General features: G+C 31.6%; 18 protein-coding genes, 1 non-coding gene and 3 pseudogenes across 22 annotated transcripts in view; 8 read left to right on the forward strand and 14 right to left on the reverse strand.

Annotated features, from left to right (window-relative positions):
- LOC130967850 (flavonol 7-O-beta-glucosyltransferase UGT74F1-like) overlaps positions 1–1,879 on the forward strand; it is a 2,484-nt gene extending 605 nt beyond the window's left edge. Inside the window, exons 1-2 of the mRNA XM_057892882.1 lie at positions 1–177; positions 1,045–1,879. The exon at positions 1–177 is cut by the window's left edge and continues 605 nt beyond it. Coding sequence (XP_057748865.1) covers positions 1–177; positions 1,045–1,776 — 909 coding nt within the window. The 3' untranslated portion in view covers positions 1,777–1,879. The remainder of the gene's footprint in view (positions 178–1,044) is intronic.
- A 323-nt stretch (positions 1,880–2,202) lies between these two features.
- LOC130967849 (uncharacterized) lies at positions 2,203–8,892 on the reverse strand. The gene is made up of 15 exons (XM_057892881.1): positions 8,746–8,892; positions 8,006–8,622; positions 6,871–7,183; positions 6,200–6,346; positions 6,019–6,107; positions 5,775–5,867; positions 5,412–5,538; positions 5,181–5,245; positions 4,920–5,094; positions 4,368–4,559; positions 4,186–4,233; positions 3,503–3,649; positions 3,334–3,416; positions 2,758–2,873; positions 2,203–2,652 (listed from the first exon to the last, which is right to left on the reverse strand). Exons 2-15 carry the CDS (start codon positions 8,575–8,577, stop codon positions 2,564–2,566), a joined length of 2,256 nt encoding a protein of 751 aa, XP_057748864.1. The 5' UTR covers positions 8,578–8,622; positions 8,746–8,892; the 3' UTR covers positions 2,203–2,563.
- Positions 8,893–10,624: 1,732 nt separating this feature from the next.
- LOC130967216 (uncharacterized) lies at positions 10,625–11,854 on the forward strand. Its single transcript, XM_057892033.1, has 3 exons — positions 10,625–10,853; positions 10,955–11,187; positions 11,450–11,854. The coding sequence occupies exons 1-3, from the start codon at positions 10,625–10,627 to the stop codon at positions 11,852–11,854; spliced, it is 867 nt and encodes a 288-aa protein (XP_057748016.1).
- Positions 11,855–13,815: 1,961 nt separating this feature from the next.
- On the reverse strand, positions 13,816–19,324 carry LOC130968828 (integrin-linked protein kinase 1-like). Its single transcript, XM_057894296.1, has 12 exons — positions 18,386–19,324; positions 17,884–17,958; positions 17,674–17,778; positions 17,059–17,144; positions 16,689–16,809; positions 16,439–16,518; positions 16,238–16,300; positions 15,999–16,120; positions 15,584–15,669; positions 14,923–15,047; positions 14,709–14,840; positions 13,816–14,217 (listed from the first exon to the last, which is right to left on the reverse strand). Exons 1-12 carry the CDS (start codon positions 18,824–18,826, stop codon positions 14,211–14,213), a joined length of 1,443 nt encoding a protein of 480 aa, XP_057750279.1. The 5' UTR covers positions 18,827–19,324; the 3' UTR covers positions 13,816–14,210.
- A 1,920-nt stretch (positions 19,325–21,244) lies between these two features.
- Positions 21,245–23,113, forward strand: LOC130967218 (pentatricopeptide repeat-containing protein At2g21090-like; annotated as a pseudogene).
- A 4,561-nt stretch (positions 23,114–27,674) lies between these two features.
- Positions 27,675–31,358, forward strand: LOC130970506 (acetolactate synthase small subunit 1, chloroplastic-like). The gene is made up of 12 exons (XM_057896618.1): positions 27,675–28,070; positions 28,155–28,368; positions 28,477–28,560; positions 28,721–28,789; positions 29,068–29,151; positions 29,277–29,429; positions 29,687–29,773; positions 29,897–30,001; positions 30,099–30,221; positions 30,356–30,508; positions 31,001–31,066; positions 31,153–31,358. Exons 1-12 carry the CDS (start codon positions 27,838–27,840, stop codon positions 31,234–31,236), a joined length of 1,455 nt encoding a protein of 484 aa, XP_057752601.1. The 5' UTR covers positions 27,675–27,837; the 3' UTR covers positions 31,237–31,358.
- Positions 31,359–36,746: 5,388 nt separating this feature from the next.
- Positions 36,747–37,367, forward strand: LOC130967219 (transcription factor TCP7-like; annotated as a pseudogene).
- A 1,307-nt stretch (positions 37,368–38,674) lies between these two features.
- Positions 38,675–42,470, reverse strand: LOC130969377 (guanosine nucleotide diphosphate dissociation inhibitor 1). The gene is made up of 13 exons (XM_057895061.1): positions 42,214–42,470; positions 42,035–42,097; positions 41,863–41,946; positions 41,608–41,715; positions 41,321–41,493; positions 40,868–40,979; positions 40,663–40,743; positions 40,502–40,564; positions 40,269–40,370; positions 39,892–40,016; positions 39,220–39,430; positions 39,060–39,134; positions 38,675–38,944 (listed from the first exon to the last, which is right to left on the reverse strand). Exons 1-13 carry the CDS (start codon positions 42,298–42,300, stop codon positions 38,894–38,896), a joined length of 1,335 nt encoding a protein of 444 aa, XP_057751044.1. The 5' UTR covers positions 42,301–42,470; the 3' UTR covers positions 38,675–38,893.
- Positions 42,471–48,082: 5,612 nt separating this feature from the next.
- LOC130967842 (zinc finger transcription factor YY1-like) lies at positions 48,083–50,642 on the forward strand. 2 transcript variants are annotated; one of them, XM_057892875.1, is made up of 6 exons: positions 48,083–48,339; positions 48,824–48,882; positions 48,998–49,197; positions 49,280–49,369; positions 49,674–49,817; positions 49,921–50,642. In XM_057892875.1, exons 1-6 carry the CDS (start codon positions 48,254–48,256, stop codon positions 50,467–50,469), a joined length of 1,128 nt encoding a protein of 375 aa, XP_057748858.1. In that variant the 5' UTR covers positions 48,083–48,253; the 3' UTR covers positions 50,470–50,642. The 2 variants fall into 2 exon arrangements, with proteins under 2 accessions (XP_057748858.1, XP_057748857.1); XM_057892874.1 differs by having other exon boundaries at positions 48,109–48,339; positions 48,780–48,882.
- Positions 50,643–51,449: 807 nt separating this feature from the next.
- On the forward strand, positions 51,450–53,689 carry LOC130966179 (ubiquitin-like domain-containing CTD phosphatase). The gene is made up of 6 exons (XM_057890953.1): positions 51,450–51,817; positions 51,911–52,055; positions 52,148–52,262; positions 52,356–52,419; positions 52,503–52,668; positions 53,075–53,689. Exons 1-6 carry the CDS (start codon positions 51,543–51,545, stop codon positions 53,318–53,320), a joined length of 1,011 nt encoding a protein of 336 aa, XP_057746936.1. The 5' UTR covers positions 51,450–51,542; the 3' UTR covers positions 53,321–53,689.
- A 614-nt stretch (positions 53,690–54,303) lies between these two features.
- LOC130967046 (uncharacterized protein At4g06598-like) lies at positions 54,304–58,000 on the reverse strand. 2 transcript variants are annotated; one of them, XM_057891868.1, is made up of 6 exons: positions 57,781–57,982; positions 57,605–57,666; positions 55,934–56,669; positions 55,756–55,831; positions 55,491–55,617; positions 54,304–55,225 (listed from the first exon to the last, which is right to left on the reverse strand). In XM_057891868.1, the coding sequence occupies exons 3-6, from the start codon at positions 56,650–56,652 to the stop codon at positions 55,014–55,016; spliced, it is 1,134 nt and encodes a 377-aa protein (XP_057747851.1). In that variant the 5' UTR covers positions 56,653–56,669; positions 57,605–57,666; positions 57,781–57,982; the 3' UTR covers positions 54,304–55,013. The 2 variants fall into 2 exon arrangements, with proteins under 2 accessions (XP_057747851.1, XP_057747852.1); XM_057891869.1 differs by lacking the exon at positions 57,605–57,666 and having other exon boundaries at positions 54,326–55,225; positions 57,781–58,000.
- A 2,395-nt stretch (positions 58,001–60,395) lies between these two features.
- On the reverse strand, positions 60,396–62,955 carry LOC130970352 (magnesium transporter MRS2-4-like). Its single transcript, XM_057896421.1, has 4 exons — positions 62,450–62,955; positions 61,715–62,157; positions 61,209–61,478; positions 60,396–61,076 (listed from the first exon to the last, which is right to left on the reverse strand). The coding sequence occupies exons 1-4, from the start codon at positions 62,817–62,819 to the stop codon at positions 60,798–60,800; spliced, it is 1,362 nt and encodes a 453-aa protein (XP_057752404.1). The 5' UTR covers positions 62,820–62,955; the 3' UTR covers positions 60,396–60,797.
- Positions 62,956–67,939: 4,984 nt separating this feature from the next.
- On the reverse strand, positions 67,940–70,329 carry LOC130967220 (magnesium transporter MRS2-4-like). The gene is made up of 4 exons (XM_057892035.1): positions 70,014–70,329; positions 69,175–69,617; positions 68,823–69,092; positions 67,940–68,218 (listed from the first exon to the last, which is right to left on the reverse strand). Exons 1-4 carry the CDS (start codon positions 70,327–70,329, stop codon positions 67,940–67,942), a joined length of 1,308 nt encoding a protein of 435 aa, XP_057748018.1.
- Positions 70,330–70,452: 123 nt separating this feature from the next.
- LOC130967221 (GDP-fucose transporter 1-like) lies at positions 70,453–72,637 on the forward strand (annotated as a pseudogene).
- A 1,059-nt stretch (positions 72,638–73,696) lies between these two features.
- TRNAR-UCG (transfer RNA arginine (anticodon UCG)) lies at positions 73,697–73,770 on the reverse strand. Its single transcript has one exon. It is a non-coding gene; the product is annotated as a tRNA-Arg (tRNA).
- A 473-nt stretch (positions 73,771–74,243) lies between these two features.
- Positions 74,244–77,816, reverse strand: LOC130967223 (phospholipase D delta-like). The gene is made up of 10 exons (XM_057892036.1): positions 76,914–77,816; positions 76,716–76,832; positions 76,429–76,623; positions 76,019–76,297; positions 75,858–75,926; positions 75,637–75,784; positions 75,405–75,553; positions 75,134–75,307; positions 74,811–75,008; positions 74,244–74,661 (listed from the first exon to the last, which is right to left on the reverse strand). Exons 1-10 carry the CDS (start codon positions 77,814–77,816, stop codon positions 74,368–74,370), a joined length of 2,526 nt encoding a protein of 841 aa, XP_057748019.1. The 3' UTR covers positions 74,244–74,367.
- Positions 77,817–78,802: 986 nt separating this feature from the next.
- LOC130966055 (ferredoxin-like) lies at positions 78,803–79,577 on the reverse strand. The gene has a single exon (XM_057890813.1). The coding sequence runs from the start codon at positions 79,499–79,501 to the stop codon at positions 79,052–79,054; it is 450 nt and encodes a 149-aa protein (XP_057746796.1). The 5' UTR covers positions 79,502–79,577; the 3' UTR covers positions 78,803–79,051.
- Positions 79,578–82,545: 2,968 nt separating this feature from the next.
- LOC130968625 (transmembrane 9 superfamily member 1-like) lies at positions 82,546–88,141 on the reverse strand. The gene is made up of 12 exons (XM_057893998.1): positions 87,891–88,141; positions 86,226–86,424; positions 86,036–86,140; positions 85,539–85,556; positions 85,325–85,422; positions 84,990–85,142; positions 84,728–84,862; positions 84,449–84,615; positions 84,185–84,279; positions 83,688–84,061; positions 83,194–83,467; positions 82,546–83,022 (listed from the first exon to the last, which is right to left on the reverse strand). The coding sequence occupies exons 1-12, from the start codon at positions 87,975–87,977 to the stop codon at positions 82,955–82,957; spliced, it is 1,773 nt and encodes a 590-aa protein (XP_057749981.1). The 5' UTR covers positions 87,978–88,141; the 3' UTR covers positions 82,546–82,954.
- A 17,412-nt stretch (positions 88,142–105,553) lies between these two features.
- Positions 105,554–106,838, reverse strand: LOC130970489 (uncharacterized). 2 transcript variants are annotated; one of them, XM_057896588.1, is made up of 2 exons: positions 106,599–106,838; positions 105,554–106,253 (listed from the first exon to the last, which is right to left on the reverse strand). In XM_057896588.1, exons 1-2 carry the CDS (start codon positions 106,719–106,721, stop codon positions 105,600–105,602), a joined length of 777 nt encoding a protein of 258 aa, XP_057752571.1. In that variant the 5' UTR covers positions 106,722–106,838; the 3' UTR covers positions 105,554–105,599. The 2 variants fall into 2 exon arrangements, with proteins under 2 accessions (XP_057752571.1, XP_057752570.1); XM_057896587.1 differs by having other exon boundaries at positions 106,362–106,838.
- Positions 106,839–117,930: 11,092 nt separating this feature from the next.
- On the reverse strand, positions 117,931–119,832 carry LOC130970655 (probable receptor-like protein kinase At1g11050). The gene has a single exon (XM_057896805.1). It carries the CDS (start codon positions 119,830–119,832, stop codon positions 117,934–117,936), a length of 1,899 nt encoding a protein of 632 aa, XP_057752788.1. The 3' UTR covers positions 117,931–117,933.
- Positions 119,833–120,331: 499 nt separating this feature from the next.
- LOC130970762 (putative transferase At1g60990, chloroplastic) lies at positions 120,332–124,091 on the reverse strand. Its single transcript, XM_057896940.1, has 12 exons — positions 123,841–124,091; positions 123,638–123,739; positions 123,291–123,324; positions 122,869–122,942; positions 122,673–122,738; positions 122,491–122,555; positions 122,231–122,318; positions 121,933–121,998; positions 121,510–121,675; positions 121,322–121,405; positions 121,109–121,236; positions 120,332–120,900 (listed from the first exon to the last, which is right to left on the reverse strand). Exons 1-12 carry the CDS (start codon positions 124,030–124,032, stop codon positions 120,715–120,717), a joined length of 1,251 nt encoding a protein of 416 aa, XP_057752923.1. The 5' UTR covers positions 124,033–124,091; the 3' UTR covers positions 120,332–120,714.
- Positions 124,092–127,670: 3,579 nt separating this feature from the next.
- LOC130966114 (11S globulin seed storage protein 1-like) lies at positions 127,671–131,095 on the reverse strand. The gene is made up of 4 exons (XM_057890879.1): positions 130,984–131,095; positions 130,302–130,496; positions 128,092–128,824; positions 127,671–127,976 (listed from the first exon to the last, which is right to left on the reverse strand). Exons 2-4 carry the CDS (start codon positions 130,486–130,488, stop codon positions 127,823–127,825), a joined length of 1,074 nt encoding a protein of 357 aa, XP_057746862.1. The 5' UTR covers positions 130,489–130,496; positions 130,984–131,095; the 3' UTR covers positions 127,671–127,822.
- Between the last annotated feature and the right edge of the window lie 10,581 nt (positions 131,096–141,676).

Genomic DNA, 141,676 nt, shown 5'->3' on the forward strand with positions numbered 1-141,676 from the left:
ACTGAAGTTCCAATAAATATAGAAGGGCTTCCATTGCTTGAACTCAAAGACACACCTTCTTTTGTTTGCAATCCTGCTTTCTATCCAGCTTACTTTGACATGGTCATGAATCAATTCTCAAATGTTGATAAAGCAGATCTTCTTCTTGTCAATTCCTTTTACAAGCTAGAGCATCAGGTATATTTTAGTCACCTTAATCTCCTCTCTCTATATATATATTTGTTCTTTCACTATTATGTATTATGATATATGCTTTAAATATAAATACTAATAAGGTAATCAAACTCGGGAATTTATTTAAACTCCCGGAGTTTAAGAGTTCTAAAACTTTGCATACTTAATCATCATCATTTGTATTGCAGCTTGATAACTTGCAGGTACCAATCACATGCTAAAAGTGATTAGTGACTTGTGAGAATTTGAATCAACAATTGGCTGTCCAATTACGTTATCCGCATTCATATTAATTAAATTAGTTAAAAACGTGACAAAAATAATCAATAAGTATTATATTTTTATAAGTGACAAAATAAATTTTTGTATTTAACAAACAAGTTGTGCATTTGACCCAAAATAAATTCAATCTCTAATTTATTATTTTTCAAAAAAAAATTTTGATCATTCATACATTCACAGTAAAAAAGTTTTAAAAAAATATTTACTTGGTATAAAATTATCAAATTTTAAAAATGATAAAAAAATGTGTTGTTTTTTAATAATATTTGTCAAAAAATCACATCTCTAAAGATTTTTTTTAAATACATATTTAATATCTATTATTTTTGTCGGGTTTGTTTATAAATCTTTTAGAGAATTTATTTATCTTTTGCATTTTTTTAAATTATTTTTATAAATTTTCGAATAGAATTTTGGTAGTTTATCCTTACCTCTCCTACACCATTATTAGATGGAATGTGGGGCCTATTGATGTTTCTACCCTAATCATTAACAAAAGAAAATGAATAGACTCCAGGTATACTAGGAGAAGTAAGTACAAAGAATCCTATGCATTTTTTGTCTTATCCATTTTCCTTGTTAATGTAGGTGGTGGATTCCATGTCAAAGCTATGTCCGATGTTGACCATTGGTCCAACAGTTCCATACTCTTATTTAGACAAGGCAATCCTAAATGACACAGAAAACAATTTGAACCTCTTCCAATTGGAGTTAATCCATAGCAATTGGCTCAATCAAAAGGCACCAAGATCAGTCATTTATGTCTCATTTGGAAGCATGGTAAGCTTCACCTCAGAGCAAATGGAGGAACTTGCATTCGGCCTAATAGCCACAGGTTTCAATTTCTTGTGGGTCATCACTTATTTGGAGAGAGAGAAACTCAAGAAAGAGATTTTTGATGAAATCCACAAAGATGGAAAGGGTTTAATTGTGAATTGGATACCCCAATTGGGAGTTTTATCAAGCAATGCAATTGGCTGTTTTCTAACACATTGTGGATGGAACTCAACAATTGAAGCATTGTGTTTGGGGGTTCCAATGGTTGCAATGCCACAGTGGACAGACCAGCCTATGAATGCAAAGTTTGTTGAGGATGTTTGGAAGGTTGGTGTTCGAGTTAAGGTTGACGGGGATAATGGTGTGGTGAGAAGAGAAGAGATTGAGCGTTGTATAAGGAAAGTGATGGGAAATGACGTTGGAAAAGAACTTAGAAAAAATGCTGAGAAATGGAGGGAATTGGCTGTTGAGGCAGTTAGTGAGGGTGGAACTTCAGACAACAACATCAATGAGTTTATGAATCTTATTGAGATGAGATCCTAAATTAAATCATTGTTCGTGTAATATAATCAGGAATTTTCAATGTATATAAGTTGTGTTTTGAATTTAACGATACATAAGTATCTTATATATAAGTTGTTTTGTTCCCCTTCTTTTGGTCTTACACTACACAGTTCACTCACACGTACCCCACCTTGGGTTCCTATGTTCCACTGTTTTTTTTTTTTTTTTTCAGATAAATTAAACTGTTCTTAATTTTAGACTACATAACAAACTCACACACCTATCTATATATACACACCTGACACACAACTATATGAATTTCTGTATTCCACTATATGGGTTAAACCCATATTTCGAACTGCAGCTGCAAGGAACCTACAGATTGAGTATAGTGTTTCTTTCCCCTTTGGGTGAGAAACATGGTATTGGTTAATATAAAGGCCTATGAAAGCTCAAGAATATCATGTTATTGTTATTATAAAAATATAAAGTAAAGTGTCAATAAATTTCGCTGATATTTAGCGGATTAATTTTTCAATATTCATCCCAGTAGCCAAAAACCCAAAAGTTAAAGGTCATATTGAGGTTGTATCATATGTGTGAATGTAAGTGTGATCAGCTGTCAAAAATTTACAGAGCCTGCACACACTTCATATATATCCATCCGAGTGCTGCCGCTACACATAAAACTAATTATTAATACATCAATACAAAAATTAATGGCTATAAGATTCGAATTGCCTAAAATATATTTGTGCCTAGATAAGTTTTTCTCCTTTTCCTGTAGCATGAAATAACTAATGAGAGCGTATCAGGTGCTCAAACTCTACATTCTCCCCTCTTCAGCTGCATGACCATCTCCATCTTCTCTCCAACCGCCCAATTTAACAATGTCCTCCACAAGTATTTTCCCTTCTGTAGCGACAAATAGGGACTCTCGTGATAAATATATTCATGAACTAATTCTTAGCTTTGATCAACATAATTTATTAAAAATGAGAATTTCATTTCATGACAGACCTTTATCTTTGGAAAGACTGCTGATGAGTTCTTGTACACCCTCCTTGCCCAATGTATCCTTCAAGTACATTGCAGCAGATGCTACCTCCTCAGGAGTTACTTTCCCGTCATAATCCCTGCCATAAAAAAAATTAAATAAATCACTAAAACAGCAATTCACTCTAACAATTGACAAAGTGAATGACTAACTTGTCAGTGGCAGACAATTTCTGAGCTATAGTAACTGGATCAAATTACTTCCATTTAGTAATTTACGTTAAGAAGTATATTCAAGCGTCCAGTCAGAATTAAAGTTCAATTTTACTTTATAACCCAGGCACATTATGAAACCACATATTTCACTGTAAAGAGATTATGATATAATTACAATAAGCACACTGCCTAAACGCCTTATCCAAACTAGCACATGCCCTGCCTAAATGCCTTATCCCAAACTAGCACATGGCCTGTTTAGGTACTGCTTGGTCCTGGGGTAAAGTCTCAACCAGACCATTTAGTATATCTGCTCCCTCCCAACTAAAATCATACACCTTTGTGACAAGAAAATGATAGACCAGTGAGAGACTGGGTACAAACCTGTCCAAAAGCCTCCACCGGTCACCAATTTTGGCATCCACATCATCTATTTCCTTCTCAAGATTATGGAGCATAGCATCGACCTGACATAGTTTCAAATGAACACAATTCAGATATATGAAATTGGTCTCCAAGTATTCTTTAAGAATGGATCAAGGATGAGTCTTACTCTCTCTATGAGTGCTGATGACACTCTATCCCCTTCACCTGATTCTTTATCATGCTCATCTTCCTCTCGGGCAGCTTTATATGCTTTAAAGGCCTCTTTTTCACTATCTGTACCCTCCTTCTCCACCACACTGTTATAAAGTTCTATCTGGAGACACAGAAAATAACCAAAGATGTCAGTGGCAAAAATGGATCATACACACAAACACAGTAGTTTTTATGAGTGTTATACGAAAGTCAGTTCTGTTAAATCATCTTATAGAAAGCTATCCATTGGCCTATCAAAGAAGTGTTATTCAATAGGAGGATAAAATCATGACCATCATCAGATCTTACACAAAGACAACTTAGAATTTAAAAAGTGTGCATTACTATGCCAAGACTTGACCCCCTCTCTTTTTCTCTCTGTCCTAATCACATGGATGATCAACCAGTTACAATAGATTAGGTGCCAAAGCAATAATTGAAATTTCTTATAGCCAGCCAATTTAAAAACCAAATAACACAATTCTTAATATTAGAAATTATACACACAAAAATTGTAACAAAACCAGGAAATCATCCCTGTTTAAAAGGGTAGCTATCATCTCGAAACTTCAGCACACCGTAGCAACTTTGATGAAGACAAAATATATAGATGATAATTATATAAAACAATGACAAGTACTGAAAGCACCAAGGTACCTCTTTGTTAACAAGCCTTAGAAAATCTTCGCGCTCCGTACTTACAGACTGTCATCAGAATAAAATACATAAGAATACAAAAAACTGCGCAGACATTTATCAGCAAAGAATCATACAAAATCAAAAGCAATTCACAAAATTGTGGCAAGCACACTCTTTGAAACTTTAAATACTCAACTCACCGACGCAGATGCTAAAACAGCTAATGCACGACTAAGTTCACACAACTGCTCTTTGTTTTCTAATGCTCTGGCTCTGGCAAGTTGATGTGCTTCCTTGGCAGATGAAATATTCATCTCTTTCAAGGCCTTATCATCCTCGCGAGTATTAATATCCTTCCTTGCTTGCTCCACTTCCTCTCTCTCCTCCTCCTCCTGCATTTTTTATTCATAACAATGTATTATTTGTTACAGTTTTCGAAAAGTCTTGACTAAAGTTAGTTAGTATTCATCAACATCAGGCCTCTAGAACTAAAATAACTTTATATGGTGAGTTGTGCATATCAAAACCCTGAAACTTAATTCTTAACCCCATTGGGACTCAAACTGAAGAGTTGTAATTCTTTTTCCCATCCTTTATCATTTAGGTTCTTTTTTGGTAGATTCGTGACAGATGAAACACAGCAAATATCATATAAACTAATAAAAAGAATACCATTGTCAACCTATCATCAAAAAGAAAAGAAGACTTTCTAGAAGGTTATATATACAGAGCAATATGTTTGTACATATTACCTTAATAAGTTCTTCCTGCATTTCAAGGAACTCCAATTTCCTCCTCCTCTCTGAGACAGAATCCTCAGAGGGTAAAGAAGTAATGCCAACAGTATCAACAACTTCATCAGGCAGAGAAGAAAGCGTAGCCTGCACAGCTTCTTCTGGCTTCAACTTCCCAGACACGGTAAATGCCCTGTTATGGTTATCAAAGCAAAAGTTAAAAATACATCTTTATTTTGCTTATCATTTGGATCCAGGGAAAAGCATTGTCAAAATTACCTAGAAAGTATCAGAAGAGATGATGGTACAGAGTGATTCAGAGATAGGTCCAACCAATCTCGAAGCTGCACAGGAAGGTTTACAGGTTTAGAACAAGATACCAAAGTAACATTCTGATCTAGTACTTCAAAAGCACACAAATGATCATGAATTGTTTCAAGGAAATTTTATTGAAGAGAACGAAAAAAGTACAAAACTGGAAATAATCATGAATTGTTCCCAACATCTAACCTGTTGGCGCATTTCTTCAACAGAAAGCAACCCAAGCATGCCTCTCTCTCTACAATCTTCCCGTAGTTCAGCTTCTGAAAGAGAATCCACGCCTTCTGCTTGAATCAATCTATCGTCTTCCTTAATCCTAAACAAAGGAGAGGGGGGGGGGGGGGGGGGGGAGTAATGCATGTAAGGCACAATTATGTGGATGCCAATCCTACCGAGCCTTTTCAGCATGCAATCTGACAGATCTTTTTAAAAAAACTTCCCCGGTACTCATCAACTTTTCTTTATAAGAAATTTCCAACAAAATCTCATCATGCAATTGAAATTACTTACCAAAGAAAAAGCTCAACATTGACATCATAAAATGGATCTTACCGCTGTAAACGTTTTCGTAGCATATATCGCAAGTATGCATCAGTTCCAAAAGGACTAATCCCCATGTATTTGCACATATTGACTAAACGTGGCCTACAAGTTATAGGGACATTATAAGTCATTATAACATTTTTTTTGAAGTACAAGAATAACAGAATATTGAGAGAGAGAGAGAGAGAGAGAGAGAGAGAGAGAGAGAGAGACTTTTTGGGGGGTGGGGGGGGGGGGGGTTTAATAGACCAACCTGCTTATATTGTCTAGAGTTAGTTCATCGTTAAACAACTTAGCAAATCCCAAAATTTCCTCATTGGAGACACGTGAACCTCTTCTAATCTGCATAAAGAATAGGAAGTTACAAATGATCAAGTGAACAAAAAGTCTGGGCAGAAAGTCAAATAAAAGGCTCTTAAAACTGAGATTTTAACCAAGTTTAAGAATTCATCAAGATCTTCTGCTGTTTTCTTTATCTCTCCACTACGAGAGTTTTGAACTTCTTTTGCCATTTCTTTGACTGTATCCTGGAGGAATCTTGCATATTCTATTCTTGCCTTGAGTCTCCTTTTCAATGCTTCCTACACAGTGAACAACTGAGTCAAGCAAAAATCCTACAACAAAAAATTCAAATCTCAAACGTTCATAATACGAAACAAATAGACAAGAAAATCTTTTATCATATAAATTGGTCACAATGTAGCCGACCCCACCTAGTGGGATAAGACTTTGTTGTTGTTGTTGTTGTTGTATATAAACTGGTCACAATGTCAATACTATTGGGTCATCGCCATAAACCAGTGGAACATGTTTCAACTTTCAACTCATTTACGATACGTAACAAGGAGATGCAAATTAGCAAAAAATAGACATTATGTTCATATCAATCTTTGGGAACTGTCTATAACATAAGATCCAATCCTGGCTGGGACAGGCCCACATTTGCAGTAGTTTAAGTATTTCTTTTTCCTTTGCAATGGATAGAATAGAAGGTTTAGAAAGCAGACCACTCTCGAGATGAAATGAGGAAATAATTATCTCATTAGCTAATATATGCTCTCCAAGGAGAACAAACAAACAATTAAAAATTTTCATCACCATTTACCTGTTCTTTCATTTTGTCTTGAAATGTTGATGGCAACATGTTCGGGAAAAGTTTCAAAGCCACAGGCAGGAGGAATTCCATGAAGGGAACTATAATAAAAACAGCAAACGGAACAAGCCTAAAGATATCGGCAGTAGTCCGCGTGAGCTGCTGCCTTTCCCTCCTAGTGAGACTCTTCCCACCAGCAAGCTTCAGCAACAACCTTGAACTGATCCTCACATCCACCCAGAGCAGCTTAAAACCCAGCCAATAATGCTGCAACGTTGAGACAAATTCCGTCTTCCAGTGAACCAGTTTTTTAGCCCAGTCCTCCCTGCACCAAAACAAAAACACAAGGAAAAGGATTAATAGTCTGAATAAGAATTTACAAATTCATGCACAAAAAGGACCTTTGATTCCTTATTTATCACTCTACTGATTTGTTATGCCTCAAAATTTTATCCTATTTCCACTTCCAAAAAATTTCAACATGCATTCATCAACTTCTTGTCAGAATATTTCAAACCATGATGCAGCTGTATCTACAGTTGTATTCGACAGCAATCGCAATTGCATCAGCTGCAGTTTCCCAGACAAATTTTCACAATCACAGTAAATAGCAATCAAAACACCACTAGAAAACCAAAATTCATCGATGTAAAATTGCAGTGTGGTGGCTATCTCTATAACTGTATTCCAACAGTCATTATGACATCATAAGCTGCATTTTCCCACGCAACTTTTCAATGTAGCAAGCTGTATTTTCCTGCGAAATCACACCATCACCAAAAACCACAGTAATGAATTCATATCAACATCGTTTTAAAATTGCATTGTCCGTGGTTGTCTCTACAATAGTATCATTAACATTAATTGATAGAGCATCAGCTGCATTTTCGCAAGTAATTTTTGCTTGTAGCTTTTCGCGCTAACTCTTTCTCACAGTCACAGTAACCACCACAAAACTACACAAAATCATCCATTCATATCAGTGTGATTTAGAATTGCAACATTGCCAGCAAAATTATAACAGCATCAGCCACAATTTTCCACACTCACAACAAAGCAATCGCAAGACAACAGTGACCTAAATTTAAAACCATTATTATGCGCAGGACTAGTAATAGCAAGTGAGATTTGTTTTTTATCAACCAACCTGCTCATGGATGCAACAGCTCTTAACGCAGGACCAATCCCTAGAAATGTCGCCCAAACTCTCTGTAAAATGGACTGCGAATCCTTCTGAGACTCCTGCTGCCGTTTCGCCTTCGCCTTCGCTTTCACGGTGGTTAATCCTTCGACGGCCTGATCGCACTCCTCGGGGGAAGCCTCCTTCCTCTTCTTGGCAACCATCTCCTCGTTCCGTTCGTTGTCATCGTCCGGCTGCTTCGCAGTGGCGGTGGAAACGCGGCGCAGCGATTGGGACGCGGTCATCCACCTCATCCCCATGGGCGCATTGAATTCGGAAGCGAAATCTCTGGAAATGGAGAAGCTCCGCGCGTAGGGTCGGAATCCCAATCGAGAGAAGTAGAGAGGCTCCACACTTGGAAACGACGGGGAAGCAGCGCCATGAGGATTGTCAGAGGGAGGAGCAGAAGGAGGAGAGGTTAGATCCTGTGTGGCGGTTCCACGACGGAGAAGAGAGTTTGAGCTCGGAATAAAGGTGGAAGAAGCGTTAAGGTATTGATCGACGAACCTCTTCCTTCTGAGAATAGCTCTTGAGGCCATTTTTGTGTGTATTTGTTTCAATCAATAAACATATAAAATGAAAATCTGTCACCAAGAAAAAGAGAAAAAATAATTAAGGAATTAAATATTGATGGAAGTTTAGGGTGCGGAATTAAATGAGTGAAAAAGAAAAATGTGAGAGTGGGAATAGGTAGTGAATGAGCTTACAAGGGGGAACGTTGGTTTGTTGAACGAGGCAGAAAGAGAGAAAGAGGAGAGTAATATTAGTACTAGGGTGTAACGAAGGAGAGGTTTAAGGGGCTTCTCTGCATTTGCTTCTCTTTCTTTTGTTTCTTTTTTTTATTTTATTTTTTATTGTGTTGCTTGCTTCACTAACTTGTTACTCCCGTTGCAGCGGGAGAGGCTAGTATGCTTGTATCTTTTTACCGATTTGCCCTTCTATCTCAACCACTTTTTCGTGATTGTCCCTAAGATCCACGTCATTCAGTGCGATTTCGAGCATAGCTTTGACACAGGAATTACGACCCTCCGATCGTTCTTGCTTCTTACACAAGCCAGATTTTTCAAATGAATATTTGATTTTTATCTATTTATTTATTATTGTGCAAAAAATTTAACACAAATAATTAATATAAAAAAAAATTAAATAGTTAAAGTCGAAAATCATACGTGCATGAAGCAAATTATAGTTAGCGAAAAATTAAGTTTAATAGCCAAATTACATATTGGTGTTTAAATTTGTTTGAACTTTAAAATTATTTGACTTCTAAAATTACTTAAAGTTTAAAATTATTTAAAATTTAAGTTTACTTAAAATTCAAGATTACTCTAAATGCAAATTTAGTTTAGTCTAATGTTATATCAATTAGCATAAAATTCTTTCTTTATAAATAAGAAATTAAAAATAGTTTCAATAAGTTATGAGAATTTTATATAATTTACACACTCACTCAATCTAAAATATTAGATTCTTAATTTTTTTGACATACAAAAATATGAGTCACGAGTTTATATAAGTATTTAAAAACTGTATCTAACTCTAACTTTTTTCTTTTTAATAATATCAGTCATGAGTTTATACAAGTATTGAAAAATTCTAGCTAACTCTATATCTTTTTTTCTTTTTAGTAATTTTAATTATGACTTTTATTTTTGTTATTTAAATTCTATCATTTTCTTTCAAATACTTGTTAATTTTTATGCATTTTAATACAAATTTGTAATTTACAATTTTTTATTTTTTACTTATTTTTTCTTATTTTTTACTTTTTATAATTATTATTTTTTACTCATAAAAATGGTAGTAGGATTTAAAATTGGAGAAACAGAAGTATAAAATAAAATTAGAGGTTAAAGTTAAATTATATTAAAAAATAATTTGAGAATTATATTTAATTTTATAAGATTTAAATAATTTTGTTTATAAAAATTTATTTAATAGATATAATTTTAACTTCTTGACAGCGTTTGAATTTTTTATAGTAAAAAATAATTATTTTTTTAGCTCTCTTAAAAATAATAATAAATAACTCTGATATCGTGATGGCTGCGAAAGCCCAATAGTGGAAATCTTGTTGTGTAGACTGAAATGGGAGTCCATTATACAAAGGTTGATGTTAGGGTTAATTTTAAGGCCAATTAATCTTAAATCCGATACATGTTGCTGCTAAATGTAGTGTGTATGAGACTTTGAGCCAATACCAAAACCGTTTAGTTGCCTAATTCAATTTTTCTTTACTAAGGCTAATTAGAAAGTTAAATATTTCATTGATTAATTAGCAAGAATTAAAAGTTAGAGCATCCAATATATATATAGAACAATTTAAAATTTAGTTAGCTTTTAAGTGAATGATTAAATAGAAATATTATTTCACAACTTGTAAAAAAACTCACTTGCAAAGGATATTGTTGTATTAGGGAAAATGACTGAGATAAACCAATGCCAATTTAATATTATATAAATCACCTAAATATAAAATCGTCATGTGTATGTTTTTAGAGGGCATTTTTATGTAAATTGAAGCAGACAAACTCGATTTAGCATAGTTCTATGTAAATTGAAACAGACAAACTCGATTAAGAAGAAATGCGCTCCGAAATTAAGTTTACTAATAAGGATCTGCTTAGTGTTTTTATGAAACCTTCGACGAGTTTCACCGAGTTTCAAGATATTATAATCCGAAAACTGGGGCTGCAAGGCATGAAACGGGTGGAGAAGTTATTATACAGAATTCCGATATTCCTTTTGTTGGATAATGTGAAGTATGATTCGTTCGTCATAGGCAGCGACGAATATTTGGAAGTTCTGTTTCATTGTCGTTGGCAATTTCCGGAGGTGAGGACCCCTGAGTTGTTGGCCAAGCTTGTGGATAAGTCTCTAGTTTAGGAGATTCTAACCGGAATCCTCTGTCTTCAGCCACAGCAGCCTGCTCTAGTTCGAGGCCTGTTGGTGTCTCTTCATCTCTGCCCGTGATTGAGCCTGAGGCAGTTTTGGTGACCTCGCCGTCCTTCGCTGGTGATCTAAACCGCACTCGTGACAGAGAAAGGGTTGACACTGGGTCCGTAGTTGATGTTGCGATAGCGATGGCCGACATTGATGATGTGGTACCAGAATTTCGACAGGGTGGAGCACCGGATGGTGTGGAAGATGTATTTTAGGATGAGGATGATGATGATGTGGAGCCCGCCATGATTATCGATGATAGCGATGATGAGGAGGCGAGGAATATTCCAGCTAGGGGATGGTGGAGCAACTAGTTCAGGAACTCTGCAGTACCCTCCGTACTTTTTAGTTTTGGACTTGGATGCCATGAGACAGTAGAGGAAACCTGCCGTATCTGTCGGATTTGGGGCCAGAGACACACAGGATACAGGAGAACTAGCTGAGTTCCAAGTTGGTTAGCAGTTTCAGGATAAAGAGGAGGTCGTGTTGAGCGTGAAGACTTACAGCATCCGATGTGGGATTGAGTATAAAGTGTTGGAATCCGATTACTGCAAGTACCATGGCAAGTGTAAGTATTTCGGCAACGGGTGCACATGGATGATTCGTATCAGTCTCCGGCAGCGTAGAGGTATTTGGGAGATAAAACGATACAATAGATCGCATACTTGTCTGGCCACTTCGATATCCAGTGATCACATGAGGCTAGATTACCATGTGATCTCGGCTTTCATACTGTCTATGATTAGATCCGATGCTGTCGTGTCGATCAAGGTATTTCAGAATGCGACAAAGGCCCATTTTGGTTTCAGACCGAATTACATGAAGGTTTGGATGGCTAAGCAGAAAGTCGTGGCTCAGATTTACGGAGACTGAGAAGAGTCATATAATGAGTTGTCGCGATGGGTGTTAGGTGGGCAGATGACAATGCCGGGTAGTGTTGCAACGTTGAGGACGAGTCCTGTGCAACTGGGTGGCCATTTGGATGAGGAGCAAGCATATTTCCACCAGCTTTTTCAGACCTTCCCACCGTGTATCGAGGCATTCCGATATTGTAAGCCTCTGGTTAGTGTCGACGGGACCCCCTTATACGGCAAATACGGTGGTATACTACTAGTTGCGATTGCTCAGGATGGCAATTCCAATATCATTCTTGTCATTTTCGCACTTGTGGAGGGTGAGAATGCAGAGTCGTGGTCATTCTTCTTATCCCACCTTCGATAGCACGTAATGTCTCAACCACGCATTCAAGTTATATTAGATAGGCACAACAGCATCAAGGTTGCACTAGAGGCTCCTGATGGGGGTTGGCTTCCACCTAATGCATACAGGACATTTTGTATCCGACATGTGGAACTTTGCCCTCAGTTTTAAGGGCAAGGATGGTAGGAAGTTTCTAGTGAATACTGCTTATGCAAAGACCGAGGTCGAGTTCAACTATTGGTTTGACATCCTCCGCTTTGAAGACCCCACCATGTATGACTGGACCAATCGGATTGACTATCGGAATGAATGGGCCACGCCAGCAGTCAGCCATCTGGACGTACGGCATAATCCTATCGTCTAACGGCATATTATGCTGCCTCCTCATATTCGAGATGCAACGGTGGGGCTGCATGACATTGAAAAAATATTCTTACAATCATAAAACTTTACAAAAAATAAATGACCTAAATCATATAATTTTAATCGAAAATTACTTTAGCCAGATTTCTATTAAACTCTCATAATCTCTTATCCAACATGCATTTTTTATTTGTATACTCTAACACACTACTATCCTTGTATCAATACTCTAACTCCTATTTACAGATTTTATCAATTATAATATTCAAGTTCTAAAGAGTTTAGTATCAGTAAGTAGCTTCTAACACACTGCTACCCCTAAATCAAACCTCTTACTACTACTTGAAGTTTACACATTCTAATTATGTTAATAAACAAGTTTTACCGATCTCAACAAAACTAACACATAGTTTATTTCTTACAGAAAATAAAATAAAATTTAAATTTTATTTTACTAATCTCATCATATACGCTACCAACGATATGTGCAACTCCATCCGAGTGGTAGATTCGATTTGGATCGTCTTCCATTTTGATAGGCTAGGTCGCTTTCTCTGGATTTGGTGGGATATAGGGTGGTGAAATGTAATTCAAACGAAGTGAATTCGAATTATATATAGCCACCGTACATGTAAATCGAAACAGGGCAAGTAGATTTACATTGAGCATTCGTTCTTATATAAATCGAATTAGGGGAGGTAGATTTATGTAAATCGAAACGACCCAATTCGAATTACTATTGGCACAAAACCTTCGGCTAATTCGAACTACTCTCATTCAAATTACTATGGATAGATGAAACCGCTGCGTTGCTTACTAAATCTATGGAACCGGTATCGATTTACTTAGACCAGATGTAAATTAAAATGATGTAATTCGATTTATGTGTATTTCAACTTTTTTTAGTAAATCTATGTAGCCTAATTTAAATTACTATTAGAAATTGTAATTCAAATTATGGTGATTCGATTACATAGTAACACTCTTTGGAAGATTCATGTACCATTATTTATTTTAGATGATATACGTATTTTATCGGTGCATTTGGTTTATCTCCGTCATTTGCCCATTGTTATTAGTCAAAATTATTTTAAATGTAAGTAGCCTTTAATTTTGAGTTGTTTTTTTATATTAATAGAGAAAAAAAAGATAGAAAGAATACGAGAAGACTATGCTTAAAAGAAAAGTTGAAAAGAGAGAATGTAATATATGGGATGTTATCTTTATTAATTTGCTTAAAGATACCTGATCCTTATCGAGAGAGTAAAGTAGTAGATTCCATATCTAAGCATATATTGTGCAAACCGCAAACAGTAACAAATAGTAGTAGTAGTAGTAGTAGTTAAAATATGTATAGGACATAAAGATACAGTGGATAATCAGAAAATTTCTGAGAGTGAAGGATCTCTACACCGTATGAATTATGAAACATTTTAGTTTACAAAGATGAGGTGTTCCAAACTCTCCCTCTATCGGACAGAGAACGGAAGTGAAGTCGCAGGAGTTTCATTTTTATGCTCAAATCCAATCATATTTATTTGAGTTCCCAAGTTATTAATTGCAATGGCTATTAACTATACATCAATATGAGCCTCACAAATCGTATCTGAGGATGGAACCTCGGTCTTTCTCCTCTTGTGCTCTGTGGTACTTCCTCCTCTGTTATTTATTTCCTGCACATATTGAAACATTCACACGGTAATGCCAGGTGAGAGCACAATAGCAGCAGTTCATTAATGAAGGGAACAGTAAATACTATGCCTTATGTCCTCTATGCAAAAATCATTGCTCAAAGTCTCAAACCCAAGTACCCAACTAAAATGGCCCAAAGCAAATATTCCTATCATATACACCTAACTTTAGAAGAAATGAAGATTCTAAGAAAATTGTGCAAGCTCACTTCGTTATCCCTTTGTCTTATTTCATTAAAGGTAAAAAGTAAGTAATGCACAAATTTGTAGTGAGTTTTTCCCCAACCAACAAATTTCAAAAATTTAATTCATCATCGCTAATTCGCTATATTCTGTCCAACTTTCTTGTTTTTCATTTCACGTATGGGGGTGACTAATTCTAGTAGTTCAAAGTATACGTGAAAACTATAATGCTTACAATTACTCCAAAGAAATTAAAATCTCTACGGATATAATGATAATAGGAAACATACCAAGGAAGTTTAAAAGTATCTTTCCACCATCCGTGTTTCGAACCATTTGAAACAATTTTATCCAACCGTACAATGACCTGGGAAAATGTTGGCCTGACAACAGGTTCTCGATCCCAACATTCCTCAATCAACCTGCAACACCATGATAGTAAGACAAGACACCTTTACAATTAAAATGAAGATCTACCTTTTATTTACTTGAAAATTCACTCACTCTTTCAAATCCGGAGGATAATGTTTTGCTTTGACCTTGAATGGTGGTCTATTCCCTTCTAGGCACATCATTCTCAAGGCCTCATCCGCAGAGTGGTGATGGAAGGGCTGTACACCCTCAATCATCTGGGTCCATAGAAGGAATAATACAAAAGGAATTGGTATTCTTCATTAAATTAGAACAGTATCAGGAATATTAAGGGACTATTAAATTAAGAACTCAGGAATCCTAAGGAACAACATCCCCTTAAATAGGACTATAAGGGAGACAAATGAACGTTATGAATAGATGTGAAGACAATCGTTTTTGTCAAACTCATCCCTTCCCCACATATACCACCTCCAATGCATAACTACTTCTCAGTATGAACTCATGACTTTGGTTTTCAGGTCAGTTGTTGATGGTGTGCTTGTCACTAGACAAAATCTCTAGCTAATGAGTAATGAGTAATGACCACTGACCAGCCCATAATTTTTCCACTTACATGCGTCAATTAAGTGCCAGGATCCAGTTACACTCACATCCAGATGGCTTTCGCAAAGCCGGATGGTGTCCCGAATCTCAAAGCTCAAAAAACAAGAATCTCAAGAGAAAATCACCTTCAACATTGGCAAATCTAGTAATATAACAATTAATATATCAAAATTTTAATAGTTGGTACCTCATATAAGATGAGACCAAAAGAATATGCGTCCACGCTTCTGTCAAATACTTCATCTTTGTAAATCTCTGGAGCCAAGTACACGCCTACAATTGTTGAACCACAAGAAAAGATATATATAGATTAGCAACTCCAGTGTTCAGTAGCAGTAGTAGTATTACAAATAAATACATTTTTCATATCTAATTTTTTTTCTTTCTATAATTTGCAAACAATTGGATTTTCCCAAACAACATTGCACAAAGCGCCTACTATGTCAGTTACAAATGCCTCCAAATACTAATCAACTTTTAAATAGCTGTTACAAATTCAAACACTCTTAATGCATGAATGGACAACAGAAGAATGAAAACTTCCGATCAATTTGGAAGGATATGAAACCAGAGTTAAAAGATTTTGGCACTTAAAAACTTACTTAAAAGGTCAACGTTGGAGACAGGCTCTGCCAGCTTTGCTTTATCAGGTGAGATATGAGATAATCTCACATTTCCAAACCCAGCTATCTTTAGTTGACCTCCATTATCCAGCAAAATATTTCTGGCACCTTACCAAAATTTCATATATTAAAGGAACAGTAATCCCAATGAGAAAATTTTAAATTAAAATGCACTTCTAAATTGTAAATAGACACCAAATTGTTTTAAATGGTCTTACTTTGGCTTTAAATCACAGTGGAGAACTGGTTCTGGTTTGCATTCATGAAGATAGTTCATTCCCCTGCTAACAATAAATTATCAAATATCTTATATAAATAACCTGGAAGAATGTTGCATAAATCTATAATCATTGAATGCATTGTAAAGACTTGTTCTGAAAGATTTCATGCAGCATAGAGTTCCTTAAAATGGTACTTGCCTAGCAATATCAAGAGAAAACCGTAGAACTTTTGATAGGGAAAGCCGGCCTTTCTTCTGAATATAGCTTGCAAGGTCACCCTGAAAATTAACATAGGTACGAGCACTGTATAGTAAGTTGGATATATGTCATCTGATGAAGATGTATTAGTTCTCATGCTCCTTCTTGTTTGATACCAGCACCTTCTCTCTCCCCTTTCTCATCAAGAACACCTCTGGAAAAGAGAGAGATGAAAGAAGGGTAAGCTTACCTTAGCATGGTACTCTCTCACAATCATCATTGGTACATTTTGAGTGACAGCTCCAACAAATTGGACCACATTAGGATGCCGTACCCTTTCTAATAACGTGAGCTCATGCTTGAAAGCATTTCTGAGTGAATTATAGAAATAATAAAAATTCAGTGCCAAGGTTAAGCAATTAAAACTATAGAAACAAAGAGCAATTTAAGTCATCAACTTGACTGGAAATAAAAAAGAAAAGTAGTAGTAAAAAATGCAGATAAACAAAATCATAGCCAAGTAGGATAAGCATAAAATGGTCCAGTTGAATCATGAGTCACAAGCATATCACACACATAGACAAACAAATATGGAATATTGCTGAGATGTGTATACATACATGCTATCAGGATCTGAATAACTGTCCTTATCTAGTATCTTCACTGCAACCTTTGTGCCATTCCATTTAGCTACTTGATATACCCCCTACAAAGAGATCGATGAAAGATGATTGATGAACTACTCAAGCTTATAAATTTAACATATAGTCATATATTGATGTTTAGCTTGATCATGCAAGATGTTTGTAGATCCAGTGAACTCAGTTTCAACAAGTATTGGACAACTTCATACATAAGAAAAAGCATTAAATTGGGGAAAATAACACTATACGTTAGACGCCACCTGTATTCGTATGAAGCAAATCCAAACAACAAAAATTAACAGGTCAAATGAAAATTAAGGCGATAAATATCAAACAATCATGCTATATGTATATAAAAATTAACCATTAAATCAATCACGTATAAAATATATATTAAAATATAAAATATATATTAAAAATGTATAAAGCAATTTATGTATTTATACACAGCATTTTTAATACGAATTTTATCTCAGTTTTTATTTTATCTCAGATTGAGACAGTTGTTTCTTTCATATTCATTTTATTAAAAATTGAACTTTTCGAAGTCAAAGTTTATTCTAAGAAATATTGAAGAAAGAAAGAGCATACCTTTGAAATTCCATCACTCTTCCGAACCTGGAGTTCTAAGGGATTGAGTTCATATTCTGGAACCTCACGAGGATTTGTAACAGTCATTGGGGTTTTCCTGGTTTTCTAACACAACAAAGATTATTCAATAAGTCTCCAAATTCGATGCAATAATTCACTTCAACCTTATTTTGCAGATACATGATATCAGTAAAACAAAGGGTATAATACCGGCACTTTTGCTCCACGGGCCTTCAGCATATAATAAACTTCTGTATTTCCATAATATTTGGCGTCAGCCGCTGCCTGCAAATCAACTCATACATTACACCTTGAATTTTTCCTCTAAAAAAAATGTTGCCAAAAATCTAATTTCTAATTTTCAGACATAATAAACGGACTCTGAGTCTCTGACATCGTGATTGATTTCAGATAGTACTATATTATTAAATTCTGGACATATTCAGATTAACTTATTTTAAATTATATAAAAACCTAAAGATAAATATAAATAAATAAATAAAATTATTATCCGACATTATATATTAGAAAAATGTAAAATGTAAATAATTGAGCAGAGAGAAAAACAATAACAAAATTCGGAGGAAAAAAAAAGTGGCACCAATAATAATTGCATAGGATCGCGAGTCAGAAGAGAGTGAGAATCTATCTAGTCAACTTTCTATAATCGGAAAAAGAAGACGGAAAGAAGAGAGTGAGTGTAGGAAATTACCGTGCTGCCCCAGCGATCCCGAGCGTCGATGTTAGCCTTGCGGCTGAGAAGGAGAGCGCAGACCTCAACGTGGCCCTCACAAGCGGCGATGTGAAGCGCAGTGCGTCCATCGAGATCGATGCTATTTACATCGATGCCATCGTTGAGGAGGTCCTCAACGCCCTTAACGTCACCTCTGCACGCCATGAACAGAAGCTGCATGGTGGAATCGAGGTTGTCCGGAACCGTGAGCTCTTGGTCGTCCTCCCCGTCCCTCGGCGTCACCGGACTTCGCCGGATCGGGTCAAGCGACGACTGCCTCCCGAAGCTGAACCTGAGATTGTTCCGGCGAGGGTCCAGCGACGCCTGTCTCGTGAACTGGCGGCTCATGTTCCGACGAAGCGAACCCGACGAAAATTGCCGCGATATGCCGCGCTTCAGCTGCGCGGCAATGCTCTCCATCGCGATTGACCGTCCGTCTGTCCGTTCCTTCGTTGTCTCCGGTGGATCGAACGGTTCAGATCGAAGAATCTCTCAGCCAATCAACAAATCAATCGCAGATAATAATCTCTCTCTCTACATGCTTGGACTTAAAAGAGAAAATGAATGAACGAATGAATGTAACAACAATAACAACATAACAAAACCAATCTTATTCAATTCAACATTCAATGGAGTAAGGTTTTTTTAGCTGATTTAGTTGTTTATTTATTTATTTTTATTAAAAAAGAAAGGAAAATGTTTGCGTGAGTTTGCTAATTTGGGAGGGTGAAGTTAATGAAGAAGAAGAAGAACGAATAAAAAAATAAGTAATTGAAATTCTTTTGCTTTTTTTTTTAATTATATTTTGGGGCGAATGATGATTAGTTCGGCATAATGGAAAGTATGAGTTCTAATAATAATGGTGGTGACTAGAAGACACACTAGATAAAATATGCGTTATCATGGGAAACGAGTATAACAACACATGTCATCTCTTTTTGCGTATCAATTGCTACTTTTATTATTCTTATTATTTTTTCTAAGTAATGAGATTTTTCATTTTAGGGATTTGTTGTTATTTTGTGCGATTGACTTTGTCAAAGGGACCCACCCAGAAACAGAAAGGACAATGGAACGACCTGTATTTCCAGGCGTTACCGTGAAAAATGGCGAGACTGTCTCAATTTTTTTAACGCTGTCTTGAGGTGTCACCTGATGATTTATTTAACGATCGGAGTGCCTAATTTTACCCCTTTTTTTTTTGGCAACTATTTGGAGAAGCTGACAGGAAGGTGCAATAACGTTTTCAGTGTTCTCTATGAATAAAAGGACAATTATACGGGTCTTTTTTTTGTATCTAATTTTTGTTTAATTTATTTTTTATAATAATTTTTAATATATGGATATAATTATATATAATCTTAGACCATTTCTCACGTTATTTATGATCCATAAGTGTTAAATCCATAAATAAAGGTGCCCCACGCAATGGATTCATTATATTATTGTACCTTAATTAGATCAGTCTATCGGACATTTTAGTTAACACCTTACTATCACTACACAGTAATAAACTGTTGTGTAAATTGAATAATCATAATAAATAGTGGATTTTCTATCAAAGCATCGATCAGCATTTTTAAAAGTTGGTCTCATTATTTTAACTTTTATTCGTCCGTACTAACAACTTTTTATAATTTCCATCCAATAAAAAAAAACCAAAACAAACACAGTGGATATTAAGAACATGGTTGATAAGGAATTTAGGATAGCAAAGGTACTGGGTCAAATGGATTTTATTTGTCATTAGTTTTAGATCCCATCAAGCCAGTGAATTAGTTTACTTTAGATTATGTTAAATAAATTTAAAAAATTAGAATAATAACTTACATAATTAACTCGAGTTATATCGACTCAGATTATTGCATTGGATTAAGGGTTTTTTTAATGATCACATTTATTAATGTATAAATACTGTTAGTACTCCTAATTTATTAGGTATTATGTGACACTAGTGTATAACAGCTGTATATAGAATATAAAGAGGTAATTAGTATAATTTTTCTTTTTTTTTTTCTGATTCCTAATTCTTTACATGCTTTTCATAAACTATCGTAGCTTCTTTCCATCATTTTTTGAGAGCTTAAATTCTTGATTGAAAACCCAAAATTTTGAGCTCATGCAATTGACAAATTCAAGAACCCATTCATCAAATCAACTTCCAAAAAAAAATGGCACTATAACTTTTCACAACAAAGCATCAAGATAGAAACGAAGCACAATGCGGGGTACAACATGAGAAGTGAAAATGGAGCAAAACTTACGTTCCGGGAAAAGTAGTCGAATAGAAGAGGAAAAATAGTCGAACGGGAGCAGCAGAAGAGGGAGCTTTAGGTCTTCAATGGCTGAGAGGCCATTGGCTAGCATTCGAACCACTGAAATTGGGTTAGGGCTCAATGACCTGTTGCACACGCACTTGCACCTTCTTTTTTCTTCATTCAAATAAAGTTTCGCTATACTTCCCACTGATGTAACTAATATTCAGTTTGGTTTCTGAATTTGTACGCAAATCTCAATTTAGTTTTTGAAATTTTAATTATTTTTATTTAGTTTTTAAAATTTATAAATGTGTCTCATATTAGTTTTTAGGACAATTTTAGTATAAAAACATTAATGGAGTGCTGTTATATCACGCCAAAATTTATAAAATGACGCAGTTTTAATTTTGATATTTAAATAGTTCAAAAACAGTATCGTATCACTTATTTTAATAGGTAAAATTTTAATAAACACCATTTATAATATTGTTTTTGGGTTATTTTAGTGCCAAAACTAAAACGACATTAGTTTACTGTTTACGACAGTGTTCCGTTAACATTTGTGTTTGAGAACTAAATAATGACAATTAAAACCTCAGAAACTAAATTAAGACCGGCATATAAATTCAGAGATCAAATTGAATTTTATCTTGAAGTAACTGCTTCCTCCCCTAAAAAGAAGTACGCGTCCTTGATTTCCAATTGCATCACAACAAAAAGTTTTTGGCAAGGCCCTGCACTGTCACCTCATAAAAACCGCGCTTTTTTTCGACGCTTTTCTCACCAACGGTCTCATTGATGTGTATTCCAAGTGCGGCTGTGTAGAGAGTGCCCAGAAGGCCTTCGATGATCTTCCCAATAAGACCACACACTCGTGGAACACGCTCATCTCTGTGTATTCCAAAATGTGTCTTTTCGATAAAGCGTATAACCTGTTCGATAAAATGCCTCACCGAAACCTCGTCACCTATAACTCGCTTATATCCGGTTCTACACGCCACGGGTTTCACAGAGAATCGATTAGTCTTTTTCAGATGATGCAATTGGATAGTAATGGTCTGATGTTGGATGAGTTCACGCTTGTTAGCGTAGTTGGGAGCTGTGCTAGTTTAGGTACCCTTAAATGGTTCCACCAAGTTCATGGGGTGGCAGTTATAGTTGGCATGGAGGGTAACATGATCCTTAACAACGCTCTAATCGATGCCTATGGAAAATGCGGCAAGCCGAATTCGTCGTATTCCGTGTTCTGTTGGATGCAAGAGATCTATGGTTGTGGCTTATGCTCGGGCATCTAAATTGGATGAGGCTTGCAGGGTGTTCCACAGCATGCCGTTTAGGAATATTATTTCTTGGACTGCTTTGATCACTGGTTTTGCTAGGAACCGACGTTGTAGCGAAGCTTTGAATCTTTTTAAACAAATGCTGGAAGAGGGTGTGAATCTAAATGCTCAAACATTTGTAAGTGTTTTAGGTGCTTCTGCAGATGAGGCTCTTATAGGAAGAGGTAAAGAAGTCCATGGTAAGATTATAAGATATAGCAATAGTGAGAAAAACTTGTTTAATATGTACCTATATAATGCTTTGATTGATATGTATGGGGAGTGTGGGGATATGAAATCAGCTGAAATTCTGTTTGAGATGGCTCCTAGGAGGGATTTGGTATCTTGAAATACATTGATAACTGGATTTGCACAGAATGGTTATGGGCATGAATCAATGGTTGTCTTTAGAAGGATGATGATAGAAACCAACATGAAACCTAATCATGTGACTTTTCTTGGAGTGATATCTGGCTGTAGCCATGCAGGTCTAGTCCATCAGGGTTTAGATTTGCTGGATTTGATGGAATGGCGATATGGCGTTAAGCCTAGACCTGGACATTATGCTCTGCTAATTGATTTGCTTGGGAGGAAAATCAGACTCAAGGAAACTGTGGATTTAATCGAAAAAATGCCTAGCAGAATTAGGAACCACATTGCAGTGTGGGGGGCAGTCTTGGGTACTTGTCGAGTTCACGGCAACTTCGATCTTGCTAGAAGAGCTGCAGAAGCTTTGTTTTGAGTTGGAACCTGAGAACACAGCAAGATATGTCATGTTATCAAACATTTATGCAGCGTCTGGTAGATTCGACGATGCTGATAGAATTAGGATGATAATGAGGGAGAAAGATTTAAAAAAAGAAGCAGCTCGTAGTTGGATTGAGTTAAGGGATGCAAGACATTCCACAGATTGGTCAGATATGTGAAGTAAACAATAAGCTAGTCTATCATCTGAAGGATACAGGATATCAGCCTTTTTTAATGATACAGGATGAGGATGATGATTTCTACTTTAGTATTTAGTGTTACTTCTTTTTAAAATTTATCTAATGGCTATGACTAGAAATTCTTTAATAAAAAAAAATTATACTAGCTCCTTATTCATATTTCATATACAGCTGTGTCATATACTAGTGTCATACAATATTTAATAACTGAGAGTATTGGAAGTACCAGTAATATTCATACATTAATGATGTTTTTATCAGCCTTCGAATTTTTTAAAGAATATGAAAAAAAAAATATTGCTTCAAATATATGTATGATCCAGGGATTCATTTTTTTCTTTAACAATAACGATTTATATCTATCACTGAATTTTTTAAGAATCTAAAAAAGAATGCTTAATATATATCAAGTTTTTCCTTAAATAAAAAATTAATAAAATAAAAAAGAAAAAGTCTAATAATAATTCTTGAACTAAGGTGGTAGAATTATCCATTATTTTGTTATTTTACAATTCTTCTTACTATGGAAGATCTTTTTTCATTTATATATGTAAATAAAGGGGAGTATTAGATCAATAATTGAGTTGTCTTACACTCTCTGAATGTGATTATTTTTTAAATTATGCATTAATGCATGATGTTTATGTATCAGATTTTTTTTTATATATGTATGTGTCTATGTATAGGGACGAATTCATAAATTTTTTAAATAGAGTTCAAATTCACAAATAATTAATTATTGATCTATTAAATTAGAAAATATTATAAAAAAACCAAAAAAAAAAGAACGATTAAAATTAAATTTGTTTTAAATTACGATCCTAAAATGCATCTAAATTGACTCTATTTCATTACATAAAAGGATAAGTGTTTGCTAATAAAAGAGCACTTATAAGTTATTAACGTAAGTAGGACGTAATTTAGAAAAATAATATTATCGCTCTTATTTTTTATAATATTATTTTATATATAATTTTTTATTATATATTTGCACAAATTTATATAAAAATGATATTATCAAAATAAAACTATTATCAACTTTTTCAGTTAATTATATGGTTATTTTAAGACAATTTATTATCCAATTTGAATTTTCTTTATTTAAGAGAGTGGTAAATTTAATTATTATAAATTTTGTTACATAATTGTTTTAAAGCATGGAAATACTTTTTGGTAATTTACAAAAATTAAACTCTTTTAAAGTGAAATAGAAATTAATAGAGTAAACAAGTGAGAGTTTAGTTATTTTTTAATTAAAATGATAAAATTTACACGTATTTAAAACTTAAAAGTTACAATTATCAATCTTGTTGCTATCTTTTTCCATATATAAATAGGTCAATTTGCTTTTTCTTTTTTGTTTCATTACAAATAGGTCAATTCAATCGCACTCATAAGTGCCAACTAAGAGGATATGTGTGGATCTAGTTAAGCCTAGTACTAAATACAACATATGGCACTTGAATACGTGTAACAATAAATAATAAAAAATATTATGTATTTAAAAAAATTACACATCAAATTAATTATTATATATTTATATATAAATATATATTATTTGTAAATTTTTAATATATATTTTATTTATATATATAATTTAATAATTAATCTTCTATGTATATTTCAAACAACAACAACAACAACAACAACAACAACAACAACAATAATAATAATAATAATAATAATAATAAAATTAGGTTAAGTATCTAGTTATCTTTTAATTAAGAGGTTTAAATTGAATTCCTTGAACTAGTAATAGTTTCTTTTAATAAATATGAAAGATTATAAAAAAACATCAATATTAATTTCATGTGCTCATCTGTATATTTTAAATATGTAATACTTAAATTGTTAAATACACAAATAAAGATGGTTAATTTTTAGAAAATCGATATTGTTACTCCTATTTTAATAATATCGTTATTTTTTATATAAATGTATACAAGTATATAATGTAAAAAAATTGTGGTTATTATTATTTTTTTAATTTTATTATCGTATATATATATATTAGTTTAATTTTAATGCATACGTAAAAAATTTTATACAGTTATCCTTTATGAATGTATTTATATATTTTTTAAGTAAGAATTTAATTTTAATGTATTATTAACATAAAACAGTTTTGATGTATCAAAATGAAACCATTTTAAATAATAAATTTAAAATAGTTATTTTCTTCATGTAATAATACACGATTGATTATTTGTGTAGAATTATTTTATATGAATCTTATATGAAAATTAAGTCATAGAATAAAAAATGCTATGTTACACAAAAAATTATTTATTAAATCAGTATTATATACTTGTGTATAAATATATATTATTCTGAAATATATTTAAAATTGATTAATTAGTAATTGGACTTTGTAAAGAGGTTGAAGGGGATGATGTAGGTATCCGGAGAGCCTTTACATTAATTTCGAAAGTGTGGTTACATTAACTCCGAGATAGCAGTTAAAAATACATGGAAAGAATTTCGATTTATAAGTTAGCAAGAGTTTTAATAAGTTTATAAGAATTTGAATTGAGAAATACATGAATCGAATGAGTTATTTATAGAGAATAGTGAGGAGGTATTATTCTTCCCTAAATGCATGAAAAATTAACCCATATTGTGACGGTTATTAATATGAAAGATAATATCTATAATAGTGGGATCAAACTTTTGCTTGACGCCCAGATCAGATTAGACACAAATTATAATATCCGTATTTCGAGAAGGTCGAATTGTTAACCTGTGTAGTTCTTGGGGTGACCTCTTTGGGTATGAGTTGGTTTGTTGGCAAAGTATTTGATGGACATTTCAAAAAGAGTTCCATCTCATGGAGCTGCCTAAATTATTTACAACATGGTCCCAATTCACTATGGTGTACTTGCTTATAAATAACAAGGTGATTTATATTTGTAAAACAATCCCAAACTCACAATATTTAAATACGTATTCGTTAATGATCTGGTTCCATACTAGTAGCATTAGTAAGTATAATTGCTTCTACAAAATATTTAATATTCACTAATCACTATCAATATCAAATACCATGGACAAATGCCAAAGCTTCCACAAATTATAAAGTATTAATTTTCACAAAAAAAAAAAAAAAGTCATGAGTTATGCAAAATACATGGACGGTTAATAACCAGTATCATAAACAAATTACATGAATTCTAAGTATTGAAGCTTAATAATGATGATGTTTCGCAGCGATAGCATAAGTAAATGTCAATGCTTCTACAAGTAATAAACTGTTAATATTCAGTTTTGTACAAATGTTCTTTCTGTTTCAGATGTTGAGTATGCTAATTCCCCAATTTGGCAGCTATTGTGTCTTTGGAATTTGAAAGTATTTTCTCTTGTGAATAATGGAAGATACCGGGCAAGCATTCGGAGAGAAATTTGATTCAGAAGGTATTCCATTTGAAGCTTCGGCGAGGATCTACTGCACCACTGTCAGCTTCGCCTTGATTTCCCGTGATGCAAATATGGCCGCTGAAAATTGTTTTTTTGGGTCTTGGGCCAGATCAAACAAAGATCCGACCGGGAATAGTACACAACCGGATTGCCACCGGTTCATCCTCCTTCAGAGTTCTCATGCGCCGCTCCATGTCTCCATTGGTGAAGAGATTCTGATCGCAGCTTCCGCTCCGATGCCATCGCTGCCATATCTTTCGGCAGCCTAGCCTTACGATACCGCTGGGCTATAGATCGTTTTCTTAATCCAGATCGATGCGCCACGGCTGTTTGATTGTTTCTGGCGCTGCCTCCACTACTGGTTCATGCTGCCACTGTTGCTCGCTGCAAGGACTGTGTTCCTTATGGGTTGATGAACGCTCTCCGGCGTGAGTCTCGTCCACCTCGTGGATTAGAATAGATTCTCTAACAAGACTGATTAAGGAGAAAGAGTCTTATTAGTCACAAAAAAAAAGTTTGAGGTTGTTTTACAAATATAAAGAATTTTGTTGGTCATGAGTAAATATGCCATAATAAATTGGATCACATTAATATATTATAAATACTTTAAGCAGCTACATATGATGGAACTTTTTTTTGAATTTCGACTCTCTAAATTTTAAATTTTTATTTTAAAAAATAAAATAAAATTTCTCATTTTTAAATAATCTTTTTAATATTTTATTTTAATTTTATTTATAAAATAAATAATAAAAAATAATATTTTTTTAAAAATAAAATTTAAAATTTAAAAAATTTAAATCTTTTTTTAATAACTCCATCAAATATTTTACTAATTTATTATTGAACCCATTGAAAAAATAGAAAAAATATTAACTTCTTTTGAGATAGGATTTTATTCATTTGGATCATAGTATATATATATATATATATATATAACATGATTGATATAAAATAAGTTATGCACAAAATAATTTTTTATATACAGCAATTCAAACTTTAAATGTCAAAATTGTAAGTTAAAATTAAAATAAAAAATAAAAATTATATATATATATATATTAAAATCAGTTATTATATATTTATGTATAAATATATATATTATTTAATTTATTAAAAATTAATTATATTAAATATATATTAAAATTAATTCTTAATATAAAAAATATTTAAAAATATATATTAAAAATAAGTTAAATTATATATATATGTATAAATACATGATAATTGGTTTTACGGACAGATCTTATTATGCAAATATTACTTTTGATAAAAAAAAATTTTGATGTGAAGTAAAGTATATACCACTTAACCAGGGGCTCATCGATTATTTTGCCAGTTAACAATTAGTTGAGGAGAGTAGCAGTAGAAGCGCCGCCGCTTGAAACCCAATATCGGAAGTAGCACCTTACTACCGTTAGAAGCACAACTAGCAGGATAGCAAAGTAGCCACCCTACACTCACTAACATCATTTTCTTACACCCTGTTTGGCATGGCTGTAGCTCCAGCTCCAATCCATGCCTTCAAACCCCATTCCTCATTCCCTCAACCAAACAAAACCTTCTCCCTCTTTCCAAACCTACCTCCCGCTCCTCCATCCCGCTCACTCATCCGCCACAATAAACTCTCCATTCGCGCCGTCAGCTCCGGCGGCGCCGGAGGAAAATTCGCCGAAGATGCAGCTCTCTCTTCCAACGGCCCTCCCCCTCCCGCCGTCCGATCAAAGCACGTTCCCTCCCTCTTGTTCCACGCTCTTGTTTGGCGCGTGTGCGCAATGTCGTGATTTCTTTGATTGTGTCTGTGATGCAGGGTTAGGCGGCACACGATTTCGGTCTTCGTTGGTGACGAGAGCGGAATGATTAACAGAATTGCGGGGGTTTTCGCGCGAAGAGGTTACAACATCGAGTCTCTCGCAGTTGGTCTCAACGAGGACAAGGCGCTCTTCACCATCGTCGTCTCCGGCACCGATAGGGTGCTCCGGCAAGTCGTGGAGCAGCTCCACAAGCTCGTCAATGTATTAAAGGTAATGTTCATTTTGTAATTATTATTGGTGATGTTGGATGAATTTAATTTAAGCGAAACTGAACATGAGTGGTTTGTGACTGCAACATGTGTCAATGGTGTTGATTAGGTTGAAGATCTTTCGAATGAGCCACAGGTGGAACGTGAATTAATGCTCATAAAAGTGAAATCCGATCCCAAGTACTATAATGAGGTATAAGTTATATGTGTCTGCGTGCATAATTTGTTGCCAAAAAGATTCATGTTCTATAAAGTAAGATTCTAGGGGACTGCGCACGTGTGGTGTTTGTTTATTTTCCTAGCAGAGCTTTATCTTTACTATTTTTCTTTTCCATCCGCTTGGGAATTTTCAGATAAAGTGGTTTGTGGACATCTTCAGAGCTAAGGTCGTGGATACCTCAGAACATTCTGTGACGATTGAGGTTATTGCTGAACAACTTTAGATATGTTATTATTAATGTTTAATCACTGCTTTTTTAAATGTCTGATTTATTCTATGCATGTGAATAAACCTTATTATAGTTGAAGGCTGGTCTTGGCTGGGGTCTTTATGCATTTCATATACTTGTTACTCTAGTTTTTTCTCAATTATTATCCATCACATCTACCAAATGATCCTAAAGTCTCAGAAAGCTTAGTGTCTCGATAAACTATCATATCAAGTCACAGTTTCAAGTGAATTTTCTTACAAATGTTACAGGTCACTGGAGATCCAGGGAAGCTCGTTGCATTTGAAAGAAATCTAAGCAAGTTTGGAATTAAAGAAATAGCTAGAACCGGAAAGGTTGGGAAGTTCAATTTAGTACCTTAGAAATTTAGTTTTATCTTGGTTACTTTGACATACATTATATTGTTGGGTTACATAAAATTTAATAATTTGTCATTGTGTCATGTTGTAACTGCAACTAGATTGCTTTGAGAAGGGAGAAGTTGGGTGCCTCTGCTCCATTTTGGCGGTTTTCAGCTGCTTCTTATCCGGATCTTGAAGTAAAACCAGTTGTTAATGCCCTTGAGGCAGCCAAAACTAGCAATCCTATTACCAACACTGATACACCTGTGGGGGTACTGTCTTCATGCTCTTTAGTTGTTCCATTTACCTTTCTAATTCCATTTTTGGACCAAAAATTTTAGATTTGTAACATATTGACTTGAAGCTATAGTGACTTAAATGTGTTCCACTGTGTTCAATATTTTTCATCCCTTCTCTACTTGGATTTATTTAAACCCTAATAAACTCTACTTGGATTTATTTAAACCCTGATAAATTCTTATCTAGTCTCTGTCCTTTTCTTTTCTCTAAAATTTTTGCTTATGTGAAGGGTGATGTTTATCCTTCAGAGCCTTCAGATGGCTTTATAGTCAAGCAAGTACTTGATGCTCACTGGGGTGTTCTCAATGATGATGATGTAAGATAGTCAACTCCCTTTTTATGTATGTATAGTTAACTCCCTTTTTATGTATGTACTGTAGATGCAATAATGTTTAGTTCATCCTCCCTTCTAATATCTTTGATGATATGATGCCTTCAGACCACTGGAATTCAATCGCACACTTTATCCATCCTTGTGAATGATTCTCCTGGAGTTCTCAACTTAGTCACAGGGGTTTTTGCTAGAAGGGGATACAACATTCAGGTTTGCTTCCTCAATTTGATTTCTACTTATATTTAGCTGTAATATTAGATATACTTGTTAGTTTATTTGTTCTCTCATGCTCATATGTTGTGGCCAGAGTTTAGCTGTGGGACATGCGGAAGTTGAAGGACTTTCTAGAATTACAACTGTGGTTCCAGGGACAGATGAGTCAATTGGCAAGTTGGTGCAGCAACTGTATAAGCTAGTAGAACTGCATGAGGTTCGAAATCTTTACCAAAACTTCTCACGTCCTAAACTGACTTCCCAGCTTTACAATATTTGCAGTGGTGTTTGTGGCACTGCATTTTAGAATTTGCTCACTATTTCGATCATATTTAATTGACTTTTCTCCAGGTTCATGATCTCACCCACTTGCCATTTGCTGAGCGAGAATTGATGCTGATAAAGATTGCTGTCAATACTGCTGCACGACGTGATGTCCTCGATATCGCCACCATTTTTAGGGCTAAAGCCGTTGATGTATCTGATCATACAGTAACCCTTGAGGTGATTTTTTATTTGTTAGAATCTTTAACCAGGGGCATGATCTCATATTTGGCATCAACTTATATTGATAGCTGAGAATACTATGTATCCTTAAGAAAAAACAATAGAAAGAAAGATAGAAACTCAACTCAGTGCTACTTTACTAACAAAAGAATGTTGAATTAGCAACTACAATGTACTTAAACGAAAGCAATTTATTTTAGTTGAATTTACTATTAATAGGAAAATTGAGACACAAGATATGTTTCTCCTGGACAACTTTGATGACACCATATAGACACAAACTTGTTGATATTTGCTTCCACGTTTATTAGTTCTAACCCCCAGTTGGGGTTATGTAATGGTTATCAACAACTTTGCATTCAAATTAATAAGTATTGGCTGATAGACAAAAAAATGTTATCCTAGTGAAATTTCTTTCTCTTTTATTTATTTACCTCAAATATTGTTTTTGCAACCTGTGAAATAAATCTAAATATACTTTTGTTCTAGGTTACCGGAGATCTGGACAAAATGGTGGCGTTGCAGAGAACGTTGGAACCGTATGGGATTTGTGAGGTTTGTGCTTTCTTCAGCATTGCATTTAGAATATGGTGCTTTTTTTCCAATCAACAAAACTTGTAATCATTGTGTGTTTGTTTAAGGTGGCACGAACTGGGCGCATAGCACTGGTGCGCGAGTCAGGGGTAGACTCCAAATACTTGCGTGGATATTCCTTTCCCTTGTAAATTGTAATTGTTTAAACTGCGTTGTACCTTGTGTTTTTCACCTTCTAAGTTCGGCGTGTTTGTTCTTGACTAGAAATTTTGACGGTAACTAGTAATTTCAAAGCTGCACTTCTCTTTGGTCAGGGAAATCTAGCCTAAATTGCATTCAAATAAAATGCAGCTAGGAAAAATGTTTTTAAACATTGACGGGTAATGTAGAAAGAACAGGAACAATTACTTATAGAATTAAGCTATAAAGGTAGTCTGAATTGAATTATTGGATAAATAAAACTAAAGATAACTGAGTTGTCTAACTTTAAAATTTGTACAGTCTCGAGTTCCTTTTTTTGTCTTTTCCTTTGATCATTGTCTAGGTTTTCTTCTTTTTATTTTAGGTGGTACCACTGTCTACACTATTATCAAGAAATTGGCTTATTTAACTTGAAGAATTGTAGTTATATTTTTCAATAAAAACTGTTTTAAAAAAAAGTTAATCTCTGGATTATTACCATTGAAATGCCTAGCCGGATTTGAATTCTCTAAATTTTGAATTTCACTTTAGAAGATAAAGTGTAATCTTTTACCATTTATTTCATAGGTGAAATCAAGAGAAAATATGAGAGAAATCATTTAAGGGTAAGAGATTATATTCACATTTTACCTTTTAAAATAAAAAATTAAAATTTAAAGAATCCAAATTCTGCCTAGCCAAGGATTCCTTAGTGTTAGACAAAATATCATATGTACATAAAAATTAACTATTAATCAGTCACGGTGTATTTATGTATATTATATATATTTTGTTTATTTTTAATATATATTTTATATTTAAATATATATTTTATATAAATAATTGTTTTTATGCATGTAACAAGATTGATTTAACTATAGATATTTCTGTTGACAAAAAGACCCCTCAAGACCATAATGAAAAAGGAAACAAGCTTGCATCACCTTTAGAAACAAGCTTGCATCACCTTTAGAGTGCATTTGAACAGGTAATTTAAAAGAGGGAAAGTAACTTTAGAAAATATTTAAAATTTTAAATGATAAAATAAGTTGTTTGAAAATATTTTTTTGGAGAAAATTTTAATAAGAAATCTTGTTAAAAATGAGAAATTTTAATTTTCCTAAAGAAAATAATTTCCTCCTCTCTACACTTCAAAATATGTTTATATACATTAATTCATACTTAAAAATTTATAAATAATAAGATTAACTACATATTTTATGAATGAAAAAATTTATTTTTTTCAAACAATATTTTAAAATACAAGTATAGGTATCTCAACCAAACAAAAAATTTAAAATTTAATTATAATATTTAAATTTTTCTATACTTAAAATACACTAAAATCTAAGAATATTTTAATAACCCGATGTTGGATACAAATTCACAATTACAATAATCTTGTGTTACCAATTATATATATTAATTATAGGACAATTCACCCTGATAAGTCAATTGGTGTAAAAAATTACACCAATCAGCGAAATGAAAAATTAGTTCATGAATCAATTAAGACATATTTATATGTAGTTTGAATTAGGGTAATTCGAACTCATTGTACAATGTAATTCGAATCAGTGTGATTAGAATTACACACACACTAATTCGAATCAGGCTGATTCGAATTACACACACGCATTTCAAAGTAATTCGAATTATACAGGGCCAGAGGTGTATAAATATGGTGTGAACGTGAATTAATCTCATTAGAGTGAGAAAATGGCTAGTGGTAAAAGTGTTTTGTAGTGTTGGTGCATCATAGAGGATCGATTAAGAGAAAAAAACGATCTGGTGTGAAGTTTACTGATAAGGATCCTCTCAGTATTTTTATTAGGCCTACGACGAGTTATGATGAGTTTGTGAATTCTATACTACAGAAACTTGGTCTGCAAGGTGTGAAACGGGTTCAGAAGATGTTCTATCGTATTCCGATCTCAGTGCTGCAAGAAATCGTGAAGTATGATTGTTTCACCATAGGGAGTGATGAGGACTTGCAGGTCCTGTTTCACTATCATCGGCAGTTTTCCGAGGTTAGGACACCTGAGCTGTTGGCGAAGTTGGTTGATGTGGTATCTAGCTTGGGGGGTTCGAACCGGAATACCCACACTATAGGCACGGTAGCTGGTTCTAGCTCGAGACCTGTTGGTGCATCTTCATCCGTCCCTGTGAATGAACCTCCGGACGAACTTGTCGCCTCCTCGTCGTCCGCTGTTGATCTCAACTGTAGTGGTGGCAGAGAGGTTGGTATCATGGATAGGGTGCCGACTTCTTTACAGTGTGCGGCACCGGTTGGTCTGGGCAATGTATTGCTTGATGATGTTAACGATGATGATATGGAGCCGGATCTCATTGCTAATGACAGCGGCGATGAGATTGCAGCGAGTACGCCAGCTGGGGCTGGAGGTGGTTCTAGCTCTGGGACAAAACAGTACCCTCTGCACTTTTCATATTTGGACTTGGATGCCATGAGACAGTAGGGGGTTCCTGGGGAGCCTACTGGATTTGGCGATGCCGAGGGGTCAGGTGGTCTTACAGAGTTTCGGGTTGGTCAGCAGTTTTAGGATAAAGATGAGGCTGTGTTAAGTGTGAAGATGTATAGCATCCGACGCGGGGTACAATACAAAGTGGTGAAGTCTGACTACCGCCGGTATGTAAGGAAGCGTTCTAAGTTTCGAAATGGGTGCACATGGTTGATTAGGCTAAGTCTCCGGCAGTGCAAGGGTATTTGGGAGGTAAAGCGATACAACGGACCTCATACGTGTCTCGCGACGTCCATCTCGAGCGACCACAGGAGTTTGGATTATCATGTGATCTCGGCATTCATCATGCCAATGGTTAGAGCTGATGCATCCGTCAGTATCAAGGCTTCTGAATGCGATGGCGGCACACTTTAGGTTCAGGCCGACTTATAGGAGGGTTTGGTTGGCGAAGCAGAAGGCCGTCGCCCACATCTATGGTGATTGGGATGAGTCGTACAACGAGCTGCCACAGTGGGTGTTAGGAGTTCAGTTGACGATGCTCGGTAGTGTTGTAGTCCTCAAGACGAGTCATGTTCGAGTCGGGGGCCAGGTTGATGGCTCGCAAGCCTATTTTCACTGGTTTTTCTGGACGTTTCCACCATGTATTGAGGCATTCCGGCAATGCAAGCCGTTGGCGAGTATTGACGGTACCCACTTGATGGTAAGTATGGGGGTACGTTGCTCGTAGCGATTGCACAGGACGAAAACTCCAACATCCTGCCTGTTGCATTTGCACTCGTGGAGGGTGAGAATGCGGAGTCCTGGTCGTTCTTTCTTTCCCATCTCCGGCAGCACGTGACCTCGCAACCGGGTCTCCTGGTTATATCAGATAGGCACAACAGGATTAAGGCGGCACTTGAGGCTCCGGACGGAGGATGACTACCTCCTGCTGCGTACCGTGCATTCTGTATTCGACATGTGGCAGCAAATTTTGCCCTGACATTCAAGGGCAAGGACGCCGTATGCCGAGGACATAGCATCAGCGTTAGGCCATTCCGACAATCTAATATGAAAGATCAGTTAACTAAAAAAGAGTGGTTGATATTCTTACATCCCCAGCTTGTAGCCACCCATATCCTCAAACCTAGCCACATACGGGAGCCACCTAATATGAATACGGTTGCCGGACTTGTCAGCAAATAGCTGAGTGCCTAACAGCATCATGATATAGGCCCTCACATACCTTCTGATTGTCTCCTCATCGGCTCCCTCAGGGAGCTCTCCAAACATTTCCTGGAACCAGCTGCAGTTCACTGCAAACTTCTGGATTTGGTTCGCAGGAGGTAACACACCAAGCAACTCCTGAAACCACACCCAAGCTGGACGGCCACCCTAGATGTATGTCTGAAAATCCGTCAGGCAACCACTAACATAACGTCTGTCGACCGGCAACCCACAACTGATACACCACATCTTGCAATATGATCGTGTACTCCTTGAAAGGCATATGAAATGTATGCGTCTCCGGACGCCACCACTCAACGAAAGCACTCACAAGGGGCTCATCCAATCTGAACCATCTGTCGTTTAGCCTCGCAAGATGGTATAATCCCGCTATCTGCAAGTACGGAACGTACCTCTCGTCGAGTCGCATGCCCTGCAGCGTCGCATGCTCGAGTTGCATTGCTGGGGCTGCACATATAATGGACCAGATAATTAAAAATAGATTTAATCATTCACAAACCAAGTTGATTCGCTAAAAACATAACTAACAAAACCACTTACAAAACCACCAACAAAACCACTAACAAAAACACTAAGTAAACTACCAACAAAACTACTAACAAAATCACTGACAAAACCACCAACAAAATCACTGACAAAACCACCAAAAAAACTACTAACAAAAACACCAAGAAAACCACCAAAAAAACCACTAACAATACCACCACCAAAACTACTCACAACACCACAATCAAAACCACAAGCAAATCCATAACCACAACCACTAACTAAACCACCACAAAACCACTAACAAAGTCACTAGCAATGCCATTTACAAAACCCCTAATAAAATCGCTTACAAAACCACATACCATATCACTAGCGAAACTTATAAAATCATTCACAAACAATGTCACCAACGTCATTTACAATCAAAACCACTAACATAACGTATATAAACAACAGGTAAGTTACTTAATCCTACTTTAAAAAAAAAAGATTTCGTACTAACCTCTTCGTTGATGACCCCGATTATATCGGCTACTCCATCCAAACGATAAAGTCTGTCCGGATTATCCCCCATGGGCTGAATATCCTGCTCAAGCCTTTTTTGGAGTCGTTTTGGGTTATTTTTCCTGGGATTTGGTGGGATGTGATATTGAAAAAGTGGTTCGAATGAGGTTGGTTCGAACTCCTTTTATAGCCGAATCTTGAGTAATTCGAAACACCCTCATTCGAATTACTACTTGCAGCCAAAATTGAGTAATTCGAATTACTTTAAACTGCATGTGTGTGTAATTCGAATCAGGTTTATTCGAATTAGTGGGTGTGTGCGTGTGTGTAATTCAAACCACACTAATTCGAATTACATTGAACAATGAGTTCGAATTACCCTAATTCGAACTACATAAAGTTGTGCCTTGGTTGATTCACAAACCAGTTTTGTTTTTGGCTGATTGGTGTAATATTTTACACTCCTTGGCTTAACAGGGTGAATCGCCCTTAATTATAAGAGTAAAGGACAAATTCGTCCCTGACCTTTTTTTTTGCGGACATTTTCGTCTCCGAGGATTGGAAAATACTTTAATGTCCCTGACCCCTTGAAAAAGTGGACATATTTATCCCTCCGTTAGAGTCGCTCCGTTTGTCCTGACGGAAAACGGTGACGTGGCTCCCGTGGCGCTGACGTGGCCGTTACGGGCTGCCACGTTGGATGGACTTTTGAAAATAGGACGTATTAGTCCCCAGGGACCAAAACGTCTTCGTTTCTCCCCCACCCCCAATCTATGAAATCCTGTGAGCCCTAATCCTTCAAATGCAGTGTGAAGGTGAAGCGGATGAAGGAAGAAAGGGAGCATTCCGACTCATGGCATCCGACGGAGCTCGGCCCCAAGTCCGACGGCCAGACCATCGAGTGGCTCCTCCGCCAGGCCGAGCCCTCAATCATCGCCACTACCAGAACCAGAACCACTCCTGCCAGCTTCTCCTCTGTTTCCGTCTCCGTACGCGGCGGTGCTGGCTCTCTCTCTTCTCCTTCCTCAACCTCTGCAGCGTCTTCGCTCGACCACAAGCCCTTGCTGGCTCCCAATCCCTTCATACTCGGCAAGCGCATACGCTCCGACGACGACACTTCCGCCAAGGCCGACGGCGTCTTCGTGGGGCCCGCCATGAGGTCCTTAGTAGGCCCCGGAGCTCCCGCGGGGCTCTGGGCCCTCCCGACTAGACCCGATTTTGGTCAAATTTGGAGTTTCATAGCGGCTGCTCCTCCGCTGGAGATGGTTGTGCAGTCGGCGGCGGTGTCGGTGTCTCAATAGCAACAAGCTTCTTTGTTCGTTCATCATCGACATCAGCAGCAGCAACAAGCCATGGGAGAAGCTTCGGCGGCGAGGCTAGGAAATTACCTTTCTGGACATCTGAATTTGCTGGCTTCTAAGTCGGGAGGGCCCGGAAAATTTTAGGTTTAGAACTCTTTTGTTTTTAGTTTTTTTTTTTGGAGAAGTCCATGAATTCAATTAGGATTTGTTTTAAGTTATTTATTATGATGATGATGAATTGCTGCAGATTGAGGCTGGAAGCAGTTTTCAGAACCTTGATCATCAGTGTTTGCTGTGTGCAAGTGCAAATGCAGCTTGAAAATTCATAATGTTGGTTGTGATTAAAAGAAAGTAAAGTTCTCCAAGTTGGAGAGCCTAATAAGCTTTGTAATGATAATGGGATTGCATTATTGGTTGCTTGGTTTTTGAGTTTTTCACTTACTCTCGTCCATCATGTCCTAAATCCTAATGGAGTGTACAAGTTTGGTTGTTGTTGCAGCCAACTCAAGTGCAACTGGTAGATTTAGTGTTAATGGTGGTCAAGCTCAACTCAACTTTGTTCCCAATTTATTGGAGTACACAACTCAACACAACACACCACACTACATTCCAATTCCTGTGAAACACACCACACTACATTCCAATTCCTGTGAAAGAATTCATGTGTTGTTCTTGTTAATCATATGGGTTTTGGCACAGCTTGATGGATGGTGAGTGGTGTGGTGAGTAGTCAATGCTATCCTCTCTCTCAAACTCTCTATTTCTTTCACTTTTACATGTGTTGTTCTTGTTAATGATATGTTCTTGTTCATCATGATGTTGTTTTCTGAAGTTACTATAGTGTGGGTGAAAGACCAGTGTTTTTTGAGGTTACAGGATTTCATAGATTGGGGGTGGGGGAGAAACGAAGACGTTTTAGTCCCTGGGGACTAATACGTCCTATTTTCAAAAGCCTATCCAACGTGGCAGTTCGTAACGACCAGGTCAGCGCCACGGGAGCCACGTCACCGTTTTCCGTCAGGGCAAACGGAGCAACTCTAACGGAGGGATAAATATATCCACTTTTTCGAGGGATCAGAGACATTAAAGTATTTTCTAATCCTCGGGGACGAAAATGTCCGCAAAAAAAAAAGGTCAGGGACGGATTTGTCCTTTACTCTAATTATAATATGAGCCCGTAAAAATGTAAGTTCAATTTTTACATATAATTATATACAGTATAAAAATACTGTAAATAGTAAATTTGTACTAGCAGCTTAAATAAGTTGTTAGCAACAAATAAAAAAAAAATGATCGAGAACATAATGAGTGACGATGTTGCTAATAAAACTCCAATTAATTGTGTCAGGTCGATAGTATAGGAATGATATAGGAGCAATCATCCACGAGGTTTTTTAGAAGTGCAGAACTAACAAATAATAAGCAACAATGCAAAGCAGCACCTGAGATCATATAAGAACATAAATGTATAAATGTAGTACCATGGACAACTCCACGAAGTGTGCTTGGGTAAGCGTTTTACAAGTCGACCTTCACTGTTTACTTCTTTTTTCTTTTTCTTTTGAAAACCACAGCATAAAGTACTTATTATAAACGTTAATAACAGTTGCCAAATAGATAATACATTTCATACACCAGCAACAGAACTTGATAAATCCAGTGTCCTCTCTTTACTCTTCAGCAGCACTAGCAGCACTTAGATCCACACTGAGGTCAACAACCTATTCATAATCATCCAATAAAGAAATATATCAACCATAGAATACTCCGGAAAACTATCAGGAGAATATCATGAATAATGGATCATAAATACAAAAGGAAGTGCAAAAAATTTACCTTTCCAGTTATCAATGTATACATGTTGAGAACGTCCACTACTGTTGACTCAAAGTGAGTAGTAGCATCATAACTCTGCCAAAGATGTTAAATATATTAATTATCGGCCAATCCATATAACACGGATAAGTATATGGTATACAAAACAGAGTGAACATACAGTTGATATAAAGCAGTTGTCCAAAGAGGGTTCATTGACTGGTTCATATCTGTCATATATATCGAAAAATATCTCATCAACTGGTCCTAGAAGTTCAATTCCTGCCCTTAGTTCAGACTCAGGATTATCAGTCTCTGCCTCTGCTGATACAAATGCAATAAATTTTCCTTTGGGGGCAACATTGTGAGTGTACGAACAGCAAAACACATACCTGCCAGGACAACAGAAATTAGCATCCAATTAAAAGGTAAAACTGAAATCTGTAATTAATACGATATCAGATGCTCCGATGTCAAAAGATTACTTATTTAGATAAGTTTTGAAGATGACATGGTTGCAATTTTAGTTCTTCACTCAATCACAACTCTCGTTATGAAGCAATTTCGTTAAATTTAGTAAATGTTGAAATTATGCTTTTTAGGTGAAGAGTACTGAAAGTGAGATAGAAACCATATATATGATTGACATGGCTAGTTTTTACCTTTGCTACTTTAATAGACTTTGAAATTTCCTTATTAAGAAGTTCTAAAGAATAGTCCAAAATGCAGAGCTCAGGTTAATTAACGATCTCTATATCCGCATACATATTCTTGATTTACCATATGTGTATTGTAATGAATTGCACAAATTTAAGTGCATTTTTATATTCAAAGGATTGCTATGAGAACTTACATGTCAGACTTCCGTCCCAACTGCTTCTGAGGTAGAATAATTTGCACTGAATGGGAATCACCAGTGTTGGGGATTGGGTGGCTCATGATGGCTATTGCCCTTGCAACCCTTCCAACCTTCCTCACCTGTTGAAATGGTTAAATTTTTTTTAAAGGATGCAATCTCCAATCAATAGAAAGTGAAATGATATTATCACCTTTCACCACTAATTTTACTTATTCTAACAAGGACATGGCTGAATACAATCATAAACTGATCAACAGAACCAGTATCATATTTTAGCATAGATATTACACTGAAATTTTTAGGAACAAACAATATTCCGTACACTTATCATCACCTGAATTGGTTACAAGTAGTTACGATGAAAATATTACCTTGTTGGGCAAGTATGACGGATCACAAACAACTTTTTTACACTTTGCAGTTTCACCTTCAGATGTTACCCCTATAACCTTTCCTTCCTCATTAAATTCTACCTGGCAGTCCAGCAAAATAAATGCGTGTTAAGAAAATGCTAAAAAAAATTGAAGGAACAGAAGAGATAAATTTGCTGGGTCAGATTCTTTCCACAGTTTTGAAATACTAATAGTTGTCATAGAGGATCTACCTTGCATTCAGGTTTATTCAACATATATGTTCCACCATACACAGCACTAAGACGTGCAAATGCCTGAAAATAGAAATGAGTTTTCAAACTGTAAGCTAAAAAAATCCACATCTCCCCAAATAGGTAAACAGATGGATAACAAGATATGTATAGAAGGATACCTGGGGAAGCTCTCCTAAACCATACAAAGGATATATGTAAGGTGATCCTCCTTGAAAGCGTGCTAGAGACTCAGAATATAACTACAAGTAGGAAACACATGTATGATGATGGAGACAAGAGAAGCTTTGAACAAAATGGAGCAGATGAATCATCAATTTCAGAAAGATCAATAGTAGGAAAGATGAAAAGATCCTATAGACTTACCTTCATTCTTTTCACAGTGTCCAGTGCTGGCTGATCCAAATAGCGATCATCTCTATGAAGGGCAATAGCATGACCGATGAAGTCAACAGTGTCATCACTGAGGCCATATTTTCTGTTACAAGTCAACAAGAAAAGCAAGGAAACCTCAAAATATTTTCTTTGCCCATCAACACACCATTCCAATTTCTTTTTCATCAAAAGGATAAAGAAATCTATATAATATATGGTGAAGGATGTATATAAGTAACATGCAACAAAAATTTTATATGCTATAACATGAGTACACAAACAAAAATACCAAAGTTTGCAGTTAACTATGGTGCCAGTTCGACTTCAAAATGTTGCAGTCAAAATGCTTAAGCAGGGAATCAAGGCAATACAAACAGTTAGATCATAAATCTAGACATGAAAACCTTGATAGCAGACACAAGAAGAAAACTAGAGTACACATACTCTATCAGTTCTCTGGTAGACACTCTTGTCAAGTCCATCCCCTCATGAGTTTTAGGATCACTCTCCTCATAATTTTGAACATAGATGAAAAACTTGCGTGCTCGACGCTTTTCAAACAAACCCATGAGTGGGGATTTCAAGGCCTCCACATCATTTGATGGCACCTTGTAAACCTATATGGAAACCATGGAAACAATTAATACACCAAAATAATAATCTAGAGAGAGAGAGAGAGAGGAAAAGAAATCCAAGTACAATGGATGATGTAAAGTAAAACACAAGCATACCTTTCCTTTATTAAAGACATAGCTTCCATCCACAGCTTTGAAATAGAGATACTTAGTGACATCAGTGTGTATGAGAACCCTCACCAATGTTCCATTTGCCATCATAAACTAGCTCCCCCCAAATATGAAGAAAAAACAAAACACGGATCACAGAAACTGAAATTGGTCAGCACATTTATCGAAATACCCAAAAATGGTCAAGGGTACATGTTAAACAAGTGTAAAAAAAAAAGCTGAAAATTGAAAATGACGAACCTTAGGGATCATATCAACATTGTAGTCTCTGCTTGAACCCAAATGTGCAGGGGGCTTGTCTTCTCCCCTGAACTTCTTCCATAGCTGAACAACACACACAAAAACATCATCTTTTTGCCTTCGATCACAGTTCACAAAAAAAAGATCTTATTTACATAAAATAAAAACAAACCTGATTAAGATTAAGGGAAGTGGATTCTCCTCCGTAATAGTCATTCCTATCCATATGAAGAACCTGGCGCAGCGAACACATCAACAACAGAATCATCAAAAACTACACAATTATGCATATCATAGCAAGAAGTAACAGTGATCTGAAGTGAAGAAGTTGGATCTGAGGAAAGAAGAGACCTTGAGGCCATCAACAGAGAGAAGACCACTGAGGATGCATTCTTTGAGGCCAGTACCCAAAACGATCACATCGTACTCTTCATCCATCTTCTTTCAATTTCGATTTGGATTCAATAAAAAAAGCAAAGAAAGAAAGAAGCTTGCAAGTCAGAAGAGAGTTGAGAGAAGGTTGACACCAAATAAAAAGAGGGTTTAGGGTTTCCTTTTCTACCGGCTATGGCTCCGTGTAATTTTAATAGTAGTCCCATGGAACAAGGGATTGCAACAAAATCATTATTAATCAATCATCTTAAAATATGAATTAAAAAATAAAGAAAATAAAAACCTTAAAAAAATACATATGTTTTAGTCAAATTTCTCTATCTTTATGGGTTTAAATTGGATTTAGTCTATGCAATTTCTTTTAGTCTAGCACGTCAAACAATTTTCCTTTAATTTAATGATGATTGTATATTTTTGGAAGTTATTTTTACAACACGAATATGATGACATTGTCTAAAGATGGCAAAAGCTTTCCATCTTCTTATCATAATATTTTTTCAGAAAAATTCTACATCTGTGTAATTTTTTTATTCAAACTATTCAAGTAACTTCAATTAGATGTACCTCTTTAACTCATTTACGTATTTGTTATACACGCACTTCATATAACATAAACCTTATTCTTTTCTCGTATTTTCGTTCTTCTTCTTCTCTATTCACATTCTTCTTATTCTTCTTCAATCTAGTAAAATTCGCCGTTCTCCTCTATTCACATTTTTCTTCTCTGCTCGCATTTTTCATTATTGATCTGCATTGAATTTAACTTAATAAACTTCGTCATTCTTCTTCTTCTTCGATCTACACTTCTAAATGGAAACAATAAATGATTCAACTTCAAATCAGTTGAATGAGGTTATTACGTTGAGACAGCTAAGAAATGATTGTTGCATGCTATCACAATAATCTTAAACACTGAACAAAGTAAAAAGAGGCCACCGAACCAAACAACATTTATTTGGTGAATCAAAATCACAAAGGCCACTGAACCGAACAATGTTCATGTGGTAAATAAATGGTGATCAACTTTCAATCAATAAGAATAGTATTTCTCTTCCTCTTCCTCCTCCTCCTTCTTCTTTCAAATTCGCGCACATAGGTTCTTCTTTTGCTTCTTCTTCTTCGCGCACACATATTCTTCTTCTTCTTCTTCTTCTTCTTCTTCTTCTTCTTCTTCTTCTTCTTCTTCTTCTTTCGTTATAATCATCACCAACAACACCAACATTTTACTCGGTTAAGTTGAGTTGCTCATTTTGATTCACTTGATTGTTAATGTATTCAGTTGAGTCATTGTGCATGCAGAAATATTTTTCTTACTGATTAAATATTTATCACGTTTTATTCGGCACATGATTGGTGTTCGGTTCAGTGGTGTTGGTCATTTTGATTCACCTGATTGTTATGTGTTCAATTGACTTCTTTTGCATGGAAAAATGCTATTCTTGATGATTGAATATTTATGATATTTTATTCAGCACATGAATGTTGTTCGATTCAGTGGAGTTGCTCATTTTGTTTTACTTTATTGTTAGTGTGTTCAATTGAATCCTTGTGCATATAGAAATATTTTTCTTGATGATTAAATATTTATGACATTTTATTCAGCACATGAATGATGTTCGGTTCAGTATAGTTGGCCATTTCGGTTCATTTCTATTCTGCACAATTTAAAACTCTTCCTCCTTACCTTCTACTACTTCTTCACCTGGGAGAGACAGAGGAAAAGACAAAAAAATACAGCAGCAATAACAACAAAATAATGAATATAAGGAGAAAAGAAAACACGTGAAAAAGAAAGAACGTGAAAAAGAATGAGGAGAATGAGGAGGAGGAGGAAGGCGAATCTCTGTTGTTGTTTTTGTTCGTTTCTGGTTGTTTCTTGTCAAATCTTCTCGTGATTCTTCTCCAATAGTGGTTTTTGCAAATAACGTGACTGAAATTTGAGTGATTTTTAGAGAGATTCGAAGAGAATGAGCGGTTTTGTGTTAAGGAAGAAGTAACATTTTTTCATAATGAGCGCGAGTTGACGAAGGGTTTTTGAGCGCGTGTTTTCGCTCGTCATTAATGCGCGTGACTCTATTTGGACTTGGGCCAACTTGGTTATGGTTACATGGATGTGTAGCGCGCCCGATATTTTTTGTTTATCTTTTATCCTATTATTAATATTAATAATAAAAATCATAGGAAGCCAACGAACTATAACTCAAACGACATAATCTTTTCATTCTTACATAAAAATCTTGGATTCGAGTATCACTCTTAACTTTAAAAAATAATAATAATAATAATAATAATAATAGAAACAAGACAATTACAACACAAATTTTGGTCTATCTCTCTTATACTTATTTTACTGAACACTTTATATTAGTATAAAATTATTTTATATTATTATCTCATAAAATAATTATATTTGTAAAGTTTTTAAATAATAAATAATTAAGTTAAATATTTTTATAATGTACAAATATAAATTAATTTATTTTGTAAAAATATTTTACACTAACATGCATATAATTAAATTGTTTTAGTCTATTTTTTATTATAAAACTCCTTTTCATCAATGTTCAATTTATAACTAGTTTTTAAATTCACTATATCAATATTTTATATTACTAACCTAGCCATCACGGCTAGAATTCGAACCCGTGTGGCTTTAATTTGAGACAAATACTTTTGTCATTACATTATATGTCCCAGACACAACTATACTATACATAGGATCAAACCATAAAATTAAGACAATTATTATAAACTAACTATTTTTTAAATTAAATAAATAGAGTAATTCTTTTGTACATTAATCATATAGGATCAAAACAGTTTACCACGAATAAAGCTGCTTGTTTTTTTAATGAGACAAAGTTATTTGTTAAAGATTTTAAATTTGGTCACTCTTGTCAAAGTCAGTCTATTATGGAGAGAATAACTTTGATTCCCTAATTGATTGATCGAAGAATGGATGCAAAGAAGAAGAAATGGATCTGTGTTTTCTTAGCATGGTTGTCAACCCTATCATTCCCGCTTTAAAAACATAAATAAATAGACAAATACTTTCCTTGTGGCATCTACTCTGCTTCTTTACAACCCATACCACATTATTAAACACACTGTTTTTAGGATACACTACTATTTTTATCTATTAATATTCAAAACATCAATAAATTTATCTATGAAAAAATAAAATTAACTTTATATCTATAAAAATTAGTTTCTCTAGATAAAATTATCAAAATTTTAAAAAATATTAAAATTTTTAAATTTAATCTAATTTAACTCCAACTCTAATTCCATTCGATTCCTAACTCTTTCTCTGTTTCTTATTCTTAGAGGCGGAACTAAAGAAGCCTAAGGTGGTCATGGTCCCCCATTTTTTTTAAAAAGTAGTATTATTAGTTTATTATTATTATATAAATAATATATATATATTAATTATAGATTAAATATATTTTAATATATTACACACTAAAAAAAATTACATGTTAATAACTTAATATGTATAAATTATAATGTGTATTATAATATATTAATAGCAAATAAAAAAGAAGTTTAAAAAAATAAAAGCTTATAAATATATAAATAATTAAAAAGTTATTGAAATATATAGGTTTGAATTAATGTAAAAAACAACAACTATAAAAAAATTCTTATTTTGACTTTTTTCTACCACAACAATAACAATTGAATAGATTTTTTAAACAATAAAAATTATTAAAACAAGATAAAAAAAGAATTTTTAACAGATTATATGATTGTATATGTTGAAAAAGATAATACTTCAAAATTTATTCTAGATAGTAAATTAATAATTTTAGTTATATGAAATATCGCAGAACAAATTTAAAAATACCAAAACTCAAAGTATGCAGTTGAATGTTGATTTTTATATAATATACTTATTAATTTTGACCTATATACTATAAATTATAGAGAAAATTCTACTCCCCTTTTCTACAAGATGCTAAAATGACACTCCCCTCCCTTCTATTTATAAAATGTACATTATCCTCTCTTATAACTTTTAGAAAACCGCATCTTTATTCTATTTTAAATTTTTTGTGTTAACTAAGGTTAACTTTATCCATATTTCAAGAAAAATAAATTATATTTTACAAAAATATCCTTTAGCAAAAATTTTATTTTTTTCTCATTAAATTTTGCTTACTAAAATATCTTTTAATAAATTATTTTTATTGATTAAATTGTATTTTTACCAAAATATTTTTGAAAAAAATTAATAATTAAATTATTTTTTTCTAAGATATCCTTCAATAATTCTTTAATTATTAAAGTATGATTTTACCAAAATTTTTGTTAACATTTTTTTATATTTTACTATTAATTATTTTTCAATATGTATAATAATTAATATACATTGATCACAGAGCAACGTCTCTCCCTCTTTACTTGACCTTTCAGTTTTACTCCTAGTAAAACACTAAGTCACAGTATGTAACTAACTAGTTACAACACTTGTTAATTGGAGATTAGGGCAAATACCTCTGATTTGGGGTCAAATTAATTTCAATTAATTTAATTTTCACCTAGGCTAACAAATTAGTTAATTGAAAATTACAACTCAAAAAAAACATGTTTTGTCAGCAAAATCCGGCCTCCAGGTCAGCATTGTCCTCACCGGAGCTTTGGTTCGGCAAGTACATGGACACGCTTGTCAGTTTTTAAAAAATTCTAGGTACCTTTTTGTCAATTACAATAATTAGGTACCGAAATGTCAGCGTTTTAATCTTTCGGGTACTGATTTGGTCATTACCTCTAGGTTATTAATGTCAAACTATCATGTACAGACACTGATACAGATATACGACACAATATGACACATAATATATAGATACAAATTTTAAAATTTTATAAGATATGACTATATATATATATATATATATATATATATATATATATATATATATTATAATAATATTTTAAAATTATTTTTTAAATAAATTATAATAATATTTAATATTTTATTAAAATTAAAATATAATTTTTTATTATTTTAATGTCTATTTTTAATTATATAAAGTATTTAAAATATTTTTTGTTTTAATAAATAATAACATATATTATTTTTATATTCATTTTCAAGAATACAGGTTAAGAATAAGACTGAACACACTGATATATGATGATATTTAAGTGTGTTCAAACGAAAAAGAATTTTTTATTTTTTTTAGAATAAAACCAAAAATAGCCCCTGACAATTATCTCAAAAGACAACGAGGCCTTTAATAAAAAAAATCCAACCCGACCTCTGACAATTATCTTGAAAGGACAACGAGGCCCCTGTGCCAAAAAAGATTCAAGTTATTTTTTTTGCACAAGAACTAATTAGTCCCAAAAAAAATATCAAAGACCGGATGGAATATTCACTTTTTTTTTATTAAGACAGTTAAATACAGTAGACACACATGTTGGAAAAATGCTAATAAATATGGTGTCAAAATATATCCATACACTATGACAACTCAATGAAATGTATGTGCAGTTGTGCTTTATAGGTATCAAATATAATACAATACTAGATATTAAAAAATAATATTATCACTTCTATTCTAATAATATCACTTATTTTTTTATAAATGTATATAAATATATACGATACAAAAAAAAATATGCAAGAAATAACAATATAAAAATAGGAGTAATAACAGTATAATTTTGTTAGACATTGGTGATTTTATGTGTTGTTACTTGTTAGATTTACCTATGAACCGAAAACGAAAAGAAAAACAAAACTCCATTTCGGTCCGGTCGGTTCCGGTTCAATTTCTGGTTCGACAGATCAACGAACCGAAGCTGCTTGAATTCGATGCGAACATGGAACCCCAAAGCTGACGCTCTCTCTGTTCTTCTGTTCCCAAAAACTCCGATCTTTTTCTTTTCTTTTCCTTCACCGCTTCCCACTGACCAAACCCTAATAAATTGTCCGAACCAGATAGCGTAGCATCGGAATTTTTTGCCCGGAAAATTCTTGGTCTAGAAATCGATGGAGATTCACTACAGTAGCAGTTACTTCGAAAGGCGCCCCATAATCAGGTCCAATGCGCCAGCTGCTAAGTGGGTTAAAGAATGGTACCATCACTCTCTTCTTCAATCCAATGTCCCTTTTGTTATTTATTTTCATTTAAAATAATTGTGTTTCTATGTTTATGAGGTTTTTAAGTTCATAAAAAATATGCTGCTTCTTTGAATTCATTTTTGGTGCTTATGTGTGCGATTCATTCGTGTTACTGTTCTGAGCGTGGTTTTTAGTGTGCTATACTGAGATTGATACTATTCATGTACGGAATTTGGTGTGAAGTGTGAACAAATAGTGGTTAATTGGAGAATGGAGAATGCAGTTGTCTTTGTCTGAACAAATTGAAGTTGTATTTTATTTATTTGTTGAGCAGGAAATTTGATATATCTAGGATCAAAAAATAGTTTTCTTGAATAAGAAGTGGTTTCTTAGTTTGCAATTAATTCATATATTGCTTTCAGTTTGCATTTTATAGTCTTCTTTTTGTCATCAGTTGGACATGTATTACGCTAACGATCGGCGCAATGTTCCTGCCAGGGTTCCCCAAGATGTTGTAGCCACTGGGGGGAAATGCATGCTCTTAAGATGGGTTAGAGGTTAGTACTGTAACTTATGCTGCTATTCTATTTTTGTGTAGCTTCTAGAACTAGTATTCGACCTTTGTATAGATGTGACTGTTGCCTAACAATTCTCTTGTTTTACTTTGCTTAGAGGATGCCTTGAAGGCATTGCAGGAAAAGGAAAAAGAACCGGCTGTACCTGAACCGGAACCAGAGCCAACTACTGAAGTGCTTTTTCTTTGCAGCTATGAAGGATGTGGAAAGACGTTCATTGATGCCGGTGCATTGAGGAAACATTCTCACATTCATGGAGAGAGACAATTTGTTTGTCACTATGAGGGGTGTGGAAAGGTACTGATTTTGTTACTTGGGACACACACATGCATCTCTTGTATCTATATACTGTTCTATTGATAAATTGTTTGTGTTTCAGAAATTTCTTGATAGCTCAAAGTTGAAAAGACATTTTCTCATTCACACAGGGGAGAGGGATTTTGTGTGTCCCCATGAAGGCTGTGGCAAGGTAATAATCTATCCATTGAAAGGGCTTGTTCTTATTTTTTTTTTGAGGACTTCTTTTTTCCCTGGTTGCTGTTACATGTACTGTTTTTAGTATGACAATTGTTGATGGATAACAAAACTTCTTCAAAGTCTGCATTACTCTTCACAGTGGATAAAATTGTGTTTGTGTATGTGTCTTGATTATTCATTTACTATTTCGTTCTCTGTTGAACTCCATTATTCTTTATCTTGAGATAACAAGCCTTTTTGTGAGTTTATGTGTATGCATGCAACATCTTTGTGACCAAATTTATTGATCTATATAGGCCTTCTCTCTGGATTTCAACTTAAGGTCTCACATGAAAACACATTCACAAGAGAACTATCATATCTGTCCGTACTCAGATTGCGGAAAGAGATATGCTCACGAATACAAGCTAAAGAATCACATTGCCTCTCACCATGAAAAGGTAGGGTAATCTTTTCTGTTTGTGACTGGTGCATATCTCTAATTCAAAAGTCCTGAAATATATCACCTAAGACAATCTTTTGGTTCACAATTTCGACTTACAGAATGCAGCACTGGAGGTGCCGAAGTATACTCCGCCTTCAGAGAGACAACCAAAAACTACTAAACATTCTGGCACAGCATATGGTTCTGCATCGTCAGATCGCCCCTATGCATGCCCTTATGAAGGATGTGAAAAAGCCTACATTCATGAATACAAGCTTAAACTCCATTTGAAGAGGGAACATCCTGGGCATATGTCTGATGAAAATGCAGAGCATGCTCAAGCTAATCTTGATAATGAAATGGATGAAGCAAGCGATCAAGATGCCTATGGTGGCAAGCGGTCAAATGGTAAAATTCAGAAGCAAAGTAAGCTAAAACCAAACCTTAAGTTGCCTCCTTCCAAAATCGCCAAACGCAAAGCACCGCCACCTACTCCTGCCACCATAGCCGTAACAAAGAAACATTGGTCTGTGAATGTGAGAGAGGAGGCTTACAACGAAGAAGACAGCGAAGAAACAGAAGAGGAGGATCGCGACAATGTTGAAGATGGTTGGAGATATGCTGGCAACAATGACGACGATGATGAAGAAACAGAATATGAAGACTGAGATACTTGTGGCATCCTCTGCCACTATTTGAATATTTGTCTTTGTATTGTTCTTCTACAAAATTTTTCCCTCATTTCATTTAGTTCACCAAAGGACAGTTTCATGTTATACAAGACTGTATTTGCTGTTGGAAAATTATAATTGTTAGGAAGAAGAATTATATTAGTTAATAAAACGTGAATTTTAACCAAATTCTTTATTGTCATTCTTCTCAATAAGCCTATACATGACATACTCGTCAGCAACCAATGTAGTTTGTAAGTCAAAGAAATCCGACACTAAGTTAGAGTTTATCAGAATCTTAAGGAGAGCCTTGAGAACAGTTTCAAATTTAGGTGTTTTTTGGTCCGCTTTTAGAATTTACAATTTTGGTTCATTTAATAAGAATACTTTTAAAAAAAATAAACTACTAAACATTTTCATTTGAGCAAACAAGTGAACAACCATTTTGTAGCATCATAAAATGGACTTCAAAAAAGGCAAATAACAAAATAATTTCCAAATATATATTATGTTTACCGTCCAAAAAATATATATATTATGTTTTACAAAATTAACTAACGTTTAGTTTAATTTCTCAAACAGAACACATTTTTTATTTTTAATATTTATTTTGTGATGTATATCTTTTAGAATTTATTTTAGGTTTAATTACTCTGTTAGTTCTTATTGTTTTATAAAATTTTTAATTAGATTTTTATATTTTTTATTTTTAATTAGGTTTTTGTACTAATTTTTTTTAATTAAATCCCTCTTAGTAGTAATTGACTTAATTTTATGGAGACTCAACTAAAAAAAATTGATATAAAAAACTAAATAAAAAAAATGTAAGGATCCAATTAAAAAAAAATTTTAATGCAAAGACTCAATTAAAAAAAATATAAAAATTTAATTAAAAATTTTATATAACTACAAAGATACAGAGTAATTAAACCTTTTATTTTAACTATTTGGAGGCGAAAAATGACTGTTTACTCCATTTTTAATCAAAACCCTCAGTTCTGAAGAAACCTAGTTTAGTTTGGGTGAAGGGAAGCTGGGGAGTTGAGTACTGGACAGTGCAGAGGACAAGCATGGCTTCTTCAGCATCGCCGGCGGCAACGGCATCATCGTCTCTGTCTGAGGAGGAAGTGACGCTGACAGTGAAGTGGAGCGGCAAGGAGTACACAGTCCGGGTTTGCGGTGACGACACCGTTGGGGAGCTGAAGCGGCGCATCTGCCAGCTCACCAACGTCCTCCCTATCCGGCAGAAGCTTCTTTACCCGAAGGTTGGTTCGAAGCTCAACGACGACAACCTCCTTCTCTCCACCCTCCCCCTTAAGTCCTCCTTCAAGATGACCATGATCGGGTGCGCCTCTCTCTCTCTCTCTCTCTCTCTCTCTCTAGGGTTTCCGATTTTCCCCTTCTCTCTCTCTCTCTCTCTCTGATTCCTCAAATGCAGGACCACCGAAGAGGACATTCTTGTTGATCCCGTGGAGGCTCCGGAGATTGTTGACGATTTCGAGCTTGGTCAGGAAGACGTTGTGGACATCAAGGACATGGAAGTCAACAAGCAGAAGCTCAGAAGACGCATCTCTAGCTTCAAGGTTACTACTCCTTTCTTCCATTCTCACTCTAATCTATTTTTTTGGAATGTGTTTTCTGATTATTTATTTTATACATACACAATTACGTGAAGATTGAGCTTCAGAATCCGTGTCGGAAAGGAAAGAAGCTCCTGGTTCTTGACATTGATTACACCCTCTTCGATCATCGTTCCCCTGCTGAGAACCCTCGTCAACTCATGAGACCATGTATAACTATAACCTTCTTCTCTTTCTAAAATTATTCTTTTTCTTTTTGTTTCAATTTAGATTTGTCATTTTCTTATTCTGTTTCTTCTGCAGACCTTCATGAGTTCCTTACATCTGTTTATGCTGAATATGACATAATGATATGGTCTGCCACCAGGTCAATGTTCATTTGATGACAATTCTCTTCTCATGGAATGTGGTTACTCTTTCATGGAATTGAATTATTTGTTCTTGCTGCAGCATGAAGTGGATTAACCTCAAGATGGGACAACTTGGGGTGCTGGACAATCCCAACTACAAGATCACGGCTCTTCTTGATCACTTGGCAATGATCACTGTTCAGTCCTCATCTCGGGGGGTCTTCGATTGCAAGCCACTAGGTTTGATCTGGGCTCAATTTCCTGAGGTATAGTACATACGAATTACAATGCTTCTTCCATTTACTCTATCATTTGATAAATAGAATTGTCTTAAACATTTTCATATCAATCAGGCAAATTAATAGTTTACTTTCATTCTGGGGAGAAATGGATATCCGGAAAAACAGTAAAAGACATGTAAAAGTGCAATAGACCCATGTATTGATTCAGTTGGAAATACACTATTGCTGCAATGTCATCTTCCTGAAATCTTTAAAAGATGTTTTATGTTGTTTCATGCTTTTGAGGATAGTAATGGATAAAATGTATGAAACATAAGTACCTGTTTAATGTGCTGAATTATTGCAATCTATATCTGTTTTTCATTGTTTTTTTTTTTTATTCTCAACCGTATTGCACTTGTCTCATTGGTGGGTTTTAATTTCATTTCAGTTCTACAATGCTTCAAATACTATCATGTTTGACGATCTCAGAAGAAATTTTGTGATGAACCCACAGAATGGTTTGATAATTAAACCATTCAGGAAGGCTCATGCTAATCGGGACAGTGATCAGGAGCTTGTGAAACTGACTCAATACTTGTTGGCCATTGCGGAGCTTGATGACTTGAGCCACCTTAATCATAATAATTGGGAGTTATTTGCAGAAGATAATACAAAAAGGCGCAGGCAAACATAAGTGACGACGGAATGCACTTAAAGGAATGTGGTAAGCAAGATGCAGCTTCTAAACTATTCAAACTGCCATTTATAGACTGTTAAGCTAGATTATTTCAATTTTTCGTTCAAGTGGTTAGTTTAGGAAACGGTGAATGAAAGAAGATTCCTCGTAGCAGCCGTGTGGGGTTATCTAGGATGACTGATACTGCTTGAGCAATCTCTATGCACCAATTCCAGAACAGATTTTGAATTGATGCAAGAGAAAATGATGTTTCCATATTGGATATTGTGGCTATTTCTTAATATATATTGCTTCTTTTATATTGGATTATGGTTGCCATGGTCTGGCCATAATGCATGTTATGAAAAACTTGCAAAATCAGAATGAGGTACTTGTGAGATTCAATCTCTCCCTTGTGGCTTTTTATCTCATTCTGTCTTATGTTTATGTTATATCATTACCGAAAATGGTGTTTGTTAGTAATCCACATCCAAGTAGGAAAACTTGTGTCAACAGCAATATTGTCTAGATGAGCAAAGGAAGCATGTAGGAAAATTTTCATGTAAATAAATTAAATTGAAGTAGATGTTATGGTCATATATGCTTTGGCGATGACGAAAATTTAAAAAAACTTAATAAAAAAATAATTAGTGGTTATATCAACGCTCGTTTTATATAAAATTGAATGCAAGTCTAGATTGTACTTAAAATTAAACAATGAAGAATCAAGAAGGAAATGATGTGTTGATAGCTTTATCCATTTTCTTCTCTTTTGTTTACGAGGATCTCTTTTCCTCTAATATTCTTGTACCATTCTTCTTCCCATCTTATGATCTTAATAATAAATTAATAATCTATTAAGAGAAGGAAAAAAACTGTTCAACCATCATCATCTGTCTTGACCCAAAAAATAGCAGAAAGAAAAAGAACTGTCACCATCGGCAATGTCATTAAGTCAAGCAATGGTGTATAAATAAAACACCAATCTACAAACTGCTTTTTGAATACCCGAGAGCAAAACTTACCAATTTTAATCATGATTAATACTAGACTCGGTAAAAAGTTTCGATCCATTCAATATATACAATTTTGTGTACTAAAATTGCTTGTACATCATCATTTGCTTACAATTTACAATTTTCAAAGCATTGCCTAAATTCCACATTGTGAAATAAAAAATGTAAAAATGGAAAAATGCCCTTCTCCAACATCTCAATGCATCAAGCAAGATATGTTGAAAGATCATAAATATCAATAAGAACATATTACACAACATTAGCTTAACATAATCCATACAAATAATGCACAATCAAACAGCAAGGAGATATCAGCTATTTGCTATTTGCACTAGGCTAAATTCCACAGCAGTGGAGATTTTATAAGAGGGGAGCATACAGTTACACAATTATCACTGAAAATATAGTGAAGGTGATAGATTTGAAACTGTTGCGTTACCACCTCTGGCAGGTAAACCTGACCGAAACTAAGATTTTGGTGATGACCACTAGGCACAGATTAAATGGGAATAATTTAAACAAGCGAGAAAAAGGGAAGACCAAGAGAACTTAAATCTGCAAAGCGGGCAGAGAGAAGGCATATGCTGTGTAAAATCTCTGCACAATCCCGCACCAATAAGGGGATGATTCTGTTGCATGTGTGCAACACCTTTTGAATCTAGGCAAAACAGAACAAAGCTGCAGCCACTGCAAATTTAAATTCTAAGCACACCAGTTGCAGGGTCATGCCCTGAGCCGCTGTCCTTGTGTTTGAGAGAAAGGTTTGTAAACTGAGACTCAAGGTCTCTGCTGTTGGTGCGTCTGTGACTAGCAGACGGTTGTTGTTGTGGCTGGTGTGAGAGCTGTTGTTGCTGCTGATACAGTGCGCGTAATCTTCCAATCTCTCTTTCCAGCACTTCCTGCTCCACTGAATTTCACATTGCACAAGCATTAGTGTCCCAAACAAATACCTTTTATATTTGGTGTAACTGAATACAAATAAACTTGTATGCTGTACAGCAAAAACTTGGATATAACGTGTGTGTGAAATGTGCAACTAACAAGGATTCCTCTAACAGGGAGATGTAAGCAATAAGTGCAACTCCCAGAAATGCACAGTACCCAGGTAGAAGTTAAAGTAGTACCATTACTTGAAAATTGAAACGGTAAATTCTCATGTTATGGAAACTTACAGTATTTGATAAGCTGCTCCTGCGCTGTACTTTCTAAACGATGCTTGAGTGCTTTATTCTCCATACTCAGTATAAGATTCTGCTGGTTGAGAAATTCCAGTTCAGCTGATATTTCACACCCTTCTGCCTATGTATTGACATATAAAGAACCAGAATCAGAACTCTCAAATTTTCCAGGGTGTATATAAAATGCATTAAAAAAAATAAACCAAAAAAAAATGTCAAACAGCATTCACGAGAAATATTGCCATATGCTGAAGCTTACCTGTAGAGCTTGTACATTTCTTTCCAGCTCAGCTATATATTGAAGTTTACGAACCCGTGAACGCTGAGCAAATTGCCTGCAATTTAACAGAAACAGCGCAAGAATTAAACTGTAAATTCACCAATAGCAAAATCAAGTAATAGGCACAGAATCGGATATAGAGAAAATAATTACATACTGTTTGGCACGTTTTGTATCTGTTTCAGAAGCAGACGACTTTGCATGTGAACCATCCTTTTTCTCAGAAGATGATTTTGAATCCTGTATGCCAGATTCCGCTGCATCATGGTTTTCATTAGCAGTTGACGGAAGCCCCTCTGCTTCATGTGGTGGGGGGCATAGTGATCCCGAACCCTGGAAAGCAACACTGTCTTTGCCAGAGAGAACACCAGGTGGATGATTTGTAATATTTGAAAATGAGTCCCATGATCTAATGTTCTGTTTTGCTGAATTCATCTCAGCATGCATGAGTATATGATGAGCATCTTTGTTATGATCAAAGTCTTGAGATGACCAAGATGGGAAAGATAATAAGTTCTTATATTTATATTCATCCTGATCTCCATAAGTGATGTTAGACATATTGTGTGTGTCTACGTATGCAAAAGAATCACTCGATGAGCGCCGATGGACGCCTCTTCGAACTGGTGTCTCTGGCTCATTAAGGAGATCATCAAGCCATGAAGGTTGCTCCTCTATGACAAGACTCTCAGACGAAGTACGATGGTGCTGTATGTTTCCTTCTCTAGGTTTCTGACCAGAACCAACCGCAACATTTGGGATATAATCAGCATATGCTTGAGAAGCACTAGGAAATGGGATTTTAGGAGGAAGCAGGGCATGTTTTCCAGGATACATCAAATTCCTATAATTCGATGAGCCTTTTGAATTTGCCATAGAAGCAGAACCAACACCTGTCAAATAACATGCTTTGAATTACCAATGAATGTAACCAATATGTTAAAGAACCAATACAATAGAGACATTATGGAATAATATTCCAATGGAAATTTAAACAAGCCTGATTCAAATACGATCTCCTGTTTTCACCGAATGATCTAATATACTTACAAAAAATAGTTAAAAATTCCATTTTTACTCAGCATAAAGGTCCTACAGCACTTTAAGTATGCCTGTAAAGGCTTACGAAATTTTATAGTTGGTGCAAAAGGATCATCTCAGCTCCCCTATAATCTTCAAATACTAGTGCACCAAGGAACTCCCATCACATGTAGCCAGGCAGTTTCGGAACAAAATAACAATAATAACGTATTTTGCCAATCTTAAGAATTTTGAATGAGTAAAAATAGATACTTTATTAAGAAAAATTCTTGTGTTAAGCGACAATTAAAAATCCCATAGCTCCACAAAGTGTATATTTCCTAGGATGAAGTTCTGAAAAGAAGAAGGTCCAATCATCCTGCTACGAAACCTTGAAAAACAACAGTTCGCTAATGGAACAGAGAAGTTTTTGGGAAGAAGAATTTTCCAGGCTTATATAAAGGGATAAAAGAAATTTAATAACCCAGAAGCAAATAACGGAAAAGAAAAAAAAAGAAAAGAGGGGGGGGGGGGGCGGGGGACGTTGAAAAATGCATAGATTGATTAAAATAAATGGGAGATACTCTTCTGTTCTATTTGAGCAATTAGCTGAAATTCCTGTTTTATCCTCGCAGGACCCAGATGAGAAAAAATTCAAACATAGAAACTTTAATTTGCTTCCTTTCTTATACAAACTCAACGAAACATGCATATGCATGCATTCAGAAAATACGAAACTCCCACAAAAAAGAGGGAAAACAGAGTTCATGGAAATGAAAATGCTGCAATGTACGACAGATTCTGGCACCTAAGAGCCAATGGTTCCAAGCTGATTGAACGAATTGAGATTGGAAATGGAGATGGATTCGTCTGGTATGCAAACAATGGACCAATAATTCGCTTAAGCTCGGAAGAAAAAAAGAATCTGAACCAAAAACTCGAAGCAGAAGGAACAAACGGAAAGAAGGGGGAAAAATATCTGACCTTTGGTGACTGAAGATTCGAGATCCCAAAAATGCAATGCTAAAAGGGGGGGCTTGAAATCCAAGCAAAGTTTTTCTCTTTCTCTTTCCTGGTCTCTAGGGTTCGTTTATTTTTCTTCAAACTACCTTTGTATTTCTCTCTCTTCTTTCTATATCCCAATTCCTACGAATACGATTATGTGTCTCTCTCTCTTCTATATATCTCTGTCTTCTCGTTCAAGCTGGGGCTCCATTTGTGAGCCCTTGTTGACAAGTAATGCTGTTCCTTCAATTTTTTCTCATTTCTCATTTTCACCCCTACAAATCTTACTTATTTCAAAATGAGTAAAAATTTTATATAAATTTAATTTTGATCAAATGTCACTCTAAAAAATTCATATGTAAATTTAATTAAATGATAATATACCATTTTTTTATATTGTTGATATATTAGAAAATAAATTCTTTATATTTTTTTTAGATAATGTGTATACTTATTTAGTTTGAGATTATAGTATCTCTAAAATAGAGAGGATAATTTTTTACACAAAAAAATACTTGTGATTTAAAAATAATAAAACTTAGTCTAGGAAAGATTAACTAGAGTGGATAAATTGATCTTAAAAATGTACCAAAGAAAATTGATAGTTTTATTTATCTTTGAGTCAATACTAACTTAGCATATTTAGTCGCAATAACGTTGAAGGATAAAACTTTAATGACAAAAAAAGATTTTATTTTTACAAAATTCGCCTATTTAATTCATATCATGGGGATTCGACTATATTTTTATGTTGGTTGTCGAAGACCTAACACAACCCCCCTCCTTTATCCAAGCTTGAGACCGACTATATACTGCAAGTGTAACATAGGCGGGTTAAAATTCGGCCTATTTAATTATATTGCAAATTTTTGTTTGGTCTTTATATTTAGGCATTCACCATCTTTATTTGTTTAAGTTCTTATAGTTATCTTGTCTAATTTATAGGTCTTACAAAAAAAAAGATTTATTTTAAGTCTCTAAAGAATTATTACAGTTTAACATTCTTGAAACTAAATTATCATATTATGTCAAGGATTAAACCAAATATATTTTGAAAAACCTTGAGTCTATATCAAAATATGCTTTTTATAATAATAAAAATAAAATATTTTTGAAATGTTTAGGCTAAAATCAACATTCAATATTTACCTTAAAAAAAACACACATCTATTAGACCTTTCTTCTTCTTTGAAATCATTATCATTGCATGCATGTATATGCTTATATCCTATGCCTAAATTCTCAACTGTTAGATCAACAAATTAAATCCATATTGATTAATTTCGCAATAACTGAAATGTCTTGTTGACGCCATATTGGCCTTCTCATTGCAAAATGAATCTCGTATATATGCTGTTTTTTCTAGGAACACAAACCTTAGAGCCATTTGATTCATTGTAAGTGCCGTTATGAAATAAAAGAACAATTAACAATGCTCAAATCGGGATTGAACAGTTCTTAGGATCTTGCCCATACATATAGGAAATGTCAAAAACCAATATGTAACATGCTACACGTCAACCAATAAATCATTACATAAATTTTGAAAATAAAACCAAACAATAGCTTAAAACGAAGCATGTGTATGATCCAATTAGTTTGTACTTTGTACCACCATTTTGCATAGGCAAAAATAAGTATGAGAGAGCAATATCCTAGGTGTAGATATGTTTCCAATAAAGATAGCATGTCAGCATGTGTTCCATTTATATCATATAGTAATGGGCACTGAAGATTCATACTAAATACACCAGAAATTAAAGCTCTAGTGGCTATACTATAATAAATTAATGCAATGGTCAATGTCAAGTTGTCAGCTTTAGCTGAATTCCTAAATTGCTGAATACTTTCATTTAGTTTCTATAAATATATGGTTTTCAAAGTTGGACGTTGACATGGTCTTCTGTGTTATCAATGTACTTCCTTACCTCTAAATCAATAGCCAATAAGAATCAAGAAAAATACCAATTCACATAATTTGGTGGTACACTTGTTTGAATCCAAAGTTTGCTGACACTACAACAATTCAATGTACATGCATCACTATGGCCAACAAGTTGGTTAACTAAACGAGTTTCCTTCACCTAAAATTTTGAATTAAAACAGTGACCAACAAGAATTGCAGCCTCTATTGAGGGCTATAAATAATTTCTGAAAACTTGTAAGGAACTGATATTGTGCAGATCGAGTCATGCATGTAAATAAATTTTGTTTATGAATTTCATCATCTAAAAGTATGAGAGGATAGTATAAATTGGAATGTGACTGATAATAGAATCAAAATAACGCATGACAGTTTCAGTTTTCAAATTTGGACAATGGCATGACTTAACTAGAATCCGGCCACAAGAAAACACCTATCTAACACTGATCAATATATGACCCTTACAGACAATATTTTGTTAGGAGCTGTATCTAACTGAATAAATGATGCCTCAAGCAACATCTCAATATCCTTTACATCATTATCATTCTAATTCTAACTAAAATTTAAAACATTCTTGAAATTTCAAGTATAAGTAGTGAAACCACACATTAATTAATAATAGATTGAGTATATAATATGGAGAATTACAATGTGATATCCAACTCACTATTGGTTTTTTTTTTTTTTTTTAAATTGTATCCATTGATATTGTTCAGGCACTGATAGTGGTTATGGTTTCTTCTTTCTGGTGTTCTGTAACAGAAAGAAGCAGCGGAGCATATTTGATGTCTTTCAACCAAAAAAGACACCAAAAATAGAATATTGAAATTAAAAGGACAGTTGACTCAACCTCGTAAGTTGCATGCATGAAGATATCATGCATATCCTGAGCTACTAAACACGTTTTGAGGTTATTTTCTAGACCAGTAAACAAACTTGTGACAAATTGAGATTATTATAAATTTCACAGTACAGGTAATCCAGGCTATGTTCGCATCTATAATCACTGATTGCTGAGATTAGTATAGTCAATTGTAATGACAAACCAACGGTCAATATCAATTTACACTTATGTTCCTAGCAACTTTTTCCATCTTGCATATGCCAGTATAAGCAGGAAAATGAAGAAGCAACCAGCACAAGTGCTCAAAACAAAGGGCCAAAATATTCCATTTACGTGATATAGTGAACAAGGAATGTTCATACCAAATGAACCGGCAATCGCAGTCTCAATAACAATCGCAAATGATGCAATTGTCAATGTCAACTGCAGCTGAATAAGTTCGTTTCTGTGATTATCAAGTTGGATGTTGACATAGTCTTCTGTATCATCAATATACTCCCTAACCTGCAAATCAGGACTTTATCACTTCACAAGAATGATATCATGAAAAAACATTTTCCAGAATTCAATATGCTTCACTTGACATCTTGGATGAAGAGATATGATTTAATAGAATTTGGTAATAGGTACACTTACAGACAATATCTTGTTACGAGTTCCATCCAACTGCATAAAATATGCTTCAAGCAACATTTCCAGATCCTCCACGTCATTATCATCCCCCAAGTTACTAGTTACCAGACTTCCACTTCTGGTAGAACCAAGTCGACGAGTACTAGAAAGGTTGTTCAAGGTTGTGGCCCCCACATGAGCATCAAGTTGCTGATTCTGCAACCACTTCCTTGTCAAATATAGTTGCGCCATGTCTTCGTTGTCATCTAACAGATGTTCAATTTCATCCCGTACCTGTAAAATTGGGCCATAAAATTCCTAAGAATGATATAGGTATACGACTTGGTTGATGGAAATCATCATCGGATAAAACTACTGCCTATCATGGAGAGTTCTAGGTTCAGGCAACATTGGAAATGTGAAAATAAGCATAGAGACAACTCTAACAACAAATGAAGAAGGAAAAAGAAACAAAGGGATAACAACAGGAGCAACAAATGGGAGAAGATTATGGTAATCATGCATTGTACCTTCTGCACCCGTGCCAGCAAACGCGTAAGATTGCTCTTCAAACTTCGCACATGTTCAAGATTCTTGGTACTAACATTTCTGGCCAAATCATCTAATACAGGGTAAGCACCTCTCTCAAGGTCTGCCACACTTGAGTCCAGAGAGGTACACACAACTTCTAAAGCAATCTCCAAAACCTGAAACTCAAATGGAAGCTCAGATTGCAACCCTTCAGCAGACTCTGGCACAGGCAACCACTGTCTGCCGGTCGGAACCTGCATTTCACTTTCTTGTTCACCAGCAGGCCCACGAAGTTGAGGTTGAGTTTTATGTGGAATTTGTTGCCTGAGTTGTTCAACGAACGGAAGAACTTCCTGGCGTAGAGGATCAAGCAATAGCACGTCTTCAGCTGTGACTATAGCCTTTATAAACTCCAAATTAACCACCATAGCTTTCTCTCTAGCTGCAGAGAACAGGGAAGTAAGCAACTAATTTCCTCATAGTTGAACGCTACATAGGTGAATCAAACCTATTCTGAACAACAAGGTTCCACAAAATCATTATCCTAATTCACCAAACCTATTCGTATAGCAGGCAATGAATCATAGCGTCAAGCGTGTAAGATGGCAAATGATCAAAGTGAAATCTTTCAATACGAAGACCAAACAAAATTTCAAGATCCAAACGTTCCATAAGAAGTCAAAACAATCACAGAAACCCTAAAAGCCAGATAAAATGAAGAAAACCGAAATTACCAAGAATATTGGAGGATTGGGAGAAGACAGGGCCCAAGATCCTGAGGTCCCGGGTAGGAATTGCGGCGTGGCGGATGATGGCGTTCTTATCAAGCTCAACCAGCTCCGACCCCCCCGACCGATCAAACCGCATCCACAGCCTCGCTCCGCTGGCCTTCTTCTTGACCTTCGTCGTCGCGATGGCACCGCCACCGCCGCCGCCGCCGCCAGAGATCATTGCGTTACTGGCGTTGTCAGCGGGCGACATGGCGGAGAGCAAGGCGGTAGTGGAGGTGGGAGGGGGAGGAGATTCGGGCGGGACGATGATCTTCCTGTGGCGGCGGCGGGAGCCGGAGCCGGAACGGCGAAAGGAGAAGGGGCCCTTGCCCATGGTTGAATCCTGATTAGTAACAGCTAATAAGAGTGATTAAGTGATAATTAAATAATAATAATAATAATAATAATCAGAATTCTTGGGAGAGTAGGCCTGACACACACAACACATCACATCATATCATCGTTTTCTCAAACACCTAATTTGTTTGTATAAGGCCTCAGCAGAAGCCTGCAGCTTTGTAACAGATGACACTACCACCCTTCCAATTTTGACATAACTTGACTAGAATTTCCCCACAATAAATAATAATAATAATAATAATAATAATTAGTTTTTTTTTTAAATCTAAAAAATGGTTTTCGATTAAAATCAGTTTTTCGGTTTTTATTAACTATATAGAATTATTTTTTTAAATAAAAAACAAACGCATCCATAAAATTTTTTATATTTTTCAAGTAGTTTCTTAAAATTTCCTTTTCTTACAAAAATTATAACATTGTTTATTTGATTAATCAAATTGAAAATATTTTTCAATAAGTAAAAGCAACAAAATTATATTTGATAAAATAACTTTAAAATTCAAAATAACCATAATAAATATAGAGAAATAATTTTGACTGTGAATACAATTTGGCATCAATAATTTAATTAAAGATAAATCTATGTATTTATTAATGTTTAAAATTTTATTAGACTTTTTTAGTTTTGATAAAATAAATTAATTTACAAAAAATTAAGTGCTTTAAGAAATATTTCTAACTTTTTGAAATTATAAGTACAAACATATGATTTTGATTTATCAAATACAAAGTGAAAGTGATTGTATTTTAAAAAAAGAAAATACAAATACCTCTCCAACAAGTAAACCTTCCCTTAGTTTAAGATTTTAACAAGGGATTTTTAGACTTGCAATTATGCGTTGTCACTAATCCATTGATTTAGGTTAGCGAAAAAACTCAAAAAGTAGTGCTGCGGTATTTATAATTATTGATTTATTGTTAATATAAGTTGAGTCAACCTCGTAAGTAGAATGAATCTAAGACAGCATGAAAACTCTCTTGTTAATTACTTAATTTCTGAGATGAGATGTGTTATCCTTGTTCGGACTCCATCTTTTTTACTTTTATCTTGGATCTTGGATGTGATCTGCCTCAGCTTTTGCATTTAAAATTCTAAACCTTCTAATTGTATGATACATTTTTTTTAAAGCAAAAATATGTATAAATTTACGTAGAATCGCGAGCCCGTAAATTAAAACGGTTAACCAGAAAAAGAAAAAAAAAACTATTAACAGAGATGCAAACTTGAAAAATAAGGGTATGTTTAAAACGAGCTCAACAATTATGTGCTTATTGGATAAGCCACATTTATATAGGTCATTAGATTTTATTAGATGAAAATCAAAGGCTAATATAAAACAAGAGTATTGATGAACTCTAATAAATATAGAATATTCTAGTACATAAATAAATACTTTAAATGATAATATTTTAATATACAATATTTTAGATGACAACAAAATTTTTTATTCTTAAATAATTAAATATAAAATATATGAGTATTTTTTATTTATTAAAATTAATTATTGTAAAATTTTTTATAAAATTAAAAAATTATATTAAAATAATATTTTAAACTATAACTAACATAAAAATATAAAATAATTAAAATTTTATTTCATATTACTTGACAAATAATTAGATTATTATATTTAACATTTATTAACTAACTAAATTTATTAAAGATATTATTATATAATATAATTTTTTATAAAAATATTTTAAAAATATAATTTATTTAAAATATTATATATAATACATGAAAATATTTATTTTTTTATTTTTTTCAATTTTTTTTAGAAAAACAGAATAAATAATATAATTTTAAATACATACCTAAATAAAAAAATTAATATTTTCATGTATTTTATATAACTTTTTAAATAAATTTTAATTTTACAAATATTTTGATAAAAAATTATATGATATAATAATATATTTAATAAAGTAATTAGTTAATAAGTTTTAAATATAATAATCTAATTATTTTTTAAGTAATATAAAATAAATTTTAATTATTTTATATTTAATTATAGCTTAAAAATATCATTTTAATATTATAAAAAAGATTTTGCATAATAATTAATCTTAATGAATAAAAAATTTTATATTTTTTGCATTTATTTAATTTATATTTTTTAGAACAAAAAATTTCTACCTTTATATAGTAAAATATGTGATAATCTTCTTAATATATGTTACGGGTGGCAAAACGGGTCGAGTCCGTCGGGCCGACCCGCCGAACTCGCTAAAAAAGGTGAGTCGGACTAGGATTTGAAATCGGTCAAATTAAAAGAATTCGCCAAATCCGCAAGTTTTTTATGCAAATTTTTTTTATAATATTAAAAGATTATGTTAAATGATATTTTAAATAGTTATATTGTAATAGATTTAATATGTTTTTTTATTTCAATGTTATTATACGATTATAATTATTTAATATATAAAAAAATTACTAGATAGTATATATATAGGGGTGGCAAACGGGCCTAAACCCGCCGGGTCGATCGGCTCGCGTAACCTGCCAAAAAGGCAGGTTGGGCTGGAAAATTGGGACCGCCAAATAGTAAAAGCCCGCCTAACCCACACCGCTTAAACCACGGGCTTTGGCGGGCGGGGCAGGTTTTTCCGCGGGGCTTAGTTTTTTTTTAGCAATGGGTATTTTACAATTTTTTTTTGCCAAAACCCAATTTCCCCCAACCTAACTTACAAGACAATGAAGATAAAAATTGAGTGTTTTGGATTACATTTATTTTGTTTTAGAGACAATATTTATAATCATATTTTGGATTATGTTTATTTTGCTTTGGGAACAATATTTATAATTATGTTTTGGATGAAAACTTAGTTTATATTTATATTTATTAGATATTTATAATTACAAAGACTTTAATGTTTGTGAATATAAAAATTATAATTTGTTTATACTTTTAGAAATTATAATAGTTAAAAGTAAAAAATATGAGAGATTTTTTTATGCCTTTATATATATTATTTAATAGTTAAAAGTAAAAAAAAAAGATGATATTTGGCGGGCTATGCCCGCCGGCCCGCCAGCCCGCCGTTAGGCGAGGAGGGCTAGGATTTTGGGACCGCCTCACTAGGCGGGGCGGGGCGGGTTTCCCCGCTTGCCACCCCTAATATATATATATATATATATATATATATATATATATATATATATATATATATATATATATAGGGGTGGCAATGCGGGCTGGCTCGCCCCAACTCGCCCCGCCTCACCTAGGCCCGCACCTTAAGCGGGACAGGCCGGTCCGCCCCGCCAACTAAGGTGGGTACAAAATGCTAGTTGTTTGACTTTTTTTTTTTTGAAAAATAAAATTAATTAAAATTAACTAAAAAATAATAATTAAACAATTAATTACAAATAAAAAATAGTCAAATTATAATATAACTTTTTATTATTTTTTAAAATTTTTAACTTCAATAAAATTATTTAAAATAATATTTGTCAATAGAACTATCTTTATTTTAAAAAATAAGTCACATAATTTAAACATATATAAGAAATTATAAAATAAAATAAATAAAGTCACATAATTGGAACATATATACATAATTTAGTGATTTTTTTTAATTTGATAGGTTTCAAATTCTAACCCAACCCACATTTTTTAACAAGTTCGGCAGGTCGGCCCGACGAATTCGACCCGTTTCACCACCCCTAATATATATATAAAAGAAGATTATCACATATTTTATTATATAAAGATAAAAAAAATTTGTTTTAAAAAATATAAAATATAAATACAAAAAATATAAATTTTTTATTCATTAAGATTAATTATTATATACAAATTTTTTTTATAATATTAAAATAATATTTTAAATTACAACATAAAAATATAAAATAAATAAAGTTTATTTTATATTACTTGACAAATAATTAATTTATTATATTTAAAATTTATTAACTAATTACCTTGTTAAATATATTATTATATAATATAATTTTTTATCAAAATATTTGTAAAAGTAAAATTTATTTAAAACGTTATATATAATACATGAAAATATTAACTTTTTTATTTAGGTATGTATTTAAAATTATATTATTTATTCTATTTTTCTAAAAAAAATAAAAAAATAAAAAAAATATTTTCATGTATTATATATAATATTTTATATAAATTATTTTTTAAAAATATTTTTATAAAAAATTATATTATATAATAATATCTTTAATAAAAGTAGTTAGTTAATAAATTTTGAATATAATAATCTAATTATTTATCAAGTATTATAAAATAAATTTTAATGATTTTATATTTTTATGTCAATATTTAAAATATTATTTTAATATAATTTTTTAATATTATAAAAAAAGTTTTGCATAATAATTAATTTTATTAAATAAAAAATACTCATATATTTTATATTTATATATTTTATATTTAATTATTAAAGAATAAAAGATTTTATTGCTGTTTAAAGTATTGTGTATTAAAGTATTGCCATTTAAAACATTTATTTATGTACTAGAATATTCTATATTTATTAGAGTCCATCAATGCTCTTGTTTTATATTAGCCTTTGATTTTCATTTAATAAAATCTAATGGCCTATATAAATATGGCTCATTCAATAACATAATGGTTGAGCTCGTTTTAGACATCTTTTCTTTTATATTAGCCTTTGATTTTCATCTAATAAGATCTAATGGCCTATATAAGTGTGGCTCATTCAATAAGCACATAACTCTTGAGCTCGCTTTAGACATACACGAAAAATAATACCATATAGTTCTTTGAAGATCCATATACTGAGCTACTAACTTTCACATAGATTGTATTATCCAAAAAATCTTCACATTGTGTGGTTATATAAACTGATAATAACAAGAAACATATTTATTTGACCCCATAAATTTGGCAAGTGAGAAATTACAATGGCTATCACCTATACCAGTATACAGTACAGTGTCAATCAATGTTGGAAGTTTGGAACATCCGAAAACACCAACTAACAAAACTTGTATCAAATGAAATTACAAACTTCACAAGGCAATTATATTGTACCTCATATCATTGATTGCTGAGATTCGTATAGCCAATTGTAACAACAAACCAACGATGGGTATCAAATTTACAATTATGGCCCAAGCAATTTTATGGATCTTGCATATGCCATTATAAGCAAGAAAAGGATTAATGAACCAGCATTTGTGGTCCAAACAAAGGGCCAAAATAGTCCTTGTACTTCATATAGTGAACAAGGAATGTTCATACCAAATGTACCGGCCAACAAATTTTCAATAGAAATTGCAAATGAGGCAATGATCAATGTCAATTGCAGCTGAATAAGTTCGTTTCTGTGATTATCAAGTTGGATGTTGACATAGTCTTCTGTATCATCGATATACTCCCTAACCTACAAATTAGAACACATGTGCAACAGTGCAAGCTTCTTAAAATAATAATTAACTGACATTTCAACAATTTAATGTTTCACTCATGATCTTGGTCCATGATCCATCAACATAAAATTGCTTCCTCCTTTCACGCCATTGGTGATGAAGATAACAGCATTATTTCTACTTATTTAATAGAAACAAGAAATGGAAATCAGCTAGACAATAGCATATTTCCTAAATTCTGAATTTAAGACAAATTTGAAAGCTACCAATACCACTTTCCGGTATGCATTGTCTCTCATAGTAGGGTAACAAAAATTTGATGTCCCCTAATGAGGGCTAAATCTAATTAGTTTCTAAAAAAGCTTGTAAACTGAAACTAAAATAAAATAAGATACTGTCCATCCTCATTACAAGAGAAAATAAAATGATCGCCATATTATTACTAACTACATTAAGGATGATAAGTGTTTGTCTATACTAAGTCATACATATAGAATATATGAATGTGAAAATTTATCATCAAAAAGTGCCTAACCATATAATCCAAATCAGATAGTATCATAGAATCAAAATATAGAATGGCAGTTTCAAATAGAATTTGTTTATAGGAACACTTACCGACAATATCTTGTTTCGACTTCCATCCAACTGCATAAAATATGCCTCAAGTAACATCTCCAAATCCTCCACGTCATTCTCTTCTCCAAAGGTGAAGTTTACCAGACTTCCACTTCTTTTAGAACCAATTTGACGAATACTAGCAGGGTGGTTTGAGGGTGTGGCCCCAACATGAGCATCAAGTTGCTGATTCTGCAGCCACTTCCTTGTCAAATATAGTTGCGCCATGTCTTCATTGTCATCTAACAGATGTTCAATTTCATCTCGTACCTGTAAAATTTCATGGAGAATCCTTGGTTCTGGCAGCACTAGAAATGTGAAGATAAGCAGAATATGGTGCAGTGCATTGTACCTTCTGCACTTGTGCCAACAAACGAGTAACATTGCTCTTCAAACTTCGCACATGTTCAAGATTCTTGGTACTAACATTTCTGGCCAAATCATCTAATACAGGGTAAGCATCTCTCTCGAGGTCTTCCACACTTGATTCCAGGGAGGTACACACAACTTCTAAAGCAATCTCCAAAACCTGAAACTCAAATGGAAGCTCAGATTGCAACCCTTCAGTAGACTCTGGCACTGGCAACCATTGTCTGCCATCCGAAACCTGCATTTCGCTTTCTTGTTCACCTGCAGGCCCACTAAGTTTAGGTTGATATTTATGTCGAAGTTGTTGCCTGAGATGTTCAACAAATGGAAGAACCTCGCGGCGTAGAGGATCAAGCAATAGCACGTCTTCAGCTGTGACTATAGCCTTTATAAACTCCAAATTAACAACCATTGCTTTCTCTCTAGCTGCAGAGAAGAAAAATACATGTTAATATGTTATTCCGTTCTTCATCACCAACATAATAACTTCAAATGCGAGTTAACCATTGTACTCTACAATTCTGAAAAGATTTGAATAACAACAGAGAACAGGTAAGCATCAGTATGTTACTTGCGGTTGAAGAATTGATAGTTCAATGTTCCTCTTGTATTCTTCACAACAAGGTTTCATAAAATTATATTATACCTAACCTTACAATACAGCAGCCAATGAATCATAGCATAAGGGTGCATAAAAAGTGGCAAATGATCAAACACATGGAGAGAAATGTACAAGGCATAATGCGAATTTCAATTTTTAAATTGCAATAAACTAAATTGGTTCCATCAAAACAACTACAGAAACCATAAATCGAAAATTACCAAGAATATGGGAGGACTGGGAGAAAACAGGGCCCAAGATTCTGAGATCTCTGGCGGGAATTGCGGCATGGCGAATGATGGCGTTTTTGTCAAGTTCCATCAGCTCCGTCCGCCCTGTCCGGTCAAACCGCATCCACAGCCTCGCCCCGCCGGCCTTCTTCTTGACCTTCGTCATGGAAATGGCACCGCCACCGGCGATCATGGCGCTGCCGAGCGGCGACAAATGCGGCGGGGGAGGAGACTCGGACGGAATGACGATCTTCCGCTGACGGCGGCGAGAGGCGGAGCGGCGAAAGAAGAAGGGGCCCTTGCCCATGGTTGAAAATTGGTTAAAAAATAATAATAGTAATTAATTGATGATTGAATAATAATTAGAATTCATCGAATCGATCATCATCATCATCAACATTATCTTCATTTGAATCATCCGATAAGCTGAATGAGAGGTGTGATGTGCGTCTTGAAGCTCAAACAGCTAAATTGGTTGGTTAGTTAGTTAGTTAGTAAAATGGCGCTAAAACGGAAACAGACTTGCTTGTTAATTTATTATTCATTTTCTTTCTTTCAGGAAAAGACAAATAGATTTATGTTTTAATTTAAAAATATATAAATTTTTTATTAATTAAAAATATAAAAATATTTTTTATTTTCTAAAATAAAAATATTTAAGTTTTTTTATTCAAAATATATAACTACAAATAAATTATTCGTAAGAACTTAGATTTTTTTTTAAATATAAGAAATATTTTTTTTACTTTTAATTAGTAAAAAAATTATTTATTATCAAAATAACAAATTAATAACTTATTTATTATTTTCTCTTATTTTAATATAACTCAACTTTTTTAATAATTTGATGTGATTTAGTCTGGTATGTCTGTTTTTTTTTTTTAACTCATTTATCCACTTAATTTAACTTGTAAATTTTAAAAAATTAATTAAATTGACGTAAAAAAAAATGTTGGGAAATCAAACTATGTAAACATATATCATTTAGGAATCAAGTTGATGTAAATTATTTTTGAAAGACTAAATGAATATCATATATTTGTGGAACTAAATTACTGGTGTATTGATTCATCAATTATCATTCATTGTAGATATAAATGATGCAGCAAGGTATACGGTTAAAAATGAGCTCTAAATAGCGATGCTATTCAAATTTGCTATAACATTACAAGTTACAACACAAAAGAACTATTAATCTATTATTGTATCAATAATTGAATAATCAATAAAGTTATGTGACTAAATAATTTATTTAGTCTCAACTAAATTAGATAGGCACGTTTTTTTTATTTTTCTTTTTCTGCAACTTTTTTTATTCAACAATATCATTTTCATCGTAGTCATTTTTTTCTTTTTTTTTTAAGTCTTTTTTGTTATTTGATTTTTTTTCTCTTCTCATCTTTTTTTTATTATTATTATCATTGTTGTCTTTTTCATATTCTTCTCTTATATATATATTCAAAAAATTAGAGCACAACAATTTTGATTCACAATATAAAAATTTTGATACAAAACACAAAATTTTAATATACAACACAAATTTTTAAATGACTATATATCTAAAACATTGATATTCAACAAACAAAATATATACAATATAAAAATTTCGGTACACATCATAAAAAATTGGGTGCGTAACACAAATTTTGAAAGATTACGTATCTAAAATATTAACACTCAACTAACAAATAAACTATCATTTGTACCCATGAATTTTGCGGATGTCGACAAAAATATCCATCAAACAAAGAAATTAACGTTGTATTCATAAAAGATAAATTTCGTGTGACAAAAGTATCCAAATCCAAATTTTTTATTGATTTTTTTAATAAAATTTCTAAATTACCTCCACATTTTATTTTCTTCCTTAAATTTTAAACTTTCTCAATTTTCACCACTACCAACATCTTTCTAATTACTATTGCCTCCCCTCCCTCCTCTCCATAGAATCCCCTTTTCTTGTGGTCGGTTACGCATTGTCTCCTCACCATCATCAACAAGTTCGCCATCATCCAATTCAACTACCCCGACCTCTTAACTGCACTCCAATACCTTACTTCCGCTCTCGGCGTCTACCTTATCGACAAATTAGGATTCCTCCACCACTACTCCCTTCACTATTCACACTACCAAGCGCTTTTTTCTGTCGCACTCATCTTCTTTCTCGTCATCTTCACCAACACCAATCTCCTTTACCACACCAATGTCGATACCTTCATCGTGTTCCGATCTCTCATCCCTCTCTTCGTAGCCCTTGTGGACACTATCTTCCGCCATTAGTGTTGTCCCTCCAAGTGTACACATTTTTCTTCTTCGTTGTTATCCTCGTCGGACGGGGTATGTTACCACTGATTCTGTTTTTATTCTTACTGCTTATTCTTTGACTTTTACTTATCTTATCACAAGCATATGATCATGAATCTAAGGTTGAACGCTCGAATTTTTGTTTTGTACAACATTTTTTGTCTCTCATGATTGCGGCCTTGTTCTGGTTTCTTACCAGTAATAATTTTAAAATTTTCAATGCTTTGAAATTTGATTTTGAATGCGTGTTTGATCCCACAAAAAAAAAGATAATAATGATAAGAGGTGATGATGGTAGTGTTAGGGGGTGACAATGGGTGATGCCAGTAGAGAGAGAGAGAAGAAGTGGTGATAATCAAAAAAAGGGTTGGTGGTGGTGAAAATTATAAAAGTTTAGAATTTGTGAAAGAAGATAAAGAATAAAAATAATTTAAGAATTTTATTGAAAAATAAATAAAAAAATTAAAATTTTGATATTTTTGTCATACCACATAAAGTTCAAAGTACAAAACTACAAATAATAATTTTTTCCTCAACTAAAAAAATACATAAATTTTTGATGCACTATAATTAAACTATTGAACTATAGTTATTAAAATTGGACCTAACACTGGTTCGACCGCTGCCAAGTATCATGGTTTGTGATTTTTGAAAAATTTTCTAAAATATTTCACATGGGTTTAAACCCCTTGTCCCAAGAATGCAACAAGAATGAGTGTACCACCAAGCTGCAATACTTCCTACTAATATATATAAAAATGATAATACATACAGTAATCTTTTAGTTTATTTATATTCAATTTATTTTAATTTTAAAGTCAATTATTTTTAAATCAATTATATTTTATTTAATTATAAATTTTATAAAATATATACAAACTAAAAAGATAAAAAAATTATATTAATCATAATTTATTTTTTTTATAATTATATGATATCTATTAATGTTATTTTTTCAATAAATACTTGTAGTATATAATAATAAATAAAAACTCACATGTAATTATATTCATACAAAATTAATAGTTAAAAATTATTAAATAATATTTAGTCAAATTTATTAAATTATCTAATAATTTTTAAATATCAATTTCACATAAAAATAACTACTAATTTTATATAATTACTTAATTATATCAAAATAATCAATTCGACTAATAATCTACCAAATAAACCAATAATCCCATGACCGAATATTAACTATAAACTGAACCAATAAAATATATGCGACCGTTGTATAATATAATGGCAACTTAGGAGGTGCAGACGTGCAGTTATATTATGACCGGGTTAGATGATAATTCATAATTTAGATGTCACATAACTCACAAAATGAGGAGAAAAGTCAGGATAAAGGAAATTACTAAAAACGACCACAGTGGGAGTCGAACCCACGACCTTCTGATCCGAAGTCAGACGCGCTAATCCACTGCGCTATGCGGTCCTGCGTGGTAGTAGTTCCTACAAATAAAATATTATAGAAAGGCTAATCTTGAATTTTGAACACGAATGTGAGTGTTATATGGTGATTAAACCATTGGTTTCTTCTCATTGCCAAAATTTACCACCAAAAAGAAAATACAAAACAAAAAACCATATTCAATTAAATATAAGCAACAGAGATATCTTTAGAGAGACAAGAGACAATAATGCCATGACGATCACATTTCTATTGTTAAATTTTATCATTTTTTTAATGTATGAACAATATGGACAATAGATTTATTTACACTATGTAAATATTTAAGAAAAATCTACATACAAAAAAAAATATATTCTGACATCCCAGTTTACTCATTTGTGATATTGTACACTTAGAAGTCCCTCACGGTTTTAAAATGTGTCTCAACAAAGAATCATATATACCCTCATGGCCTCATGTCATGTTTCGTTACCCTGTCCAACCAACTTAGGATATTATGTATTTATGTTACACCTCTAATGTTTTCTCAAAGATACTCCACATGCTATGTTACAATTTTCTTGTGCTGCAAGCAATTCTTGAAGAAGTTTTGGTTAATGATCATTGATGATTATTTCATCATGTGGTTAAGGTGTCTGGAAGAGAATTTGCAGCTCCAAGAATTTTGCCACCAACATCAGGAAATGAATCACAATTATCAAGTGCAGTGACTTTTCCATCTCTGCCAACCTTAACTGGATACAGCATCAAGTGCCCTTTCATATGACTGATTCTATCAGATGCAAATGTGTTCCAGTTTTGTTTGGCTATGTTGTTCATAGTCCTCACACATTCCAAGCTATGAGGCTCTTTGAATCTGTCATCAAGACTGCCAAGGTGCTCGGCCCACAGCGACATCCGGTATCCATACACCTACACCAGTTGATAGAATTATAGAATTGATAGCATGATGTTGCTTAACCTCCAAGTAATTGAAGCATGCTAGTTTGTATTTGAACTTTAGTATTCTTTTCATTTTCAGTAATGAATTTGCATAAAATTTGTCTTGGAGAGATTCAAACCTGGCCATGTGGATGCCAGTTTTTTTCTTTCCAAGTATATTTTGGTTGATAAGCACCCATGGCTATTTCTGTGTCTCTTGAACCATCCATTGATCTCTGGTTAATGTTTGCTGATCCAATGATTACGTATTGATCATCAACTATCATTCCTTTGGCATGAACATAAATCATGAAACGTTTGAATTTCTTGACTGATCCCTGTGTTAGTAGTAATCATCATAAACTTGAGTGGAAAATATATTTTTATGAAATCATAGCATTTTGGTTGAGAAAATAACAAAAGGGTATCTGATATCATATCATAGATTATTCATATTTCATACCAAACCACGGTTTTCAGATGATTCTCTATGTGGTGATGGAGTTGGTGTGGCCTCAGGTTCTCTATTTCCAAGGCAGAAAAAGTTGAGAAAATCATGTGGATGATATATATGGGAGACTTGAGCATCTTTAAGTGCATCTGCAATAATCTTATACATCATAGCCATTGTTTGTCCCTGTATAATAATTCAAATTCCAAAAAGAGAAGGTTGTTATAACCAGTTTCAATGGTATCAATGCATGATTCCAATTTGCTTAGAAAATTAGACTAACCTGCCAGAATAAGATTTCCTGGACAGCATTACTTGTTGGAACCCCCTCTGGCCACATTGGTATAACTATGTATACAGCAAAACGTTCATTCGCTCGGATCTTGCTAGAAATTTTTAAGGCCAACTCCATTGGAATCAAGTGATTTGCACCTGCCCAAGATAAACAAAATCATTAACTGAATTATGCATACTTGCCAGCTGAACATCAGAAATTACTTAAATTTTTAATGTACCTGCTTTTTCATATGAAGGCCAATGATATGATGAGCCCAGAAAATACTGATTCTCAATATAAATGAAGTGTTGGGCTGATCTTATTGCTTTAACATAAGCAGTATGAATGCTTTGGTCTACTTTTAAATTCTTTCCACATAAAAGATTCTGCAGAACATTAAGGTTACAAGTTAAGACTAAGTGAAAATCAGGTTTGGTAAACTAAAAAATAACTAATCACCTGAGACTGAGCCTTGTCGAAATCCTTTGGAAAACCCTTCACGGATCCTGAATCTATGGACCGAAATACCTGTATTAAATGCTTGTTCATAACCTTCATTGAATTTTTTACAAGATTTTAGGACATGGCATGAGATTCTATCAACATATTTTGCTTCTTACCTGCACATTCCAAGTTTCAGGATCATTTTCGTCGGTCACCTGGATAGCTTTATCATCACCAGAACTCAAAGATGGACTGACAATCCATGATATCCGATCTAGCCTTAGCAATGCATCGTCGTGCCAATTCGTGACCTTGTTGAGTCTAAAGTCTCGCCATTTTTTGGCTTTCCTCCATCTTTGTTCAAAATTGGTTAATATATCATAAGCTGCTGGCCCTTCAACCTTGCAATGCATGTCATGCCATGGCTCTCTTGGTCCACCTCCACTAGAACCTACCTGCATCATATGATACACAATTTCAAACCTAAGATGTGAAAAACTAGTCCTCTAAGAAGGAGGTCAATGTTTTATGAAAGAGTTTGATTGAATAACAAACATGATTCTAAAGAAGTAAAGTAAGCACTAACTTGAAATGTAGGATTATGAAAATCCTCTTTGTAAACGGTTTCTAAATCGCGAAATAGCCTATGCTGAGGTGTATCATATCTGCCATCACAGAGATCCAGACCACCAATAAAAGCAGATATTTTCCGATTATTCCCTGCACCTTGTGAGTCAACAAGCACACATTTCTGATGATGAGTAAAGAGGGTTCCCACAACCTGAACCAAGAGACTCAGTCAATTAAACTAGTACTAATGTCATAATGTGAATGTGAATGTGAAACAAGATATCAAGTGCAGGAAATCCATGCCTGTTGCTTGAAAATACTGAGCTTATTGCTTGCATAACGCGGAGATAGCACGCAATGAACAGCAGAATTTTTAAAGAACTTTTTGGTTTCCTCATCATGAGTTTGCATCACTCCATCCTGCAATGAACAAGATCAGCTTTAGAACCCATCTTGCACTTGAACAGAAATGAATGAATGAATGAATGAAAGAGAAATTACAGTTTTGATAAGGAACTTGTCATGTGAAGTTCTGTCATCCCAAATGAGCATAACAACTCTAAGACCTTCTTGTGATTTGTACTTCAACAACTCTCCAAGTGAAAGCTCTCCACCACAAGGCAATGGCCTTGTTGGCTCTCTAACAAGTTTTATTGGATGATAAACTGACCAACCAATAACATATATCAAATGATGAGCTTCCAAAATTGCATGGCAAATATCCTCCCAACATTTACCAGCTTGAAACACTTTTCCACCATCCAATTCAATATCAGGTAGCATTCCATCAGGAACATGTGCATCTTGATACAGAGTCACATTCCCTCCTTTCCTCAATGGAAAATATGTCTTAGGAACTCCACTATCACCACTACAAATATCGTCCTTAACGCCTCCGACCGGCCAAAACTGAATCGAAATATGCAGCTCAGGATAAGCCTGCAAGCAATTCGAGTACTGTCCGATGATTGGAAACCAATCATCTATGTTTTCCCCTGAGACTACCCTCTGAACAGGAATATCAACTACACCAATTAACTCAGCACCAAGAACATCATTATCCTTCACAATGAACTCAATCTTGTGAGCAGGGTGAGCAACCGGCATGATGAAATGCTCGTCCCAAATCGGGTTTTCGCTGTTTGGAATCACTCTAGTTTGAGCTATGGTAGCACCTGCTATGACTACAGAGACATAAGGGTCACTTGTTATCATCTTATCTTTCCCTGAACTCCTCATTTTCTTTGAGAATGGTGATGTGAAGAAGTTCCCCATGCTCAGGCATCTTCTTACTGCTTCTGAAGAAAGATCCAAGTTTGGAAGAGATTTTGCTTCTATTACATAAATATCCAAGTCACCATGTAAGAAAACTTGTTCTTTCTTGATATTATTATTATTATCCATTTGAATTTGATGCTTGGATTCTCAATCATCACATCATGATGATGCTTTTTGTCAACTTTTTATCATAAAACAGAATCTGCTAATCAACAATTTCTTGTAATAATGCAAACATGGATCAACCCAACCTAACATGTCTCCTGTTTCTAACTGATTCCAAGGTCCAAGTAACTGAAACAAAAAACTAAGGTTACCTGGAAAACTTAACAGATATGATGAAGAAGAAAATGAGAAGAAAAAATTAATAAAATGTCGAAAAAAGAAAAGAAAATGCATGGTTTTCCAGATAACAAATTTGCAAAGTATGACGCAACACCACATCCACAAGGAGGCCTAAAATAGTGCCAATTTTCTTGGAATATGTGACCCTTTTCTTAGTCATCTTTTAAAATACTCCGTAAAATTTCAGTTATCTTATTCAGAATTATGGACAGATCAATATATCACAGAGATATGAAATATACTTAAATGAATCTCTACAATTATATTTTTGGTTTTTTTTTTTACGTGTTGCAGTTTCATAACAGAAATTGAAAATAATAGCTAAGAACAGTCATATAATTTAATTTGACATATTTGATTAAATTTATACAAAAATGTTAATTGTACATTAAAATTAGTTATTAAAATCAATGATTAATATATTTGTGTATAAAATTAATGACCAATATATTTGTATATAAATACATGTTAATTTAATTTATTTTTAATATATATTTATATTTTAATATATATTTTATACTGGTAACTGACGTTGATAACAAATTTTAGTACACACTTATCATAATCAAAACTTATAACATATATGTATTCCGTCTTAACTATCATCTTCGCGCAAATATATCTTGTAAAGTAGCGAACCAATGAGCTATAGCTTAAATAACATATGATATTTTCCCATCCTCGCCCTAGAGGTCTCGGGTACGAATCTCATTTTAAAATAAGGAGATGCCATGCAATTTCCACCAAATTGTTGTTTAATTTGTAGATTACTGCCTAACTCAGAACTCTTATTAAACCTCATAAAAGAGGAAAGAAGAGGAAGCAAAACCAAAGAAACAAAGATTCCCTGAACCTGCCTCATACAAGCATGTGCAGAAACAACTACAACAGCTTTCACTTGAATTTAGTAATGTAAAATAAGAAAGTCACCCATTCATTCTATAACAACACAAGAGATAGAAGAACAGAACAAAACAACCCCATCAAAAGCAATAACAATATTCATTTTTGTGTTCTTAGCCAGTGAGTTCTTCTTCCTTGTGAGTCTCAATGACAACATCAGACTGAGGGTAAGCAACACAGGTGAGAATAAAGCCACCATCAATTTGATCATCATCAAGGAAGCTACCATCAGATTGGTCAACCTTCCCGTTGACAACTTTTCCAGCGCAAGAAGAGCAAGAACCGGCCCTGCATGAGTATGGAAGCTCAACACCAACTTCTTCAGCCTGGTCAAGAATGTAAACATCATCAGGGCAGTCAAATTCTTGAGGACCTTCAGGAGTGATCAGCTTCACCTTGTAAGATGCCATGGCGGTCACACGGCCGCCACGGCCGCCTTTCACACCAAACAGAGCCTGACCCACGTTTGGAAATGCCTTGAGGCTTGTGGTGGTGGCCACTGGCTGCCTCCTCAAGAACGAGGTGCTCACCATGGTTCCAGAGAGTGCTGGTGTGGTGGCCATTTTCTCTTCTAACAAACAAAGACAAAGAAGAGAAGTAGTTTAGATAGAATGGGGAGAATGTGGAAATAGCGTGCTCAACACAAGTAGTTGAAGGCATGAAGAAGCCTTATCTGCTACGTGGCAGCATGCAGGACCTTGTTTTATTTATCTCTATTGTCACCACTTGTTCTTAGTGAGTGACTGTGGTTGCCACAATCCTCTTGTCGTCCGTGAAAATTAGGATTCAACGTTTTTGTGGTTCTTATTTGTGTAAAATTTGTAGCCATTGGATAGGAAGAAATCTATGTGACACTTTGGTTTTCACAACTTCGCTTCAGTTGCTAGCAGGGAACTAAGTATTGGTGCCACAAAATTCAAAATTTCAACTAGTAATTGTCACAGTAACAGATATTTTTCAGATGTTAAAATTACATACAATTAGAAATAGATAAAATAATTTTATACGTGCATTAAATTGCGTAATATTATATCGGATTATGTTAGGTAATTAATAATTTTTTTGAACAATATAAATAATTATCAATCAAATTAATTACACTTTTAAATTATCCACCTAAATCTTAATATTAGAATAATCATCTGCACCTAGTGAAATGAACAATATGTAGACAATGACTTTTATAAACAATATGAACAATGGGATCTAGAATTGGCCAAATAAAGTTAAAAAACACTTCTCTCCCCAAATTATCTCTTAAACCTTAACATTAGGATACCATCTGCACATCTAGTAAATTGAACATCTAGCCATTGTTAATTGTGTATGAGTAAATCGAATCAAAAGAAATAACCATCCAATTAAAAATAATGAACATAATCATTTGTATATCTATTGAATTGAACATCCGATATATCTATTATTTACATTATTTAGTATTCTCATTATCTATCTATACTTTCCCATATTAATTACATAAATAGTCCTTTAAAATAACCAATATAATAACTAATAAGTGTGTAAAAAGTTGTATAGTTTATCAAAATTAAACTCCTAAAAATAAATTCAGAAAAAATGAAGCCCGAGTCACAAAACAAGACGAGTTTTTACTCTACCAACTCCGCTTACCGTACAACAACTCGCATAGAACCCGCCCCGCTTTTACTTATAGATAGTAAAACGTTGAACCTTAATCCGTTTCTGCAGGTATCCGCCCCACTCCTATCCACCCCTATAATTATTAAAATCCAATAAATAAAATTTAATTTCAAAATTTATATAACCATCATCACATACATAATATAAATTAAAATAAAAATTTAAATATGATATAATATTATTAATCATTTACTAATTATTTTACATATATTATATATATTATATATTAAAATTATATATATTATATATATGATGGTGCGGTATTACCTAAACCTGATCCCGCCCCACCCTCTCGGAAATCCACCCCGTCCAAAATCTGACCCGGTGCGAGGCGGATAATTACTCGCTCCAAGCGGATAGGGATAAAGTGAGTACTCGCAGATTCGGATAGTATTGTCATCTCTAGTCAAACTAAGCTACCAAGCTTGCCAAAAAACCATGTCCAATTGAAATTTTGAGCATATTGTCAAACGGGTTTTGACGGGGCGGACCTACAGATCGGGTCAATTTTTTTAGAAGAAAATAGAAGACTAGATGAATATTTATACGAAAGTGTTTTTTTTTTTTCAAACACATCTTTTTCATTATCGTTCTATTGTTTCCTTTATTTATCTTGTTTTTCTGTTATTTATTTATTTTGAACTTCCATATATATGTTTATTTAGCTTGTTTTCTTAAAACAAAAAGGTTCTCTTGTTTTTTCTTTTATCACAAAATCTTGTTTCTGCTTTCGTGTTATATTATGCCATAAATTTTAATTTTGTTTTAAAATTATTTGTTAATTGAAAATTAAGTTAAAATTGATATTTTTTTTTGTAATAACTTAAAAATAGATATTATGATGGATAGCTCTATTAATATTAATTTTTTTAAGAAATTTGTAAAAAAAAATTGCTAAAGATTTAATATTTTTATTTATATTTAAAATATGATTAAAATTTTATTTATTATTTTTATTATATTAATTTTAATTAATTGTCTATATATATATATATATATATATATATATATATATATATATATATTAAAAAAGTTAAGCATACTAGCCACCAATCCTCGATAAAACAACAAAGACTAATACTTAGGCTCATCTTACTTTGGTAGGTCCATTTTTAGTGGTGAGTACCTCTATTTTGTCACCTCTAAGATTAGGGGTGTTAAAAAGTAAAAATCTAGTCCAGCTCAAAGCCTCAAACACAAAACATATTTTTTTCAGTTTAAATTTGTCATTTTTATCAGTTATAATTTTTAGACTCGATTTGAGTCATGTTTCGAATGGACTTGGCTCCGGCCGAAATCATGTTTATAGTTAAAATATATATTTTGCGCTAAGATCAGTAATAAGGTATTATATTTTCATAGTTTAGTTAATATTTTTAATGTTATATGATTTTTTGTTTTAAAATAATTTACTCGATATAGATATTATGTAACATTTATTAAATTCAATATTTAAAGATAGGATTATATTAATGTTCAATAAAATTTGCAAGATTATATGCATTAATTATAAATCGAACCAACCCAATTTATTTTGAGTTAATTTAAAAACGAATTTAGATAATAAAATCCAACGGTCCATCCTTAGTCGTCGTAAAATGCAGTCTAGAACTGCACCATTAGTTGCCAAATGACCCATCAGCAAATTTATAATAACCTTTTAACTTACCAATTCAAGCATAATATCAGCAAGAGAAATAAGCCTGCTTACAGAAGTTGGCGATAGTGCAGTACACTCTAAAGAACTGCAGCATTAATTGTTTACATGATAACATTGAATAATAATAATAATAATAAAACACTGTAATATCACTATTAAAGTCCTACATTTCCATCCAGAATGCCTTTTGTTAATTCGATTATGGGCAAACTAAACATTTTACACAGCCAAAAGGGGCAAATACATTGGAAACTTGGAAGCATTAAACTGAAATGTAAACATATGGGGTGTGCAAAGGAAGCAGATAGGAATGATATTCAGATCTTCATACAAAATTCAGACTTCATTCCCCTCTTACATACATTGAATAGTTAACCACTTAACCATGTAGGGGAATCAAAGACCAGTTCTTGTTCTTGAATTGGCACCTATCTTATAAAGGGATGAAATAGTAGCCACAAGAGTTTGATATTAAACTATCTATCTAAATTATAAAGACAATCAATTACAGCCGGGGAAAAAAAATCTCAGGGCCCAATACAGAAAGAATTCATCCTCAACATCCTCAAAACCCTGTGATTCTACCTGTAAATGTTGTTAGGTTCCCCACATATAACCATAGGCCCCCTCCAAAGTGTTCATTGTCTCCAACAACAAATTAATGGAAGTGCTCCGCGTCTGAACAAAGAAAAAATCCTTAATCGCACTTGATGTTTCTGTAAATCCTCCTCACAAACAAATTTGAACCAAGAAAACCCACAGCTCCTGCACATTAGATGAAAATCGCAAACTCAATGCAAGTGACAAGAACAAAGTATATATCAAGGAAGTAGGACAGTAAGACATGGGGTTTTAATCTTCCATTTTTCATCGCTGCAGAGTGAACATCTGCCAAAACAATAAAGAAAAAAAAGGAGAGATTTATAGAGAACTTACCACATAGAATTCCTAGCCCAAGAGAAAACATCAAAGTGTATCCGAAATAGAAGCTCGTCTGGAAGAAGCCCGACATCTTTGTCTTCACATAGTAGTAGTATATTGAGTACAAATACACATAAACAGCTGTCGAGGCAGCTGAAAAGAAAGACGTCCATTGCCAGTGATAGTTCTCAGCATTTAACAAGAAGTATGTACCCACAATTGTCACACAGACAGTAACAATCATAAGAATCAGAAAAACCAGTAGCATGAAGCCATACACATAGTAAACCTGTCACCACAAGGGAGGAAAATAAAAGGTAAGCTAACTAACAGTGCATGCTCACATCTTTCACTTAACTATAACTATTTTTAATTGAAAACATCAACATCATGAAATATTTTCTTGATACTGCTCTTCTCTGTCAAGGCGATAGTAACCTTTCTAATCATGCCAAGTTCAAAACCATCAGTGTTGGTATTAGCAAATAAATCATCAGGTTGTAACTCACCTTGTAATTCCAGAAGGAAGTGAATACGAAATACATTTCAATAAATATGCTTCCAAAGGGTAGCAGCCCTCCCATCATAGAAACCACAGATGGTGTGAGGTACCACTTCTTCTCAGGAATGGGGCGAGGAATGGTTTTCACACGACAGGGATTATTTGGAACACCACTCCAGTTCCTTCCAACAACTGTACCAAGAAGTGCTAGAGGGAAAGAGATAAAAGCCCAAATAACAAAAACCACCACCATTGTGCCAAATGGGATGGCAGCTAGAGACCCATAGAATATAGCAATTGTGTTTAAGATAAATCCAATTCCAAAGCACATGAATGGGAACAGTGAAGCTGTAAGAATCATTGATTTAATCCAGCTTTTCCCTACCAAGTAGATGACAAAGTGTTATAATCAGTTAAACAAAATTAAGAAATTGAGAAGGCCGAGACAAAGTGACCCAAGCAATCTTGAAAAGAAAACTGCAGCAGCTTAATCTAAGATCTTACCCCCATTCCGAGAATACATTCCCCCACTTACGTAACCAGAAATGAATGATGTGAGAGCATAACACACAATGAAGGTTGTGACAATTGCTCCTCGCCTGTGATACAGATGGGTAATGAAAGAAATTAATAACAAGGGACAAAAAACATAAATTTATGACAACCAGAATGATGAACAAATAGCCAAAATATGCCATAGCAGTGGAGGCTGTGCACACACTAATGAAGTAAAATTCGTTGCCAAGAAGTCAAGTTTCACGTACATACCCAACATATAACATCCCAACAATAGCCAATAAGATGACAAGAAGAACCAGCAATGCAAGCTGGGCACCTGTGCCAACAACAGCGGAAAGAATAACTAAACCACGAGGAGGGCGAAATACATCACCATGCACAAGTTTCCAGCCAGATTCTTCACTAACATCCCTCTCCTGTAAACATGTGAGTATTGACCAAAGTTTTACAATCAGATCCACAGATTTTTGTAGGAAGACTCCATCCTCCATAAATACATAGAACATAAAAAAGGGAAGAAACTATCACCAGAGTTTCAAGATCATCATCTTCCCGAGCATATTTGGCATAGTCATTTCTCAGAGTTCGCATTAATATCATTGACACCAATCCAGTAAGGAAGATGACCATCATAAAAGAGTTAAAAATGGAGAACCAATGGATCTGGAACAAGGCCAAAAGAGCAAAATTCTCAGAGGCAGGGCCAAGCTAGGATCTATACAGCAATGAGAACAATTGAAAATAACCAATCATGGAAATTATTAAAACAAAGCTGTTGACATTTATTAACCTGATGCTCAAAGAAAGGATAGTCCAGGTAAACATCAAAACGTCGTCCAAAGGTGATATTAGTAGGAATCCATTTAACAGCATATGTCATGTCCAAATGTCTCCCTACTTCCAAAGGTTTTGGTATATCCTGAGTGAGATTGACATGAATGATCTGCAAGTCGAGAACAAAATATGACACTTCATGGATACCAGAACTTCTCGCAAGATAAATTTAGAGTATAGTTTTTCACTATTTTCAGTTTTCCATCATAATCCGAAAGCAAAAAACACCGGGAAAAAATTAGAATGAAAATAGAAACCAATCACCCTTAGATGTCAAAAAAATATTCTGACCTGATCTTTGTTATATTTCACTATAATATTCTTGTGTGTGTAGAGAACATGCTTGCCATTATCACTGTTTTTGTCAGGATGTAGCTCACCAACATATCCTTAAAGATTGGGGGAGGGGGATAAAAAAAGAATCATTGATAATGATTAACAAATAAAATGCGAACTCAAGAAATCACATATAGGAAACAGAAAGAAGTGGTTGTTCTAGGCATACCCCACAAAGGAAGGTCATCTGAAATTGTGTTTAGCGCATAGTATCCCAAAGCAATGACCATGGAAAGAACAAGTGCACGTCAGTTAGTCAGTGAAATAATGGAAAGGAAAATCAAGATATGAAAATAAACAATAAGGAGAAAACCTGCAGAACAAATCCTCACTAACATCATTATCTTAATCGTTATAGAATAATTCAATTATTAATGTTTAGGTTACTAAAAGATGCTTAATAAATTACTTCACACAAAATCATTAATTTGCTCGCTCCAGTTCCAAAGATAATAATCTGTAATTATATCACAGTACACACGTCTTTGTTTATCATGTTTTACGTGTTTTCTGGTGGCTTATTTATAATATCTTTGTTAATGTGTTTTAGCTATGTCATTGATCAAGCTAATGCCACAGCAAGCAATGGATTCTGGCATGTCTTGAACAAACAATCATGCTATCAGTTTTCATATTAATGAGTGCAAGAAACAATGTAAAACATACCCATGAAGAATTCAAACCAGTAATTATTCTCTATAGCATCCTTGAACTGTTTAACCTTTGCCTCATCCAGAGCTATCTGGCAGAAGACAGTCTTTTCCACATGTTCTGAATACAGGAGTATTTTGTTAATGTTAGTTTGGCCACTGACAGCTCTTCTATAACATAAATGGAATAACAGAAGCCTTCTTACTCTGGAATTTTATCTCAAGTTGGCTATCAATGAGTTCATTGCCACCAAGGACCTCACCAAGGCCACCCCACTTGTGTGCAGCTTCAGAAGTACTAGATGGATGACAAAATGGGAGGCTGTAATAATTATATGTTTCTTGTGGATTGTTATAAGGACCAACTTTATTCACCCAAAGGGTAACCTGTTCATCTTGTTGATACTGCAATGCAATGAAATACATCTTATTATTATAGAAATCATTGACTCACAGTTATGAGTAAGAATATATGTATCAGATGATAAAACCCCCTTAGGACGAGTAACAAAAACTTAGATTTCAATGGATTTATAGCTTAGGTTGAATGCACAATAGTTAACTACTCAAGTTAAGGTTGATTTCTAAACAAATATTTAAGCCACCGAAAATTGGAAGTTTGGAAGAATGTAGCTTGAGGCTTAACATTTTAAACCTTCCAACGAACACATGATAGAATGATGTTGTGGCTGTCTAAATCAAGTCAACATGTCAAACTCAAATTCTAGCTTTAAAATTCCAAAATTTAACTGAGCTAAAAGCCAGATTTAATGGTTTATATATTCAGAGAATAAAGTAACTTTATTGTTTACCAATAGACATCACAAGTACTGCGCATTCAAAACTAGGCCAGTAATAAAAACCTGTCACATAAGTACAGAATCTGGCATATAAAATCTGGTTCCCCAGAAAACCTAACACACTGAACTCTTTTCAAATCGATCTTTCCCATTTATGCATTTTCAATTCTGAAATATCATTACCAGACAACATAAGTAAAGAAAATAAATAGGGTTGTCGGTTTCCCTAAATACTGAAAATATATCCACAGATAGAGCAGAAGAACAAAATTGTTTTGCTTCTATACTGCCATTATGTGTACAAACTATGACTAAATCTAACAACAGAAACATGTCAAATTTCAGCAGATGCTCTGTAGCACTCATCCATCCTTGAGTCAAATAAAAAACAATTGATACACACATCAACAAACTATATCTTGGAGATTAATAATCAGCCAAGTCAACCTCACCTCACACCTCTAAACCTCTTCCTTAAGTCTATTCTCAAATGGAAACCAAACAATTGCTACATGCTGAACTAACACATTAGCTGCCTAGCTCAGCGTTACATTCCATCATTACAAAAAGAATGAGGCAAATCATGAATAGTTGTCAAACCACTACTCTGGAAGCATTAAGCATGTACATGATAAAAGTAATCAGCTTAATTTTATATCCAATCACATCAGGAAATACCTGAAATCATCAATTAATGATAGTACCATTGGTGGGATAACAAGTTAAATTGAACCCTATAAGCAATGAAAATGCTCAGCATTGACCCTAACATGCATTAATCACAAGCACAAAATGCACGGCAGCAGGCAAACACAAAAAACCTAGTTGAGATCTAAAAGATACAACACCCATAACCATTTACATTCTGAAACAAACCTAGCAAACAATTCAACGAGAAAATTTTGAAGCTAAGAGATTCAAAGTGAGTCGTAGCCAGTGACCAATAGCAGCTGAAAACCCACACGTGGTGCAGATCCAAATCCCAATTCAGCAATCAAAGTGCAGATCGAAGCCAAAATAAAAAAATAAAAAAGAAGGGTTCAGCGGATACAAGAAACGAAGTAAATTTACCTTGTGATCTGATTCGGAAGCAAACGCTGAAGAAAGGAAGAGAGAGAGGAAGAAGAAGAAAATGGATCGGGATTGGAAGAAGGACATGGTGGAAGGAGAGAGAGTGAGAGAGGGTTCGGATCTCGGAACCTCTCAGATTGGGGGAGAAGACTTGGAGAGAGAAACACAGACACACAAGTCTCACACAAACACAACACAGTATATTTAGTTTAGTATTATTAAAAAAAAAAACGTTGTTTTGTTGAGGATTGAAGAATTGATGCAATTGGCGAAACGTTTCAATAAAGAGAAGAGAAGAACGTAGATGTTAATTATTTTTATGAATTTTAGGTATGAGTTTCCAGATTGGGCTTTAAAATTTTTCGGTAATCGTAATGGGCTTTTCTGTCTGTTTTCCTCTCCCCCTTATTCTTATGGGCCATGTTTACATTTTGGGCCCTCCACCTGCAATCCTAAAGAAAAGGGTTAAAACTTAAAACTTGGCAAATTTTGTAGCTTTGATTTTTCTTTTCTAAATTATTTTCAGTTTAATCTTGGTAATTCTGGTTCGCTTAACAAAAAGATAAATATTTTGAGATAAAGGAGAATAAAGAGAATCCAAATGCCACCTATCAACCGACCAAATATCCTGTATCCGGAAATTCGAATAAGAAATGTGAACATAATCTATCTCATTAGATAACCGTCATTTTCTCCTCCAGCTAGAAAACCAAAAATTCTGGTTCAAATCTCCAATACACCAAGCAAATCCATCCTTCAACACTTCCCAAGCCTTGCAAAGACACCTCCAAATGGGAGAGCTCTTATTCTTAGGATAACTAAAACAGTCATATAGAGATGATCGGTATTTGGTATCCAACAATTGGACCCATAGCTTGTTTGGCTGCTGGAAAAAAGTCCAAACTAGCTTCCCAAGAAGAGCAATATTTACACAATAAGGATCTATAATCCCCAAACCTCCATGTTTTTTTGAAGTAACCAGTACCTTCCAACTAACAACATTCAATCCTCTTCCATCAACTTGTCCTTTCCAAAGAAAATTTCTCATCATAGACTCTAATTTACTAATGATTTCTTTGGGAAAAATAGAGACATGCATTTGGTACGTAGGAATAGCGGCGGCAACATAATTAACCAAGCAGAGTTTACCAGCCCGATTGAGTAAACTCCCTTTCCAGTTTGCTAACCTACTCCAAATCTTATCCAGGACACCATTGAAAGCTGAACGAGTCACCCTAAAATGGCTAAGGGCAACTTCAAGATACTTGTCCAAGTCCTGGACAAATCTGATAGAGGATACCTCAGTGAAAACCTCTTTCCTTGTTGCAGAGACATTCTTGGAGCAAAGCGCTTTAGACTTCTCCACATTAATCTTCATCCCAGATGCTTTGCAAAAAGTCTCTAAAACCAACATTACATTTTGCACTTGTCTCTTTGTAACTTTATAGAATAGAAGCAAGTCATCCGCAAACATTAAATGGGATATTCTTGGTCCCCCTCTAGAAATAGCAACCGGCTCCCACAAGCCCAAATCAACCTGATGACTAATAAAGCATGCCAATCGCTCCATACACAACACAAAAAGATAGAGTGACATAGGGTCTCCTTGTCTAAGACCTCGGCTAGGAGTAAAGTCATTCAGACGATTCTCATTCCAAATAATAGATAAGAAAGAAGCAGTGACACAATTCATAATCAAATTAAGTGTAAGAATAGGAAAATCAAAGCTCTTAAGGGTATGAGCTAAAAACCTCCAGTCAACTCTGTCATAAGCTTTCTCCAGATCAATCTTAAAGGTCAGTGTGCCTTTCTTTGATTTAGTCTTCTTCATAAGGTGGAGGACTTCTTGAGCAATAATGATGTTGTCAGGAATTCCTCGTCCCGGAATAAATCCTCCTTGAAGCGGGCCAATAATCTCCGCAAGATGAGGATGAAGCCTATTAACAAGGACCTTCGTGATGATCTTGTAAACTACATTGCAGAGACTAATAAGAACCAGTAAAGTCTCCAACATTCTCGGATCAAGAATAACACCAGATAATGCCTGCTTAACCATCTTCCAAACATCAAGACCAATAATCTCTCAATATTCTTTGAAGAAAAAAGCTTGAAACCCATCAGGACCCGGAGATTTAAAAGAGTTCATGTGGAAGCAGGTTCGGAAGTGGGTTGGTATTGGAGTGGTTCTGCTGCCAAAGTCTATGACTCACGCAATGGTTACTTGTGGTTGTGTAAGCAGCTGTTTGGTTGGGAGGAGCATGATAATTGACTTTGGCTTTGGCGTCAGCTTGTTCCGAAAAAGCATAAGTTTTTTGCTTGGTTGTGTCTTAAGGAGGCTCTTCCTACTGCAAGTTTTTGCTTTAGAAGAGGGATGTCGTCATCTGATAGGTGTCCAATATGTCTTTCTAGCCAGAAATCGGCTTTACATTGTATTCAGGATTGTCCAAAAGCTCAGCTTGTCTGGCATAGGTTGGATATTTCTTGTCATCCTTTGGATTTGAAGAGTTGGTTCATGTATCATAGCAGAGAGCATCCATTCAAGTTCTTTTCGGGACTTTGGTGGATATGGCGAGTAAGAAATAATGACATCTTTAATCCCCATGAAACTTGGCCTCCGAAAAAAGTGATTTGTCTGGCATTAACTTCAGAAAAGAAGCATAGGAATATTTTTGAATCACAACGTATGTCCATTCCCTCTACTCTAAATGGTTTTTGGAATCCCCCATTCATTGGTACTTTTAAGATTAATTGTGATGCTAGTTATTTTGATTCAGGTGATAGTGTTGGTTTTGCTTGTGTTATTAGAGATTGTAATGGGAGTTGGCAAATGGGGTGTTTGGGAATGATCGAGAGTAATAGTATTTTTCAAGGAGAATTGTTTGCTATTTGGAGAGGATATCTCTTAGCTTGGGATGTGAGTCAACGAGATGTTATTTGTGAGACGGATTGTATGGAAGCATCTAATCTTGTTATTCAAGATGGTTTTGGGTTTATTGATCCATTGGTGCTCAAAATAAGAGATATCATGCGTTAGAATTGGCGTGTTGACTTTCGTTTGATTGTGAGAGAAGCAAACACGGGTGGCAGATACTATGGCAAAGATGGCGATGAAGTTACAACTTTCGCATGTGGAGCTTCTTTCACCTTGGGAGGAATTTAAGAGTAGTCTTAAACGGAACTGTCCCTCTATTTAAGCAGTTCCTTATTTTGTTTGTTTTGTTTTTCTTTGTTTAATTTATTTCAGTCATAAAAAAAAGATAAATATTTTTTAAAAGTAAATATTTATTTTATTGAGTCATTCATTCGTATTTTAAAAAACAAAAACAAAAATAAGTAATTTTTGTCCTTTTATAAACATATGAAAAAATAATGTAAACATTTATTATCATTATTTTTGTCTTGTTAAACAATATTTATATTTAACTATTGAATATTATTTTAAACTATTAGCATTATTATCTTTTAAAATTTTAATTGAAGTATTTAGAATATAAAATTTATAAAAAAATTGTTTATTATTAGTTATTTAAATGATCAAATTATTTATCGCAATATTAAAATGTAAAATCATTAAATAATTATGTAATACAAATTACATTTGTCATAACCAAACAAACTAATTGCTTTTAATTCTAATGAAAGGTATTTATATAAATATATTTAAATATATACAAAATATTTTTCAATTTCTATTTCCACTTCTAAAAATATACTTTTCTTAACTACACAAACAAATGAACCCAAAATGTATTTCCAATTTAAACAATTGTATCTACATATTTGATTCTTTTACATTACGAAATATTGTAATATCTTATGAAAATTTTTAGGTTTAATTATTCTGCAAGTTTTTATAGTTTCACCAAATTTTTAGTTAGGTTCTTATATTTTTTTTCAATTGAGTCCTTATACCATAATTTTTTTTAATTTAATCTCTATCATAACAAAAATGTTACAAAATATTCTGTTAAAAAAATGAATATTCTTACCATTAGAATTAAAAATCTAATTGAGGAGACCTCCATATTTTTGAAATTTCAAGATAATTCTTGGAAGAAGTTCGTAACGTTGAAATTCACCCGATCGTACAAAAAAATCTGCACAGCACAACGTGCCGGAGAAAGAACGATGGATACTCTCCAAACCGATTCATCACTATCTCGTCTGGCAAAGCCAAGAACGACCCCATGGCGGTGTACCCTCCGAATTTCAATGTTTCGATGGCTAGGAAAAAGGAGTTAGAGAAATTGTTCGCGGTTAGATTCCTCATGCAAGGGGCATTGGAATTAGGTTTTCTGGTTGGATCCACGGTTGTCTAGAAAATTTGGATTGAAGAATCGATCTACGTCATAGACGAGGAGGATGTCATCATCATAGATCGAAAATCCGGTGATTCAGACGTTGTTGAGGGAGGTAATGCGGTAGGAGAGAGAGGTGGTGACGACAAGGGACTGGCCGGGGAGCATAGTGGGAACCTTGGCACTGGTTGGGATTTTTTAAAGGCAGAGTTGGTGGAAGCAAAGATGGTGACGGAAGAGGACTGCTCCAAGAGGGATTCCACCACAACTTGGAGGGTGAGGGCCATGGAAATGAAGCTTGAGTCAGCGAGGATGTCGGCGGCGTCAGAGATAGCTTTGCTTGGAAGGGTGGTGGAGAGAAAAATGAGTAATGATGAAGAGACTAAAGATTAGGAGGAAAGGAGTGAGGAAGTCATTGATGGAGCTTGAGAGTCTCTGAAAATGAAGACAAATGTACATAAGTAACTTCATAATTCATTAACATTTTTTTGGACGTTTAATGTTAGTAAGGATTAAATTGAAAAAAAAAATTAATTAAAAAAAAAATATAAAAACTAAATTAAAAATTTAGTAAAATTATAAAGATTTACAAAATAATTAAACTAATTTTTTTTATTGTTTTTAAAAGATAGAGTGATTCGAATTCGTGACTTTTTAAATAAATATGAAAAACTGCGTCATTTGAATTATAACTTATGGGTAACTAACTTTTTAATATATTCAAATAATACAATGACAAATGTATTCTTTAAGCAACTCTAAGATTCAAGTTCCCTTTTAATTTTGTTGGATGCAGTCAATTTTCCTTCTACTAATATATTATATCAATTGGTTTGCAAACTTGATTTTCTAACAAAACCCTTTCATGTCTCTTAGCCTCGCAGGTGGTTTTGATTCCCGCGAATATTGACATATTAATGAAATATGGCGAATACTAATGCATCCAGGAAAAATTAAAAAGTATAACGTTTTTAAATTTTAAATTTTAAATTTTAAATTATAAATTATAAACTTTAAATTCTCAATTCTGAGTTTTTATATTTTAAATTATAAATTTTAAAATTTTAAATATAAATTCATAAATTCTAAATTTTAAATTTTAAATATGACTTATTGATATAAAATATAACAAACAATTAATAACGTGTGTAGTATTTCTTACTTAGTAAAAAACAAACTTTAGAATACGGTGGTGATTTATGTTACTAACTTAAAGCACATAAAAATATTTTATTACTTAGATGATATGATATATTCGACTAAATTATTTAATATAATTTAAGAGAAAATATTATTTTAGTCTCCAACATTTGAATCAAATACTAATTTAATTCTAACCTTTTAAACGTTATATTTCTATTTCAAAAAATTTTAAGCAGGTTTAATGTTAATTTGACATGAATAGTTAATAAAATAAGTGACATAAACATTAATAACGTTATTAACTAAATTATATCTTCTTATTCTCGTGTGTTAGAGAAATGTAATTAATGTTGTCATACTATTAAATTTGACATGAATAATTAATAGAATGAATAACATAAATATTAATAATATTATTAACTAAGTCATATCTTCTTGTTCTCTTCTTGTTCTAGTGTGTTAGAGACACATAAATATTCTTATAACACTTCCTCTTTTTGTTCACCTTTTTATATAAAATTTCGAATCCAAACAATCAATGATCAACTATCTAGAATCAAAGAAAATAATTTTATATTAGTGATCGTTGGCAGGTCGATTTTATTTACATGTTGAAATAGAATATTATTACCTTTTTAATATGCTAATTATTCATGTCAAATTTAACAATGGGATAATATTAAACTTGTTTGAAGCTTTTTAAAAATAAATTAAGACTTTAAAAATGTTAAAGGCTAAATTAAAATTCGGTCAAAATATTGATAGTCAAAATAGTATTTCATCTAATATTGTATACATGACAATATTTAAGTTACCATTTTCAACTATACAAGAGAAAATTCTTCTCATCATCAAAGTGTAAAAGAAAAGAAGATTGTGATGGTGGTGAGAACACTTAATAAAACTGAAAGAATACATAAAAAATACATAAAGATAAAGAATATTGTTATGTATTTTTTAATTAAAAAATTATAAAGATAAAGCTAATATATATATATATATATACTAAAATTGTAATCGAATTTATGTATTCTATTGTATTGAATTTATGGGTTGTGAGACTTCTTTGTTGTTGTCATGAATAAAGGTGGAAGAGTGGTTTAATACGCACCACAAGCTAGAGGATGAAAGATGTCAAGAACACCAAACTTGTTGAGATTAAGATGGAAGGGTTGATGAGACAAAGATGTCAGTTAGCTGTCCAGAAGAGGGAATGGTGAGAAGTTTCATCATTTCAACTTGAACTTTCCATTAAACCAAGTGACAATCAACCTCTAAATATTTGGTCCATTCATGAAAAACCATATTAGCAGCAATATGAATGGCACTCAAATTAGCACAATATAAAATTGGTGGGTGAAGAGGGAAGATGCGTAAAAATTATAAAATATTTAGTATTCATTAAAGTTCACAAGTTGTGTTGGCAAGTGCACGATAGTCTGTTTCAGTGGATGGGCGAGTAACGGTGGTTTGTTTCTTGGTCTTTTAAGAGACTAAAGAGTTGCCCAAGAAGAAACAATACCTTATTAAAGATCACCGAGTATTAGGACATCCGGCCTAATCAGAGTCACTAAAGCTGAGAAGCTAAATTTTCGATTCTCTTGGAAAAAAAAAGTCCTTTGTCGGGCTAGTTTTCAAATATCGTAACACATGCTTGGTAGCTTGAAGATAAGAGTCACTAAGATATGCCATAAATTGACTTAATTGTTGAGTGACATACATGATATCTGCTCGAGTAGTGGTGAGATAATAAATCGTCAACCAAACGGTGATAAATAAAAGGGTCAGATAGCAAGGGACTATTGTCTTGATATAGTCTTGTGACACTATCCTTCGGAATAGAGGCAGGCTTGGCACCTAATAAATCAGAATCTTCCAAAAGATCAAGACAATATTCTCTCTGAGATAAGCGAATTTTCTTTGCTGATCAAACAACCTCAACACCCAAAAAAATATTTTAATGGGCCCAAGTCTTTAATTCGAAAGTGTTGGTGCAAAATAGACTTAATGGCAACAAGTTCATAAATGAAATTACCAGTAAGAACGATGTCATCAACATAGACAGAAGTATAGAAATTTGAGCACCAATGAATTTAACAAATAGACTATAATCAGATAAGGTCTGCTGATATCCATGAGATAGCAAAAGATGAGAAAGCCTGTCATACCACATACGAGTGGATTGTCGTAAACCATACAATGACTTCAGTAGCTTGCAGCATTGATTTGGTCGAGGAGATATAAATCCGAGTGGCAGAGTCATGTAAGCATCTTCAGAAAGATCCCCATGTAAGAAAGCATTATTGACATTCAACTGATGTATAGACCAATGCTTCATAGAGGCTAATGCCAAAACTAATCTGATGGTGGTAGGCAGGACAAAAGGAGAGAAGATTTTCAAGAAATCAACAACTTCAGTATGGTAAATCCTTTGGCCACAAGGCATGCCTTATATCGATCAATTTAACCATCAGATTTGCGTTTGATGTAATAGACCACCTACAGCCAACCGGCTTAACACTTGCAGGACAATCAATAAGACGTCAAGTTTTGTTCAACTAAAAAGCATCCAACTCATCTTTTATAGCACTACGATAATTAGAGTGTTAATTGGCATCCTTAAAGGACTTTGATTCAACATCAGAATGTAGAAATAAAAGAAACTTATTATGTGAAGATGAAAGAGAAGAAAAAGACATGACTGAAGATAAATGATACATGCACTTTGAAGGAGAGTGATTTGTGGAGGTGAGAGAGGAATTGCACAAGTAATCAGAAAGATATGCTGGAGGTCGATGAGGTCGGTCGGAATGACGAGGATAGGGTTGCTCAGGTAGCAAAAAAAAAAATGACGTGGGATGAGTAAGTGATGGTAGACTAGTATCTAGTGCGGAAGGAAAGGAGGTGTATAACTCGAAAGAGATTCGGTGGTCATGAGTTCAAGTTGGTTAGGACACGACAGTGAGAAAGAATGAGAGGTTGTTGGAGAAAAGAGAAAATTAGATGGAGGTGGATCAATGGGTATGGGTGAGAGTTCAATTCGAAGTGTTGGTATTTTTGGGTTATGTGTGTTAATTGGATTAGAAAAATTGTTTGATTCAAAATTTTTTGTTGGGCTGGAAGGAGAAATTGGGCCATTTCTCTAGACCAAAGAAAAGACTAATTCATAAGAAATAATATTTCAGAAAATTTTAATCTTTTTGTCATCCAAAAGATAAATGATATATTCTTTAAAATCATTTTGAAAACTAATGAAAACATCTTTTTTTGCCTCTTGAATCAAATTTTGATCTATAGGATAGAACCAAAACATAAGCATTCAAAAACTTTAAGGTCATGATAATTTGGTAGATGATTAAATAAAACTTCAAATGGTATTTTAAAATTAATTGTAGATGATGGAACTCTATTAAGCAAATAAATAGCATGTTTAACAGCATAAGATCAAAAAGATAATGATAAATTAGATTAAAACATAAGAGCACAAGCTATATTTAAAATATGTTGATGCTTGCGTTCTACTCTTCCATTGTGTTGTGGGGTTTTAATACAACTACATTGATGAATAATGATTTGAAGCATAAAAAACATGTAAAATAAATTCTAGTTCATTATTGGAACAGATAGTTTTGACTTTAGAGTTGAATTATGTTCCAACTAAAGAAATAAAATTCTTTACATGATTTTGTACTTCTACTTTTGATTTTAACAAATAACCCATCTAAAACGACTAAAATCATCAACAATAGTTAAAAAATATTTATGATTATAAATGAAATTTTGTTGAAATAGACCCCAAATATCAAATGTAACAAATCAAAACTTAGTATTAGTTTTATTAAAGTTTTGAGAAAAGAAAAGTTTCTTCTGTTTAGAACAATGACAAATATCACAAACTTTATCATGATGCATAGAAATAAAAAAATATTTATTTAAATAATTAAGTCTTTGTTCAAAAAATGGTCCAAACAAAAATACCATAAGTCGGATAGCGTGATGGCTGATTTTGTTTTGATGGTATGAATGGAGTGTAAAATTGATAGATTGTGAGTGGGGTACTTTCAACAACATACAAGTCTTCTCTTATTCTATCCAAACCAATAATCTTCAAAGTATTGGCCTATAAAGTGCAAGAAAAAGATTGACAAGTTAGTTAGACATTGAAGATTGGAAGTAATTTTAGATATAGAAATAATGTTAAAATTAAATAAGGTAAATAAAGAACATCCCCAAGAATTAAAGATGAAGAAAATTGCACAACACTCTTATAGGAAGCCATGATTTGAGTGTTATTTGGTAAGTGAATCATAATGGGAGAAATTTTGTAATATGAAATAAATCAAAATAAATTCAATACAATATGGTATGTGACACCAGAATTAATAATACAAGAATTTAAAAAGGTATTTTTGTTAGAAAAATCATTTAAGATAAAAAAAAATATGTTTAAAGAACAAAGGTAATGAATACTTGGACTAAGCAAAAGCCAATTTTAATTTGATAATCCATTATCTATAAAGTCCGAGGAGGAAGACTCCGTATTTTTTAGGAGTGCTATGAGAGCTTGTTATTGAGCTAGTGAGAGGTTCAAAATTAAGTTTAAATTGGGCTATTGGATATGTCTCTCAACATGACCTAGGGCTGCCCTCTCATCATGGACTGAAGCAGCGATTCAACGAGGAGTGGCGGCAACAACATTAGCAGAGGCAGCGACGTGATGTGGATGACCAGGATGACGTGGATGCCCCAGCAGGTATCCGTATTTCGAATAGCAGACTTCAATTGTATGGCCACTACGACCGCGTGCAAAACTTTGAAGAACCACCACATTCCGTGCTGGAAGCCACCACGACCCGAGCTAGAGGGATGTCGACGGCGGTAGTGATGGAGCACGGATCGTCCAGAATCCCAGCGCGGCTTGTAATGGTCATTCAACATGAATGACCAATGCAAAAACTCTAATTACTGAGGGTAATGGGTCGAGAAGAAGTACTTGAGATCGTACCATCAAGAACCGTTCATCCAATTCTTTGAGAAAACGAATTATAAAATCTTGTGATCTATGTGATGTTGTTGGACAGGAACAGACCGGGCGAGAATTGACGAGTTCCTCCCAGAGAGACTTCAGTGCCTTGCTTGAGTGCATAGACCTCTTCTTGTAACTCAACAATTCGGAAAAGATTACTCTCATCAAATCATTCTTTCAAATCGATCTAGACAGAAGAGACAGTGACAAAATAGATGACACTTTGGTTTATAGAAGAGGATAAAGAATAAAACAGCCAAGACAAGATCAAGTTGTTGTAATATTTCCAAGTCGAGAAAAAAGAATCAGGAAGAGGAGAGGAGATAGTAAAATTCACATTTATTTTTGAAATTCATAGCCATAATGAATTATTCATCGTGGGAGGAGGTTAAAAGGGTTTTAGGACCTGAATTTGTTGGTTTATCCATGGGTGTCAACAGAGTTTATCAAAAAAATTTTGATAACATAATAAAACTAAAAGAACATTGTTATGTATTTTTTTGATTGAAAAATTAGAAAGGTAAAATTATATATATATATATATATATATATATATATATATATATATATATATATATATAATATATAGGAAAAGTCTTTGGTGGCTAAACTTGTGATGGCTAAAGGTGATTTGTTGTTGACTAACAAATATTTTATTGACATCTGGTGGTGTTAGGTAATGCAAGAAAAGTGTTAAGGTCAGGGGCAAAAGACCTAATTAAAAAAAAATTGGATCTCTATATTTTTTTTTATTTGGGTCCGTGTATCCTTTTTTTAGTTAGATCCTTATAAAATTAAGTCAATTATTGCCAAAAAGACCTAATTAAAAAAAATTGGTACAGAGACCTAATTAAAAGAAAAAAAAAGTATAAAGACCTAATTAAAAATTTTACAAAACTATAGAAATCAACGGAGTAATTAAACCTTAAATTAAATATTATTTTAAAATTTTAAATTTATTTTAAATATAATCAGTTAGATGTAGTTTAAATATATATCATTTAAATTTTAGCATTTATATTTAGAATTATATTTATTAATTTAAATTAAATAGTGTATAATTTTAAATTATAAGTTAGTATATGTAAATTATATTAATTAGTTTATTATTAATTTTAAGGGTAACTAATTAAAATTAAACTCTAAAAAAATTATTTCTATTGAGCATGAAAATGCTACTATTAATTTTTTTATGAAATATTCAAAATGTAACCTAAACCATAGTAGTTTTTTTTAATATTTTCTATATGATTAAACTAAAAAACCAAAAAAAAATTATTTTTAAAAGTTCATTAAATTAATAAATTACAATTTTATATTTAAAATATTTTAATTTATTTATTATTTATGTAATGTATAATTAATATCAGTTATCTACTAATTTATTTAAATTATAACTATATTAGAATAAAATATTTTTTAAGTAAATAAAAATTTGATATTCACCTTTATTTAAGATTTTGTCAACAAAAATTTAAATTAATTATTTTTCCATTGGTGCCATAAAATAAAAGTATCAAAAAATTATCAATATTTATTTTAAAAAAAAGATCGATAAAGTGATAAGTTTTCAATCTAAAAATTTTTTTATAACATTTTTAACTTATATTTTAGAGAATTTTACAACCATGTATTTAATTATTTCAATTATTTTTTAAGATGTAATATTTTATTTATAGTTATTTTTTATTATTTTTATTTTTATCTCATTTGATATCGAACTTAGCTTGTTATAAAATTATAATATTTAATCTATTATATATTATTAAATATAAACTTTTAATCTATTAATTTAATGAACTTTTAAAAATACTTTTTTTGTTTTTTAGTTTAATCATATAGAAAATATTAAAAAAACTACTATAGTTTAGGTTACATTTTGAATATTTCATAAAAAATTAATGTTCAAATTTTCATGCTTAATAGAAATAATTTTTTCAGAGTTTAATTTCAATTAGTTATCCCTAAAATTAATAATAAACTAATTAATATAATTTACATATACTAACTTATAATTTAAATTAATAAAATATAATTCTAAATATAAATGCTAAAATTTAAATTATATATGTTCAAACTACATCTAACTGATTATATTTAAAATAAATTTAAAATTTTAAAATAATATTTAATTTAAGATTTAATTACTTTGTTAGTTTTTATAGTTTTGTAAAATTTTAATTAGGTCCCTATACTTTTTTTCTTTTTAATTAAGTTCCTGCACCAATTTTTTTTAATTAGATCTCTCTTGACAGTAATTAACTTAATTTTATAGGGATCCAACTAAAAAAAAAATATTCGTGCATGGACCCAAATAAAAGAAAAAAAAAGTGTAGGGATCCAATTAAAAAAAAGTTTTGGTATAAAAACTTAATTAAAAGGAAAAAAAAGTATAGAGACCTAATTAAAAATTTCGCAAAACTATGGGACTAACAAAAAGTAATTAAATCTTAATTTAAATATAATTTCAAATAATTTTTTGTATTTAAATAAACGTAAATTACATATTATTATACAATTTTAAAGAAATAAACAAAATTGATTAAAACAATGGCCATTATATTCTAAATTTATGGACTGTGAGACTTTTTTATTGTTGTTATGCGCTAAGGTGAAAGAGAAGATTAATAACACTATAAGTCAAATATTAGGTTAAATTTAGTATGGATCATCATAACCCATTTTGGAACACTGCTTGATGAAGCATGTAGGGTAACGTACCCATATTATGGATTCTCTGTTGTGTCAAAGAAACTTCTATATTGGCCACGTTTTCGTCATCATATCTTCCTCAAAATGATTTCACCAAATTAAAAGTTGTGGCCTCCATGATATTCCTTTCTAATTATTTTGTTTTTCCGTTTAGAATTCATCAAGATACGTATCTTAATAAGTAGACTTTTACAATAATGCTCATGACAACCTAAAGATTTGAATATCCATGCCACAATACCATGTGCTTATTTGTGTTTGTACTTGCATTTATTTATTGATTTTTTTTTTCTTCTTCCACAACCATTTAGTTGATATGATATGATATACATACTATTAAGACTTGATCGGTTTTAAAAAATATATCTTTTAATTTCAATATTTATTGTTTAAGAATTTTATTAAAAAATATGTTGAAATATTATTTTTTCGGAAAAAAAAAATTAACGAAATTTCAAAAAATAAAACATTAAATAAGGGCTTTTCCTTTATGTGCATATATAGTTGTAGTTGTTTAGCTTAAAATCTGTTTTGGTGTCATGGTAACGTAAGCATGCACCAAAGGAAATGAAATGAAAAAATATCATTGAGGATGGATACCAAGATTTTAGTGTATTGGAAATTGAAGAACATATCCATGGACTAATAATTATTTTAAGATTGAGAATATATTAATTGAGGTGTATACAATATAAAGGAATTTTGTGATTTTGTTGTCTTAGAAGTTTGGATCAAAATATGATGTTTCACGATTGCACTTGTTTTAATGATTACTCATTTAATCTATTAATAGTTGAAACATGCGTTAGATAGAAAAGAAAAAAAAGAAGGATTTTTCATCTAATTATTCAGTACTAGTTAACCATCACTTAATTAGTTAATTATAAACAAATTCATTTAGTAATAATTGATGTTCACTACTACCGACATATTTTATCTTATTACCACGTGAATATTGAATTCATGCCGACACATTTATTTTTCCCACCCTTGTTAGGTGAATTTTATTCACTCTCAAATAATACTCTGCATATATATATGATAAATTTCTTGCACGCATAATTGATGTTAATATATTATATATTTGATTTTAAAGAATGTTAAATGATCAGCAGTGTTCATTATTTTTTATTAATAATTATATTATTAAATTATTAGATTAAAAAAATTAAATTAATAATTAAAAATAATAATTAAAAATAATAAAATTTATTGACTCTTTAGCTTTTTAATTTTTTCGTTTGCTAAACCCTATAAAATTTGATTACATGCATGATCATATATATATATATTAGATAATAAGAATAAATTGAATAATGATTAAGAATGAAGGGGGAAATGGTGGTAGTCTCCATTAGGAGATATGAAATGTCAACCTCATTCGTCACATGAAAAGTGATTTCCACCATACTCCATGCTTATTGACAAGGAAAATTAATTAAACACTTTTTACAAAATTTAATGGAGCCACCAACATGACTTCGATAGTGACCTTCAATTCATTGACAAAGACAAGTGTATGTATATGGTTTTCAAATGAATCCTGGCATCTTTTTTTATTAGTTTAAATTTTTTTAAAAATAAAATTATAATATAACATTAAAATTTAATTTTTTATAAATTTAAAAAATAAAAAAATAATATAAGACAAACAAAAAAATATATGCAAAATCAAATAATTTTTTTTAAAAAAATTCTTATTTAAAAAATTATTAAAAATATAATTATTTATATTTTTTTTCTATCAATTTAAATTTTTAAAAAGAGTGGAATCACGATAGATATTTTATATATGCATGTGCTTCGATCGCTGATCTTTGTGATAAGAGAATGTATGTCTCATATCTATTATTCTGATCTTCCACGTTTGAGATTTTGTTATGCTGAACCCACAATTCGTGTCCAATTTTATGGATTTTATTTTTCTTCGAATGATAGTGAATGTGTTTTTAAGAAAAAATAAAAAAGAATAATTATGTCTTTATTTAATATTTACAAAAAAAAGTGAAATTATATACGTACTAATTATTAACGATTCACGTGGACTTCATATTCTGATTAATGATTGATAATTTAATTTCAACTAATTGTAATAAGCTATTATTATTATTATTATTATTTAGCAGCCTTAAACGAAGCCCTAGATAGTTACTTTCCTTGTAGCCAAAGTACCATCATGATCATTCATAGTATGCATGAAACAAGTTAACCTCTCATTATTTTAATTATTGGTTATAGCTGGTGGAATGAGAAAGGGACTTTTCAAGGCACTTTATTCAGTTTGATTCTTGAGTTTTCATTCTTTAATTTCCTCATCATAATTGCTTTGGTTATACCATGCATGCTCTATATATTTGTTTTTTTTTTCTTCTTAATTATTTTGTTATTTATATATAATTTGTATCTACATCTACTCACTTAAAACTGTGAAAGAAAAAGAAGAAATTTTTATATTTCATTAAAAGTTATATGATATTTTTTAAGTTAGTTTATCACTAAACAGACATGCACAACATAATTCTTTCTTTTATGTTATACTCATATTTACATTTTTTATTTTTATATTGGATTGACAATCAATAATATTTTTTTGGATTATAGATTATTGATAATGTTAATTTTAAATGTGACACCATTTAATTTGTAGTAAAAAAATTAGATCTTCAATTTTTGAGACATTCAAATTTTCAAGTATAAAATCGGATTATCCGATTTATATTTCAAAAAAATTTAAAATACAAAAATTGAATCCTTCAATTTATATATTTTTCACAATTTTAAAAATACTAAAATTATAATATTTAAGTATATCACTCGTTTTATTTTCATAAAAAAAAAAGTTAGGCTCATATTTATAGGCTGGTCAATTGTATGAATGTTATAATCATATGGACAATGTTGTCACTTGCCACTTTATTCTTTACCTAGGAGGAATCAACTTTAAACCGAAAACAGGGGGAAGATCTCTCTTCTTGTAGTTTTCACTTTTCACATTTGCATAGCTGTTTAGGCTTTATTGGTAGTCAATCTTGTGAGAAAGTTTTTCACTTACTATGTCTTAACCATGTCGGATACTGTTAAATTTAGTTTCTGACTTCCATTCTTTATAGAAATGAAAGCTTCTATTCACTCACATTTTCTTCACTATAAAATCAGATATTATTTACACTATTTACACAATTAATAATAAATGTGATCTGGGTAATTGATATTGCTGTTTTTTTTTTTTTTTGTTACTTGCAAAAGATCATTAAATTATTCTTATAATTTTGAGTTGAATTCTTAGACGATAGAAAAAAGAATTACAATCAAAAGAATTGAATTGTAATTTTATTCACGCTTAATATTCTACCAATACATTTTTATTTATTATTAATCAAATAAAACACAATATTTTGATAATTATCATTCATCAATGGTTTCTTTAATTTGGGAACATAATATTTTGATAATTCAAACGTTTTTGTCCAACATAAAATAATTTAGGGACCTAATTAAAAAAAATATAAGAATTTAATTATAAATTTGGCGAAACTATATAGATCACAGAGTAATTAAATTTTAAATTTTTTTATTGTAAAAATATTTTTTAACCTTTATTTTTTGAAGGATTTAAAAATTAAAATTTATAATTTAGAATTTAAAAATTTAGTATTTAGCATTTATAATTTTAAAAAATAATTGATATTAAATGAAAAAAATATATATATTGCTAGTTGAACTCTTTTATCTAACAGTATTAGATTTTATCTAAAAGTAAAAGTATGTAATAAGGGAGTGAGAATATGGCATTTTATCACTTTTGAGTATAAAGAAACTTGTAAGAAAAGCCAAGTGTTCATTGTGTACATATGACTGCTCCATTCCCTGTTTCATTCTTGATAAATCTAAATTCGGTTCTATATATAGTGGCAGATTATGCTATTAGATTCATCCACAACAATAATGAAACATTTAAAAGAAAATCAATATAACTTTTCAGAGAATACAGAATTGTAATTTGTGATGTTTGATGAGGTGAAACTTTAATACACAACCATAGAAGAGTAATTAATACTGATCTGTAGTTATTCTTTACAAATATTCCCATTGACTCCATCAATATAATAAGGGAATATAAGTTTCATTCTTTAACTCTATTCAAATTGTATCAAATTCTATATTATTTCTCTGTTTTTTTCTCATCTATCTATTTGGAGCAGAATAATAATGTTGCTTTCCTTCAAAGAAGGAATCACATTCTCTCTTGAATTTTTCTTTTCCTTTTTTCGGTTTCATCGGAAAAGCTTCTTCTAGGTGGCAAACACCAAAAGGCTAGTACCATGCAAATCAATTCACTACTGTCGGGTTTCGAATCTCGCTTTGTTCATGTAGTAATTCTCAAATGGAATTTCAACCTGTAATGAATTAGTCTTTAACTTATCGAATTTAGAAAAATCGTAGAAAAAAAAAAACTAAAATGAGATGTTTTATTTATACTCAATTCAAATTTATATAGAAGAAAATGAGAATGCAAAAAATTCTTAAAATCTAGTTATGGGTGCAAATATCCAAAAGCTTCTTCCTTGATTGAACAATGTCATCAAAGAAATCATCAAGTTGCCCTGTTATAGTCTCAAGACCACATCTCAAAAACCCAAAACAATGCTTCAAATTCTCAACTTTCTCTTCAATCACAACCTCTTCATATTCTTCTTCATACACCACTACTCTCTCCAACTCCACTTTCACTTCCTCCATGGCAACCTTTGCTTGTGTGAATTCATGTAGCAAAATCCCTGCCTGCCCATTATTATTAATCTCATGTTCAATCTCTTCTGCAACCTTGTGCTGCAACCTTCCCATTGAAGCCATGAAGTTTGATCCAAAACCCATGTTGTTGTTGTTGTTGTTGTTGCCTTCATGATGATGATGATGATCATAACCTGTTTGTTGAAATGCAAAGCAAGAAGAAGAGCAACAATATGCAACCCCACATAGGAGAATCATGAGGAGCAATGAGCTAACACTCTTCATTGCATAAAGAACACCTCTGAATCCATTGAACTCATTCAACTTTGACTCAGTTGTGATGCTCTTGTTTATACATTCACACAATGGTTGAATCCTTGTCTCCATCAAGCTCTTGTTCTCCTCTTCCAATCCTAGAATCTCCCTTTGACAAACCTTTATTGCCCTAATAACCTGCACATACATAAGAACATTAGACAATATTGTTAAAAAACTATATATTTCTATGTGGTCTCTGCTGCCATGATTGATTTGATTTTAAAGAATTGTGATCATGGCAACCTGATGTGAAAGCTCAGGAGTGAAGTGATGGTAGTTATCCATTGAGGAAGCTATATTGGAGGCAGAAGAGTAATAGTTTTCCATTCCAGAGATGGCAGATTTGAGGGCATGACACACATCCCAAAGCCTAGAGCTTTCATCCATGTACTCATCAAGCCATTTTCCTCCAACAGGCAAGCAAAGCCTCTGGACAAGAATGGTTAACTGTGAATGAAAAGATTGTAGAGATGAAAGAACCTTTGACATGAACTGCATAGACATGAAGTTGTTGTTGTTCTGGTGAAGGTTGTTGAGTCCTTGAGTAAGGAAGTTGTAGAAGCCATTGACAGAAGAGTTGTTGTTGTTGCATGGAGAAGCCATAAGCAAGATTAATAAGAGAAGAAGAAATAAGAAAAGAGAGAGAAGGGTTCTGAAGGAAAGTTGATGGAGATTGATGAGGTTTATATATAATTGGAAAGGTTAAGGAAAAATGGGATTGAGGGCAATGGAAGAAACGAAAGTTGGTAGTTTTTAGAGAGATTTCATTGATTTAACTTTGTGTGGTGAAAGTTACTCTATGTTGGGTGCAATTATGGCTGTTTCCTTTACAAAGTGGAGAGGATGATTGAGAATCTATTGTTTTCTTAATTCTTTTTAGTTGAAACTGAAGTGCAGTTAATTTTATGTAAAATTAATAGTTGATGGTTGAGAGTTATTTAAATAATAATTTAGTTAAACATATCAAATTATTTAACGATTTTTAAAATTTTATTTAAAGTTAACTGTATTTAAATTTTTATTTTTTTATTTTTTTTATATAAAATAGTCTTCTATTAATGTAAACAGATTGTGAGGGGAAAGAAAAAGAGTAATGCTTCTTACAAGACAAAAAAAAAGGTATTAATTCCTTAAGAGTAATATTATTACAAAATGTAAAATGCATGTGTAATGAAAAATATAACTAATAAATTAGTTAACTAATAGTCTGACTGATCGGATAATGAATTAGATTCTAACAATTATGATCGGTGAAAAAATTTGACTTAGATCTTTTTGGTGAGATGAGGTTAGGAAAAGAAGAGGAGTCTATTGTGTATTTATGTTTGTTTTTATAATTAATTTTATTTACTTCTTTGTTTCTATAATAAAAAAATTGTGTAACAAAATAAAAATATATAAATTTATTTTAAATAATTAACAAAAATAAAATAATATATTTTATTAGATATTCATCTTTTGATATTTCTTTTTGCAATTTATTTTGATTTTGGCTAAGAAAGAGACGTACGTTAAGTCGTTAATAAGATCAGTATTCAATCATATACAAGTTACAATGTATTTTCTATTTTTAGTTAACACCCAACAATTTCATTTTATTAAATGAATAAAGGACGGTAACATGACATACACATCTACAATGTAAAACATATTATAATTTGATATTTTATGAGTAAATTAATTATTTAATCATTTTAAATTGAATAGCATCTAAATTTTATTCTTTATTTTTTTTTCAAAATTTATTTAAACAAATAAATAACTTGATTATTTGATTTTAATATCTATGGTCAATAATGATAAAATCAATACTCAACAGTATAAAAATTACAATGCACTTTCTTTTTTTAGTTAGTGTCCAATAAATTTATCCCTTGTACATATTATACAATAAATTACTATACTTATTGTATTATTTTTTTTTTATTCTTAAACTGTCCAGTTCATCCTTCGGAACCATATCCCATTCCGGATCTGATGAAATAGGATGAATTGAGACCCAACAATAAAATTTCGAATAAAAAAAGGGAATAAAGATAGAATAAAATTAAGAATATATTACAATAGAATTAAACAGAATTTATAGAATATAATATTCATTATATTATATATATTTTATTCTTCATTTCTCTCAAATATTTACTTAAATAAATAAATTAATTAATTATTTGACTTTAGCATCTATAGTCAATAATAAGATCAGTACTCAGTGCAGTGTGGTATATAAATTACAATGCACAATCTCTTTTTAATTAACACTCAACAATGTAAATTTTGTTATCTGTAAAATAAATTATGTGAAGATTTTTCTTGTAACGATCTAATATTTAGTATGCTATGATCATAATAAAAATTAGGCGGAACTTCAAAGACTTGGGAGGAGGATTTTAACATAAAAATTTTATAGTAATATTTATATTAAAATAAAATTTATAAATATACTTATTTTAAAATTTATTACTAATATGACAATAAATAAATAACTATGGAGACAGATATTATAAAATACTTTAAAATTTTCAGAATTTGAATATTTCAGAATTTAAATGGTAAAATAAATTAAATATATAGATAAAAAATTAATTTTATTATGAAAATTAATTTTACTATAACTAATTCAAACATTAAAATTATAAAATCTAGTTGATAATGAGAATAATAAATAATAATGAGAATGAGATTTTAATTTGTATAAATAAGCTAATAAGACTTTTAATTTGTAAAGTCTATTGAAGTTCAAATATAAGATATTATTGTAAAATAAATAACTATATAGATAAAAAAATTAATTTTAATACAACTAATTCCAACACTAAAGTTCAAAATTCTGATTGATAATAAGAATAATAAATGATAATGAAAATGAGATTTTAATGTGTATGAATAAACCAACAAAATTTTTTATTTGTGAAAGTCCATTCAAGTCAAATTTAAAATATTAATGCTTAAAATTTAAAATAATTAAATAAATACAGAAAATGAGAATTAATCCCACGAGTCTAATATGAAAATATAAAACATAAATTAATTGAATCAATTTTGTTTTTTTTTATAGTAATATTACTAGTTTTTTTATAAAAATTCTGGTAGTTTCCATAGTCAAACTAAGCTCTGTCTATGGAGAAAGGTGTTGTTGGATGATTGAATCCAAATCCAACCTTGCAAACTGACTCTAGTTGAGAGTCTTCAAATTATAGGGTGTTCAATTTATCACTAGGCTATGATACTTTTTAGTAATAAATATGCTATTTAATTAATATATAATTAAAAATATAATTAAATTATTTTATATTATTTTAATTTTATACTCATTTATTTTTAAATTAATTATATTTTTAATTATAAATAATTAGTATAAATATAAATTTTATTAAACACTTATCAAAAGAAAATAAATATTTTTACTTATTATAACATGATTTTTTTATGATTACATAATATTTATTAATCTTATTTTTTAATAATTGCACATAATATATAACAATATAATAGGTATAGAATAATTATTTTATATAAATATGCTAGTTAATTAATATATAATAAAAAAGTATAATTGAATTATTTTATATTATTTTAATTTTATACTCACTTATTTTTAAATTAATTATATTTTTAATTATAAATAATTATTATAAATATAAATTTTATTATACACCTACCAAAAAAATAAATATTTTTATTATTTATAACATAATTTTTTTATGATTACATAATATTTATTAATGTTATTTTTTAATAATTACTGATAATATATAACAATATAATAGGTATAAAATAATTAATAAATGATAATGAGAATGAGATCTTACTTTATACAAAAAAGTCACTAAAACTTTTAATTTGTGAAAGTCCATTGAAATCAAGTTTAAAATATTAATGCTTAAAATTAAAAATGATTGAATAAAGGTAGAAATTGAGAATTGATCCCACAAGTCTAATATAAAAATATAAGACATAAATTAGTTGAGTCACATTTATTTTTTTATAGTAATATTATTAGTTCTTCAATAAAAATTTTGGGAACTTCCATGGTCAAACTATGTTCTGCCTATAGACAGAATTATTGTTGGGTGATTAGATCCAAGTCGAGCCAGTTGCAAATGTGGCTCTAATTCAAAGTCTCTAACTTACAAAGTGTTTAATTTATCACTAGACTAGAATACTCTTTAATAATAAATATGCTAGTTAGTTAATATATGATAAAAAAATATAACTAAATTATTTTATATTAATTTAATTTTATATACTCACTTATTTTTAAATTAATTATATTTTTAATTATAAAAAATATTTTAAATATAAATTTTATTAAACACCTACCAAAAAAATAAATATTTTTATTAATTATAACATAATTTTTTTATTATTATATAATATTTATTAATGTTATTTTTTAAAAATTACAGATAATATATAACAATATAATAGGTATAAAATAATTAATAAATGACAATGAGAATGAGATATTACTTTATACAAATAAGCCAATAAAATTTTTAATTTGTAAAAGTCCATTAAAATTAAGTTCAAAATATTAATGCTTAAAATTAAAAATGATTGAATAAAGGTAGAGATTTAGAATTGATCCCACAAGTCTAATATAAAAATATAAGACATAAATTAATTAAGTCACATTTATTTTTTTATAGTAATATTATTAATTTTTTATAAAAATTTTGGGAGTTTTCATGGTCAAACTAAGCTCTGCCCATGAAGAGAGGTGTTGTTGGGTAATTGGATCCAAATCGACTCGGTTACAGCCGTGACTCTAATTCAGAGTCTCCAAATTACAGGTTGTTCAATTTACCACCAAAATAGGATACTCTTTAATAATAAATATGCTAGTTAATTAATATATAATAAAAAAGTTTAATTAGATCATTTTTTATTATTTTAATTTTATACTCATTTATTTTTAAATTAATTATATTTTTAATTATAAATAATTATTATAAATATAAATTTTATCAAACACCTACCAAAAAAATAAATATTTTTATAAATTATAACATAATTCTTTTATGATTACATAATATTTATTAATGTTATTTTTTAATAATTACATATAATATATAACAATATAATAGATATAAAATAATTAATAAATGATAATGAGATTGAGATTTTACTTTATACGAATAAGCCAATAAAACTTTTAATTTGTGAAAGTTCATTGAAATTAAATTCAAAATATTAATGCTTAAAATTAAAAATGATTAAATAAAGGTAGAGATTAAGAATTGATCCCACAAGTCTAATATAAAAATATAAGACATAAAATAATTGAGTCACATTTATTTTTTTATAGTAATATTATTAGTTCTTTTATAAAAATTTTGGGAGTTTCTATGGTCAAATTAAGCTCTGCTCATGGAGAGAGGTGTTGGTTGGATGATTGGATCCAAATCGAGAATGTGACTCTAATTCGGAGTCTCCAAATTACAAAATATTTAATTTACCACAAGATTAGGATACTCTTTAGTAATAAATATGCTAGTTAGTTAATATATAGTAAAAAGTATAATTAAATTATTTTATATTATTTTAATTTTATATACTCACTTATTTTTAAATTATTTATATTTTTTATTATAGATATAAATTTTATTAAACACCTACCAAAAAAATAAATATTTTTATTAATTATAACATAATTTTTTATGATTACATAATATTTATTAAAGTTATTTTTTAATAATTACAGATAATATATAACAATATAATAGGTATAAAATAATTAAAAAATATAATAAAAATGAGATTTTACTTTATACGAATAAGCCAATAAAATTTTTAATTTGTGAAAGTCCATTGAAATCAAGTTCAAAATATTAATGCTTAAAATTAAAAATGATTGAATAAAGATAGAGTTTGAAAATTGATCCCACAAGTTTAATATAAAAATATAAGACATAAATTAATTGTGTCACATTTATTTTTTTTTTATAGTAATATTTTTAGTTCTTTTATAAAAATTTTGGGAATTTTCATGGTCAAACTAAGCTCTGCCATAGAGAGAGTTATTGTTGGGTGATTGGATCTAAATCGAGTTGGTTGCAAAAGTGGCTCTAATTCAGAATTTTCAAATGACAGAGTGTTCAATTTACCACCAGATTAAAATATTCTTTAATAATAAATATGCTAGATGATTAATATATAATAAAAAAGTATAATTAAATTATTTTGTATTATTTTAATTTTATACTCACTTATTTTTAAATTAATTATATTTTTAATTATAAATAATTATTATAAATATAAATTTTATTAAACACCTAACAAAAAAAAATAAATATTATTATTATTTATAACATAATTTTGTTTATGATTACATAATATTTATTAATGTTATTTTTTAATAATGTCAGATAATATATAACAATATAAGAGATATAAAATAATTAATAAACTATAATGAGAATGAGATCTTACTGTATACGAATAAACCAATAAAACTTTTAATTTGTGAAAGTCCATTGAAATCAAGTTTAAAATATTAATGCTTAAAATTAAAAATGATTAAATAAAGGTAGAGATTGAGAATTGATTCCACAAGTCTAATATAAAAATATAAGACATAAATTAGTTGAGTCACAACTATTTTTTTATAGTAATATTATTAGTTCTTTTATAAAAATTTTGGAAATTTTCATGATCAAACTAAACTCTGCCCATGGAGAGAGGTGTTGTTGGGTGATTGGATCTAAATCGAGCCAGTTGCAAATGTGGCTCTAATTCAGAGTCTCCAAATTACAAAGTGTTTAATTTACCACCAAACTAGGATACTCTTTAGTAATAAATATGCTAGTTGGTTAATATATAATAAAAAAAATTTAATTAAATTATTTTATATTATTTTAATTTTATATACTCACTTATTTTTAAATTTATTATATTTTTAGTTATAAATAATTATTATAAATATAAATTTTATTATACACCTTCCAAAAAAATAAATATTTTTATTAATTATAACATAATTTTTTTTATGATTACATAATATTTGTTAATGTTATTTATTAATAATTACATATAATATATAACAATATAATAGGTATAAAATAATTAATAAATGATAATGAGAATGAGATCTTACTTTATACGAATCAGCCAATAAAACTATTAATTTGTGAAAGTCCATTAAAATCAAGTTCAAAATATTAATGCATAAAACTAAAAATGATTGAATAAAGGTAGAGATTGAGAATTGATCCCACAAGTATAATATAAAAATATAAGACATAAATTAATTAAGTCACATTTATTTTTTTTATAGTAATATTATTAGTTCTTTTATAAAAATTTTGGGAGTTTTCATGGTCAAACTAAGCTCCCATGGAAAGAGGTGTTGTTGGGTGATTGAATCCAAATCGAGCCGATTGCAAAAACTTGGCTCTAATTCAGAGTCTCTAAATTATAAAGTGTTTAAATTACTACTAGACTAAGATACTCTTTAATAATAAATATGCTAGTTAGTTAATATATAATAAAAAAGTATAATTAAATTAATTTATATTATTTTAATTTTATACTCACTTATTTTTAAATTAATTATTTTTTTAATTATAAATAATTATTATGAATATAAATTTTATTAAACACCTACCAAAAAATATTTTTATTAATTATAACATAATTCTTTTATGATTACACAATATTTATTAATGTTATTTTTTAATAATTGAAGATAATATATATCAATCTAATAGGTATAAATAATTAAAAAATGATAATAAGAATGAGATCTTACTTTATACCAATAAGCTAATAAAACTTTTAATTTGTGAAAGTCCATTAAAATAAAGTTTAAAATATTAATGCTTAAAATTAAAAATAATTGAATAAAGGTAGAGATTGAGAATTGATTCCACAAGTCTAATATAAAAGTATAAGACATAAATTAATTAAGTCACATTTATTTTTTTTATAGTAATATTATTAGTTCTTTTATAAAAATTTTGGAGCTTCCATAGTCGAACTAAACTCTGCCCATGGAGAGAGCTGTTATTGGATAATTGGATACAAATCGAGTCGGTTACAAATGTGGCTCTAATTCAGAGTCTCCAAATTACAGTGTTCAATTTACCACCAGAGTAGAATACTCTTTAATAATAAATATGCTAGTTAGTTAATATATAATAAAAAATATAATTAAATTATTTTATATTATTTTAATTTTATACTAACTTATTTTTAAATTAATTATATTTATAATTATAAATAATTATTATAAATATAAATTTTATTAAACACCTACCAAAAAAATAAATATTTTTATTAATTATAACATAATTCTTTTGTAATTACATAATATTTATTAATGTTATTTTTTAATAATTGCAAATAATATATAACAATATAAGAGGTATAAAATAATTAATAAACGATAATGAGAATGAGATTTTACTGTATACGAATAAACCAATAAAATTTTTAATTTGTGAAAGTCTATTGAAATCAAGTTCAAAATATTAATGCTTAAAATTAAAAATGATTGAATAAAGGTAGAGACTGAAAATTGATTCCATAAGTCTAATATAAAAATATAAGACATAAATTAGTTGAGTCACAACTATTTTTTTATAGTAATATTATTAGTTCTTTTATAAAAATTTTGGGAATTTTCATGATCAAACTAAGCTCTGCCCATGAAAAGAGGTGTTGTTAGGTGATTGGATCCAAATCGAACCACTTGCAAATGTGGCTCTAATTCAGAGTCTCTAAATTACAAAGTGTTTAATTTACCATGAGACTAGGATACTCTTTAGTAATAAATATACTAGTTTATTAATATATAATAAAAAAGTACAATTAAATTATTTTATATTATTTTAATTTTATATACTCACTTATTTTTAAATTAATTATATTTTTAATTATAAATAATTATTATAAATATAAATTTTATTAAACACCTACCAAAAAAATAAATTTTTTTATTAATTATAACGTAATTTTTTTATAATTACATAATATTTATCAATGTTATTTTTTAATAATTGTAGATAATATATAACATTATAATAGGTATAAAACAATTAATAAATGATAATGAGAATGAGATCTTACTTTATACGAATAAGCCAATAAAACTCTTAATTTGTGAAAGTCTATTGAAATCGAGTTCAAAATATTAATGCTTAAAATTAAAAATGATTGAATAAAGGTAGAAATTGAGAATTGATCCCACAAATTTAATATAAAAATATAAGACATAAATTAATTGAGTCACATTTATTTTTTATAGTAATATTATTAGTTCTTTTATAAAAATTTTAGGAATTTTCATGGTCAAACTAAGCTCTGCTCATGGAGAGAGGTGTTGTTGGGTGAATGGATCCAAATAGAGTCGGTTGCAAACGTGGCTCTAATTCACAGTTTTCAAATTACAGAGTATTAAATTTACCACCAGATTTGAATACTCTTTAATAATAAATATACTAGTTAATTAATATATAATAAAAAAATATAATTAAATTATTTTATATTATTTTAATTTTATACTCACTTATTTTTAAATTAATTATATTTTTATTTATAAATAATTATTATAAATATAAATTTTATTAAACACTTACAAAAAAAAAAATAAATATTTTTATGAATTATAACATAATTTTTATATGATTGCATAATATTTTTTAATGTTATTTTTTAATAATTGTAGATAATATATAACAATATTTTTAATATTAATATCTTTTAATAATAAATTATTTTTTAATTTATAAATTTAAATAATATTATTGAAAAAAAATAATAGCTATATTAATTTTAATTATTTTAATTAATTAATTAAGTAGGAGCAAAATAAGAACTAAAGTTAGTTCCTCCTAATAGAGAAAAGAGATATTTTGAGTTCCTATTACTATTTATGACTGATATGGAGTTACTTTTTATGACAGGTGAACCATAAATAAAAACTGAGATGAGTTTCCTATTGAAAATGGTTTAAGCTATAATCTCAAAAAACAAAAAAAAAAAACTAAAAAAATCTTGGTTTTAACATTTAGAGCGTCATTTGTATTATTATATAGAATAGTTATATTTATATTACTTTTTATTTATACTTTTTTTACATTTTTGTAATATATAACATTTTTTTATTATATAACTGTATAATAATTTTTTTAATTTTTAATGCATTTAATTCATTTTCCAATAAATTATTTTTAGGGATTTGTTTACTCTAAAGAATTGCCTTATTCATGTACACTGATTTAATTTGAGAGATCCAATTTTAACAGAAGTGTAATGTACTAAAGTTATGAAGCACAACCATTTTTTTATTACTTATTGATACTTGTTTAATATGTATGTTTTTTTATTTAATCGTATCTTAATAAAAAATAAAAAAATTGTGGATATGTTTGTACACATTTAAATACTATCATGTGATTATGTATTCAATCTTATTCTTTAACATATATTTTTAAAATAAATTTAAAAATAATATATATTATTAATTATTAAAATAAAAAATATTTTATATATTTTATATAATTAAAAAATAAAAATTTATTTTATATTTTAATATCAATAAAATACTAAAATATCATTACAGTTTATATTATATATATATATATATATATATATATATATATATATATATATATATCATGCCCACGTATTTTATAAAAATTTTAAATTCGTATGTCCGCTTATCTCGTATCATATCATGTCTCGTATCTGGATCAGGATTCAGTATTCGTACATCATAGTACCAAAGCAATACCGAACTAATTCATCAATGAAAGGACAACACTTTTATCTACTGTTAACTGATTTTAAAGGCAAATGAGAGCTTTGCATAAAGCCATAAACCATCATCTTCTCCTTCGTTCTTTTTTAAAATAAAATAGTTGGTAGAGCAAAGTGTATTATTCATGTTGTTTCTGATATTAACTCATCATTACCGTGTCTAGTTCTACCGAAATAATTAATTAGATTTGAGTATTTGACATAATGACACACAAAAATAAGCCCACGTTCATTTCATTTATAATATCTTCAACATATTTTGTGATTTTTACACAGTTGATTATAAGTGAATATATTTAAATTTCTTCTAATATATATTTGGTCATAAAAGTGAAACGTATAGTTATTAAAGTGATACTAAATCTCATTATTTGTGTGTGTACATTTAAATTCAAAAAATCCGTTATTTACAGTTCTTTGAGTATTTACTAAAGTATTATTGAATTAATCATTGTATTAATAGCAAAACTCAAACTAGCATTCTCGCAACAAGATATAAGATTTTTATTTTTTTTCTTTTTAGGTATCAATTGTGTCGACCACTTTTCGTTATAGTGAAGTCTGTTTAAAGTGCTTGTAACGGCCACTTTCCATAAAACACAGAACATATGCTTAATATTGTGACAATATACACAAGCTTTTTAGTTAAGAATATGATATCATCCAAATATATATTTTAATTATAACTTAGTTTAGTTACATCCTCAGGCTAATTTTTTTTGTTATGAAAATAGAAGTGGTGATATACTTTAATATTGTAATTTTGTGTGTTTTTCAAAACTGTGAAAAGTACACAAATCGGTGGGTCCGATTTCTGTACTTCAAATTATTTATTTTTTTTATGTGTATCTCTAGAAATCGGACGGTCCGATTTTTGTACCTCTAATAAATCAGACAGTCAGATTTCTGCTTTTTTAGTTAAACGATTCCACATTTGAGTATAACACTCTAGCAATCCACATTTAAAAAAAACACCACTACCACTCCAATATTAAAAATAAAAAGTTCACATCCTCAATCTTACTTTTCTTTATACATGTTGATTTTCACTATTCTAAATAACTATGGGAAAAACATGGTGTGCAAGAGCCATTGGCCTATCTGGAATTGGTGGAATCTCAATATCCCCTTCTAACATCTTCAAAGCATCCAAAATTGTTGGCCTTGAATCAGCTACTACATGAGAAGACAGAACACCAACCATTAAGAATCTTTCTATTATTTTCCTACTAGTAAGGTTTTCATCTATTAACATAGAAGCATCCAAAGCTGATTCTAAGTTACCAGATTTCAGCAATGACCAAACCCAATCTGAGATAAAGAATGCAGATGTTCCAGATGAAGATAAATCAAGAGCTTTTCTTCCACACAATATTTCCAATATAACCACACCAAAACTATAGACATCACTCTTTTCAGATAATTGGCCATAAAGTGCATATTCTGGTGCCAGGTACCCATGAGTTCCAGCAACTCTTGTATTTATCAGAGACCTACTTTCAATGTTTTGTTTAGCTAACCCGAAATCCGCAACCCTTGCATTCATACCTGCATCAAGCAGTATATTGGTGGTTTTGATATCTCTGTGATAGATTGCAGGTTTAACTCCAAAGTGCAAATAGACCAACCCATTTGCCACATCCAAGATTATGCTCTTTCTTTGAGACCAAGTAAGTGATTTCTTCATATTTCGGTTGTCCATGGAAGAGAAGAGATGGTCTTCAAGGCTACCATTTGGCATGTAATCATAAACAAGATATCTTTGGTTTTCTCTGTACCCGGAATCCTCCTCTTCTTCTTTATCAACCACACAACACCCTCTTAGCAGCACTAGATTGCGGTGTTTCAAGTTGCTAATAATCTCCACCTCCCTGTAGAATTCTTCATCTCCTTGAGAATCCGATTCTTCTATCCTTTTAACTGCAACCATTGTGCCATCAGGTAGAATGCCCTTGTAAACTAAGCCAGAACCACCTCTGCCAATGAAGTTCTGGGTTGAAAAATTGTTAGTGGCCTTCACTAGGTCCTCAAACTTGAACCAAATTGACCCTGTATTTGGTCTTACTCGAGTCCTAGACCCTTGCACTGTCGGTTCAGCACAGACATACAAATTCTCAGCAGCTTTTCTCGTCCCCAACCTGTTGTACCACAGACACAAACCTATCAAGGAAGACACAACCAAGATTCCAATTGAAGCTCCAATTAAACCAAATACAAGAGCATGATTATGGCTCCTTCTTCTGGCACCTCTCCCTTGATCATTAATAAGTGGCAACTCATAAATACAAGACATAGCACCTCTGCTTTCAGGGCCAAGCTCGTTTGCGATTCCAGCAGCATATAGAATTGAAAAATAAAAACAGTCTTGGGAATGAGAAGCATTTCCATCAATAGCATTCATCTTTTGCAGAACATTTAGACCTTCTGTGACACAAATGTCGCAGTTGGCAGAGACACTGAGGTCTGGCTTACAGGCATCGTTGAACCGAGTTGTAGGACCAAGATTGTTGATCCAGTCTTGCTTAGATTGGATGTTAGCGCATAGGTTGGGACTGATAACAAATTGAAGCGGGTCAAAACAAGAGGAAACAAGGTTGTTTGGAAGTGAGAGAGCACTGAGCTTGGATTGGAAGTGATGAAGGCAGGATTTTGAGGTGGGAAGATTCGGGAACTGGAAAAGAGAGTTTTCTTTGAGGTTTTGAGCAAGTGCTATGCCAAAGAGGGATAACAGAGCAGTGCAACAAAAACTTGAACGTGTTATGTTTTTGGATGGGAAAGGTTGGAAGTTATGGCAGCTAGAGGAGTTCCAGGGGACTGTCAGCACATAATCCATTCCCACTGGGCATACAGAGTTGTTGCTGCCATGGGAAATGGTGGGAGATGATGATGATGCTGAGAATGGCCTTGTAGGAGCCACAAGAAAGATTAGGAGAAGCACAAAAACAGGTTTCATGTTTATGATTACTGTGTTTTTGCTGTGTTATTTGTTTCATATTTTGTGTGTATTTAAGGATGTTATAGAAGAACTAATGAGTCAATGACATAGTGAAAGACGGGGTAGAAAGAACTGAGCCACTGACACCATTTCAAGGAACACGGCATTGATCAGAAATAAAAGCTTATGACTTTGCATTAACAAGAGTGGTTGAAGACTTGAAGTAAGTTCGTATGGAGAGGTAGTGCGGAAACCAATGCACCAGTTGACTTTGAAATGCTCATTCGTCATAACTATTTTCCAATTCTTTTACATGATTTTATTTTATTTTATTTTATGCTAATTCTACTCGTGTATCAGGATTCACCAATTAAATCTCGATCCCCAGAAAAAAAAATTTCAAAACCACCACAGTATATATACATAAGTCCAAATTTGTTACTCTCTTACAAAACATAATGCTAAAATGTCAAGACTTGTACCAAAATTTGTATCTTAATATATTATAAACCAAGAGATAAGTAAGGATTAAAAATGAAACATCAGCTTAACACGTAACTTAGAAATTTTTCAGTAATGAATGAAGAATTAATTTCCGGCTGATGAAACTCTCTTCTAATAAAATTTTTTTTTAACACTACACATTGACAAGATTCCTCCTCGAAAGGTATAGTGTATTTTCTAAAACCTTTACGCAACTATACATAAATAGCCTCCAAATATGAAATAGGCACCAGTTGCATTCAGCCATTAATAATTTAGCAAACTAGTTAAAAAAAATGGCCAGTATGATGCATGAACTTTTCTTACACTTCTACCTGATCCGACATCAATATGCTATGCATCACAAATTCATAACCACACTGAACCACATTGTTCTATTTTTCATGCCAAAAAGAATCAACCAGTTGAACTACCAGAAGGCGGCTGTTGCTGAGAAAGGAAAGGAACTTCCACCACTGTTCCACTGATGTTGTCTCCCACAACTACAGTATCTCCTTCTGAAGCAGCTTGCCTCTTAATGTAGCCTAATCCGTAGTGTTCAGATTGCTTTCTTCCTGATGCATAGCTGGTCAACTTTCCAACCTGCATGATTCACAGAAAACATCAACTTCTTCCAACCCGTTGAAGAGAAAAATCAGGATTACAGAATGCAACTCAATATCAGGTGCATAGGGAACTAGTATTACCTAAGAGTTACCAATATCTCTGAGGTGATAGGGGCCAAATAAAATGCAACAATTCATTAAAAATAATGCGATCATTAATAAAAAAAAAAAATTAAATAAATAACCTTTTTGCCATCAACTGTAATAATGCTGCCAGGTTCAGCAGCAGCAGAAAGATGCAATCCCCATAACCGCTGCTTGATTCCATCATAAGTTATCAGCCTAGCTATAGTTTCCTGTCCTTTGTAACAACCTAAGAAGATCAAAAACAGACCTAAGCATCCAACAAGTACCAATGTTACAGGCAGATCAGTAGCTGCAAAATAACAGTCACACACCCTTATTTAGAGAAATCGAGTTCCATAGACAGGCTTCTAAGACATTGAATTCCTTAGTAAGCTCCATTCCTGGAGCAGGCCTTCCTGAGAAGTGAAGTCACGATCAAAAGATAATGCAAAAATAAGTATATATTAATTATATATAAAGTCCATATAATCTAAAGTCAAGTCAGTGATACTCTCAATACCTTGAATTATCCGTAATTTATTCCATGCATTAGAACCCATTGGAATAGCCCCTTGAGCAAGAATAGCATTCCAGACAGATGGAGCAGCTGCTGGAGACATCAAGAATGAAAAACCACCTTCAGAAAGGATATTTCCGACCCCTATAGTTAAAGGCTGCTTATCAACCTACAAATTACAAAGACATTTCAGAGAATTCCTTGACATGAATATTAACAGATTCTGTAGGTTTTTAAGCTTTTCAAGTTTTCAACCAGAGGAAAACGTTATGACAATGTAGATATTAATTATGTAATGCTACTGAAACTTTATATGGGAAGAATAAATTTAAATCATTTTAAGAAGTTATGAAGTTAAACATGCAAAATTTGAACAACTAATAATTGGTACACATCACACTAGATTATCAGTATGGTCATGCTCACATTAAAATGTTGATGTGTGCCATATGGTTTTCCCACAAGTTCACCAAGTTTCAAGTTCTCCATGACCTGTTCATTTCATTATTTTGAAAATTACCAACTTAGTTATTCAAAACACTAAGGTTGTTTGTGCGTATGTGAATTGGATGTTTGGTGGGAAGGAAAGGCTTATAGTGTGAATTTTACACTACAAGTACAAGCCCTCCATTCCTCTCCAACCTTCTAACTTGCAAACAACCTAAAGGTGTAAAAGAAAAATACTGTTTCTTGCTTTTTATCTAATAAGTAAGATGTTTCTTACCTGGTCACTTTTAGGTCCCAACAAAACAAATAAACTTGTTTGCTCAGTAATGTCTTGAATCTCTACCTTATCAGCAAAAAATATGTACCTTGAAATCATTATAGGTAAAGATTTAATTCGTGCAGCTTCCATAGTCTGATGATATTCCTCAAGAAAAAAGCTTTTTCTTTCTCTTATCTCCCCACCCCTCCCCTCAGACCCAAGAAAAGAAAAGGTTTAAGCTCTTTGTGAGAATGCTATCATTAAATGAAGTTACCTACTTATTCAGCATTTCCATAATGGTCCTACAAGTCTCAGGTGAAACCACTAATGTGATTGCATTTTTCTATCAAAGCAACAGGAGAAAGTCATCAGCTATTTCAAAACTTAGATATCATTACATTGTAGAAACGAGAACAACCACTAACAAAGTCAGAGAAAACAAGCAAGAAATGAAGTTTACCATGATCCATGCATGTGCAATATCTATTGTTCGAGCCGTTGGGGTCACAAAGGCAGTGTCACATCCCTATGGATTTCAGTTAGAAATCCCATTACTTAAGCCTGTATTATAATATGAAATATAAAAATAAATTGAAGAGAACTTCCAAATAACGCCTTAGTTCAATGAAACAATGCTACTTTCTTCTAGTACGCACTTGCCCCGGCTGCAGACATTCAAAGTTTGCAGTAGTCTGGTTGTGAAGGAACTGGGTACGATCTTCTCCGCTGACTTCATTTCAGATTTGACAAATATATGCATAGAAAATTAATAAAACACTAAACATGTCAAGGGTTAACTTCCCCAATAGGTTAAGTTGTGCTGTGAATGCTTAGTTTTATATCTCTAACAAACCATGGCCACTAGCCATATTTCACTTGATCTACAAGTAACTAATAAGTACCATATTACACACTAATCATGAACAGAAAATAGCAAAAGAAAAATAGTCATGCAAAAATATTTTGCCCCTTTTTTTTGTCGTTAGTGTCTCTTTATGCATGTTTCTGCCAATTTTACTTTATTTAACCTAATATGGCTAGGAAATTTTGTTAACAATGATAGAGAAAGCAAGTATACCTCTAATCCGCCCAAAATGTGAAAGATCAACAACCTACACAATTAGACGCCACAAAGAATCAAATTAAGTAAACAACTAAATCCCACATATTATCTAACACAATTGTAATGAACCTAGCTAAAATGGTTAACATTCATGGAACTATTAGACTTCAAAAATTGTATTAGCTTTAACATTTTGTTAGACACATCCAAAGCAATGAGTATTTAGTTATGGTAATCCACGAAGACTGAAGCATCTCTACTTCTCTAGAATCACGGATGAATCAGCTCAGGAACTAAAACAAACCGTCAAGTAAAAGCAGCAAGTTACAGGCACAAATAATCCAATAAAACAACAAAATTACCGCAACTCCGTTCTCCGCGGCATCGAGCGCTTCATCATCATTATAAAATGTTTCAACGATCCCTTCCTCAGAAACCCTAGCGCCTGCAGTTTTAACAGTGTCCTGCAAAAGAATCAAGAAAATAATAACAAAACTAAAGAAAAGAAAGCTTTAAAAAATAAGAACAATTAAAAATAGTAAAAAGAGAGAAGCTGAGAGCAGACCAGGAAGTCATGGTCGATTGGCGGAGGGAAGAGGTCGAAAGAATTTGCCGAAATGGACCATGAATTTAGCTTACTCTTTTGATGATGATGATGATGTGGCGACCAAAACGCAGCGTTTCGGGGAACACGATATCTTGAGAGCAGTGAGAGATGAGATGCTACTAACATGGTGGTAGTAGTAGTAGTTGCCATTTCGCAATTCACACGCACACTTGCTTTGGATTAGAACGCAAAATCTATAGGAATTTCAAAGCAGGTGTATTGTGCATATTTGAATTTGAAAATAATAAATAATAAAAAATAAAGTGTGTGGTGGTGGTCTGGTGGAGTTGGAAGCCCAACATAGGGTTCAAATGGACCTTGGTACTGGTGTGTCCAAAACCCAATCCTTTTAATATTACTGATATTAGCATCCATTTTAAGCCCAATAATATTGAATCTCCGTATATAATGAGCTCATATTGGACTCCACATGGGCTATCACAATCCTCCATCTAGGTTGCCCTGTGTATGTAAACACCTCATCTTGCTTTGTTTGTTTTTATTTTTCATATTTGGTGGTAATGGCATATATGTGGTGTCTTGCGTTGTTTTCAAATTTTCATAGAGACCAACTTGATGTGTGATAAAATTGTGAAAGAATAAGAAAAGAAAAGAATGCGAACTTTTATTGATTGTTGATTGATTGAATTGGATTGAAGTGTTATAAACTATGAGAGTAAAACTAAATATATATAGAGCATTGTCCTATGAAAGATAAAAGTAAAGATAAGATAAGAAGAGAAGATAACATAAAGATAAGATAAGATAAAATAATAATGACTGAAATTAGAACTGAATTTATGTATTCTATTGGGCTGAATTTGTGGGCCACAAGACTTCTTTATTGTTGTCATGGGCTAATATAGAAGAGTAGTTTAATACGCCCCCGCAAGCTGGTGGATGGAAGATGTCAATAATCCACAGCTTGGATAAGTTCCAATGAAATTGTTGAGGAAGACGCGTCTGACGTAGTGACACGGAGGAAGATGCGTGCGGCAGAGCTTGAGCTGCCGGCGGCAAAAATATAAAAAGAGATGTTGTACTAGAGCAGCGATCTTCAAAAAATGCGCGCAGCGGAGCTTGAGCTGCCGGCGGCAAAAATATAAAAGGAGATGCTGTACTTGAGCAGCGATCTTCAAAAAATGCACGCAGCGGAGCTTGAGCTGCCGGCGGCAAAAATATAAAAGGAGATGCTGTACTTGAGCAGCGATCTTCAAAAAATGCGTACGTATGACGCAATAACTTCAAATGGCGCATAGAGCGCGATAAAAAAAAAAAGAGGGCGCGTGGAGCGCAATAAGGGTGCAGATGAAACTGCTAAAACATATGCAGATTAAACTGTTGAAACAAAATGCAGATATGACTGCTGAAACAGAATGCAGACGAAATTGTCGGAAGAAAGGAGGCGCAAATGGAATTGCTGATAAAGAATCGGGTAACCAAAACTGGGGTAGGATTTTTACTTGGATGCCTTTAACAAAGATTGGTTGGTTCTTGAACTGAATTGGAAGATTGATTATTCATTGTGAGAGGAGATTGAAAAAGAAGCATGGTGATTTTTCACCGGAAAGATGATAACTTATGTATAATACCAAGGCTCTGATACCATGAGAAAATTGTGAAAGAATAAGAAAAGAAAAGAATGCGAACTTTTATTAATTGTTGATTGATTGAATTGGATTGAAGTGTTATAAACTATGAGAGTAAAACTAAATATATATAGAGCATTGTCCTATGAAAGATAAAAGTAAAGATAAGATAAGAAGAGAAGATAACATAAAGATAAGATAAGATAAAATAATAATGACTGAAATTAGAACTGAATTTATGTATTCTATTGGGCTGAATTTGTGGGTCACAAGACTTCTTTATTGTTTTCATGGGCTAATATAGAAGAGTAGTTTAATAATGTGAGTTCTTAGACGTTGAACAAAGCTTGTGTGAATATCCAGTTATCTTCTAATATATATATGGCCTTATTCCTTTTGAAAAAATCTCAAATGCAAGAATTGATCCAAATATCACATTGATTAGTAATTTTTAATGTTGACATTAGTATTAGCATAATTAAATATCAAAATATATCTGTCCAACTCCACGCTCAATCCTGGTGCATTTCATACTTAGTATATTTCATAATGAACTTCATGTTTGTAACCAACATATTATGGGAATATCAAAAATATTATTTGTACATCAAAATCAGTCACTAAAATCAATTAGTAATGTATTTGTATATAAATACATGTGTGATATTTCAACATATATTTTATTCTGATAGTTTACATTGATGACTGATTTTAATGTATACACGTAGTATAATTGGATAGATTATAGATATATTATGTATGAAAATTTTTTCCCCGTAATCTTTTGTGCCCACTGTTATGCCATTCATTCACATTCTTCATGTTTTAAAATTTTGCCTGATTTGTTTGCCATTGTAGACGTATAAACGGAGCAGTATAAGGGAATCTCGTTTGCAACTGGTGTGTTCATAATTAAATTTGATATTTTGTCAGCTATGTTAAACTGCAATAGTGACTATCTGCTGGTCATGATTTAGAGCAATGATGAAAGAAAGCCCAGGCCAATAATCTAGCTTGTTCACTGGTGAAAGTGGTGCTCGGAAAACCAAGACAACAAAATTTATTAGAACAATATAATAGAACATGTTCTTGAAGTAAGATGTTCTTGAATTGAATAAATTGTTAGTTCTGCAATTTTTATATAGGCATGCAATTTCAGCTGGATTGAATTGAAATTTACTTTTACAGGCATTTGACAATTAATGACTACTCACAATGAATTTTTGTTATCAGTTGTAGGAGTATTCATGGGTTGGGTAGATTTAATTAAATCCGGACCAATTTCAAAAAGATAATAGGTCTATTTTAATTCGATTTAAAAGTGACTAAAAATAAATTAGGTTAAACCAATTTGTCCTAATATAAAATTAGTATATATAAATTTATAAATTTTAAATATTACATTAATAAAAATTTATTTATAAAAATTAAATTTAATAAATGGTATATCATATTTATATTAAAATAAATTATTCTAAAATAAAAATAATATTGTATAATACAAAAAATATTAATTAAAATATAAAAATATAATATGACACTATTAATTTCACTCTAAAATATATAATTTTTATTATAAAAACCAATTTTAAAATCGAAACAGGTGATACGAAACATAACTGAAATCTGATTCAAAAATAAAATCGAATAAAAATAAAATAATCAAACCCAATAAAATATACTTTCAATCCACACTAAATTTCGAGTCAATGACGGATCTTAATAATTCCTAATTTTCAATTTCGTGTTATGTTCTCATTTCTCTTGAATTTCATTGTTTTCTTTTTAATAGTGTTTTTTAGTCTTTTCATATTATTGCAACCTAAGATCTTATTTAAATAAAATAAGAGAAAATTTAAGAGATTGATACTTTTATTAAAATTTAATCAGTACTTAACCAGCAAAAAATGAATAATTTTATATTATTAAATATAATTTTATATCATTAAAAATATTAATAATAACTAATTAATGACTATAAATTATAAAATTTATTGACCTCTTAACACTTATCATAAAATAAATATCAAATCACTCAAATATCCAACATTTGATTCAATATTACAAAAAGCACTAAAGTAAAACACACTATACCTCCAAATTAGCACACCTAATAAAATAAACATTTAATATATCTATTATTCATATTATTTAGTATTTTCATTGTTTATACTTTTTCATATGAAATTAAGACCACGATTTTGGCAATTAAAACACTGGTACAATAACCCATATTATTAATTAAATTGCACGCAATCTTTGCTTCCATCACGGGGTTCATACCAAATCAAAGATATTATAAAAAATAAAATAAAATAACACGTAGGTCATACTCATACATACAATACGAATTAAATATGAGAGGGGATAAGATTTGTTGTCTCCTCAATCTTCGATATGAAAAGCTTCTGAAATTCAGAGTCAACATTAAGAGCCACTTCTTGAATTATAGGGGACATAGCTCCCCACACCGATGCCTTTCCAGCCAACTCTTCAAACAAGGGACTGCAAATTAAATAAATAAAAGAGTATTATTGTAATATTAATAAGAAAAATGTGTGGTATGGTTTCAGTATAAATTTTTTTTTATCTTTCTCAATTATTTTTGGCCCAAACTTACTTTTCAGTGGTTACAATAGAGTAAGTCTCCATTCCTTGATCACCAGCAATTTGAGCTGCCACAAAGAACTGTGGCACAAGAAGTAATTGACCAGCCTCAACCTGAGTATCCAACACACTTTGTCCATTCAAACCCACAATTTCAATTTTGCCACCTCCTCTAGCAATGTAAATTAACTGAGCCACAGGGCTAATTGAGTGTGATGGAGTCTTAATAGCATTAGGTTCCAATTTCACTATAATCACACTCAACCCAACTTCCCCAATAAAAGGGAACCCTTTGCTTGTTACTGTTATGACTGAGCCACCTTTATTGACACTATAATCAGGTTTTGAGGCATCTATATTGTGGACCAGCTTTTTGGTGAGGTCTACATGGGGATGAGGCATGTCATGAGCCTTTTCTTTTTCTAATTTAATTATGACAGCACCAGTTTGGCTTGTTGTGAGTATTTTTGTCTCGTCTTTGTTGAGATTATAGGATTTGCTTGTGAGATCAGAAGAGAAGCCTCCTAAAATTCCTCCAAAGCCAGATAGGAAGAAGTAGTTGATTTGACCAGGTAAAATAGCCTTTGAGGTTTCACCAAGATAAGCAATGATAACATCTGAATCTCCATTGTTGAACCACCATGAGACAGATCCTATAGGCACTGGTATTATGTCACCTTGCTTAAGCTTTACAACCACTTCTTTTCTAGTGTTGGGGAGTACTATTCCTGCTACACCATTGTTCCCTGCATATATATGTGCCATACTTACAATTCAAGAAATAATAACTTCAACATGTAATTTGAGTTTGAGTTAATAAACTTGAGGAGAAAAATACAGATAAATATATTTTAGAAAAAAAAAAGTTATGCTAAAATTTTTTATTTTTTTTTATATATACAGATTTACAGGAAAAAAATTATAAAATAATTAAATAAAAAAGATTAACTATTATTAAATTTATAATTTCTATCATATACCTAAGTTTATAATTTTGATTAAAAACAATTAATTTATACTTTCTCATTTTATCAATGCCTTGAATTTAGAGAAACTTCATCTTAAATTTACTACTTAAATAATCATATATACATAAGGGTATGTAAAAAATGAATAAGTTACTGTTGACTTACTTAGGGTTGCACATAAATCGGATTGGATATAGCCTATAATTTTATTCGATCTACATTGCATTTATCGGATCGGATCAGATACGATATTTACATTTTTTTAGGTCAGATTCAATACTTGCGGATCGAATATTGGATATATCCTCATAATTAATAAAAAATTGTTTTAAGATCTGTTTGGCTGTTTTTACTAAAAAATATCCAAAAAATTAAATTTTTTACCTGTTTAAGCCTATTTACTCCTAAAATATTATCAATAAAAGTTATTTGAATAACAAATAATATTAATAATAATAACACAAGATATAATTTAATTATTCTAAGTTGAAGTACAACATAAAAAATTAAAAATAATATATCATAAACTATGCTATTTATATGAGACATGCGAAGCGGATCGGATCCGCGAATATATAAAATTCGTAATCTGATCCTACCATAATGCGAATCAGATAATATCCATAAAATTTGGATCGGATGTGGATAATTACTGCAGATATACGGAATTATCCAATTCATGTGTAGCCCTAAACTTACTTTTATCTCTTACCTTTTTTTTTTGAATAAGTGAGCTCAACACAATAAAGTGGAGCAACAAAATTTTAAACAAAGTCTCAAACATCAAATATAACGAAATAAAACCTAAAAACAATCCCTAGTATTATCTCCGACATTACCATCAACAATCAAAGAAATCCAAAGTACACCATTCTCTGTAACTGGTCAAAGATCTAAGAAACACCTTTTTCACTCTAACTTCCTTATTATTAAGATCCGGCTTCCTTGTTATCTTTAGTACTTTTTTGGTACAAATAGAATGATGGGATGATAATAATGTTAAAAGAAATTAAAAACAACTAACTTTTAATTAGTTAATATTAATTGATTTTAGAATTTTAAGTTTATAATTGAAGATTTATAGCTAAAGATCTATGATTTAGAATCTAAAATTTAAAGATAAATAAAATATTATAAAAAAATTAACTAATGTTAATTGGAAAAGAATAGTTGGCTAGCATTACTCTAATGTTAAATTTTATAGAGCACTAAATTTAACTAACAAGGAAATAGAAAATATGAGAGTGTAGGTTACCTTGAATGACATAACCAACTTTGGAAACATCTCCATAATGAGGAAGAGCGAAGCCCCCAGGCTTAAGGTGAAGGCGACCACCCCCCAAATTGAACTTAGACAACATAGGACTTGACCAAGCGTAGTACCCTCCTCCATCTCCTTCAAACACTATTTCTGCTCTCTTTGGTGTCAATTCCAACTCCATTTCTTTTTCTTTGGGACCAATAATTTCATATCAATCATTGTATCATCTTTTAATATAATTTTTACTCGGATATTAAAAAAGAAAAAAAAAGAAAAATTAACTCTTTGCACCTTAATCATTGTATCCTCTTTTAATATAATTTTTACTTGGATATTAAAAATTTTTTTTTTAGTTATCAAAATAGAGATTAAATACAAAGACCAAGAAATAATAATAATAAAAAAGCCTCTATATCTCACATTTGAAAACGCAAAATTAAAGAGAAAAATAATTAAATACACATGTATATGTTGTAAAATAAAACACAAAACAGTTCCATTTTAGAAAACTATCCTTTTAGTTTATAACCCATCAACAATAGAAAATGGGTAAGGGTCAAGGGCTTGGATTTCTATTGTAACAAGAAAAATATTTTTTAAAAAAAATAATATATACCACAAGTTTCTTTCTATTATTTAAGACAATATAAGATTATAAGAGAAGAGAAACATGTACCTGTACTTGTGCAATGTAATATGGAAGGAAGAAGTGTATAAGCCTAGGTTGTCCCAAATCCTTTCTTCTAATTAAGAAGCCACAAACTCAACAGACATCATTGACATTTATAGAGTTCCGAGTGAAGGGGCAAGCGCATGTATCATGTATGTGAGACTTGACAATTTGTTTAAATATATTATTATTCTCAAAGTGGCATTATTAAAGCTAAATTCTACTCGATTTTCACTAAAATACAAGGTAATAATCCGTGTCATGCACGTGATAAGATTGAAACTATAATTTTAAGTTATTATATTAAAATTAATTTGAATTATAATAATTTGACTAATAAAAAAGTAACATATTATGTATTATTCGTTTTTTCTTAATCTAGTGTTAAATATATCAACTCTAAAATAGTTATTAAACAGTTTTAGTAATTTACTTTTTTCAATTAATCAGATATGTATACTTAATATGACCATAAATAACCTAGTAATACTTTCCACTAATAAATTATCTTTTATAATATCTTATATTTTAATTGATTATTATCTTAATCATAATTAAATTATTTTATATTTAAATTATTATTTAAAAGGGATAATTTAATAATTTCTTAAAATATCAAAATTCCTACTCCTTGATTGAAGCATATTTTCACTCCCCCATCCCTTAGTTTCGGTATTTTTAGGTATCGCCATCGCTGTCGTGACAAAAAGCGGTGACGTCGTCACCATCTACTGTCCTCAGTCCTTCTTTCTTTCAGTGTATCTGTTAGAATATAATTAGGATCAATTAGTATTATTTAGTATATTTGAATATTTATTATAAGAGATTACATCTTTATTATTACGAATTTTTTAGTACCTATGAATAGCCTTTTATATTGTATCATTCCAGATAACTTGAATATACTCAATAATACACAAATCGTTTCTCCATTTTAATCTCTTGTTTCTAACATGGTATCAGAACCTGGTATCCTCCTTGAGGAGGGTCGGTTATTTTTCTTGCGATGAAATCACTGTAGTTTTTGCATTTTTTCTATGTCATTCTTCTTTTCTTTTGTCATTCCTTTGATACTTTTTTACCTCACCGACTAGCTTATTTTCTTTGTCTGTTTTTTTTCGAGTCGAATAATCAAACACCATTGTCATCCGCTACTTACCTATTCTTATGAATAAATCATATAGTTTTCGTTCTTTTTCAACAGTTTAGTCTGCGTTCTCTCGTGGCAGTTCCACCTGCGTTCTCTCGTGGTAGTTTCACCTGCGTTCTCTCGTAGCAGTTCCGTTTGTGTTATTTCGTGAAAATTCCGTCAGTTTTCTAGTGACAGTTTCGTCTGCTGTATTTCCGTCGGTGTTTCTTTCTGGCAATTCCATCTGTACTTGATATAGCGGCAATTCCATCTGCGCTTCCTTCAGACAAGCGGCAGTTCCGTCTGCGCTTCCTTCAGACAAGCAGCAGTTTCATCTGTGCTTCCTTTCGCCAATTTCGTCTGCACCCGTTTTATCAGTTTATACAGTTATTTTTCTTTATTTTGTTGTTTTAAATAAGTTTCAAACTCAAGTTGTCACTTGAATTTGAGGGGGATGTTAGAATATAATTAGGATCAATTAGTATTATTTAGTATATCTGAATATTTATTATAGGAGATTACGTATTTATTATTACGATTTTCTTAGTACCTATAAATATCCTTTTATATTGTATCATTCCAGACAACTTGAATATACTAAATAATACACAAATCTTTTCTCCAGTTTAATCTCTTGTTTTTAACAGTATCATCTCTTAAAGACATAGTTAAATTTCTGTAGCTCGTAACCCTTCTTCTCAGTATAGCCAGCACCGATGTCATCCCTATCTCCTGTCTTCTCACTCGATCTCTCTTTCTACCGTGGATCACCCCTTAACAATATAATTAATGGTTAGTTTGGTTATTAATTTTTCAGTAAAAAAAATATATCTTTATTTAATTACATGATATAATATATATTCATATGTAAAATATAATATAATAAAATAAATCTATTTAGAGTACTTAAAAATATTATTAAAGTCTAGAACATACAAATATAATAGTAAAATTTGTATTCTAAATCTTTTTTTTATCATATATAATTTATTTAAAAAATAAATAAATTGTTAAAATTAATAACACAAGTTTAAAAAGATAAAAATCAATTTTTTTACAAGTATTTTTTTATAGTATTATTTTTATTCTTTTAATTTTTAATTTATTAATATTTTATTAATTAATTATTGATTAAACAAATTATTTTTATGAGATTATTTTTTGTATTATCTTAAAAAAGAGACTAATATGACAGTTTAAAAAATAAAGTAAAAATGATATTTAAATAAAAAATATTTAGTATTAAAATTTTTAGATACAAAAATAAATTGTATAGATATTTAAGAGATAAATATAAAATACATGTTTAAAATAAATAAAACAGACAAAATGGGAGTGCTCTTAAGAAATAGAAAATTATATCAAATATTTTTTTTTGTCTCTTTTCGATTATTGTTAAACTTACTTTTATCATATTCACATGAAATTAAAAAATACTTCATCTCAAAGAAATTTTAGGTATCATCAGCGAAGATGGTAAAAGGTAGAGAGTAACGAGCGATGACATAGGAAACCGCACATTTAATACTTACTAAGAGGCAAAAATTAATTAAAAAGAATAACATATAGGAGCGGTAGATCGTTCTTCAAACAAAAATGTCATTAGAGCCAAATTGGTATACAAAACTAAACTTAATTTCGATGGATCCATTCAAAAGCATAAGATAATGCTCGTAGCTGAAGAATATGCACAAAATCCTAGGATAGATTACATAGAGACATTTGCACATGTAACTTACCGGTCTGAGTTGAGTCAGTTCCAAATCATAGTCCAAAAAACCACCTTCTTCCTGTTTTTCGTCAAACTTTTATGGTTAGTCAATCATATACATGATACTTTTAAATAGTGTCTGTCACATTTTTTTTTTACTTCATTGATTGATTTATAACAGTATAAATTTATTGACGATGATCGAACGCTTTTTATCACAACGACGACAATAATGCTTAAAAGTTACTGATGAAAAAGAATGAAGTGAAAATGTATTTCAATTAATGAAATGAGGTATTTTTTAGATAATAATTTAAAAAGATAAAAATAAATTTAATTTTTAATATTTTAAGAATTTATATAATTATTTATTTTAAATAATAATTTAATTATAAAATGATTCTATTATGTTAAAATAGTAACTAAAATTAAAAATAAATAATTAAATATCTAATTAAAATGTGGTACATCATAAAAAATAATATATATATTATTTTAGAGGAAGTTAATAAAATTCACTTTTATTAAACAAAAATTGACGGTCTATGTTATATATATGATATGATATGATATGATATATCATCGCAATAATGCATTAGATGTATCCGACAGATAACCCCATGCATTCAGATATCTAAAATAGTAGCAGATACTCGGTACTATATTAAGCCATGCTTTGCACGCATAACAGTCACAAGATAAAAGCAAAACAATATATACTAGCTAGCAGCTAGCTATTACATAAAATTTAAAATTTATATAACTAACCAAAAAATATATCACCATAAAAATAAAAATATAATAAAAAATTAGATTAGTGCTATTTATTCTTAATTCTTTATTCACTCAAATATTATTGTTTTATAGTTTTCTACTGGTTTCTTATCAAAAGTAATTTTTGAGAAGGATCTTATTGCGATTAATATTCTAGAAGATATATTATGTAAGAATAGAACTGTTCTTGTGAATAACAGCTAAGGAAGTGTATCAAAGAGAGAAAACAAATGTAAATAAGATATCATAAAACTGTTCTTGCACGAGAAATAATTTTTTTATATTTGTATATAAATATATGATATTTAATTTATTTTTAATATATATTTTATATTAATAATTAAATTTTGTGATTGATTTTAGTATACCCACAATATAATCGTTTTAATTCATTCACGTCTTTAACTTTTGTGTCATATTGTTTTGTGTAGATGATTGAGTTAAGATGTTTTTTGGCTAACAATTATGCATCGCCAAACACTATCATTCATTCTTAATATAATTTTATTATTCACTTAACGCGACTATGTTAGACTAGATCCACTCGATTATGATGCGTCTTCTGTTGGATCAATAGTGACACCAATGAAAGGGATGAAAAAAGAAGCTACCCATAATTGGTTAGTGGTGTCACATCTGTTGCAATTTATGCATCAAATGATGTGGTTATACACATTGTTAGCTTTTTCTATACATTATTTAACCAATAAAAAATCAATTTAAATAGTTTAAAATTATTTTATTTAATATTTATTATTTACCACTAGCTTACTAAAATAATTAAATAATTTTAAATATAATAAAAATATAATTATAAATATTAAATTAAATTAAATAATTTTAATTATTATTTTCATAATCTAACCATACCATAGAATAAGACTATGTTTAGATAAATTTTTTAAAAAATATTTTTTTTAAATATTTTTTAAAAAAATAAAATAATTTTATATTTAAATATCTTATAAAAAAATTTTATTTATCAATTATATTTAAGTATAATAATATATAAATATTTTTATTTATTTATTAGGTAAAAAATAATTTTTTTAAAAAATTTAAAAATAATATAAATAATAATTTTTAGAAAATATATTTTTTAATTTTTTAAATATTTTTATTATTATTATTAAAAATTTATTAAATACACTAAAAAAATAATTAATTTAATAACACTCGACCAAACACTAAACGTTTGTTTGTTTGAGATGAAAATGAGAGGAAGGAAAAGAAAGGGAAAGAAATTGGAAGGAAAATGGTTATTTTCCCTTGTTTGGTTGAGGAGAGAAATGGAAGAGGAAGGAAAATAGATGAAAAAATATTGGTGGGGTCTACTAATTTTTTTTCCCTCCAACAATGAAGAGAAAATGGAGAGAAAACTAATTCTCTCTCTACTTCCAATATTATCCTTTTATTTTTTTAATATATTTTATAATATAAGGATAAACATGTTTTTTTATACCATTTTTTTCCTTCTTATTTTCCTTTCATCCAAACACATCTAAAGAAAATAAAAATCCACTCAATTTCTTTCCTTTCTTTTCTTTTCTTTCTATTTCTTTTTTCTCTATTTCTTTCCTTCCAACCAAACATAACCTAAATTTCTACCGTCCAACATAACGTACGTGCACTAGTATCTCGCTGGCACATATGGTACGTACCAATAATAACATAAATCTATAGAATGGATTCGGTGGGTATAATTATAAACATATCACGTAAATACAAAACGTTTTTCATTATCAAAGTATGTGCGGCCACACTAACTTGAAACCAGCTGTCATTTTGGATTTATTAATTTAAATTGACGTTTTGTTATTAGATATATATAGGGACCACACCTGAATTTAGCATGAGATAAGGATTGATAGTTTGATACTATATATATTCGGAGAAAAAGGGAGGGATAACATAAACATATTGATGCTGTCTTCGATCATTATATAAAGGATCCATCTAGTGTACAGATGTGTTTTGGTACAGATTTATAGATTTTTATTTTTTATTAATTTAAAAATATATCACTAAAAGTATTGCTTAAAAAAAAAGTATTACCCTTAATCGTTAACTTGGCTCTGATACCAATTTTTTAAATGTAATTTCTTTTTCAAAATTTCTATTAATTTTGCTTCGAATAAGTTTATAATTTGTATAGATTTGGTTGGTGGTACTTTATAATTTGCAATTTCATAGTCAAAAGTATTGACCATTTCTACTACTAATTCTGATTTCATTTTTATAATTTTTCAATCTTGTTTTAGTTTATAATATTCTTTTTTGTACGGATTATTGTATATAAAATCTTTTATCTATTTGTTTTTTTCTTTAATATAATTTTTCAAATCCTCAAAAACTTCTTTTATTTCTACACTTTCTGTTGTTTCTAAATATCTTTTTAATTTTTCAACTTCATTCTCTATTTTTTCTTTCAACATCTTTAATTTTTTTAAGTCATAATATGGTTTTACAGGCATTTAAAATTTTTTTAAGTTTAGCTCCAACTTGTTTATATTTGTTCTTATTTCTATCCTTTTTATTATAAGGTCATTAATTTCGAACTGAAGGTTATTTAACTCCCTTTTATACTCCTTTATTTTACTTTTTAATTTTTTCGCCCTTTTTCTTTTTATTTTGTTTTCTGGTCTTTCAATCTTTGTATACTTCATTATTTATCTTAAAATTTCTGCAAATTCTATCATCGATTCATCACTATTTTCTAGAGATTCTATTAATTTTTCTAACTCTTCAACTTCTCCTTTCAATTTGTTATAGATTATTTTTAGAGCTTCAAATGCTCTTTGATTTATTTCAGAAAACTGTAAATAATTCAACCGATTTTCTCTTTCAAAGAGCTCTTGTTTCTTGTCTTGATAGGTTACATATATTTTTTCTTTATTTATTGTCATAACTTAGTGTTTAGGGTTTCATTTAATTTTTCGACCTTTTTTGTTAATTCTTTTATTTCAGTTCTTCTTTAATCTTTAACTTAGATAAACTTAAAGGGCTATTAATTTTAGATTCTCTTATTTGAAAATTCGATGAAACTAATTTTCCTGATAGTTCTTTTAATAATAGAACTGGGTTTTCAATAACTTTATATTTTGGTATTTCTGTTTTTACAATTTTCTGAAATAATTCATTAACATAAATTCTTTCTCTATTTTTAAATATTATACTATGATGGCTATTTGTTAAAGCATAATTTATTGCATATGTAATTGAAAATGGTTCATCATCTTGTTCCATTAGATTTTTTTTGTGAAATTTATAAGCTAAGCTTATAGATCTTCCAAGATTTTCAGTTGATAAAGGTATAGCGTATCCAAGATGGGCATTGAATTTAACATTTACGTTTGCCAAGTTTCCATGAACAATTCCAATTATTTGATCTATTGGGTCATCAGTAATTCTTTTATCGCAGATTGCTAAGCTTATTGGTGAATTAATTCCTTTCATATATGTAGATTTGATTAAGACTTGTATAGTACTAATATGGATCCATCCAATTTTAGATCTTTTTTGTTGATCCTTAATTTTCTCAATCTGTTTACTCAATTCTTCATCATTTATCAAAGCTATTTCAAGTTCTCCATTGGCGGATTTTATCTTTATAGGGGCTTCAAGTTGAATTTTTCCATAGTATATTATATTTCTTCTATTAAAAACTTCTTTTAAAAGATTTTGTTTATTAAAATTTTCATTTGATTTGAGATTTAATTCTGTTTTTAGAACAGCCTATTTTTCATTATCTAATAAGGCAGATAATCTATAATAATCAAATTCTTCCGTTAATTCTAAACTTTCTAAATAATTCATGACTAAGAAATTAGGATAAAGGTGTACCTTTCTGGAGAAAAACTTCCTTTATATAGAATATTTTACATAAGATGTTTTTATCTCCAGATGGGAGATTGTAGATACTAACTCCAGAGGGGAGTTTATAATTGGTTTTTCCTAAGGAAATTCTTCTTCAGACTATAGAATCGCCTCGGCAGCTTCCTCCTTGCTCTCCTAGCATATGAGTACTCTTAGCCTCCTGCTTTCTAATGTCTGATACCTTCTACAATTGCCTAAGCAACCTATTTATAATGGTTGGGTCTGATGGACAATTCCCATCCTTACCCTTCTTATGACGTCATTGCTTACGTCATTGTTTATTATCTTGCACCAGCTACATTGTTGGTGCTCTATGACCTAAGCGCTTACGTCACTATGCAATAATGTTGAGAGATGCTTCAGATGTGCTGTCCTCCTCTTTCATTATGTGACCTTCAGATGCGTTGTCTTCTTCCTTTATCATGTGGGTTGATTCCGTTTCATTATTGCTTTCTTCAGATAACTCTGAGACACATAGCTGGCACTTGTGGTCTTCTCTGTCTTTTATCAAATAGCAGAGATTCCTCTTTATCCCTTCGGGGAGCTTTTCTAAGAGTCCAGATAAGTTGTAGAATGCTGATTCAAATTCCACTAAGAGTCTCATCTCTCTTTCTTCAATTTCATTCCTTTTACTGGACACAAGCAAAGTATTTCTGCTTTTATAATTGATTCTTGTGTGAGATTCCCTTGTTATCTTTTGAGTTCTTTCGAAGACCCTTGCTAGTGTGCTGGCTAGTCTTCCTTCATGACTGTAGATTGTTAAATCTTGAACTTGATCAATTGGTTGAAAATTTCCTGGGAAGACGGACATGAAGATTACTTGATGTGTTGGAACCAAGCATTCTTCTTCTTCATTAAAAATAGGTTGACTATTCGTAAATTTTAGGGATATATCCCTTGGATTTACGTTGTCAATCATATTTTTAAATCTCTTTAATGCATCAACGAATCCTGCAGGAAACTCACTAATAATTTTCAAATCATTAAAAATTAAAATTGTATCAATTAATCCATACTGGAAAAACTGATAGGTGTCAGATGGGGAAGCATCTGGAAATATAACCAACTTTGTTAGCTGTTCTTTGGCAATAGGATAATATCCCAAGATTGCCCTTTTTTCTTCAGTCCAATTCAGGACTATGTTAAGGGTTTCTTTGAGATTTGATCTACAGACCCTTTTCTTTTCCTTGATTTCAGCCCTTGTAGGAATGTTTCTTATTATCCCTGTTCTCTGGGTTGGAATTGGAGCTTTATCTGCTCTTTTTAGGGTTTGCTCTGGATGAAGAGCTTCATATTCCCTGAAGGATTCTTTTGCTTCTTCCAGTGTTAAAAACCCTCCTTTATGAATTATCATTGATTGATGTGTAAATGGTGCTGCTTTTTCCCAGGCATCATATACTCCTTTCATGGGGCCATTATAAATGACATAATATTTTTTATCTTGGGTGGATTTTTTGATAATTTCAGCAATTGTTTTATTTTTTGGAATTTTTTCTTCACCTGATTTGTCCACCACGCTTAGCTGGCTGAACTCTGATGGTTTTGGTTGTTGTGTTGATTTCATTGCTTCGATGGCCTTTTTGAGGGATTGGATCTGTATCCCTATTTGCTGACAATGCTTGCATTTTTCGAGTTCTTGTTCGTATTTTTGAATTTCTTGATCTAATGCGTTGTAGACGAACTCCATTCTCTTGTTAATGTATCTGCAATAACATTTTTGTCACCTTTAATATATTCAATTTTTATTGGATATTGTAACAAAAATAATTGCCATCTTACCAATCGTCCATGATTATAATCAACTTTTAAGTTATATCGTATGAAACCTGTTAGGTAACTTGAATCTGTCCTTAATGTAAATTCTCTGGGTAGTAAATCAAATTTTCATTTCTTAAGAGATTTAATTGCTGCTAGATTTTCCTTTTCATGAGTGGTATATCTCTGTTCTGTTGGAGTAAAAGTCCCTGAAATATACCTGCAAAGTAATTCCTTTGGGGGATATTTAGAATCTAGTGATTCTTTTTCTTGTTCTAAACTTTTTATAGCTTTCTTAGCTTTTAGACATCCTGACCAGGTTATGTCTGAAGCATCTGTTTCTACTATTAAGTAGTCATTTTTTTATGGAATATAAAGTTCTGGAAGTTTTTCACATAATTCTTTAATTCTTTGAATTTGTATACTATCTTTTTCATCCCATTTCCATTCTTTTTTAGTACTTATTTTTGGAAATAAGCTTTTAGTGTATTATGTTATATTCTTTAAAAATCCTTGATCCGAAATATAATTTATACACCCTAAAAATATTTGTAATTGTTTTCTATCTTCTATTTTGTTAGGAAATAAATTTACCTTTTCTAGGACATTTGGTTGAAGTTTTAGCTTTCCTTGAGTGGATAGAATTAATCCAAGAAACTCTATTTCTTGTTTTGCTATTCTTGCTTTCTTTTTGCTAAGAACTAATCCTTTCTGTTTACATCTTTCTAAAACTATTAATAATTTTTGAAGATGATCTTCTTTATCCTGTTTTGTAAAAATTAGTAAATCATCAATGTATACTAAAACAAATTCATTTAACTCTTTTAAATTTTCTTCCATAAATCTTTGATAAATACCTGGGGCTTGCTTTAATCCGAATGGTAATACATTCCATTCATAAAGCAACACACTTGTTGATTCTTTTGTTGGGCAAGTAAAAGCGGTTAATTTCTTTGTTTCTTCGTCTAAACGAAGTTGCCAATATCCTGATTTTGTATCAAGAGATGAAAACCAAGTTGCTCTTTTGATTTTTTCTAAAATAGAATCTTTTCTTGGAAGTTTATGAGCATCACCAATAGTTGCTTCATTCATTTTCTTATAGTTTATTACCATTCTTCGTTTTCCCCTTTTAATTTCATTATTGTTTTCAACGTAAAAAGCTGGAGCCGCATGAGGACTTTTACTTAATCTTATAATTCCTTTTTCCAAAAGATCTTTACATTCTAATGAGAACTCTTCTCTATCTCTTGCGGAATAAGGAATTTTATTTGGAACATTTATCTCTTTTGTGGGATCTTTTAATTTAATGCTTACTAATTCGTTATTTGTATTTTTAATATCTAAAGGATTTTCAGCACAAATTTCATCCAAGTGTTCTTCTATCTTTATTTCAAGATTATTTTTTGGAATATTTATCTGAAAGTATAGATTTAAATAACATGTTTCTAATATAT

The sequence above is a fragment of the Arachis stenosperma genome, chromosome 3 (assembly GCF_014773155.1).
Source record: "Arachis stenosperma cultivar V10309 chromosome 3, arast.V10309.gnm1.PFL2, whole genome shotgun sequence".
NCBI lineage: Eukaryota > Viridiplantae > Streptophyta > Magnoliopsida > Fabales > Fabaceae > Arachis > Arachis stenosperma.

Excerpts from the sequence above, each read along its gene's own strand:
- LOC130967849 (XM_057892881.1), bottom strand. The coding sequence starts at position 8,577 with ATGGCCTCAAGAGCTATTCTCAGAAGGAAGAGGTTCGTCGATCAATAC. Across the intron at positions 5,095-5,180 it reads TCTCTTCTGATACTTTCTAG|GGCATTTACCGTGTCTGGGA; the intron begins GTAATTTTGACA and ends TAACCATAACAG. Across the intron at positions 2,653-2,757 it reads CAGTCTTTCCAAAGATAAAG|AAGGGAAAATACTTGTGGAG; the intron begins GTCTGTCATGAA and ends TTGTCGCTACAG.
- LOC130967216 (XM_057892033.1), top strand. The coding sequence starts at position 10,625 with ATGCGCTCCGAAATTAAGTTTACTAATAAGGATCTGCTTAGTGTTTTT. Across the intron at positions 10,854-10,954 it reads TTTGGAAGTTCTGTTTCATT|CCACAGCAGCCTGCTCTAGT; the intron begins GTCGTTGGCAAT and ends CTCTGTCTTCAG. Across the intron at positions 11,188-11,449 it reads CACCGGATGGTGTGGAAGAT|GATAAAGAGGAGGTCGTGTT; the intron begins GTATTTTAGGAT and ends TAGCAGTTTCAG.
- LOC130968828 (XM_057894296.1), bottom strand. The coding sequence starts at position 18,826 with ATGGAGAGCATTGCCGCGCAGCTGAAGCGCGGCATATCGCGGCAATTT. Across the intron at positions 16,121-16,237 it reads CACTGTGATTTAAAGCCAAA|AAATATTTTGCTGGATAATG; the intron begins GTAAGACCATTT and ends GTAAGGTGCCAG. Across the intron at positions 14,841-14,922 it reads TATCCTCCGGATTTGAAAGA|GTTGATTGAGGAATGTTGGG; the intron begins GTGAGTGAATTT and ends ATGGTGTTGCAG.
- LOC130970506 (XM_057896618.1), top strand. The coding sequence starts at position 27,838 with ATGGCTGTAGCTCCAGCTCCAATCCATGCCTTCAAACCCCATTCCTCA. Across the intron at positions 28,369-28,476 it reads AGCTCGTCAATGTATTAAAG|GTTGAAGATCTTTCGAATGA; the intron begins GTAATGTTCATT and ends GGTGTTGATTAG. Across the intron at positions 29,430-29,686 it reads ACACTGATACACCTGTGGGG|GGTGATGTTTATCCTTCAGA; the intron begins GTACTGTCTTCA and ends GCTTATGTGAAG.
- LOC130969377 (XM_057895061.1), bottom strand. The coding sequence starts at position 42,300 with ATGGATGAAGAGTACGATGTGATCGTTTTGGGTACTGGCCTCAAAGAA. Across the intron at positions 41,494-41,607 it reads ATGTCTTTAATAAAGGAAAG|GTTTACAAGGTGCCATCAAA; the intron begins GTATGCTTGTGT and ends GTTTCCATATAG. Across the intron at positions 40,744-40,867 it reads ACACTGTGAAAAGAATGAAG|TTATATTCTGAGTCTCTAGC; the intron begins GTAAGTCTATAG and ends TCCTACTTGTAG.
- LOC130967842 (XM_057892875.1), top strand. The coding sequence starts at position 48,254 with ATGGAGATTCACTACAGTAGCAGTTACTTCGAAAGGCGCCCCATAATC. Across the intron at positions 49,198-49,279 it reads ACTATGAGGGGTGTGGAAAG|AAATTTCTTGATAGCTCAAA; the intron begins GTACTGATTTTG and ends TTTGTGTTTCAG. Across the intron at positions 49,818-49,920 it reads TTGCCTCTCACCATGAAAAG|AATGCAGCACTGGAGGTGCC; the intron begins GTAGGGTAATCT and ends TTCGACTTACAG.
- LOC130966179 (XM_057890953.1), top strand. The coding sequence starts at position 51,543 with ATGGCTTCTTCAGCATCGCCGGCGGCAACGGCATCATCGTCTCTGTCT. Across the intron at positions 51,818-51,910 it reads TTCAAGATGACCATGATCGG|GACCACCGAAGAGGACATTC; the intron begins GTGCGCCTCTCT and ends CCTCAAATGCAG. Across the intron at positions 52,420-52,502 it reads ATGATATGGTCTGCCACCAG|CATGAAGTGGATTAACCTCA; the intron begins GTCAATGTTCAT and ends TTCTTGCTGCAG.
- LOC130967046 (XM_057891868.1), bottom strand. The coding sequence starts at position 56,652 with ATGGCAAATTCAAAAGGCTCATCGAATTATAGGAATTTGATGTATCCT. Across the intron at positions 55,618-55,755 it reads GAAATGTACAAGCTCTACAG|GCAGAAGGGTGTGAAATATC; the intron begins GTAAGCTTCAGC and ends GTCAATACATAG. Across the intron at positions 55,226-55,490 it reads GGAGCAGCTTATCAAATACT|TGGAGCAGGAAGTGCTGGAA; the intron begins GTAAGTTTCCAT and ends TGTGAAATTCAG.
- LOC130970352 (XM_057896421.1), bottom strand. The coding sequence starts at position 62,819 with ATGGGCAAGGGCCCCTTCTCCTTTCGCCGTTCCGGCTCCGGCTCCCGC. Across the intron at positions 61,479-61,714 it reads TGCTGGCACGGGTGCAGAAG|GTACGGGATGAAATTGAACA; the intron begins GTACAATGCATG and ends CCAATTTTACAG. Across the intron at positions 61,077-61,208 it reads CTCGTAACAAGATATTGTCT|GTTAGGGAGTATATTGATGA; the intron begins GTAAGTGTACCT and ends CCTGATTTGCAG.
- LOC130967220 (XM_057892035.1), bottom strand. The coding sequence starts at position 70,329 with ATGGGCAAGGGCCCCTTCTTCTTTCGCCGCTCCGCCTCTCGCCGCCGT. Across the intron at positions 69,618-70,013 it reads CCAGTCCTCCCATATTCTTG|CTAGAGAGAAAGCAATGGTT; the intron begins GTAATTTTCGAT and ends TCTTCTCTGCAG. Across the intron at positions 68,219-68,822 it reads GTCGAAACAAGATATTGTCG|GTTAGGGAGTATATCGATGA; the intron begins GTAAGTGTTCCT and ends TCTAATTTGTAG.
- LOC130967223 (XM_057892036.1), bottom strand. The coding sequence starts at position 77,816 with ATGGATAATAATAATAATATCAAGAAAGAACAAGTTTTCTTACATGGT. Across the intron at positions 76,624-76,715 it reads TCAGTATTTTCAAGCAACAG|GTTGTGGGAACCCTCTTTAC; the intron begins GCATGGATTTCC and ends CTCTTGGTTCAG. Across the intron at positions 75,927-76,018 it reads CTGAAACTTGGAATGTGCAG|GTATTTCGGTCCATAGATTC; the intron begins GTAAGAAGCAAA and ends CATTTAATACAG.
- LOC130966055 (XM_057890813.1), bottom strand. The coding sequence starts at position 79,501 with ATGGCCACCACACCAGCACTCTCTGGAACCATGGTGAGCACCTCGTTC.
- LOC130968625 (XM_057893998.1), bottom strand. The coding sequence starts at position 87,977 with ATGTCCTTCTTCCAATCCCGATCCATTTTCTTCTTCTTCCTCTCTCTC. Across the intron at positions 86,425-87,890 it reads CTTCCGAATCAGATCACAAG|TATCAACAAGATGAACAGGT; the intron begins GTAAATTTACTT and ends ATTGCATTGCAG. Across the intron at positions 84,616-84,727 it reads ATGATGATCTTGAAACTCTG|GAGAGGGATGTTAGTGAAGA; the intron begins GTGATAGTTTCT and ends ACATGTTTACAG.
- LOC130970489 (XM_057896587.1), bottom strand. The coding sequence starts at position 106,721 with ATGGCTTCTCCATGCAACAACAACAACTCTTCTGTCAATGGCTTCTAC. Across the intron at positions 106,254-106,361 it reads CTCCTGAGCTTTCACATCAG|GTTATTAGGGCAATAAAGGT; the intron begins GTTGCCATGATC and ends ATGTATGTGCAG.
- LOC130970655 (XM_057896805.1), bottom strand. The coding sequence starts at position 119,832 with ATGAAACCTGTTTTTGTGCTTCTCCTAATCTTTCTTGTGGCTCCTACA.
- LOC130970762 (XM_057896940.1), bottom strand. The coding sequence starts at position 124,032 with ATGGCAACTACTACTACTACCACCATGTTAGTAGCATCTCATCTCTCA. Across the intron at positions 123,325-123,637 it reads CCGCGGAGAACGGAGTTGCG|GTTGTTGATCTTTCACATTT; the intron begins GTAATTTTGTTG and ends CTAATTGTGTAG. Across the intron at positions 122,319-122,490 it reads ATTATGGAAATGCTGAATAA|GTACATATTTTTTGCTGATA; the intron begins GTAGGTAACTTC and ends AATGATTTCAAG.
- LOC130966114 (XM_057890879.1), bottom strand. The coding sequence starts at position 130,488 with ATGGAGTTGGAATTGACACCAAAGAGAGCAGAAATAGTGTTTGAAGGA. Across the intron at positions 128,825-130,301 it reads AGTTGGTTATGTCATTCAAG|GGAACAATGGTGTAGCAGGA; the intron begins GTAACCTACACT and ends ATATATATGCAG. Across the intron at positions 127,977-128,091 it reads TCTATTGTAACCACTGAAAA|TCCCTTGTTTGAAGAGTTGG; the intron begins GTAAGTTTGGGC and ends TTTAATTTGCAG.